General features: G+C 36.4%; 6 protein-coding genes and 3 non-coding genes across 13 annotated transcripts in view; 5 read left to right on the top strand and 4 right to left on the bottom strand.

Moving 5' to 3' along the window:
* The window catches only part of LOC129262370 (arrestin domain-containing protein 2-like), a 26,092-nt gene extending 24,596 nt beyond the window's left edge, over positions 1-1,496 (bottom strand). The window contains exon 1 of the mRNA XM_064099877.1: positions 1,341-1,496. The gene's annotated coding sequence lies outside the window, so the exon portion shown is untranslated. The remainder of the gene's footprint in view (positions 1-1,340) is intronic.
* Positions 1,497-28,453: 26,957 nt separating this feature from the next.
* On the bottom strand, positions 28,454-33,490 carry LOC129265568 (uncharacterized). Its single transcript, XM_054903550.2, has one exon. The coding sequence runs from the start codon at positions 33,488-33,490 to the stop codon at positions 28,454-28,456; it is 5,037 nt and encodes a 1,678-aa protein (XP_054759525.2).
* Positions 33,491-39,167: 5,677 nt separating this feature from the next.
* LOC129262372 (glycosylated lysosomal membrane protein B-like) lies at positions 39,168-52,344 on the top strand. The gene is made up of 7 exons (XM_054900481.2): positions 39,168-39,362; positions 44,348-44,623; positions 45,613-45,795; positions 46,677-46,907; positions 47,396-47,506; positions 48,089-48,249; positions 49,736-52,344. The coding sequence occupies exons 1-7, from the start codon at positions 39,276-39,278 to the stop codon at positions 49,923-49,925; spliced, it is 1,239 nt and encodes a 412-aa protein (XP_054756456.2). The 5' UTR covers positions 39,168-39,275; the 3' UTR covers positions 49,926-52,344.
* A 1,422-nt stretch (positions 52,345-53,766) lies between these two features.
* Positions 53,767-85,612, bottom strand: LOC129262373 (uncharacterized). The gene is made up of 11 exons (XM_054900482.2): positions 85,106-85,612; positions 78,357-79,618; positions 76,131-76,277; positions 74,013-74,249; positions 64,202-64,282; positions 63,091-63,285; positions 60,913-61,050; positions 60,056-60,190; positions 59,002-59,150; positions 58,141-58,300; positions 53,767-57,643 (listed from the first exon to the last, which is right to left on the bottom strand). The coding sequence occupies exons 1-11, from the start codon at positions 85,161-85,163 to the stop codon at positions 56,270-56,272; spliced, it is 3,936 nt and encodes a 1,311-aa protein (XP_054756457.2). The 5' UTR covers positions 85,164-85,612; the 3' UTR covers positions 53,767-56,269.
* An 11,699-nt stretch (positions 85,613-97,311) lies between these two features.
* TRNAC-GCA (transfer RNA cysteine (anticodon GCA)) lies at positions 97,312-97,383 on the top strand. Its single transcript has one exon. It is a non-coding gene; the product is annotated as a tRNA-Cys (tRNA).
* A 587-nt stretch (positions 97,384-97,970) lies between these two features.
* On the top strand, positions 97,971-98,042 carry TRNAC-GCA (transfer RNA cysteine (anticodon GCA)). The gene has a single exon. It is a non-coding gene; the product is annotated as a tRNA-Cys (tRNA).
* A 1,273-nt stretch (positions 98,043-99,315) lies between these two features.
* TRNAC-GCA (transfer RNA cysteine (anticodon GCA)) lies at positions 99,316-99,387 on the top strand. Its single transcript has one exon. It is a non-coding gene; the product is annotated as a tRNA-Cys (tRNA).
* A 7,597-nt stretch (positions 99,388-106,984) lies between these two features.
* LOC129260473 (5-hydroxytryptamine receptor 1F-like) lies at positions 106,985-111,251 on the top strand. Its single transcript, XM_064099876.1, has one exon. The coding sequence runs from the start codon at positions 108,482-108,484 to the stop codon at positions 109,601-109,603; it is 1,122 nt and encodes a 373-aa protein (XP_063955946.1). The 5' UTR covers positions 106,985-108,481; the 3' UTR covers positions 109,604-111,251.
* A 3,575-nt stretch (positions 111,252-114,826) lies between these two features.
* LOC129262375 (stimulated by retinoic acid gene 6 protein-like) lies at positions 114,827-143,345 on the bottom strand. Of its 5 annotated transcripts, none has more exons than XR_010293652.1 (20): positions 142,889-143,285; positions 141,679-141,840; positions 140,484-140,575; positions 138,834-138,979; positions 136,620-136,740; positions 135,606-135,660; positions 133,256-133,381; positions 131,912-131,985; positions 131,063-131,180; positions 129,676-129,835; positions 128,795-128,870; positions 127,589-127,664; positions 126,109-126,157; positions 124,297-124,414; positions 123,469-123,588; positions 122,278-122,441; positions 121,313-121,486; positions 120,714-120,791; positions 115,676-117,141; positions 114,827-115,396 (listed from the first exon to the last, which is right to left on the bottom strand). XR_010293652.1 is itself a non-coding variant. In XM_064099874.1 (19 exons), exons 2-19 carry the CDS (start codon positions 141,835-141,837, stop codon positions 116,378-116,380), a joined length of 2,670 nt encoding a protein of 889 aa, XP_063955944.1. In that variant the 5' UTR covers positions 141,838-141,840; positions 142,889-143,285; the 3' UTR covers positions 114,827-116,377. The 5 variants fall into 5 exon arrangements, 2 of the variants coding, with proteins under 2 accessions (XP_063955944.1, XP_063955945.1); XR_010293651.1 differs by having other exon boundaries at positions 114,827-115,410; positions 115,692-117,141; XR_010293653.1 differs by lacking the exon at positions 120,714-120,791 and having other exon boundaries at positions 142,889-143,308.
* Between the last annotated feature and the right edge of the window lie 834 nt (positions 143,346-144,179).

Raw genomic sequence — 144,179 nt, 5'->3', positions numbered from 1 at the left:
ATATTTAGCTAAACTAAGAATGGACACATCATGCACTGTACGTGTACATACATACAATCCACCTGCCATCAAGAGTGTGGTTGGTGTTTTGATATTCACTGTTATTTAGATAGTTCTCTGAATACATACCGAGCTATTGTTATGGAATAAAGAAAGGGGGTTTCCCTCTCAATTTCTGTGCCAACTGAGATCAAGTACCGAAAAATAAGCCAAGCCACAATATCAAGGTTGATAAAATGGTTTACTAATTGGGGTAGATTTCTCCACTGCACATTCTTATTTTACTCGCAAGGAGGGCTTTCCGTGCACTGGCGCGGACTCCGCCTGGCTAAGCTGGTTCTGGTCAGTGTGCGAAACCGCAGGCAGTCTATTCGCAAAAGGGAGACAATAATCCAGTTTTGTATATATTGTGGTGTGTTGTGTCGTCTTGTGTTGTCCTTTTTCGTTTCATGTTTCTTACTTATAAATGGTATTATGATTGGTTTTTTTCTCTATGTAAATATGTTTGATTTTTTCAATTAAATTTTTTTTTTTTTAAGTTGAATATTCCTTTGAATGAGAGAGAACTCAGATCTGGGGTGTTTCACAAAGACTTAAGTATGACTTATGGGGCATTCCAAGAAACTTGCAATCAATCACATATCTATTTTCACTAGCCAAACGTGTTTAGGGTATGTTTTTTTCCCCAAGCTTTTGCCCTGAGGTCATATTTTGGCGACAACTTGTTTAGGGGCCAAAATGTGTAAATAAAGCCCGCGAAAAAATTGTTTAGGGGGATATTTTGCACACAGAGAACAACTTGTTTAGGGGGTGTTTGGAAATTCCTTGGTCACGCATGTGTACAGCAATATATTTGACTGGCCCCCCCGGGCCATGATGGCAATACTAAAAGAGCTGTAAAAAACATGTTTTTCTCCAAAAGCTGAACGAAAACCGCCACCTCCGGGGAAATCAACACAATTCGCACAAATACAATGGACTGAATGTTTGAGCGTGAAATGCGAAGTTCGCGCGGCACCGATCGTGCATCGGTGCGAAGTACACATTGAAAGAGTTAAACTAGTTTCCACTAAACTAGTTTCCAGTAAAATAGTTTTATGAAGGTAGTGAGAACGGTGTCTTAGTCACACTTAAACCTTTAAGACACCCTGTAATTCCATAACTTTTTGATTCACTGTACATTTTTAAGCTCATGAAGACACATTTCCAAAAGAAAGTGAAGTGGTATACTTGTATAAAAACTAATACTGGCAGCTAGCAAGAAAGAAACGGAATTCAGAAACTGCCACTTTGGAACCACTTGGCCTTCATAAATAGCAGTATTTTTGTTTTTAACTTACCTGTAGGCCTGCAAGCCCTGCAGAAATATATGCCCATGGATGCAAGAAATAATGAATATTATCCCTCATATATCCCTCGTTCTGCAAGGATCTTCAGGAGTGAAGGAAGCAGACGTACTACACAGAAGAAGGAGAAGATATACATGTAATATACACCTGCATCAGGAGTAAACAGAAAAATTTACAATGAATGAGACTCCACTGCCTCTACAAATACAAGCCTCCACATCACCAACACCATCAGTATCAAAATAGTGAATGGTCTCAACTATTAAAATGACAGCGGTGTGACAATAGTTCAAACTCTTGGTTCTTTTAATAGTAGAGTGGCTCACACACCGCACTCCCCACAAGGTGGCTTATTGCTTCCTGCCTAAGGAGAGCAGGCACAGCCCCAGCAATCAATCGCCAGCCGAGAGACAATCGGCTTCAGGAGTCTCGTAATACCGTGGGCACTATACAGGTGCAAATTAGGGAGGGGAAGATTTTTTTTATAACTTTTTTTGGTATATTTTGTTTTTATCGAAAGAATCAAACATATTTTCACAGGGGAAAAAAAATCGTATTATCATGGCATTGGGAGCTTACATCATGGGGAAGGTTTAAAGGGGACATACTGTACGGGTATTATATCAAAATGTACTTGTAAGATGAGAGCTGGCAATTTTGGAGTGAAGCCAATTTAGCCTACAGGCCAAACAAAAGATTGTTGGTTTGCTGTATATTAACTCATGGAAGTAAATCCTTCATGAAAGGATAAAGGAAACAATATATAAAGGTACATCTATATAGGTACTCGGTAAAATTGAAGCCTTGAATGCTTAAATGCCGATATGGCGGCTATCTACAGCCAGACTGACTATGAAATCAATCAACTAGTCCTATAAACTCAAGCGAAGCAGAGTATAACTCCACTATAAAGGGACCTACAAGTATGTGATCTTTATCATTATTTGAATTTTAATAACCTGGTTTTTTTTTATTTTTTTTTTATTTGGTATTAAAAATACCAAGTACATGTACAAGCACCTTTTAGCTCCCCTGAGCTAAAAGACGAACAGAAAAATGACTACATCTAGCTAGGTCAACCCTTCAAAACATTGTTGGAGCCCCACTCTCATCACATTCATCGCTGTAAATGTCACAGACAACTATCTCAAGAAGCTATCAATTACTGTCATGTGTCAGGTGTGTCCTTAAATGTATTTAAGTGTATGTGCTTTATAACCCCAATAAAAAAAAAATTCTTTCCATTTTTTATTTGTTTTATAGAGGATAATTACAAAAGATAACAATATTAAAAAAGGAAGGACATCAGGAGAGATGGGAATTATTTCTTTGGGGGTGAATCAGTGCGGACAATTTATCTCACCACTGGGGGCAGAGCTTTCCCCTTAACCCCAGTTCCCAACAAAAACACATAACAACCCACTTGCAGCTTCACTTTCAAAAGGAAACTTTAACATGTTTAATATACAACACCTTGTCATCTTGAATAATTGCTGTTTCAATGAGGAAACACTTTTGCTTGAAAACTATGAAAAAAAAGCAAGAAAGCAAGTAAGTTGTACAACTACAAAAAATGTAGATTACAAAAAATACAGGGAAAAATGGTCATGAAATAAAAGTGTATTTAAAAGGAACATTAATAACTTGGAAGTTCATAGACCTCTACCAATGACCTAAAAGAGATCAACAGAAAAATGATAGTGTTGATAGTAGGAATTTAAAGGAGGAGTTCACCCTGAAGAAAGGTTTTTTTACAGTAAAAAATAGGTCAGGAAAAATGACAAATACTGGTGAAGGTTTAAGGAAAATCCATCAAAGATTTAAAAATGTTATTAGAATTCAAATTTTTTATTTGTGACGTCATATGCGATCAGCTATCCCGCCATATGGTATGTATACCCAGTTGTTGTGTGTCCGGACAGGTTGTGTGTCCGGACGATCAATTTTAGAAAGTCATTAGGAAAAAATTACAAGCGAAGTTTCATCAAATTTTAGTACAAAATTTTAGAAAATATTATAGAGAACAAAATAGAAGATGATTACAACTATTGAATTCATATTTTTAGTGTAATCTTAAGACAAAAAAGAAGGCTTCAAAAATATAAAGTGTCCGGACACCCGATCCCCCATCCTACTAGTTAATAAATAAATTTCAAGTTATTAATGCTTCATGATGACTATGTTTTTTCAGGAGTGGGTGTGAAATGATTTGTCTGTTGATATTCTGAAGACCTGTTCAATAATTCTTTTTTTTTTTCAATTTTTTAGAAAATGACATTTCATAGATTTTTCACAACATGATATCGCGGAAAATTGCTCACATATGCTGTCATAAATAAAAAAAAATCAAATTGATAACTTTTAATATAAATCTTCAATGGATTTCCCTCAAAACTGGTCAATATATTTTTTCTTCATTTTATCTGCTATTTTAATACAATAAACATTTTGTCATCACAGTGAACTTCCCCTTTAAGTAAAACAAAACCACAACAAAGGATGTGAACCTGTGATGTCAATCAAATTGAACTTGAGATTTTGATCAGTCAAATTCACGCACATGTTACCATCTGAACAGTGAGTGAATCTAAAAGAGTATGACCCGTTTCCTATAGATGTACCCCCAGGTAAAGGGGGGAGTTCTCCAAACTTTTAGTCATTCATGACACATATTAGTCACCCATGTTTGGTGAAAGCCATTTCTCATATAAATAGAACTTCGACCGTGGGAATTAATATCAATGTATTTTTTTTCAACAATTGTGCAGTGCATATGTCATGAAATGGTGACATTGGGAGTTCATTTCTTTTGAGAATATTGAGCTCCCACCCCCGGGGGGGGGGGGGGGGGGGGGGGGGGCACTCGACCAAAAAAGTAGTGGGTATGTGCCACGGGCGAGACAAAAATCGGGGGCCTTGGAGCGGGCTTATTGTAAAAAGGAGGGTCCTTGGAACGGGCTTCGGAACGACAAATGTGTGTGAAAATGGGGGTCCTTGGAACGGGTCGCCTGCGTGTGATTGCGTATTCATCCCTATGGAACGGGCATACGTGCATGCAGCTATAGCCCGGCGGCACGGGCGCCGGGTGCGCTAGCGCAGATGCGATGGTCGGACAGCGCTCTGCGGCCGCTTTTCACCAAAACTGCGGCTCATTGTCACAGATCAATACGGCCGGAACGGCGTAACAGAAAATATGTGAAGCTTTGGAGCGGATTTCTTTCTTATTTTTTCTCGATAAGAAGAAAATGCTCTGCTTTGGAGCGGCTTTCTTTGTTCTTTTTCTCAATAAGACAAAAATACTATGCCTTGGAACGGAAATTTGAGTGTAAAAATGGGGGTCCCCTCCGCGGCACATACCCACTATGCATTATATACTGAGTGCCCCCCCCCCCCCCCCGGGGTCCCACCCCACCCCTTCTGCTCTCTTCTGACTGCTAGACCTATCTATTTTAGTTTGTTTACTTGAAAGTTTCGAATATTTTTGATGAGAAAGATATTAAAGTGACAATGAAAACATACAACTTATTGGTGTTTGAATTGTACACTCTGCTGAATCAAAATGAGATCATGCATACTATTTGCTTTGCATTCGTGGTCAAACAATGAACACATTGAAAGAGAATGAGAACATAATGGTCTCAGTGATTACTCTATGTACAATGCATTCCATAATCTGTTTTTGTCTACAGGTGTACATGCAATTGTTTTAAGGTCCACCTGCTTTAGAATAAAAAAAAATATTTCAATTTGAAAAAAAAAAACTTCAATTATGCTTCCTTGAAGCAATGTTGATATGCAAGCAAATACTCTTAATTTGCCACGGTGTGAAGTTGGAATAAACTACAGATCCGCCAATTTATTTGGACTACTTTTCCTGTTTTTACTTCTTTTTTTTCCTTTTTCCCTGTTGTTCAGCGATCCACACAACATACAAGTTATTACAGTGTAGTATTTGAATGGTACACTCTGTTGATCTGAATTAAAATTAGATCATGCATACTATTTGCTTTGCATTCGTGGTCAAACAATGAACACATTGAAAGAGAATGAGAACATAATGGTCTCAGTGATTACTCTATGTACAATGCATTCCATAATCTGTTTTTGTCTACAGGTGTACATGCAATTGTTTTAAGGTCCACCTGCTTCAGAATAAAAAAAAAATATTTCAATTTGAAAAAAAAAAACTTCAATTATGCTTCCTTGAAGCAATGTTGATATGCAAGCAAATACTCTTAATTTGCCACGGTGTGAAGTTGGAATAAACTACAGATCCGCCAATTTATTTGGACTACTTTTCCTGTTTTTACTTCTTTTTTTTCCTTTTTCCCCGTTGTTCAGCGATCCACACAACATACAAGTTATTACAGTGTAGTATTTGAATGGTACACTCTGTTGATCTGAATTAAAATTAGATCATGCATACTATTTGCTTTGCATTCGTGGTCAAACAATGAACACATTGAAAGAGAATGAGAACATAATGGTCTCAGTGATTACTCTATGTACAATGCATTCCATAATCTGTTTTTGTCTACAGGTGTACATGCAATTGTTTTAAGGTCCACCTGCTTCAGAATAAAAAAAAAATATTTCAATTAAAAAAAAGAAAACTTTTCAATTATGCTTCCTTAAAGCAATGTTGATATGCAAGCAAATACTCTTAATTTTCCACGGTGTGAAGTTGGAATAAACTACAGATCCGCCAATTTATTTGCACTACTTTTCCTGTTTTTACTTCTTTTTTTTTCCTTTTTCCCTGTTGTTCAGCGATCCACACAACATACAAGTTATTACAGTGTAGTATTTTAATGGTACACTCTGTTGATCTGAATTAAAATTAGATGCATATTATTTGCTTTGCATTCATTGTCAAACAATGAACATATTGAAAGAGAATGAGAACATACAGTGCATTCCATAATCTGCTTTTGTTTACATGCAATTTAAGTTTTAAGGTCCACCTGCTTGAGAATAACTAAAATTATTTCAATTCATTAATAACTTTTCAATTATGCTTCCTTGAATCAATGTTGATATGCAAGCAAACACTCTAATTAGCCACAATGTGAAGTTGGAATGAACTACAGATCCGCCAATTCATTTGCACTACTTTTCCTGTTTTTACTTTTGTTTTCTTTTTCCTGTTGTTTAGTGATCAAAACACCATCAAGGGGTCACTGAAATACTTTAATAAAGTAACCCTCTCAAGATGTTCAGTACTGTCCTTTCAAATGATACAGTTTTTTCAATGTCACTGATTTCATATTTTCCTTATCCTGATATGAAAGATGAATTTCTTACTTTTCGTACAATGTACATGAATCTGACTCATCAGATTTGTCACTGAAATGAAAGAGCTTTTTAAAAATTTCAATTAAAAAAAAACAACTTTTCAATTATGCTTCCTTGAAGGCTTGAAGCAATGTTGATATGCAAGCAAACACTCTGATTTTGCCACTATATGAAGTTGGAATATACTACTGATCCGCCAATTTTTTTGCACTACTTTTCGTTTTTGCTTTTGTTTTTCTTTTTTCCATGTTGTTCAGTGATCAAAACACCATCAAGGGGTCATTGAAATGCTTTTGTGGAGCGTTGTGGCCCAGTGGATTAGTCTTCGGACTTTGAAACAGAGGGTCGTGGGTTCGAATCCCAGCCATGGCGTAATTTCCTTCAGCAAGAAACTGATCCACAGTGTGCTGCACTCAACCCAGGTGAGGTAAATGGGTACCGGTAGGAAGTAATTCCTTAAAAAGCTGTGTGCGCTATGAACGCCTAGCTTAGCCGGGTAATATGGGAGCGCCTTGAGCACCTAACAAGGTGGATATGTGCGCAATATAAATATCCTATATTATTATTATTATTATTTTATTATATAGTAACCCTCTCAAATGTTCAGTAAGTTTATTCTCAAATTATACATATTTTTCAATGTCACTAATTTCATATTTTCCTTATCCAGATACATGTAAGATGAGTTTCTTTTTTTTTTATACACGTACACTGTTAAAAATAATTTAAACATTGCTCTTTACTATGTGAATCGCACAGTAGTTGTTCAAACAGTTTAAACAAGTGTAAATCTTAAACAACCATGCTTGAGTTATTGACTTTGTTGTTTTATAATATTTTAAACACTTGTTCAAAAAATGTTTTTGCAACTACATGTACTGTGTGATTCACATAGTAAACAGTGAATCTGGCTCATCAGATTTCTCACTGAAATGAAAGAGCTTCTTTAGTTTTGTGAGTCAAGTTCTCCAGGCAAATATAAAATGTTTAATTTTCAGGGGGGAATTTGACAACCTACTGCTTATTCTGTATTGTGAATGGGGATTTGCCAGGGCTCTTTCCATCATTTCAGGGGTGAAATTGCCCTGACCCCCATGTAAATTTTTTTTTTCCGTTCTCACTGCCTGTTGAAAGGCCTCACCTATTGGTAGAGTGGAAACGGACACGAGGAAGTATTCACTGTGATGCGTTTCCAAAAGGAAACGTGACAAGCCCTTGAACTGGTCAGAGACACCAGCAGCTACATGTACAATGGATGCAACAAGCCCTGACAGAAAGACATACTGACTGACATAAAAGGAAGGTGGGTACCATATAAATGTACATTGTACATTCCTGGATATTTAATTGATTTCAAAGACAGGTCCATGATTTAAAGAGGAGGTATGAACTTTGTACATTTCTCTCTCAAATTTGAAATGAGCAAAATATATATACCCATAGAGATTCTCACAAATTATGCAAAAAAATTGTATTTTCAAATAGGGGGCATATTGTATCATTTTGAGCACTATTCTTGTTTATTTTCTTCTGATTTTTTTTAATTGACTATTTTTTTAGGGTGGAGTTTTATTTTTGTTTTCATTTTCAAAAGTTATGCATACAAACTATTGACTGTGTGGGGGGGTTCAGCCTGCCATGTTTATTAATGTACAGAATACATTTTTTTTAGCTACACACCAGTGTGTGTGTGTTTTTTTTTAAGTGCACCTCCAAAGATAGTTCATATTATTGAATGATTATTTACCACTCATCCTATCTTAATTGTTATCAAGATTCAAAATAATTTTGGTTCTTTGTCGCAACCTTTTTCTTTAAATTGACAGTTGAGTTGGAGAAGTGGGAAGGCTGATTTTTTTTTCTCTCAATACAATAATCCTGTCCAAGTGGTCTACTGTTCATACTTGTTATTCATGTACAGGTGTTTACAGCTACATGGCATTAACGGTATATATATACTGTGTTCAAGTTGATGATACTGTCATGCACTGAAAAAAACTTTTACAGATCCATGGGATTTTTTTACTCCTGTCGAGGTTAACCAAGAAAATGAAAGAAGAAGACAGTTTAAAAATAGAAATCATGAATCAGAAAATTATTGGCAAGAGATAGAAAAGCGCAATGTGGCTTCGGTCCCTTTATTATGCTGCACATGACGAGGCATGTATTCTTGTTGTAAATTATGGACATGAATGAAGGATTAACAAGCAGGTCTGCTGACATTAGAAAGAAGCGATGAAAGGAACTGCTTGTTTGGGACAGACTTAAACTGATAGAATAGAAACTTTTAATAAAATGTCATAACTTTCTCAATATTTTACATCCGATTTTTATGAAATTTTAAGTGTTATGCTTGTTTGATTTTTCTCTATTGATTCAAATCATCCTTTTTCTGGGGTGGACTTGACCTTTAATACATTCCTTTCATAATGTTATCATTTTTCTCCCTGGAATTGACTTCAAAACAAGCAAAGACTCACTGTTTTCCAGCACCAATACCCCATCCAAACGTTGGTTATAAAATAAAACAGCCTTTCTTTGTTTTCGTTTTGAGTAATAATAAATTACCTACGTCTTTTCTCATTATCTATTAAATGGAGAATTAAAGCAGATACGAAGCAATAGAGCCATCTCGAGTCCTAAACTACTCATACCTGTACCTGGCCAGAATCCTGACCAATCTAAATGCCAGTGTACCGGTAGTCAAGTAAAATAGACCCACTTGAATGATAACATGCTAATTAACTACTTAACCCTTTGCGTGCGGGCCCGTGAAACCGGATACCTCTCCCTGCGGCGGAGCCGTTTTTGTACATTGCTGGTTTTTGGATCTGTGGCGGTGTTTTCCTAATCTATTGCTAATTGCGCCAAACTGAAGTATTTTCAGGATTTTTAGTAAATGTAAAGATGAACGATCAGACATTTTTCTAACTAGAATTAAAGGTCTCGCTTCTCGAATCAACAGAATAGTTAAGAAATCTAAGATTAAAAAGTCGTGTTATTTTGTCAAATCTTCGCTTTTTCCCAAGTCAATAGGCACTGTGTACAAAAATGCGTAAGGGCAATCAGCACGCGCGGACAAGTCGAGTTCGATCGATACCGCTTTGTTGTCTGCTCTGGTGCTTTTTTCATTGCCTATTGTCACGCTACTCATGAATGGTCTCTTTACCCCCTTGTATACAGATCATTTGCAAAGTGTATAATTACGACGATAGTCCGTTTTGGGTGAAATCACAGCATACCAAGGGCAGTTTATAATCACTCGCGTCGCGTTCTGGTTCGTAATCACTCGCGTTTTGAATTTTTGGCGATTTTTTATATTTCGGTGCGATTTTTTTTTAACGGTGTCTTCAATGTGACAGACATGCAGGGAAATTTGAGTTTCGTTTTAAGCCGGCAATTAAGTGCTCGACTACTGTTCTAAGTACCAAGAATAGATAACAAGCTTGATCCGCCCCAGACAGCTGGCAGCAGTCTGTTTCGAGGAGTTTTTTTCAAACATTTTTAATTTTTTTTAAATTTCTCTGTATTTGGTGAGTGGAGCCAACGGAGTTCAGCGGAACAACCAACATAATAATTAATAGACACAAAGACCGAAGCTTTTGGTCAATATCAACGAACGTAGAGGGCAGCAACACACAAGTGTGTTGCTCTAAGGAAGGTCAACTCCGCTCGAATTTTGTGACCACTCTAAAAAATAAAAAAAAACTGATATCACACACACACACAATTATTTGTATAAAGGAACAATTTTGTTGGTCCCTCGGACTTCTTTATAACCAGAGTGCACTTTACTCCCCCTCCTACTTCTCTTTTTTCTCAGTCTTCTTTTTATTCCCATTATTATGTCATCTTATTCTTCTCCCTGTTCTTCTACTTCTCAATTTCTTCCCTTTCTCCTTATTGTTCATCTCCCTTCTCACTTCTTCCTTTTCTCTTCTCAGTCTTCCCCTTTATTTTATCTTCTCTTTCTCTTCTTCTAAATCCTCCCCTCAATTTTCTCTTTTTAGTTTCTTTTTACCCCCTTATGTCCTCCATCTTCTTTTTTCTTCTTCTACTTCTCCTCCTCCTTCCTTCTTGCTTTTCTTCTTCAGCACTTTTTTCCTCCCTGATTTTTACGTTAGTGTAGAATAATTCACAAAGAAAGGGAGAAGGAAATAAATAGTGATATTATGAAATTGTAGCACCTCACTATGCTTTATAAAGAATACCACAGACTTCAGGAAAATCCTCCAAAGGCAAAGCTAAATCGAGAGTAGCCTTTCCTCCTTTTTCTTCTTTATTCCTTTTCTCCTTTCTTTCTCCTTTTTTCCTTGCTTCTTTCTTTCTGTCTGTCTTTTTTTTTTCTTTCTCTTTTCTCCCTCTTTCCCTTCCTTTCTCCCCCCTCTCTCTTTTTTTAGGGGGAGCCCCCCCCCCCGCTTCCGCCGCCTATGGCTCTAAGATTTAAGATGTGGAATGTGATTATGTTAAAACAGTAGTCAAAATTTGCTTGTTATCTTAAAACAGTGGTCGAGAACGTTTTATTTAAGGCACTTACCAGCTTAAAATAAAACGAAACTCGAATTTCAATATTACTTTATTTTTCCAGTACGTTTGTCCCATTGAAGACACCGTTAGAAAAAAAATCGCACCGAAAAAAAAAAAATCGCCAAAAATCAAAAACGCGTGTGATTACCAACCCGACGCGAGTGATTACGAACGCGAGTGAATATAATAAGCCATACCAAGTACCTTATTTCCAGAATGAATAAAAAAGGGTGAATATTCCCTTGCAAGTACGACGATGATGCTGCGCAACGAAAGTCCGAAACTATTTTTGTGATTTTTGGCTTCTGGGCTTCAAGACGGTGGCCTCAATGTTTCACTAAAAATCGCCTTTATTTTCTTCTTTTCATGAATTATAGCTTGTAATAAAATATAATGTTGTTTCTGAAGATTGCATACCAGTCTTCGATTTGTTATCCTGTTGCAATTTCAAAGAGCGAAGGGGGTAAATGTGACTCAAACAGTGGATCTGTAATACCTCCCAACGCTCTCCCAAGTTGTCTCGTTCTACGTTTCATTTTTCTATCTCCCTTTTCCCTCCAAAATAACCATGCTACCGATTACTGTTCGCCACAATGAGAGAAAGTAAATTATTCTCATCTATAGAATTTGTAGCATCTAAAATTAATTTAGATGCTTTTAATTTAAAAGTGTTTTATTTTGTTCTTTCATTTATTCATTTTCTAACCGTTCTAGATTTTTTCACAACCGAAAACAAAAGCAATAAATAAACCATGAAAGATTTGTATACCATTTTGTCTCTATCTTTTAATCGTTCAATTAAATACAGATGCGTTGGAGTCGGTAGGAGGCGTCAGTCCACCCCCCCCCCCCCCCCCATTCAGCAAACGTATACAAAAACGCGAAGTCCATAAATTTGTGATTTTTAGGGGCCGGATCACTCCCTTCTACATTCAGCTCAACCCCTCCAATATAAAAAAACACGCTCAGCGGCCCCTGTTATTTATACATCTTTTTCCAATATTTGCCATGTCTTAAGCTTAAGCAGGTTTGTCAATATAAAATGAGTAATCATTTAATTTTTTAATGTTACTGTCCTAATATGAAAAACAGTATTCCTAAGAGCTTTTTGTATTGCTAAATACGAGAAGCATTCAGTAGGTCATCCTGACGAAATACACTAATCTTCCTTTTATTCAGGGCGTTGGCTATTTGTCCCCTGCTCTATTTATAAGGAATTTTTTTAGCGGCCGCCATGACTTTCTTTTGTTTGGGGAGTGCCGAGATCAAGAACTGCATGGACGTTTTCATTTTCAAAAGAGCAGAGGATAAACGGTGTTCTAAATTCCTTTATTTTCTGTTTGTTTCCTTTGAAATAGAAGACAAAAATAAGAGCAATATCGGATGAGAGAACGAGAGAAAGCGGGAGGGGGGTCAAACATTTACCAGGGGCCCGTTTTATATAAAATTTTCAATAAGACTAGATAGCTACTGAAATCCTTCTATTTGACTGACGGATGGTAAATGTTTAAATTATTGCGCATTTGTCAATATAAAATGTACATGTATAATGTATTTATAAAACGGTACCAATTAGGGATTTCCTCGTTTTCCCTTTCTCTGTTTTTTTTATTTAAAAAATCAGATATTTTAGTTTTCATGCTAACCAGGGTAAGCGCCCCAAATGATTGTTTGCAGTCACGGAAACTTTTTTCCTCTATGAATCTTTTCTTCCACGCTATTCGCCGGTAAAAAAAAAAGAAATTGGCGAAAAAGTAGGAAAATCCATAAAATTTGGATCGGTATAATTTTTTTTTTTTTGGGGGGGGGGGGAGGTGTGTAGGCCACACATGAATAAAAGTTTGTAGGATTGAGAGGGTTCTATCGCGTGACACGCCAGACAAACGTGTTTTCTTTATAGGGGGTGCCTAAACGTAATTTCTCATCCTGTATCATTCTATTTCCTCCATTTCGCGGAAATAAGATGAAAAGCTTCTAAAACCTAACCTATTATAAATTCATTCTGTAAAATGACATGAATTAACAAATTGTGATTTTTTTTTTGCCGCTTCACCCCCGCCCACAGCTCAACCCCTGCACAATAAAAAAAAATGCTGTCCCTGCATGTATAACATCTTTTTTCCAAATATTTTGGTTTATATGCTAACCATGGTAAGCGCCCCAAATGCGATTTTTTTTTTTTTTTTGGGGGGGGGGGTCGTAACGGGGAAATGAAGTGGCCAGGACGGTCTTTATTCTCATCTTTTCTACTGCGTTACTCGCAATTAAAAACAGAAAATCGGAGAGAGGAGACAAACAAGCAATATTAGAGTGTAGGTCAGAACATTTCCATCGGGGGGGGGGGCAAGGTCAAACAAGAATAATGATAAAAAGTCATCAGTTTGGCAAGGGTCTGAGGACCGAGTTGCGACAAACAAACGTTGTGGGATTTTTTTAAAGTAATCTAACCAAAAAATAAAGTCATGTTGTTATTCGTTTAAGTAGATATTCAAGGAATTTTAGCAACAGCGCACTTGTCTATTTTTATTTTCATCTCTGTCTTTCATTCTCTCTCGTTCTCCGTGACATCTGAACATATTTTTTTTAAATATAATTTCCCTAAATGATTCTTCGTTCATCCTTATATGCATCATCACCCAGGGGAAGCGCTTTTATGCAATATGAACCACTGACGGATGTCATAAGCCCCTGTGTTATCGGTAAATGGGACATTTTTTTTTTGGATAGGTATGTTGGTCGAAAAAAAAGTATTCATAAAAGCTTTTTGTATTGCTAAGTACGAAAAGCATTTATCGGGTCATCCTGCCGATATACACTAATCTTCCTTTTGTTCGGGGCGTTGACCATCTGTATCCTGCTCTTTTCGGAAGGAATTTGTTTGAGTGGCCGCCCAGACATTATTTTGTTTGGATAGTGCCGATATCATGAACTACATGGACGTTTCCTTTTTGAAAAGAGCAGAAGATGAATGGTGTGCTTAACTGCTTTCTTTTCTCTTTTTTTTTGAATAGTAGACAAAAATAATGAGAAGAAGAGGGATGATGGAAGGCAAAAAGTTCAAAAGTGCACCAAGGTCAGCTCAAAGTACTAGGACATGACAAGCGTTTTGTTTTTCTGAAAATACAATCGATCGATGAAACCAAGGAGATATCATTCTTTCTAGAGCGATATCGTCTTGATGAAATAAATAAGACCGTAAAATGGTGAATAAACGCGTAGGTTATTACGTGACGATCTTCCAGAAAAGATTTTAGCTTAGGCTTTCAGAACAACGATATGGATCAAATCACGTGATCAGGCCTAGTGTGCGGTTAGGTTCGGGTAAAGTTGAAATGATTTCCTATTTTAGGGATTTTTCTCCACGTAGCTGTGTATTTTTTTCATTTGATTGTCGAAATAGGTTTATAAAGGAAATAGTGGGAAAGGTTTTAGTACAAAACAATTACGAAAAAGCTGAAAAACTTCATCGAATTAAACCAAACAAATCTCGGCTTCTGTAGAAGCCCGTCGTAGCTAAGTGAACGACTCGCTGGGCTTCTGTGGAAGCCCGTCGCACGCAAAGGGTTAATACACTTATAATAATTAAATTATGTTAATAAACCAAGTAGCAAAACAATTACTTTTGCTTCTCAGAACACTTTTAGTTTCTCTATACAAATACAATTATAGGTCAATCTATTCTCTGTAGTATTAGTAGATACAGTATCTGAAACGTATATAACACACAGTCAATGAGAGACCACACACAAGTCATTCCCCCTTTAATAAACCACTAAACAAAATATAAATTCATAAACGCTGCATAAAATAATCCTGAATACCGTATATATATATGCAAAATCAAAACTCATTTTTCTAATTCAAATTACAACCAACTAAAATTAACTCTTTTAATTTTGCTTGCCTTACCGGGGAGCAAAGTTCAGTAGATCTCTATCCCGGTACATGTATAGTTGTCACCGTAACATTACATTTTGGAGCTTTTTTTTTTTTTGCTAATCACTACATCAAAATCAAATAGTCAATTAAAGGGCCAGGTCAAACTAACAGATTCAAAACTTTGGTGGGAATACATATACCAGAAAATGTACATGTATTTAATAGACTACCCTGAATTGCTTCAAGAGTATCATAGAAAAGAGATATGACAGGAATATTTTTACTTTATAACATACAAAGTTTGTGCACAAACCTGAATATAATGGTTTTGACTTTTTTTGGAAAGCACCCTTCCCCAGCACAGAAAAGAAAATAATCGGAAAATAGGCATAAATATTCTTGTTTAGAATGAACACCTAAACAACATCATTTTGATATTCAATGTCATTAAACTCAATCAAACAACATCAACAACAAAACAAAATATGTTAACATTATTTTTGTAATAGGCTAGGCCACCAGGTCTTGTCACAAGTAGACCGAAAGTGTATCTGTTTCATTGATTTTTCCACTTGACTACAATTTTAGGAGTAGAATCTAGATCTAGATCTAGTAGATCTTGTACACCTCGTGTAAATGGAAAAAAAATAAGAAAAATATACTTCCAAAAACTCCTCAAAATAGAAGATCTAGAAATAGTTTTTAGGAGTCGTAGATCAGGGGCGGATCCAGGATTTTCCAAAGGGGGGCACACATTTTCCTGAGGAAAATTAGACAAGCAAAAAAAGTGTTTTCACCCAAACATTAAAGACATTTCGTCCACACAAAAATTTGACAAGCAAAAAAAATAGGTCTATTAAAAAAAAGTTTTTCACACAAAAATAAAGTTCATTTCATCCACAACAAAAAATTTGACAAGGAAATAAAAGTCTTCACTTTCAAAAGGGGAGCACACTTGTGTTTTAACAGCATTTTTACATTAATAAATAATATTACAAATTTTAATTGTGCCTCTCCGCCAGTGTCATAGATCTAAGGTTTTTTTTCATAATTAGATCTTGATCTAACATTAACTAGTTAGACTCTTCTAGGCCTATTAGATCTAACTGTTAGTGTCAGCTTTGTTAGACTCTAAGAAAATAAAATATCTGTTCCTAAAAATTCAGTCTATTTGTTTTACTATAAGTTTTAGGACAAAAAATGCAACATGAAAAAAATATCCCAAGAATGCAAGATAACTAAAAGAAAAATATAAGTTAGATATTTATTGTTTCATTAACCAAAAACAAAGTGAGAATGACATAAGCGAGGGCGTGAGACCAGACAGGACCAGGCAGGAAGTCGGAGCGGAGTCGATACCTCTATTAAACGTCTTTCGACCGGGGTGGCAACCCGTTGCTCACCTGGGCAAAGCTTGGAAGAGACCCGGCAGCGCAGCTGGGCCAAATCAGACAGAAATCGTGAGAAAAGAAAGAGATAGTGATACCCGGTGATGCCTTTACTGATCAAAAGTAAAATTTAAGCTGCTTAGATGCAAAACCAGTATTTCAGCATTTTATTGTGGAAAGGATGATAAAAAAGGCAATCGATTCTGTAAACAAACAATACTCACATCACACTTTGATCGTTCTCGGAAGATGGACAGCAAGCTGTGCAGTTTACGCTGCCCAATTCTCGCTCACCCTCGGCCTCACAAGCGCGATGCGCACGCTGCTTATTATGATTATCATTTTAAATTCGTCCCAAAGTCCTTATTGTTTAGTATACTCGCATAATTAAGCACCCAAGAGGAGACCATTACATGAAAAAACGAAGTGTGGAAAAATAAAATCAATCCCTTAATAAATCATCGTGAAATACTGCTTTAAATGTAAAGTAACCTGATAACTGTTTGAACTTCGATCAACTGTACCGCAACTGCACCAAATTAAGGTTTTTTTCAATCACTTTAGAAACTCCTAAAAACAGTGAAAATGTTATATACTTATAATATGATGAATGAAAATGTGAGAGTCGCAGGTGCGGGAGGTCCTGATATGTCGTCATGACAAATTTTTCTAGAATGAATATTTGTTGTGTGAATGAATTAGCGAGGGCATACCTTGAGATAGCAGCCTGCCCTAACTTCGCTCACCCTGATTGTAGTATCATTGTAAGAGTATATAGGGCCTAAACGGAATTGTCATAATTTTTTCAAGTAGACTTTTCTTTAGAATCTGATTTTATGTGTCATTTTCTCTATTTTGATGGTGCTGAACATGAATCCGCTTGTTGCCAGTTTCATAAATGCCTCCTTACGCTGTTGCCATGGCAACTGATTAATGTGTTTTTAAAAAATAACATATTGAGCCTATAAATATATATGGCATATTACCCTGTCAATTTAAATGGTCCAATATATCATTCTTAAGCCTTCCAAATTCAATTTCTAGATATAGGCCTATCAAGTCATCAAAGTATTTGCAAAAGATCCATTGCCATGGTAACGGCTTATCTTTCCCGCGGAAAAATACAATTGTCTTGATTGCCTGCAGAGACAGGGCGCCGCTTTTTCCGACGGCGCCGCGCGGGCGGCGTCGTAAACATTGAAATCTTAAAACAGGATAAGTTTGTGAAATGTAATCATAAGTTTGAAATAGGCCTATAGGTTTCATTATAGCTAAAACTTAGAAATAAGGGAGTCAGTGAAAATCCTATAGTGAGTTTCAGGTCATGCCACGGTCAAAGGTAATCGGTCAATGAACTTTGGCCATGTACGTTGGGGGCATTTATTGAATTGCCATCATAAATCAACATTATAGTGGGAAAAGATGAATGGTGGAAAATGACAATGAAAATGCCAAAATCTATATAGGTTCGACCAACTCATTTAAATTAAATTTCGAAAACAACAGAGTGTTCTGCATGCATAAGTTCATTTGAATGCATGTTAATGGTATATTGCCATGGTAACGCCTGATTACTCTACTAATTCAATTAGTGAATTTAATATGAGATGAAAATTAAGTGTAAACAATGTAGGAATGTCTGAATTTATTTCAGGTCATAATTCAGTATAGGCCTACAATGTACCTCATAAGAAACATCGCTTCAATAAGAATAGTGGGAATATTTGCTTGTACAAATTTCTAAGAGAAATCAACTCGATTGATCAGCCTTTAATATTATGCTCATTATGTTAGCTAGGGCAGATTATAACTGTAATGCATGAATAATAAAGTAAGTCTTAAAAGAGATCGAGTTTCATATGAATTTATGAACAATTTTTTTTTGCTTGTCAAATTTTCCAGCCCCTTCCCCCCCCCCCCCCCCCCTGGGAGAGATTTCCGCCCCTGATTCAGAGAAAAAACGAGACATTTTAAGCACTTTTGTAATGATGTTTTATCTTACAAACCGAGAATGACTTGAAAACAAGACATGAATAATGAAACAAACGGGCAATGCGGGCGCGAAGCGCAGGCTGAATAGTTATTTTGTTCTAAATGAGGGTACAGGTATTTGTCGGTCCCCCAACTCTCATTTTCGTCTTGTCTTCTTCCTTTTATTTTCATTCCTCTTAATCTTTTTTTTTTTCATTTCATTACTTTCCTATTCCGGCCTTGATCATTGATACTTCTTCCGTTGTTGTCTTTTTTGCGACTCGGCCATTTTTTCTTCTTTATACTCTTTTACATTTTCCTCTCTCACTACTTCGATTTCTTCTCTATCTCCCCCTCTCTCTCCCGCTCTCCCTTTAGCTGAGGGTGACGGCAAATAAAAGCCCCTCGGTCGTCAACGATTTATCATGCATGGAGCAGCAGATAAGCTGACGTTCACAGAAATGTTGAAAGATGATCAAAATAGTTTGTCACTGTTCACCAGAAATATTTCGAGATTTAATTGTAATCATTGTCCCGGCCCATGGTGTTTGGGAAAAAGTTTTACAAAAATTATCTTGCTCTATAACGAATTGTAGGGTCATCAATGCTAAAAAATGAGACTTCGATGTTTATCAATACCGACGTACAAACAACTAGGAGATATAGGGATAGTTTTTTTTTTGTTCTGGGGTGAAGCCCCTCCCCCGGTTCCGCGGCCCCTGGCATGTCTTCTAGGCTATTATCGATCGTAATGCTGTTTGTTTTTAATGTGGCCTATTCATATTTTGATGATTACCATTATTATTTACTCTGTGTATGAAATTTAGGGATAATTTAATTGGAATGAAACAAGGATTTTATACACGTCACCTCAAGTAGATGTGTAATTAGGCCTATGTGATAACTTATATGAGCCTAATGATACATATATTTTATGTTAGGCCCATATGCATTATCTGCATGCCTATCTGATTCATATATATCTATAAATCTAAATAAAATAAAGAATTTGAATGAATAAATAAGAAAAAAAATTCCCACTCATGGGCCTATATAGGCCTTTCGAACTCGGTCAGTAGTTTCCTAATTGATTTGAATAGATGAAACTTTGTCATGTTTCTGGAGATTTCCTTTTTTAAATTATGTTTTGTTTGAAAACGGAACAGGATTTAAATTGACCAATTTATTTTGAACAAATATAATTTTCCTGAGTGCCTTTTCCCCTCTCCTATTATTGACGGGAGTTCGAATATGAACTTAAACCAGCGAGGTGATTAAATATTTATTGTTGTTTTTCAAGATGAGCTTTTTTTTATGAAAGTCAATATAAGGGAATCCCCCCCAAATATTATCGGAGTTCAGGGTTCAAGGTTTATTCACATCAACATTTCACATTTTCAAAAAATCAACAATTCAATACAAAACAATAATATTATACAATACAAGTTTTCATAGATAAGCATAAATAAACATCGTAAAAATATGAAATGTATACATAATATAACAATAGAAAAAAGTACTAGAATGTATTCTTGTAATTGGTTCTAGAATAATGACAAAGAAAGAAAATGAGATATGTGGATATGAGGGAGCTAAAAGTAAAAGCAAAGCTTGTTGGTTGAAGGCTCCAAAGAATATGCAGTGAGAGTTCCATAAAATATCAATACGACAAGAAAAGGTAGGGGAATAAATAAAGAGTAAACGAAAAAGTAAACGAAAAATTTAACAAAAAAGTGGGATACACGAATACATACTTGTAAATAATGAGTCAAGACAGTGTAAAAGCAACAAATTTGAATAAGAACCTGCATTGAAGGAGGATGCAAATAATTATTTCTAATAATAAAGAAAAATAATAATGGAAATCAATGGTCAATGGCATCAGGGGGCAATGAGCGGAAGGGACGACAAGGGGGGGGGGGCACTCAAGTTGGATGAGTGGCGAAAATTATTACTTTGAATGGCGAATGTGCTAAAAGAGCTTTATAGCGTTTTATTTATAAGATGTAAATTTATCAATATTGATATTTTAAGTTAATTAAGTTAACTTAACTATATCAAGTATGTTATTCTATTATATATATTGTTCTTTAAACATTTTTGTTCATGCTGACTCTTTTATCCGCTTCCGATTTTATGTAAGCACCCTTATAGCACTGGTTAGGGTCATGGTCTTTATTGACAACAGTATATTATTTGACCCAGTGGGTGCTCAATCTATACTCTGTTAATGTTGTATTACATTGTTCCAATTTCATATATTTTTCATTTACGAAATAAATAAATAAATAAATAATAATAATACACTCATAAAATTCATGAATGGATTAGAATCATATTTATATTATTAGACAAATGAAATCAGTTAAAAGTTTGTCGGGAAAGGTTTTTTGAAAATATGTATTTTATAAAAAATACGGAATAAAGTTTGGAGGATAAAAAAAAAATGATATAGGCGTAGATCAGTAACAAAAAGTTTGAGGCCCTAAAAATAATTGCACTTGGCGAAAGGAACATTTTATACAGTGTATAGTACTATCAAACTTGTAAACAATACATTTAATCACAACAAAATTATACACTTTCTCACTCAGAAGTGCAAGAAAAAAGGGTAGAAAAAAAAGAGTTAGACAGTATCAGGCCTTATAAACTACATGTATGAATGCGCGCGCTAAGTGAGCGGAGTTAGGGCAGTGGTGAGCGGCGAATGGGACAGGCGCAAGGGTGCCGAAAACGGCGAATTACACAGCGGTGCTTTGAAGACATATAATTATTATCCTATGAAACAATTTTCCAGTATTTTCTCTTTCAGGTGACATATAGAAGTAAGGGTATCATAGCTAATTGAATGAAACATAAAGGAAAATACGTAAACTGAGCGACGATTGGGCAGCGTACGGACATCGACGCGACGCGACCGCAAATGATGTTGTTTATTTTTTGTGGATAGATCGGGCGCGCGGGATGCGCGTTTCCGTTTTACACCCTGGCGAAGGCATTTTCCGGAAAAATAGCCACAAAGCGACTAGTGAAGAGTCTACGTCTACGTTTGTTTACATAATCAGCTGGGCGCGCGATCCAAAAGTCCGCACCGAAGATATCCGCAGAACATTATTACGTGCAAATGCAGCTGAGCTTATAGACCAAAAGCTTCAGTCTCTGTATTTTGGTTGTTCCGCTGAACTATATACGTTGGCTTCATGATTTTTTTTTTTTACTTTATCCCACATGATCGTTTATATGAATGAAAACGAATAATAGCTAAAAATTTGAAAAATAAAACACATAATTACTTTTTTTCATATTATATCTATCATATCTGTCTATCCACTATCTATGTTATAAATCAATCTATGGAACTACATGATATATCTATCTGTTAATTTGTCTATCTACTCTGTCTCTCTCATTCTCTATCTACCTATCTATCTGTCTATATATCTATCCATCTAACATCTATCTCTCAAATTCTCTATCTATCCATCTGTCTCTCTTTATTTCTCTCTATCCATCTATTAATCTGCTCGTGCAATATCAACACTGCTTCGACTTCCTTCGGGAGTCTATTTCCTCAGCTCTACTTTTCCCTTTTTGTGCTCGATTCGATTCAATTACTACTTTATTTACTTGTTACCATTGTTAAATGTCTTGTATTGCATAATGAGTTTTTTTTTCTCTTTCAAATTCCACCTCTTGCTTTCCCTTCTCTTTGTCTTATCCCAATTTCTTTCCCTTCTCTCACATCTTTCCTCTTCTCTCTCCTCTTTCTTCTTTTAATCTTTCATTCCGTTTTTTCTTCTTTGGTGACACTTTGTAGTACTTTTGGCCTTTTGTATTTATTTATGATACATTTCTTTTTCATCTGTATGAATTTGTATTGTATTTGATATTTATTTATAATGTTTACTTTATATTTTGTTATGATTCTATTTGTATGTAAACATTCACTTATTTCAGTCTTTGACTGCTTGTGATTGTATTTTGATAGTTTTTATTGCAATAAAATCCAATATATATATATATATCTCTCTCTCTCTCTCTCTCAAATTATCTCTATCTATCCATCTGTCTGTCTTTTTCTCTCTCTGTTTATCTCTATCCGTCTATCTATCTCTCGAATTCTCTCTATCCATCTGTCTGTCTGTCTCTCAAATTCTCTCTCTCTCTCTATCTATCTATCCATCTGTCTGTCTTTTTCTCTCTATCCGTCTATATATCTATCTTTCAAATTATATCTATATCTATCTATCTATCTATCTATCTATCTATCTATGTAACTACAGTATCTATCTATCTGTTAATCTTCTCTGTCTCTCTCATTCTTTATCTATCTAACATCTATCTATCTCTCTCTCTCTCTATCTATCCATCTGTCTTTCTCTAGTTCTCTCTCTCTCTCTATCAATCTATCTATCTATCTTCTATCTATCTATCTATATGTAACTGCAATATCTATCTACCTGTTAATTTGTCGCTCTTCTCTGTCTCTCTCATTCTTTATCTATCTAACATATATCTATCTCTCAAATTCTCTATCTCTCTCTCCCCCTCTCTCTATCTATCTATCTATCCATCTTTCTGTATTTCTCTCTCTCTCTATCTATCTATCTATCTTCTATCTATCTATTTATTTATCTATCTCTCAAATTCTAACTCTATCTATCTATGTATCTACAGTATCTATCTATCTGTTAATTTGTCTATCTTCTCTGTCTCTCTCATTCTTTATCTATCTATCTATCTATCTATCTTTCAAATTCTCTATCTCTCTCTCTCTCTCTCTATCTATCCATCTGTCTGTCTTTTTTCTCTCTCTCTATTTCTCTTTATCCGTCCATATATCTATCTATCTATCTATCTATCTATCTATCTTTCTATCTGTCTGTCTGTCTGTCTGTCTGTCTGTATCTATTTATCAGTCTTCTATATCTATCTTTCGGCATCCAAGTGTATCAATCCATCAAACTTCAATTTTCTTTCTATTATATGTATCTGTTTATTTTTATTTTGTCATTCTATTCATTTAGTTAATAATTTATATTTAGAAAAAAATACTTTTTCATAACTTTTCATTAAAAAAAAGTATCTGCAAAAGCATGTTCGGATTTCACTCATATGACTGCTCTCTGTACATGAAGTGCCGAGGAACTCTATGCTCTGATCAGTAACTGTGCAGATTGCATGCGGTGGTGGTGTGGGACTCGCCTGTGTCGCACGCTGCAACCAGCGACGTGTGTAGACTCTTCACTAGTCGCTTTGTGGCTATTTTTGCGGAAAATGCCTTCGCAAGGGTGTAAAACGGAAACGCGCCGCCGGTGTAGCGGCGGATTCGGTTCCACCGGCGGATACCGTATCCGCCGGCAGATATCGTTCTTAATGGCCGATATCGTTTTTAATCGGAACCATATCCGCCGGGTTTGACGCGGCTTGATGTTTGCAGATTTGGTTCCTCGGCGGATTTGGTTCTATTGACGATACGTGTAATATTTATTTGGACAGACGTCCAACATCGGCAGCGCGCGCATGCGCGGCTCTGGCAATGTCGTTACCAATGGGGGGAGGGGATTTTCGTCCGCCTTTAGACTTTTAGTGAATTTTTATTCAGGGGCGGATCCATACAGCTTTTGACGAAGGGCTCGATGGGGGTGAGGGAATAGGAGAAACAATGACTCGATATATCATGTATACATAGACCTGGCACATGCGCCAAAACTTTGCTATTTATTATTATCAGATTTTGATGAAATTTTCATCATTTTGTTTTGTAGGCCCTACGTGAAAATTTATACTACTTTCAGTCCGCAGTATGCATCGATATCTTTAACTGTGCTTTTTCACACCATGATTAGTGTAAGTTTGCCAGACTGGCGAAAATTTGTACCCCCATATAGGCCTATGGTTTTTATAAAACTACAGATTTTCAACGAGTTAAAACTTCATAATTTCAAAATAAATGAGGCAAATTAGTTTATGAATATATATTGCTGTTAACTCATATTATTGCTTGTAGAGTGCTAATTTTTTGTGAAAACATTTTTCAAACAAACATTTAAAAAAAGAATTTCAAAACATGATTAATATCTTATGTAGTTTATTGTAGGCCTATTTTTAATTTGTCATGTATTTTTTTTATTTGTTTTTTTTTTATTCCTTTTTTTTCAATATTTTTGTTATTAAAGGAATCTGAATTAAAGGGATGGTCCGGGCTGAAAATATTTATATCTTAATACATAGAGTAGAATTCACTGAGCAAAATGCAGAAAATTTCATCAAAATCGGATAACAAATAATAAAGTTATTGAAGTTTAAAGTTAAGCAATATTTTGTGAAAACAGTCATCATGAATATTCATTAGTTGGGCTGATGATGTCACATCCCCATTTTCCGCTTTCTTATGTTATCACACAAAACCATATTTTTTTCATTTATTTCATACTTGTGTGAATAATATGTCTCCCTTATAATGAAATAAGTTGCAGCAATAAATATCTAATGCACTAAATCAGTTGTCAATCCAAATTTTCTAGTTCTTGGAGGAAAAAAATTGAATAAACCTAATTTCATATAAATTACAAAAGAACAAGTGGAGATGTGACATCATCAGTCCACCTATTGGATATTCATGACGTAACATGCGGGGGGGGGGGAGTTGCCCCCTGGCGGATTTAACCAGGAATAAAAGAAAAACGGGAAAGGAAAAAAAAAGGAGGGAGAAAGAAAGGGAAAGGGGAATGAGGGGAAAAGGAAAGGAAAAAGTGAAAAGTCAGTCTGAGTCTGACTCTGTCCCTAATCATCAGAATAAAGGCAAAATGTTGAGGCTTTCCTCTTCAAGGCCTAATGTAACTAGAATCCGAAAGGTAGCTGGCTCTCAATTAGACTAAGGCTAACCCACCTCTTCTTCGAACTTCATTTCGCAACGTTATTCACGCGCGGTGCGCGTGCATGCATGACGTGTGAACGTGATGAATGAAGGATATCGCGATAGCGCTAGAACGATATCTTCCGAATCTTCCGAAGGGAGTGGCCTTTTTTGGTACTGAATCCGCCGGAGGAGAACCATATCCGCCGGCGGATTTGGTGCCTAGAACAGTATCTGCCAGGCGCAGGATCCGCCGGTACACCGGCGCGATGGATGATGCGGTGCACGCGTGAAGAAGTTTTATTTACTACTCTTGTTTGTGGTCTAGCGCCATCTTGAGTTAAAGGCATTATAATTATTTATTTGTGGCGTTTGAGGTTTTGAGTGTGTCGACATCTTAAATTGGTTGACATAAAGACTAGTATAACCTGTAATTGTGCTTATATTTTAGCAACGGGGGTGGGCCCCCGGGGGGGGGGGCACTTCCATTGACGAGTGGATAGCATGCGCGACCATGGGGTCTCGAAAAGCACCCTAAACACGTATTTTCCATATTCTGAAAATGCACCCCTTACAAGTATTGGCGTGTGAAACCAGGTGTGAAACGTACCCTACCCTTGACAAGTATTGGAGACAAACCGATACCCTTTGTGGAGGTTGGCGTTTGTGACAAGATGACTAACTCAAATTTTGGAAATGTTCTAACAACTCTGGAGTGACGAATTATTGACAACAAGATGAGTACCAATATTATCACACGAGTTCGACGTTTCTTCAAGACTTTAATGACCATTGCAGTTATCTCTAACTTGCACTTGGAACTATTCAATAACATTGGCATCTCCAGATTAACATGAATTTTAGAAACAATCCCAAAATGACTTTCATTCTATCTCATAGAAAATTTAGATCCTCGATAAATCAACTACGCCCTCACTCGGCATGTTCGAGAAACGAATCCAAAACTCTCGCTTCTGACGTCATCGCAAAAATTCAGAAGCTCGTATTTACATCCCGGCCCCTTAAATGGGAGCTTAAAGCTCATCATTTACAAACCAAAGGAAAAGAAAAACAGTCCTGAATTTTTGCTTCTCTTACAATTATGTAGGTTGCTATGGTAACTTACATTCCAATATAACATTCATACTTCCTTTCAATGCATCATGTCATCACCTCTGAATAGGTCAAGTGCTAATTCACATTACTTTTGTTCACTAAGTCTAAATAATGTACTCTTGACTTTTATGCCGTTTTCTAAAATTAAAGTGACCATCTTTTCCGGCCCCTTTAACAATTTCAAGTCTGAAAATGAATATACCTTTGAAAAACTAGGGCAAATATATTCTACTCAATACTTTCTGATTGTGAAAAACTTTATAGTCTGCCCAAAATTATATTTTTATCGCTCTTTGGTCAAATCGAACATCATACATGTACATGGTCCTTTGACATCTTTTTTTTTTTATAAAAAATAAATAAATGATGTACTCAGGTGATTTTCCTGCAAAACTAATAAAACATGAATCAATACATGCAATATTTAGCCTGTTTTGCATACATTGGAATTATTTACGTATGGCAAGAATCTGGCTGAAAGGAAAAGTAGTGCTGTAGCCTGTTGCATATGGCATTTTGCACTTAAGTTGAAACCAAATAGTCTTTTCTCCAAACTCAACTACAATGAGTAGTCTTTCTACCAAACTTAAACATGACTAGTCTTGAATTTCAGACCAGAGGGTTTTTTTATCCCTTTAAATTTTGTTCAAATTTGTTTCCTTGAATTGTAGCCTTATCCACAGGCTCCAAAATAGTAAAATTAGTCTTGTATCCAGACAGTTTGTCTAAATAATTAAACTGTGCAACAACTGCACTATTGCTTCCAAATCAGATTCTTTACCTGAATTTGCATATGAAAAAATAGACAAATTCTCAACTTGTTGAATTGGTTAAAATCATTCACTTGCAGAGTTGTCAACCTGAAAAAGAACATTTCAGTATTTTCAAAGTTGAAAATCAGTATTTCAATGAGGAAATCAGTATTTAAAAAAAAAAAAAAATACCATAGGACAACACATAGAGCTGTAACTTTAAAAATATTTTATATTAAACTATCAGTATTTTTCTCACTTTTCTGTACTAAATACTGAAAATCAGTACTACTTGGCAGCTTTGCACTTGCATCACTTATGAAGAAAAATGAAATGAATGCAAAATCGTCCACAATTCAAATAGCTATCAAACTAAATTGAATTTAAAAGTCTGTGTTCTTTATTTCTTTCTTGTTCCTTCATTCCTTCAAGTCCATCTTTATCAAGCCTTTTGCATGCGTATTAAAAGTCCTGCATTTAATGTCCTGTCATTTAAAATAGACTTGGTAAACGATTTGTGTGTTCTGTACTTTCTCTTGCTTGCTCACGATGTAACTCACGATGTTGATCCATCCGAAATATCAAAGTTATGCTATATGTCTCACATCTTTAGTTTCCGAATCAATTTCCTCTCGATGATTTTTCACTGAAGGTATGCATAACCCTTATTTGAAGTTATTTTTATCAGCAAATGATAATTACTCAACCGTGTAACTTCAATGAGGTTGTGTATAACCCTTTTTGTTGTCAAATATCAAGTAATAAATTATATTTCTAAAAGGCGGCGCTAGGCTCACACCTCAGGGTGTGCATAACCCTGTTTACGAATTTAGGCACTAAATCTCCTGCTCCAAAAGTAAACACAGCTTGGTGACTGGTCTGATGAATATAGACGTTGCTGTCTTCACCTTTACACTGCGCACATAACCTTGTTTGTCTGGATGTGTCTCAAGTACGCGACCCATAAGCCAGGAGCACCTAGGCGCCATCTCGTCTGCGATGAGGACCACATCCCCAATCTGTAGGTTGCGTTCTGGTTGTTGCCATCGTTGACGCTGTTGTAAGGTTGGTAAATACTCGCGTAGCCATCTCTTCCAGAAAAGATCAGAAAGATGCTGCATTTGTCTCCATCGTTTTCTGGCGTAGACATCTGCCCCGGTAAATCTGCCCGGAGGCGGCGTTGTCACCTGTTTCATCAGTTACTGATGAAACAGGTGACAACGCCGCCTCCGGGCAGATTTACCGGGGCAGATGTCTACGCCAGAAAACGATGGAGACAAATGCAGCATCTTTCTGATCTTTTCTGGAAACAGTCTACTACTGTAGTAGACTGTTTGGTGTCAATACTTCCAGATCATCTGGATCATCAGAGACTCGTGTGAGAGGCCTGCTGTTAATGATTGCCTCGACCTCGCACATCAGTGTATGAAGCTGTTCCTCAGATTGACAAGTCCTTAAATACTGCTCAGTCAGAATAGCGTGCAGTATTTTCCTGATGGTGCGAATTTGTCTTTCCCACACACCACCTTGATGTGAAGCAGTGGGAGGGTTGAAAGTCCACTCTATTCCTTGATTAGCAGTGAAATGCAGGATTTCGTCTTCATTCCATTCCTTTAGAGCTCTTTTCAGTTCAGCCTGGGCTCCCACTAAATTGGTGCCATTGTCTGAGAACAATTTCTTGATAGGCCCTCTTCTGCTAATCATACGACGAATGGCATCGATACACGAGCTCGTCTCAAGACTCTCGGCTACCTCTATATGGATTGCCCTACTGGTCATACAGGTGAAGACAACTCCGTACCTTTTTCTTGTTGATCGTCCACACTTAATGTCGAATGGCCCGAAATAGTCCATCCCTACGTTAGTAAAGGCCGGTTTGGTAGCTTCAAGTCTAAATGATGGGAGATCTGACATCTTCTGCTTGCCGAGTCTAGCCTGGTACTTGCGGCAGTTAACACATTTCTTTAACATGCTCCTTACAACAACACCAGCACCAAGAATCCAATATCTTTGTCGTATCTCTGCCAACACATGATTCAGTCCTTGGTGTCCAACTCTGTGATGCATGTGTCTCACAAGAAGTGAAGTCACATGATGCTTCTTGGGCAATATTACTTGGTGTTTGGCTTCACTAGGTATCATTGCATGTCTTAACCGTCCTCCTACTCGAAGCAGGCCATCTTGGTAAACTGCGTCTAGCTTGTACAGTCGTGATCCTTTTGTAACTTTAGGGACTGAATTACCTGAATCTCTAATGACACTCAACTCCTCTGAGAATGCATGACTCTGTACATACTGAAAAATGACCTTTTCAGCACTTTCAATTTCCTTGGCAGATAAGGTATTGCCTTTATCTTGGATTGGTGTCATCTTTGTCACTTTCCCTTGGAGAACTTTCTTCAGTCTAAGCCACCATGCAATTGCCCTTCTTAGCCTGGTCCAATCCGAGAAGTGTGTGATTAGTTTGTCAATGCAGTCTTCATGATCACAGCTTGATGCAAAATTATGCATTCCTTTTGTCCTCTTTACTTCCGGGTCATCATCATCAATCCCTTGCTTCTCGCTTGGAAACGTAGGCCAGAATTCTTGTGGCTGTTGAAGAAATTCTGGTCCGTTAAGCCATCTCGAACTCTCCTTCAATTGACTTGCAGGCATGCCCCTTGAAAGGATATCTGCTGGGTTCAAGGTCGAGTCAATATGGTACCATTGATCCGTCTCGGTAGCATTATGAATGATAGCAAGCCTGTTAGATACAAAGGTATGGAACCTCTTATCCTTGTTTTGAATGTAATTCAAAACTATCATGCTATCTGTCCAAAATGTTGACTTGGTGATAGGAAAGTCCAGTTCTCTCCTGATCATGGTGTCCATCCTTGTTGCTAGGGTAGCAGCCATTAACTCAAGTCGTGGTATGGTTGACTTCTTCAGTGGAGCAAGACGTGTCTTGGCCATTAGCAGACTGCAATATACTTGACCATCTTCACTTGTCATCATTAAATATGTCATAGCTCCATAAGCAACTTCTGAGGCATCCGCAAAGTTATGGAGTTGGTAATTTGTTACCTTACCAAAGTTATGAGGCTTTACACATCTGTTCACCTCAAATTCTTCCATCTCTGGTAGTTCATCCAACCAAGACTTCCATTTCTGTGCCTCTTCAACTGGAATGGGTTCATCCCAGCCTAACTTTTGTCTTGTTAGCTCTTGCAAGATCATCTTTGCTTGCAGCACACATGGACTGGCATATCCTAGGGGATCATAGACTGAAGATACTATACTGAGTAATCCTCGTCGAGTTGAAGGCTTGTCCTTTGGGTTGATCTTGTAGGTAAAGCAGTCCTGCTCTATGTCCCATCTCATACCCAGAGCACGTTCAACAGGAAGGGCTTCATGATTAAGATCAAGTCCTGCTACTTGTTTTGCCCTATCTTCCAAAGGGATAGTCTGAAGGACTCTTGGGTTGTTACTTAGCCACTTAGCTAGACGAAATCCTCCCTTCTGAAGTAACATTCTGAGTTCTGCAGCAAGTTTGACAGCCTTTTCCTCATCCTGTAGTGACACCAGGCAGTCGTCAACATAGAAATTCCTTTGCACCACCTTTGCTGCATCACTAGTAAACTGTCCATGATTATCTTCAGCTGTTCGTCGCATAGCGAAATTACAGCAACTGGGGCTCCATGTGCCGCCGAACAGATGGACACACATCCTAAATGCCTTGGGGGTCTCTTCCAGGTTTCCACCAGGCCACCATAAAAATCTGAGTACATCTCGATCTTCAGGGGGAACTCTAATCTGGTGAAACATTGCCTCTATATCTGCGATAATGGCAATTCTCTCTTGTCGAAAACGTAGGAGAACCCCGATCAATTTGTTGGTGAGATCAGGACCCTGGAGTACAACATCATTTAGTGATTGTCCCTTATACTTAGAAGCACAGTCAAACACTATGCGAACCTTTCCTGGTTTCATCGGGTGGAATACCGGATGATGAGGAATGTACCAGGTAACAGCTTGAGCTTGGTCATCCGATTCAGATACCTCTTCTGCATAGCCTTTCTGAAGAAGGTCGGATATGCCTTCCTTGTATTTTTCATGAAGATGGGTGTCTCTTTTTAGCCTTCTTCCAAGAGTCTGAAGTCGATGCTCAGCTACACAACGGTTATCTTGAAGACTAGGGGGGCGCTGCTTGAAAGGTATGGCTAGTTGGTAGTGACCATTGTCCAAAGTGATGGTGTTCTCCCAGATGTTGACTGCTTTCCTGTCGTTAAATGACATACCTCTCTCATCATCGAATAGGGAATTCTCATCTTCAAGTTTCCAGAACTTCTGGACTTGCTCATCAAGAGAGGTGTCTCCTTGAATGAAATTGGTAGAGGCATCACATCTCCCTCTTGAAGCAATCGGGCCATGAAGTGACCACCCTAGAGCAGTTCTAACAGCATAAGGTCCCTTGTCTCCTTTGCGTACTTCTAAGGGCATCAGTGCTCTTGGAGAATCTTGACCAATCAATAAGCCAACTTCATGTTCCCCTGCCAAGGGGATATCAATACCTTTTAGATATGGCAGGTTGATGATGTCTTCCCTACAGGCCATGTGAGAATTCTTAATGTTCAATCTCTTCCGAGTGCAGACATGAGGAAGGTAAATCCGGTCTGTGGATGGCCCAGAGTCTACCACAAGGCTGACCACTGATGTGTCAATGTGATCATCTTTCTTACCCATAGTTGTCAGGCGAAGTCGATGACTTCTTTCTCTAGCTCCCAGAAGATGTGCTAGTGCCTCTGTACAGAATGAATGGGTTGATCCACTATCCAACAGAGCATACGTTTGAATAAAATTCTTGTCATCACTTTGTACTCTTACTGGAACAATTGGAAGAACACTCCGCTTGCCGGCCCCTGTAGCATCACTGTCTACATAACCATTAGAGGCCCCATCACTTGTTAATTGTCCTTCCTGACTCTGTGGGGGATCTTCGACTTGATTGTCAGGTGCTCTTGATGGTGCCTTCTTCGTCTGATGGAGGAACTTGGTATGCTTCCTTCCACAACCTTCAACAGAACAAGTTCTGTTCAAGTTGCAGGCTGACAACATATGACCAGGACGAAGGCAGTTAAAACATAACCGGTTCTCTTTAGCAAACTGAAGTCTCTTCTCTGGTGGCATTTTCTTGAACCGAACACAGCCCAAAAGTGTATGTTTTTCTTGACAGATCAGACAGGGCTTGATGTTGACCGGAGCTGGACTACTAGAGGTAGAGTACGAGCTTCTCTGACCCTGTGTCTTAGATGCCTTCTTGTCCCATGTTTTCTTGGGATATGATTTCCACTGGTCTTTGGATCCAGGCTTCAGATCAGTCAGTCGTCCATATACTGGATCATTCTGTTGGGCTGAGGTTTCCTGTATGAAGGATAAAAGGTCCTCAATCTGTGGCAGCCGGTTTTGCTTCCTGATAGTGGCTACCACCTTTAACCATCGGTCCCTTAAGAAGAAAGGAAGTCTCTCGACAATCCGCAAGATGACACTCTGGGGTGACAGCTCAGACTTATAGCCCATAGCATCTAGCGTTTGAATGCAAATATGAAGTTCATCTGCTAGATCTTGTAGAGCCTTCTTATTGTTGGGCTCAATCTTTGTAGCTTGAGTAACTCTCTGAATCCAAGCATCTGCTATCTTGTAAGGATTGCCAAATCGTTCTTTCAACATCTGCTTGGCTTTCTTGTAACCAACAGTGGGATCCATTACCATGCAGGCTTGTAGCAACTTATGAGCCTCACCAGTGCAGAAATGAAACAGGCGTGTCAGCTTAGCAGAATCATCCACTGTAGTCTTGTCCACACTGTTTTCAAAGGCTCTCCAAAATTCCCAATACCTCAAGGGGTTGCCATCGTATTTCATCAAATCAGCTTGAGGTAGTGTGACAGATTCTATCAGCCTTCTCTGTTGCTGCTGACCTTCATGAATTATTTTCATCATCGACTCTGATGGGTCAGGACGAGGATATGGCAGGGTATCATCATTGGCTGGCTGAATGCCTGAAGGGAGATTATCTGGTAATCCTGATTTGTCCTCAGATGCTCTATACACCTCCTCCTCTGCTTCAGCACTAGCAATCTTCGATTTCAGCTTCAGCTCAGCCATCCGTTGCTGTAATTGCAAAGTCTGTAGTTCCAATGCCTGTTGCTCCTGCAACAATTGAGCTTGAGCCATCAGAGCAGCCTTTTTCGCAGCTGCATTCCTCCTTGCCCTGGTGCTAGTCACGGAGCTCGTAATACTTCGACCACAGTTGCTCGCAGAATCTTCAGGTCTGACGTCGGGTGCCGCAGCCCCAGCTGACTTTGGAATGTCACTCATCTTTGATCCAAAAGTTCATAGCTTGTTATTGAACTAATGTGGAGGTTGGCGTTTGTGACAAGATGACTAACTCAAATTTTGGAAATGTTCTAACAACTCTGGAGTGACGAATTATTGACAACAAGATGAGTACCAATATTATCACACGAGTTCGACGTTTCTTCAAGACTTTAATGACCATTGCAGTTATCTCTAACTTGCACTTGGAACTATTCAATAACATTGGCATCTCCAGATTAACATGAATTTTAGAAACAATCCCAAAATGACTTTCATTCTATCTCATAGAAAATTTAGATCCTCGATAAATCAACTACGCCCTCACTCGGCATGTTCGAGAAACGAATCCAAAACTCTCGCTTCTGACGTCATCGCAAAAATTCAGAAGCTCGTATTTACACCCTTAATTGGTAAGTATTCCCTGAATTGAACCCCTAAACAAGTATAGCGATATTCTAATGTCACGGACGTTGATTTTACCTTTACCTACATCATTGGGCTTAGTACGGCCCCATGCACCTCCCACCCCTCATGCAAATCGGACCTCTAAACACTAGTGTTGGGACAAAAATTAAGTACATCTTTTATATTTTAGTCTGAGCCCTCGCAAATATGACCCTAAACACGTAGCTTTCCTAGCGAAATAGATACCCTTTTTTCACCATTTTAGTGTTTTTGACACCCTTATTACGTTACGTACGTAACGTGCCATATCTTGAAAAACACATCCTTTTTATACGTGTTTTTTTTTTTTGGTCGCACATGGTATCCACTCGTCATTGTAAAGGCCCCCCCCCCCCCCCGGGGGTGGGGCTGGGATCGGGACCGAGGCCTTCGGACCGAGGGGTCATTAGGCCTATGGCACAATAACCCCAGGTGAGGTAAATGGGTACCAGTAGAAAGTAATTCCTCAAGAAGCTATGTGCGCTGTGAACGCCTAGCTTAGCCGGGTAATATAGGAGCGCCTTGAGCACCTAACAAGGTGGATATGTGCGCAATATAAATACCCTATATTATTATTATTAATAAAAAAACTTTGTAGCGTTTTAAAGTAGACTAGAAAAGCGTCTGTCGATACTAGTTTATAATATCTGTACTTGATTTGCAATAATTTGTATTTGTTTCGGTATTTCATTTTGAATAAATATTTTTAACAGAAATGTGGCGATAATGGCGCAATATGAATGCTGTGGATCATCATTATCATTTTGATATATTATGATAATGTGAAAATAAAGTTGAACTTGATCTATACAGTTACTTTTCTAGCCAATTTATCATAGGGCAACTTAATTGCTATCAAGTTCTGCAAACGATATTCTGTTAAATTCAATTATTAAAAATACAAGAATGCCCAAAAAATGTTCGGTAAACAAAAAACAAATTCGAGAAGTTATACCAGAAAATGTAAAGGAATAAAAACATGCTCTTAAATCAACGGCAGCACCCTACTTTAGGTTTTTTCTCTTTGTTCTTTCGTTTGCTGGATTTCTATTTCATTTTTTAGTTGTTTTTTCCTTCTCCATTTTTTCTATTTTCCCCTCATTTTTACCATGACACAAAGCAGGACACAAATAAATTAAGCCCGATTTCATCCAAATCTCTAAAACTGAATAAACCATAATTCTTATCTTTATTATTCTGAACCAAAAACTTTATTACAATCCTAACTATAACTCTATGCCCACTAAGTACCCTGACGAGTCACAACTCATGCAGGGGACGTACGTACCCCTGCCCCCTGACGAGTCACAACTGATCCAGGGGACGTTCCCCCCCCCCCCTTTGAGAAGCAAAATTAATAATTTGTAATGTAAATATGCAAAGAAAACCGACGTGTGCGCCCTCTTTTGAACTTAAAGACTTTTTTTTTTTTTTTTGCTTGTCAATTTTTTTTCTGGTACGAAATCCTGTATTTGTGGTTGATCAAGCTGCTGCAAACAGTGACTATAATAGCTCATTATTTTACCATGCTGTACTGTACTAAAGGCTTGCAGTTCTCCAGTGAACGGAGGAATTCAACAGAAGAAGAAGAAGGTAGAAGACCTTTTTTTTTTTTGCTTGTCAATTTTTTTCGCGGACGAAATATCCTCCACAAACTTTGCCCCCCTTTCAATTCTGGGTACGCCGCTGCCTATGCCGTATATGTAAAGACCGGAGTAATTGTAGCAGGAGCAAATGTCGTGTCACCGATATGCTCTCTATCTCTTCCTCTATCTTTTGTTTATTCATTATCATAATTCTTCTCTCTCCTGGAGAACTTTCTGATACCTGATTAAAGACAGGAGCCGTTTGATATATTAAATAATGATAGTAATTTCACCGATGGATGTTTCTTTTTTCCCTTTTGTTCCGTTTATTTATAATTATTTTCTTCGAAAATTATCTTGGCGCGTCGTTTTCTAGTGGTCTTACCTTTCAAACACAATGGTCGTGGTTTCCTTTAGCAAGAAAAGTATCTACTCAGTGCTGCTTTCTACACAGGGGAGGTGAATGGGTGTCTGACATAATTATTAATTCACTGAAGGCGCTTGTTGAAAAGGATGATACTCGGTCTAAAACCTGTGTTTTAGCACATTCTTTGCATCCTCATGCAGGCAAAAGGCGCTACAAATGCAGATATTGATATTATTATGATTATAATACAGCTACAATTATTAATGCAATCGTTTTCATTTGGATAGACTATACTCTGATTGGGAGTAGATCATTTATTAATACACTTTTGGTGGATCTGGATGTATACGACTCAGGACCAAAATCCAGTTGAAACCAATTAGAGCAAAACCACTTGAAACCAACTGGTTTCAATAAATTGGAACAACTGGTTCCAACTGGAACCAGTTGGCAATTGGTTTCAATTGGTTCCAGTTGAAACAAATTAGGCAACTGCCCCTCAGTTGGTTCCAGTAATTGTTCCAATTTTCTTATTAAAACCAGTTGAATCTAATTGGAGGCAACTGGTTTCAATTGGTTCCAGGGGGTTCCAGTTAAAACCAATTGGAAGCAACTGGTTTCAATTGGTTTGCTGGAACCAGTTGGAACTTCCAGTTGGAATTGACTTAATTAGTTACAAATTAATTAGAATTTGTACTAACTATAGCCCATGCCAACACAGAAGCATTGTTATATCATTCTATTAATACCAATGTAAAGGGCATTGATAAAATTTAGACTTTCATACATATATATTTGTGTGGAGGAGCTTCGAATATATGTATTTGTATTTGGTGTAATTTGGTAACAGTTAGTGATGTATTAATTATATTTTAATCTGTTAAAAATTGTAATATATAATATTTATGAACATGGTTTTCACGTACTGCTAACTCTTCTAAACAAGTTTATCTTAAACAAGTGAGGCACTTGAGAAAGAAAAGAAATGAATTTATACATTGTAAATGATGATGAATCACATAAAACATTACTTTGTACACATTGGCAGATAATATGCAAATTAACTAGTTTCAATTGGATCCAGTTGGATAACCGGAAAATTTTCAAATTGAAAACCAATTGGAAGTCATTTCCAGTTACCCAACTGGTTCCAGTTAGGATTTCCAGTTATCCAACTCAGTGGTTCCGATTGGAAGTCATATCCAGTTACCAACTTTCCAGTTAGAAGTCATTTCCAGTTACCCAACTGCATGGTTCCAGTTAGGATTTCCAGTTACCCAACTGGTTCCATGCAGTTAGAAGTCAATTTCATGCAGTTGATCATTTCCAGCTAGTGCAACTGCAGTTAGGATTTCCAGGGCCGTAACTATTTCCAGTATTTCCAGTTGGAAGACATTTCCAGTTACTCAACTGGTTCCAGTTAGGATATCCAGTTGCCCAACTGGTTACAATTGGAAATTGTTACATTCCAGTTAAGACCAATTGAAACCAGTTGAAACCTATTGAAACCAGTTGGAAATCCAACTGGTTTCAATGAGGGCCCTCCTGGGCATAAACACATCGGGTACTTGACCTGGATTTTGCCGGCCGGGACCACTGAACAAGAAATATTATTATTAGTATTTCTAGTTCAGTCCCACTGGGCATTTTACCTGACATTACCCGGGTTGTAACAGGTAATAACATGGATATTACTACGGTAACAACAGTGGGTAATAACAGGGAAATAGTAGACCAATCCTTCCCTCTTATTACCTGGACCTGATATTACTCCATTTACCCAATATTTCTCAGTATGATGTAACTACTATTTCCAGCATTTTAATGATATCACCACCTCATATTACTCTGTTTACCCAATATTACCCAATTAATGTCGGCTCATTAAAAAAACGATTAGTGTCATTAGGGTCATTGAAGCACATTTTTACAACTCCATACTCTAAGCCATATCATCTTATCCTATCCTAAAATCCTACATCCTAATCCTAATCCTATCCTACACCTATCCACCAAACCCTCTCATTTACTTCTATATATTGAGCGAGTTTACAACACTTGACAAATTATGGTTAACAATTATTCAACCCTAAAACATTTTTCTAAAATTAATGTCATGATTATGACTAATATGATATATAAACTACACATTTTTCTGAAAATTTTCTGGGTGGAATAATTGCATAAACATAAACACATTAATTATTACAGCTATATTAGCTAAAATTTTGGCCATTTATTGTAGTAATGAATATTCATGAGTAACTAATATTCCCAGCATTTTCCTGATATTACCATCTGATATTACTCCATTTACCCAATATTAATGGGTTCCGCATGGGTTGGAGGTCTCGTTTCCATCTGAGTCCTATCTGGGCACCATGTGGGTTCAAGTATATGTTTTCATCTCGGGTTCCATGTGGGCCCATATGGGACCCAGATATCCCAGATAAGAACTGTATGTGATCCAGATACTTTGCTGTCTGGGAATGGAAGCGTTTCAACATTACCCATTACCCCTTATCAACCTGTTTGTAACTGGGTAAAATGTTGGTTTCATCAGGGTGATAACAGTAATTTTTTGGACTTTGAAAATTTCGCCGGGATTGCTGTAAGATTGCTCTTATTACTAAAGTTTGCAATGTTATAACCAATCAAAGTCATTCAACATTACCCTTATTACCCCTCATCACCCTGTTGTAACTAGGTAAATGTAGGTTTCATCAGGGTGATAACAGTAACAGGTATCAACAGGAATTATAATTTCGGTAATAACATGGTAATAACGGTAATATTTGGTGTTACTCAAATTTCCGGGTGATATTACCGGTAATAACCGGTAAAATTGGTAATCGGTAACAAATTGCCCAGTGGGGTGGCTGGGACCGGTGATCTAGCATGTCTTTGTGAATTCGGATATGAATGGAAAAAAAAAAACAATTGAGAAATAGGATAGGCCTTTGCAAATTAAAATGTGCGGTTTCATTGCATAACATTCGTGCTTTCTTAGCAGTCAGGTAAAAAACCTCGATATAACATATAATCCTCATTACCAGGTCCCTCGGAGAGGACCTTAAGCCGTTGGTCCCCTGGTTGCTTGCTCACAGGCATTCGTGTTTTCTTAGCAGTCAGGTAAAACAACCTCGGTATAACATAACATAACATAACAACATAACATAACATAACATTATCATTGTTATTAAAATCAATCGTGAAATCGGCCTACGTCAATCGCAAAGTTTTGTGTTACCGATACGGAGGTCACGTTACTTGATCAAATATCACATGATCATTAGTCTAGCGGAAATCATATCGGCTCAGCGCAGTCAGTGAAAAATGAAAGGAGACGAGGCCGAGCGAGGGGCAAGTATCAAGAATTATCTCCAAAATGACTGCAACTGCATTTATGTTCAGATGTTTGTTCCTTATTTCTACTATCACAGTTGGTGTAAAATGTGATGATCAGATTAGAAATGTAAGTGGATGTACTGTTATTTAGCAGCTAGCTGAGCACCCGTTTTGAATCAAATTTTCCCCGCACATCACACAGCCAGGCCAAGCAGCGGGCCAGGGCGAGAAGTGCATCGGTGAGATGCGGCGATAGATGTTCGTAGCCGTAGGGGCCCGCCGAAAATGAAGTCAGTGTTTATAATTATATGTGACTGAGCTGTGTCGAGAGAAGAGTCACGGCTTTTCAAAAAAAAAAAAAAACGTTTGTATTGCAAGTAAATATCGAATCTCTTTGTTCCATTTGTTGTTTGATGTTTCTATGTTACTTAGAAATTAATCACCGAATGTCATAATTGGGGTTTGTTGTCTGTTTTTTTTGTTTTGTTTTGTTAATGTTGTGTGTGTGGACATGTCTTGAGGACTCTGTGTGATCATATTTTTATGATTTTGATATTGTCATTTGATCACGAAGCCTTGAACCTCCTCCCATATTATAAGAGACACATGTAAACAAAGATGGATTTCCCTAGGAAATCCATCTTTGAAGATAGAAATCATTTGTGTGATTTTACTTATTTATATTTTATCATGTTTATCAGTAGAGGCGCACGGCCAATATGGGAGACTCTTCAATAGGGGAGACAATCTCCCATATTGGAGACTCGAAAGAAACAACACCAACAAAAGCGTTATTTTTTCCACCCAAAATTTTGTCTCACTAGGGCCGTCTGCACCATCCCGAGTTTTCAAATTAGCGCGCTATTTCTGATCCGGCAAATTATCCCGATCTGAAAAATCTCGAGATAGTTTGCGGTGGAGACGCAATTATCGCGCTAGTTCGTAGGATTAATCTCGAGATTGCAATCCCAAGTCAACTCGGGTTTATTTGCAAAATAGCGCGCTATTTTACGAATTATCTTGCTAATTCGTCGGTGCAGACGCACTCGAGATTGGACTCGGGGTAATTTATTCATGACGTCAGTCCGTAATGCAATTCGCGTTCCACTTCCGCCTTGGTCAAAACATAAACACGTGCGAAAGTCAACTTTATACATGCGAATAGATATTATCGCGAATAGCGTTCATCAATTGCCTAATCAGCAACGATGGTGTCCCACCAGTGAATGGATTTTGGGAGAGACCAGACCGAAGGGGGAGGCGCTCATCGACGATGGTCATATTCAATAACAACACTGACAGCAGTGTTGTCTTATTCTTTCGCAAAATGTGAGCAAATAGCATTTCTTTCCTCCTTCTCTCCCTCTCTCTCTCTCTGTCGTTGCCTCCTACTCCGCCATCATATTTAACGAAGAATACATCACTTCTTCACTCGCTGAGCTGAGAGGATTGTTGCATAACACCGGTCGAATTCGGCGAAAGTGCTAGTGAAAGGAGTACATTGCTTGCATATCGCGGGAAGTTATTCAAAAGCGCGGGCCGTTGAAACTCCAAGATCCGAAAGTGCGCATGCTCGTAATATCGGTCTTGTTGCCTCGCTCGAGCAGGGATCGCTCTTCTTGCGATGGTGGAGACGGGGTTTCTTGAATCTCGAGATTAATCGCGAAGTGGACCGAGCGGGCTAAAATCTCGAGATTGAGCAAACTCGGGATGGTGCAGCACCGCCTACTTAGGTCAGAAGCCCATTTGTTTTGTGTGTGGATGACAACAAAAATCCTTATCAAAACAAAAGTAGGCGGTGAAAAAGGGTAATTTTTCATATCTGCCAATCACACCTTTTGCAGCAAATGTAAACAAAGGATATTGGTCTCCCAAACTGGAGACTGTCTCTGAAATTGGATACCCAAATTATTTACAAAAGTCTCTGATATTAGAGATAATCTCTCTCTTGGGAGACAGTCTCCCATATTGGCTGTGCGCCTCTACTGTTTATACACCTTCATACGCCTAATGCGTAAGAAGGTGCATAAAAATGTGTTAATAAAAAGGTGAAAAATTTGAGTTTTCTTACCAGACCGATCTCGTGTAGATCCCTCGATCCATTTGTACACAACGCAAATACAATGGGCTTGAACTGCTTATGTATGACGTACAGGTCTTCGATTAACGATGTTACAAAATGCCGTTTTGAAGAACAATTTATAGATAAAAATTATTATTTAACAAATAATGAAATTTGGAACTTGATGCAAAATAATTATTATAATAATGGATCATTGCATTGGATGCAGTGAGTGATTTAAGGTTAGAAAGTAATCAGAATCCAACGCACTCACACTAATGCGAGTTTTGTATACAGACGGACCTCGCACGTACGTGTATGCAATGTTCTTCAATGGGCGTGAATTTTCAAACACTGAAACAGTTAGCAACTAGCATTAGCAAACATTGCCTCGTAACATAACAGATGTAATGTTTTCTGCAATTCCGAATATCGGTCTTAAAGATCCAGACCGGACCCGAAAATGAAATTGATAAATTATATACCAATCGAAAGCTTATAAGCTACTAAATGCACCAAGGTATGCTTTATGCATTTTCACCGCTTCCCAGCTGAGTATTTTGCTTAATTAAGAATATTCCAATTATCGGGTTTCGAACCCCGCTTAGAAAATAGGCTTTATTGTCCTTTTCACCTGCCTCGAGACCGTGACGTCACGTTGTGTAAGAAGCGTCGTGATTCCATAGGTTTGTACACAAAAAACTGGGTGATTTTTTTGCTTTCCAGATAATGCATTTCATTCTCTTCACTTCTATCACAGAGGGATATTACATATATTTTTACCCACAAGCTTGAATTTATGAAATCTGCAGTTTTGAACTAGTTTTTGCCATATTTTATTTCCTGCTTATAAATTTGGCGCAGATTTCAATTCTATCTGCATTTAGATTATGTATAACAACTTTTCCTGACATAGCAATTTAGGCCCAATAAGAGCCAAACAAAGAAATCACAAAAAAGGTAGTGAATAGTTGTAGGTTTACAACAATTTGAACAGTGAATAATTTTGAGTGCCATTTTCATCTGAAAGCAAAAAAAAAATGGATTCATAACATGGAAATAGAAGAAAATACCCAATGCTTTTGTACACAAACCTATGGAATCACAACCCTCCTGACACAACGTGACGTCATCATTTCCAGGCGACGTGGGGGTGCTCAATCGAAGCGTACTTTGGAGGAGCAGTTTCTTTGATTTTTATTTAATATTTTTAACTATTGGAAGGAGATATATGTAATATTTTTGGTATATTCGTATTGTTTGAATCATTACCTTTATTTTGATATATGATTGTTTTTACACCGGTCAGGGTCTTTAAAAATATAGGGCCTGATCTGCTTAACTTTAGGTTTAAGGGAGCCAGCTGGCCGGGCTCCTCCGGGGGGGGGGAAAGGGATACTCATTGTTATTGTATGATACGTATGTGCCGCGGTTGAGACCCCCTTTTTCAGCCTAAATTTCCGTTCCAGAGCATCACCAATTCAGGCAGTCATAGAGATTCAATTTTTTCTCGTTCGTAATTTCTCGCTCCAGAGACCTACTCAGCTGGTCAGAGCAGCGAGCTCGATCAGCGCAGAGCCCTTATTTTGGCCCGCCAAAGATCCTTGCGCCCACAGCTAGCTTGCGCTGGCCCGATATTGTAGGGTTGAACAATTATAAGTTCAAAGCTGCAAGCTCAGTCATCAATCATCAAACCAAAGGGGAAATGAAGTGAAACTAGGAGACGCAAAGAAATTAAACTGAAGTCGAATAAATCTGGTGTCGTGTCTGTGTGTGTGTCTCTGTGCATTTATTAAAATCACTTCTCTTCTTATACCAAAGGCCTTCCTGGCCCACATATTTGTAGAGCTATATAGAAACATAACACTATAACTAACCAATGAAATTAAAGAAAATAGGAGAGCCCAACTAAAATGTAGTAATCCAATTCATAATATAAACCAATGAGGAATAAGATAAAGGTGATAAAAGATGTAATAATGGCATTAGACACTAAGGAATCAGGTGAGGGATGGAATGAGTGGAACACCTGAATAGAGAAGGAATGAAGATGAAAAAAGAGAATCAGAGGAAAAGAATCCAATGTGAAGAAGGATGAATGAAAACTGAATATAATTAAACTCAAATAACCTAAGTTCAGACTGCAAGGGCAGTGCTGAAAAGAAATGCAAATGAAGTCAAGTCTAGACGGAAGAGAATGTAAAACAGCTGAAGAAAACACAAGTTAAAGAAAATGAACAACAAAATAAGAAAATGACAAAATAACCACCCTATGATACGAATCTAGCAAGACACGCTCGCGTTTTTTTACATCGCCACTACCAATTACGCCCTACGATCTAATGAGTTCCGGAGACCCCCTTTTTCATGTTATTCATTCCAGAGCATTGCATTTTTAGCAATCGTTGATCTAAGAGCCGCTCCAGAGACCCTCATTTTAAGACCAAAATTTAGTTCCAGAGCCCCCTATTCTTGAGTTGGCGCGGCACATAGGTATCATGTTACAATTCGGCTTGTGATGTCAAACATTGATCTAAGATCAATCAGAAGTAAATAATACATTGTTATTACATTAGGCATCACAGGGACATTACCAGTTGTTACAGGGCCTCCGTTGCCACATTGTCAACGCTAACGTCTCTGTGCGGTTGGTACTGGATATTCAGCTCTTTAGTAAACTCTACAGAATGCTATGCGATAACATACATTAATTACCTCCCGATTTTATGGAAAGAAGTGAGCGACTGTTATACTCAACAATAGACTCTCCCTCGCCGATGATTGTTATTTTGTTCTCTTTTATTGCATCGAATAGCAACGGTATTGCTGACAAAATTGATTTTTTTTTGGGTCAAATGATGGAATTGACCAATGATCAATTTTATTTTATGATTATTTTGATGTGTATATTTACAAGCTCTCAATGTCTACAATACAAAGAATAGCTTTTATGTCCCTTTCTTTCTTTATAAAATAGGCAAAAACAGTTTGACCCTGATTTTTTTTCCATCCTCATAGCTTTCGTTGTTTTTAAATTTTTGATCTCACAGGTAACAATCACCTACAACGATGGCTGCGACATCCCAGAATGTAAGGGTGGCAATGGCACCTTCTACAATCTTATACACTTCCAGGCGAAAGGTCCTACAGACACGATACACCATGTCTGGTGTTCTATCGGATCGCCAAGTCTGCTGGTTGCAAGAACAACGAAAACAGCAACGATGAAAGTAGATTGGAAGAATGCTATCGCCAGGAAAGGAGGAGCAATCACTTTCACCCCCAAAGAAGATGTGCTTTCAGTCTCGGCATTTGTCATGTCAAGGGTTTGTATCTGAATTTTTTAGAATCAAAATGATATTACAGTATAGTCTCCATTTCCGTTTCAAACCAGTAAATCCAGATGATCAGATTTATTTCTATTCGTAATTTGTATTTCTTCCTGGATGAATAAAAACATATCAGTTTGCAGTATATTCTGTATACATGTAGAAGTAGACCTTGCAATAAGTCGAATCAAGTCTGAAATTGATGCAATATTTCATTTTCAGACCAGAATGTGCAAAGCATGTGATGTGTGCTTCTTTTTTAGCTGAATTCTGCCTGTTATAGTAGAACAGATTTCTACAGTCCAAGAGTTTCTTCTGTAGCATTCACATTCATACAGTGAACAAGGGCTATGGTTGCCGAAGTGATGCTAGAACAGTAGAATGCGAAGGAAAATGGGGACTATCATCGTTTCACCAAACCTCTGATTGAAGGCTCTGTATATATGGATTATATCCGTTATTAGTAGCTCCATGGTAATATCATCAAACACAACTGATTAGAAATGCAATTGAATGAATTTAAACAGTAAAGAATCCCAGTCATTGAGTGAGAAATTAATTATATAATTTGCCAAAAGTGATTGGTCATTGTCTGTACACGCACTGTTACAATCTCAATGGGATTGATTTTTATATGCCCCGCCCATCAAGCCGTAGAAGGTTTTTGAACTATTTATGGCTCAGGGTACTATTCCTGGCTTGTGACATCAGGGGCCCATTTCATAAAGAGTTGCAACTGTTGTAACTTTGCCATAATGGCAGCTACCATGGCAACCTTGATTCTGATTGACTGATGAGCCCTGTTACCGTGGTAGTTGCCATTATGGCAAAGTTACAACAGTTGCAAGTCCTTTGTGAAACGGGCACAAGATGTTGGGATTCATGGCACCTTTTCCAATACTGCGGAATGGTTGGCCTATATCATTAGGGTATAATATTGACAAATTGATTACATATTTTGATTAAATTCTTAACTCTGTCAACAGTTATTGGAGTACGATGATGAAAAGGACACAGCAGACATCACCAAGGTCAACGTGACCCGGACAGTAGACATATCTGATCTGATGTGGTCAAATGTTACCATTAATAGCACTGAAAAGAGCGCCCTCTTTAAGACAGTGCCAGGCATGGAGCCAGCAGCTGATAATGGATCACTAACTTTGAAGGTAGTGTAATGTCTCTGAAAATTGTTGTCATAGTAAGTTGGGCAAGTGGTGATTGAAATGAAAGTAATCTCTAAAATCCCTAAATTAGCAATGTCAGAATTGCTTTTCCATCCACATTGGCAATCCCCAAATACTTAAAGGCAGTATTTATCAATCTCTATTTATTTCTGGTACAGCAAAATTGAAATGAAAGGTAAAACCAATAATATAAATATACTATCGTAGCCAATTTGAATAAAAGCTGACCTGACAGCAATGGCTTGAAATAATTCAGTGGGGGTAATTTCAAGTTTGTTGTTGTCGGTGTTGGTAACACAATCTAGATAGGTTTTCCTAAATCCGAAACCTGATTTGAGTAATCAAAATTATCTTTATCTCATAAAACGACATAAATTTTTTTGTTAAGCAGGTATTTCTGCATTTACTGTATTAATAAATCAAAATTACAAATGATATAACATCAAACATACATAATGATCAGATTACAAAGGTGACAATTTTATTAGTAGTTATTGAAAAGTAGATATAGACATAATTCATGTAAACAATGACAAATAATTTTAAATGCAGTGGCCAGCTATCGTAAGCTGAAAGCTTGAAATAATAGCAGCCAAATTGAATTCAAAGTAGAGTTATGTTTGAGTCTGTTCAAGTTGCTTAGCTTTAATTTAGATCAGCTTCAAAGTTTGTGTAAGAAAATGTGCTACATTAGCTCATTGATTGAGATTCATCCCAGGATCTTAATAATTTTATACAAGTTGGTTGTTTTACTATTTATACCAATAAAAGTCGGCTCAATACCCACACTGATAGGTGTGGGTATTGAAATCACTCATTGTTCTGAATGGGTCAGTTTATTATCATCACATCCCACTCTTTAGGTTCAAAGCCTTGGCGCTGAAGGCAGAAGCAAGAATCTACCTCATCTACAACATATGCCAAACACCACTGAATTTTCGCTGATCCTTGATAACCTACAAATGAACTACATGAAGCCTAGGTTTGCATTGGAGATGCTCATCGTGAGGGATCAGCAAACTTCCAAGAAATCGGGCATCACTCTCGAAGATAAACCCAGCATAGATGACGAGTACACACCAGCTGTTTTTAAAGTAGGTAAACTCAATGACTGATGTAGATGGCCAGCAAACATAAAAGGTTTTCAGGACCTTCCAAAAAAAAATATTTAGAACATTGAAAAAAATATTTTATAGTAATAGCTTTGAAAATGTGTTCTTGAAAGTTTTGTATACCATCTTTTGGTTTGTTGTAGAAATATGTTAATGAATTAAAATCGATGAATAATGAAGAGCAAGAAAAAGAAGACAAACAATGAAAAATTTAAGTAAGCGATAAATGACTGATAAGTGTTCGTTTGTTTGGGTATACATAAATTGAAGTTGTATTTTCATTGAATTGATTTACTAACTTTTTGAAAAGAGTTATTTAAATGTTTGCATTATTGTCAATTTTTTTGGCATTGTAAACCGTGGTCACCTGATGGGCTTAAAGGGCCTTTCACTTGTCCCTTTTCTGTCTTTGTTTGTAAGTTTATTAATACTTTTGTCATTCATTGTCCTTACCTATTCATTTGAAACAGACCTACCAAGTTTTATTAAATGGAACAAGTAAATCTGACAGAGGTAGCTTTATGCAGTGGAAACCTATTGCTTACACCAGTGCTGACCGAAATACAGAAGCTTCAAGCCCCGTAAGTTGCTCAATCAGCCACAGTGTGCCTAATCTTGTGCCTAGTCTGATAAGCCCTCTTTGCAATTAATCTTGATATTAAAGACCCCCTCCCCACACACCCATCCATCAGGTCAATGGAGAGGGGGGGGCATTTGTAATTTATAATTCTACGGCCTGTAAAAAGATAGGAATACCATACTTCGTACATCAACTCTGCAGCCGCCGCAGAAATCTTTCAAATTCAGGTATTTACAGCCGCCGTACACCCGCCATTGAGCAAATGTGACTGAGGTAATAATGATAAAGAACACTATTTTATCTACAATTCTCATACAGTTGTAAATGATTTGAGTGCAGAATAAGCTGATAAAGTCAACATCTATTCTCAAGACTTTTGTCTCATTTAGCGATCCATAACTTTAAACCAGCGTTCAGAATACAGGCCTCCGGTATATCAACTAGATTGCAATAAGAGTGTGTTTAGCATTCATATAATTCATTCAATAGTCTGTGTAATAGCCAAATGTCATTTTCATCTGAATATTAAGTAAAATGATTTTTTGTATTCTCTTTCTTTCTCATTTAATCCTGAATTATACAGATCAAAACCTATGCAGTAAATTTCACCAATCACTATATGAGCAGTTACAGCATAGCACATGCTTATTTTGGTAACCTGTCTGACTACGATTTAGGCAGCTTCAACATATCATTCGGTATTGGCAAAGATGGTTTTTACAATGCCACCAAATATTATGCATGGTAAGTGAGCTTTGATGTAGTTTCTAATATCCTGGGGAATACTGAAAGCAATATCCTTTGTAGGTTTTGTTATACTTCCTTAGCTCGATATTCATTTTGCCTAGCTTCATTCCAACTCCATTGGTTCACAAAAGTACTATAGGCTGGAAACTTTTTTTTCTTAGAGTATATGAATATTTGTCAATACGCTCGATCTCAACAATATCTGTCAAATTTTAGTCATGTTACTCAAAATTCAATCGCATGTATCGGTTCATTCAGTTTTCAAATTTGTTTGACATATAAAGAAAAATGTTTCAAATTTTACTTAAGCCTAATGAATTTTTAGAGCCATCTTTCAATGAGCAAGTATTGGATCGATTTTTATTGGCATTGGTTGACTGAAAAATGACCGTTTGTTTTAAGATTCAGACTTTCATCCGATGCTTGAGCTTGAGTTTTGGCTGCTCACACAGTGCTAGCTGGAGACATGCAGTCAGCCTTATCCTTGGCTTTCCACAGCTGGAGTTGGCTCAGGAAAATTTGATACAGTGGCCATTAAAAGGGAATGAAACCTTTGGAACAAGTGGCCTTGTGTGTGGATACAGAAAAATCAAAGAAGAAGAACAAAGAAAGTTTAAGAAAAATCGGACAAATAATGAGAAAGCTATGAGCATTTGAATATTGCGATCACTAATGCTATGGAGATCCCCCATTAGCAATGCGACAACGATATGTGATGTCACATGTGAACAACTTTCCCTTTGATGGACTATGAAATGCCCCCAAAATGTCTCTTTTTGCTCATTCTTATGGTGATTCAAACTCTTTATCCATAATATATTCTTTGAAAATCGGTAGTACATGCCCTCCTTTAGAAAGAATACATGATCTACCGATAGATGTGATAAAAGAGGCAGTTTAAGTGAAATATATACTAAAGTAATGGGAGAGTTGTTCACAAGTGACATCACACATCTTTGTCGCATTGCCAATGTGAGGATCTCAATAGCATTAGTGATCGCAATATTCAAATGCTCATAACTTTCTCATTATTTGGTCCAATTTTTCTCAAACTTTCTTTGATCTGTTTTTTTTATTTTTCTATTTTCACACAAGCTTTCTTGTTCCAAAGGTTTTATTTTCCTTTAATGACTAGTTGAAAGTGATTTGGATAGCTTTAAGCCTTCATGATAACAATGAATGCTGCTCACTTTTGTCACATGGTGCCTACTAATAGTTACTGCATTAAATGATGAAGCAACTGTTAATTTAAGTAAATTAAGTAAATTGACCAACAGTGTGCTCATTCATGCTACATTTGCCATCCTCACCACAGGTGAGGTATTATAGGTACCCAGCTTAATAATAATAAAATTTACCTCATTGGCAGCTCCAGGATACTATTAAAAACTTGGCGAATAATTGTGAAGTGCAAGAAATTCATCAATGCCATACTCCAAATCTTCTCAATCCATCTCCCTGATTTCTCATTGATGATATACAGGAACAGTGTGACAGGATACGGGACCCCACCTAGCGACGGTCTATCAATCCTCATCATCTCCATCATCTCAGTGGGGCTTGGCATCCCTGTCATTCTCATTATATTTGGAGGAGTCATCGTCGCATGCCAGAAGAGAATAGCCCTCCGGAAAGCAAACTCCTTGACCAAGTATACCTCGATAAATGGATGAAAGTTTGTCCTAAAGTGTGTGTGCATATTAAAGGGGCTTTCTTTTTTGTTATTATTTAGAGCACAGTGAATATTTGGTATGTTGAATTGTACAGGCAAATTTGCCAAGGTCAATTTTTTGGGGAATATGGCAATCTTTTCAACTAAGGAGAATTACAACTTCAGTGAAAGAGATTCGAGATAAATGAAATTTTGAGAAGAAATGGGCAAAGAATGATGAATTTTGAAAATGTGGAAATCACTATGCTGTTGAGACCCTCCTATTGGCAATGTGACCAAGAATTGTGGTGTCACACAAGTACAACTCACTCCTTTGTACGCTTAAAATATTCCCCAAAACATCTATTTTTTTCTCATTCTTTACTTATGATAGTAAACACTCTTTGTCCATGATATATTTTATGAAACATACTTTTTCGTCCTCCCATGAAAAAAAAATGTGATCTATGGATAGACTTGATAAAGGTGACATAGTTATACCACAATTTCAGACCAGAGTTTGAATGTAACTTGAATTGAGAATATGGGCTGTTTAGTTTTGGTGACCCTAGAAGCATGATAAAAGTCAATTGAACTTTCATATTTGGATGTTATAGAACATGATGGCATGAACAAAAATGTGAAATTTGTTGCTTCCCATATGTAAATCACAGATCATCACAGTCCCTAATCAACATGTGAAGTTGAAAAGATGAAATCATTGAGAATTCACATGATTGCCCTTTTGCCCTTTCATAATACACTCTTACCTTTTTAAAAATATGTTTACTTCTTTGCCAAATGATTAATATAATAGTCATTATTATGGAATGTGAGTGTTTTTTGTTCTTATTGTACTTGTACCGAAATTTCACAAAAAATATTATCGAAGAATACATGCACTATATTTTTAATCCATATAGAATGCAATGGACCTAAAGGTATGCTCTAAATAAGCTTTTCTTCTTTTACAGGGAAATGAGAAAGATGAATGTATTTTTTGCAGATCTATGAGAAATGTTTTCCTTTTGGTAATGTCATGCTTGTTGTACCATTTCTTTGATTTAATTTGTGAATTTAATTCCCAATTTTATAGACTTGCTAGTCTTTCAGGTTAGAAAAGGGTTAAAATAATGCAATTTATGTAATATCTTGATTAGAAAAAAAATGTAAATGCTATGTGCTGCTATTTTTCCAAGATTATATGGTATCTGCGGTAGTCACGTCAAGTACATACATGTAAATGAATTTGTTTAGTGATTGTGCATTTGTAGAGAGCTTTTTGGTATTATATGTGTATTAGTACTTTTAGGGTCTTTGTACATGTACCTTATGTTATATTTATAATAAAAATGAAATGCCTACAAAGACGTATCTGCATAGAGAGAAAGAATCGCAGTACTGTAATTTCTCTTTTGTTAATTGATTATCATTTACTATTTTTATTACCTAACAGAAATCAGCAATTTCTCTGAAACCCAAATTGTAGATAAAGGTGGATTAAATTTAGCTTTAATTTGTGAATAAGGAATTTTAACTAAAAGCTCAAAATACTGCATATTTTTTCATGAGAAATGTCTGTTTTTCATTCAAGCTTTTTGATAGTACATCAACCACTTTTAAGATCTTTGAAAGCATATATGTACATCTAGAATTTAGGACTGTTTTATAAAGGTTACCATGGTAACAGGGACTAGCACTGAATAAAAATCAATTTTTGTATGGAAGCTAACCAAATGGCAATGTTATGTGACAGTCCCTATTATTAAAAAGTTAATAATTTTCACATATTTTCACATATTTTCATAACATATGTAAATGTAGTTTAGAAATATTTATATGTAACATTGTACTGTAGGTGGAACTTTACGGCAATTTATGCAGATTTCTTAGTGAGGGTATACTTTTTTTTTCACTATTGTTTAAAAGGTAGTATAATGAATGTGAAAGTTTGCAAAAGGTGCTAAATTCATGCCTTTCATGAGACATAGCATTTTCTAGAATTATTATTTCATTCTTATTATTGCAAGTTTTAAAACTAGCATGGGCAGCAATCGAGGGGATAGGGGGGTCCAAGATGACAAGACGACCTCTCCAACTGGTTGCTATATGGAATGAAACACCCCCCCCCCCCAGATCAAATTCATGTTCATGCTATTCATTGCGGTTTGGACCATAATAATACAAAATGAGTAAGAATAGAGATAAGACTTGGTGGAGACCAAAGTAGTGTGAATGTGTTGGAATTTGTCAGCATTAATTTAGGACTATTTATATGATTTTATTTGAAATTTAGCCTTAATCTTAACTACTGTGTAAATTCTAGCATAAGATGTTGGTGGACCTTATTGTTATAAATTTGAATGTCAACAAATCATGAAATTCCAGGAAATTATGTGTAAATCTTGCCAGTTTGTTTTGCCTATGATAGCCTGCATCATGTTGTTTGGTGCATATTTCAATCCAATGTCTGTTCTCTGGGTTGTTTTTGCGATTGTAAACCAAGGAACATAACTCTGTGATCATGTGAGGACATTGTATCGTATTGTACATGTATAACATTACTGCTTCTTAACCCTAATCCAGTCAAGGGGGGACATTTTCCACGACCATTCCTCTGCGCGAAAGTTTTTGACCACGCCGCTCACTGACTATTTACTTTGAAATCTTGTGCATATTTTGAGACCAAATTTACGATGCCTGGGTATATGTTTAGATAATTACGCAACATTACATAGTGCATGTCAAAATTGCTCCAAAACGTGATTTTGTGTACAAAATCAGTGTAAATTGAGTTTTCTCACCTTATTCATAAAGACATGATTATTTTTACTTTCATCGGCTTAAATTAATTGATTTTAGCGTAATTATACTTTAAAAGGGTACTACTATGAATTTGGCCCAAAAAAAAATAGGTCGAAAAAAAAGGAAATACATAAGAAATTAATAAAACAATGAAATACATAAGAAATTCATTTTCAAACCAGGATTTTTTTTAAATTTGTAATTGTTAGCAATGGAGTAAAGAATATTTACACCAAAAATAAGCATTCTATGAGCTCTTTATTGTAAATTAAAGCAAAAAACATGATTTATGCATGAATTAGTATAATTAATTCATATGAAATAAAATCTGATTTCGGAAAAATTAACCATACAGTCTTGTAGATTACATCCCACACTATTATCATGCCAATTTTCACGTCGTTCGCGCGATCGGCGGCTGAGATCTCAAGGGGGAGGGGTTGATTCAACATAGGACACCCCCAAAAAGCCTGGTTTGGTTAGGGTTAAGGGGTACATGTATACTCCTCTCTGGTCCCTTCTTCCATAGCATGTATAGTTGAATAAGCCAAGTACAGTCAATGTCTTTTGAAATTAGGTATATTATAAGTATTGTCCTTTGAAAAAAAATTAGTGAGAATACTTTATATTGGACAGAGGTGAACCAATTGAGCATATTTATTCCTAAGTTTTATGTGATATATTTACAATGTATGTGACCTAAAAATGTGCCTTTATGTTGCAAATTGTATTGTTTACTTCTATGAACGAAATGTACTTATGTACTGTATGTATACAATTTTCTAAAAGGTAAATGATATCTGTATAACATTTGAAAGTGAAATGCTATGAAATAAAGATGATTTTTGTATTAAAAAAAAAAATGAATAAAAATATATTTAATTCTATGCTATATATTTTTTTGCAAATAGTTTGTAAAGTTGCAGTTGTACAATGTCATCAGCTCTTGAGTTTCCCATGAGTAGTTTGCCAAAATGTGCATTAAAAAATTGCTAGTCTTCTAGCTAACAAAAGGTCATATCACAGCCAAGTTAAAAACACAATACCACACATAGTCTGCATAAAATATAGATCAATTTTATTAAATGTATGAATACTTCTTCGTACAACAAAATATTACACTATTTTCAAAATATGCAGAATGTTACTGTCTTGATTATATAATATCTGAAAATGAAAATGTGTCCATACATGTAAATCATCTTTCTTGCAGCACCCAAGCAAGTTCATGACAGAAAAATATTCTTATTCTTGAAAATATCATTTAAAAATATATATCAATCTGTCTCATCTAGAAGTTGGAAGGACATGTATATTAAATATCTGTATCTGAAAATTAAAAAAAATGTTTAATTAAACATCTAGAATGATAGAATGCATAGAATTGAAAAGTTAACTGCCTATAAGGAAGAATATAAAGATACAAAATGATAGCAGTGCAATACATGTATCTGATTTTGAAATTATGTCACATATTTGGCAAGGTTTTAAGCAATGAGAAGTTACATGGAGGAAAATACATGTACTAGTACATAAAATATAAATGAAAAACAAAAATTTACACACACACACTAAAATAAACATGCATAGATTTTCATGAGCATTGATAACAGAATACATTATCTGTACAGGAAAACTAAATTTGTTGTTTTGTTTCTAAAAACAGAAGAAAGAAAGAATCAGAATTGATTCCCAATAGCGCGGCTGCCAACATTTGCTCAATGATAGTGTGCAATATAATTTACTTTTAAAAATAACATTGTATTATATTAATTATAAATGTTTATTTGATTACAAATCATACTTTTTGTTCTTATTCCTAGCTCCTAGAATGCTGATTTTTAATGGTGTAAATATTCATGTTTGAAAAAAAAATGGTTAGAAATTTAATTTCTTCTGCATTTTATTATTTCATGAATTTCTTTACACATTTCTTTATTTAAAAACTTTTGTTTTTCTAAGTTTTGGGGCCATTTTTTAATGCTAAAATCAATTAAGTTCAGTTGTTTCAGTAATTTTGATGAATAGGATGAGAAAACTCTATTTGCATTGACTTTGAACACAAAATAGTTTTTTGGAGTTGCTCACCTCCCCTCCACTCCCATCCATTTTTAGGATAATACATTCTAATTTTCATGTATTTTAGAGCGCATTTTCGGATTGTATTGGCTTAATCAAGCTCTGGGGAAGCAGACGACCAATTACAAAGTAATGAGATTTCAATGCAATAAAAATGTCCATTATATGAGGTACGGTACCAGCAAAATAGGCCTACACATGTACATGTAGCTTAAAAAAAAAAGAATATGAATTATATCCATTACTGTATGTATAGGATCAATCAAACAAAAAGTATGTGTCAATAGATCCAATTCTTCATCATCAATACCAAAATAATATAGCGCTAAATTATATAATATATATATATTATTATTCATTAACAGACATTTTAACTGGAATAGGAGCACACCTTCAAAATACAAACTTAAAAATGTAAATTAATGCATTTAGAATGATGTACATAATGAATTAATTTATGTCATGAGTTGATATTGGATGTAGTACTGTTCTAATCGACAGATGCATGACGAAATAATTCCACTGACATTGACAAAGGGTAGGTATCAATGGATACACCCTTTGAAATATTTGGATGAAGGGCAAAAATATGTATCCAATACTGATGAGGGGTAAATAGCCAACTTGTCCACTGCCAACTCATCCACTCTCCAAATGGGCCTACATGTAGCTTCACTTATTCCAATGCCATTCTGTCCAACATTTTGTCTAACAACCATTTGGTCCAATCATCACTTTGTCTAATCATCAGTTCATCTATTACCATTTCGTCTCATAACCAGTTGGTCTAATATTCATTTTATTTTCATTCATTTTAACCAATTAACACTTAGTCTAATTAGACCAAATGGTATATGGACTAAATGGCTATTGGACCAACTGATTATTAGGCAAAACGGTGAGTGGACGAAATGGCAATCAGACCATGTGGATATTGGACGAACTGTTGATAGACCAAATTATAGCAGATGAGTTGGCAATTGGACCAATGAAAATAAACCGATGAGGTACTGTACACTGTCAAAGGTCTGTGCCACATCTTCTAGCAAGAATCCCGCTATGTAGGTACTATGCATCTTTCCATAGCGGCTTTCCCGCATTGCTCATTGTTTTTTCTTTGATGAAGTGTGAGAATTGGTAATGAGAGGCCAATTGCAGGATTCTCTGCGCAAAAGATGTGGTTCTGACTTTTCACAAGGTACCTAATTTTTCAAAGTCAAATCCACTTGAAATACATGCACATGTGGATAATATATGGAGTACTGCATGGATGTTATATGTACAAACTTTTAGATGTCCTTCAAGGATCTCAACAGTTTGTGTCGTTCTATAAACCTGTTGTCTTCTGAAACTGGGTGATCCTTGTCGCAGCCTATGAGAATCATCATATTCAGCAGCCACTAGATTAACTTAATGCCTTCTGGCACTGGTTGATATTTGCACTAAGTCTGTGGGAAGTAGCATGCTCCCAACTTGTCAAAGCTATGTGAAACTTTCTTCGGCAGAGTCCATCCAATCATCATCAAAGGGATTCTGACCACGACTGGCAGCGGTAGGTTGTGTAGTCACTCCATGATTGGATTTGTTTGGTTTAGAAGGAACAGGTGAAAGGCGTAAAACATTGGCGCTTCCTCTTTGACTGCAAGGCAACTGGAGACTTCCACTTTCATCAAAGGGGTTCATTCCCTTGGGGTAGGTGCCCTGTTGTTCAAAGTGCCCCAGCGTGTCGGGCTGCGAGGTGAAGACAAACGCCCTGTTGCCTGAAGAGCCACTCTCTGCAGAATGGAAAAATGCATCTTCAGATTCACTGGGAGACTCAAAAGGATTGTTGTCTTTTGGGTATTGGCTGTCGGGATTGCTGGAGCTGGCATCACTAGGAAAGGGGTTTGTGGTTAGATGAGAATTTGAATGGCTTTCTGAGGTATCATAGTGGGTAGTGGATGGGATGGATACAGATGACGGACAGGAAACAAATGGACTGTCTGATTGAGTTAGAATTTGTGACGAACCAAAAGGATTCATATCTGCTGGATATGATGTCTGACGAATGTGATGAGATGATAGTTCATGGGGGGACTCTTCAAATTTAAAAGGGTTCGTACTGGCCAAGCTCTCGCTGAAACTTCCAGACTCACAGGTGGCACTTCGCTTCCTATTACCTTTTGAGAGTTCTGCTACCCGGAGGTCTGGCTTTGGAGATGACAGAGACTGTGGCAAGTTGGACTGGCCTGACTGACCAAACTGAGGGTTCCAGTCCTCATATACCTTGGAGCCTTCACTAGTACTTAGGGCCCTACTGCCCCTGCAGAAGGCTGAAACGGGTCTAGGTGTAGCAATACTGGATTCCTTCTTTAACGGTCTTTGACCCACAGTGAAATGTCTTCCACTTCCTTTTGGAACCAGCCTTGTGCTGTCATTGTGACTTATCGCAAACACATCATTCTGCGTACAAAAGCTAGTTTGATCGAACGGCGAATGATGCGAGGAGACTGAACTGTTCCTGTCACCCTTATCCGATTCACTTAATCCCGACACGACACTCATGTCCAAATTTGTGGAATTCGGGCTGTTGATAACGACAAATTCTCCGGTAGAGATGCGGCTGGACGTGGGGGTTAGTTGTCTTGGCAGACTGATTCCCAGTGAAGGGAACTTGAGGGCAAGACGGCGTTTCACGCTCGAGGACAGGTCACCAAGAAAACTGGATGCTCGACTGCTGTCAGTTCCTTGTGATGAGAGATCCTCATTGCAAGTATCGCTGACACTGTCATCAGGGTTCTCAAGGACCACACTTTCTGTGTCACTCGTCTCCAATGCACCAGGGCTATTCAAGAATTTTGAGAATTCATACAGAGTCTGGATTGGAAAGGGAAAGAGAAAACTATAAATGACTAAAACTTAAAATGTATCTAGTGATAATGTTAACCTATTTTCTTCAGCCATCAAATTTGTTATGCCTATGGCTACTAAAGAGTTAAATAAGAACTTCAAAAGAAGCTCCTGGATCAGATAACAAAGGCAACTGAAAGTATGGACACAAGTGCACAGGAGGGATGTTGATCAGGTTTTGGGAAGGATGTTAGAAATCCATCTGAATGCTCTGATGAGAAGGGGCGATAAAATATAAGTGGTGGTGGTGGAGAGTAGGAAAAGGCATAGAATAGAGAGGGGATAAGTGCAATATCTGTGAGTGTGAGGTAAATTTGTCAAACTCAAAGCTAACTAATTTTTTTAATGTGTGTGTATTTCTGGAGACCAAATTATAATTCTGGATAATTACAGAAAATGTTGCCTTTGGGGTTATTGTTGGTTTTGAGGTCAAGGGTCACAAATTCATGCAAGAATATATCTACCTTGTAGATGAAGGCATACTGGTCAACATTCAGGATGGCTTGACCGCGGTCCTGGCGGATAGTAGATACTGTGTGAGGGATATCAATGGTATGATTCTCCTCTAACCTCTGCATGTTGATATCCGTTGCTATCACCAATCCCGTTCGACCGACCCCATCGCTGAAAATAAATCAAAGTAAATTCACATTAATGAATCACATCAAACTCTTACAATGGCAAAGGTCTCTTTCTGTTCCACACAGATTCTACTGCACAATCAGGAACAAGGAGGGGAAGTGTCAAAGTGAAAGTCATAACCACTACACCATGATGCTTACAAAAATATACACAGGCATGAGTGTATTAGTGCCAAAAAACACACTAGAGGTTTTATGGTGCAAAAAAGCAAGGCACAAGGTGACCACACCCAGTGCTTCGGCATCGTGAATACCCAAGATGTTGTAATGCCACCAACATCAAACCTGTGCATTATTTGTTTTATAAAACAAGGAAATAATTCTCGGTAAAATCTCATTTATTGCAAGATCCAGATCACGTGAAATTTACAAACAGCTTTAAGGAATGACCCCCTTTCCCCATCCTCCTGGCTTTTCCACCTCCCCCCCCCCCCTCCCGGCAAAAACTTTTGGCTTCCACTTAGGAAATTTACCATTTTTTTTTTATTTGGTCCCAAACTCCAAGCTCACACTCAAATACCAGAAGCTAATTTCAAGGGGTGATGTGAAACCCCAATCACGACTGAATTTCGTCCTCTAATCTTGAAAAGATATAATTGCCACCAACAAAATGGTGGGAAGGGGTTCAAGGGGACTTCCCCCCTCCCCCACACCCTCCCCTTGAGTACAGGTATTGAAACCAACCTGCAATGAACAATGACAGGTCCATAGCTTTCCTGGTGCGTATTGTGAACCTGTAGAAGCATAGACATCAGAGCTTGTGGGCTTCCAGGAATCTCTCCGTCAAGCCAGTTACTAAACCAGTAATGGGTGACGGGTCTGCATAAGGATTTCTGCGAAGAGGGATAGGAAGAGAACAAGAGAGAGAATTAAAGTGAGGTAGAGGAAGAGTGAGGAAATGTGAGAAAGAGGGAGAGAATGAGAGATTCAAGATGAAATGAAGGAGAGAATTAGAATGAGAATAAGAAAAAAGAAAAATGCAAAAAGGAGAGAGATGAAAGAAGAGAGGGAAGAAAAGAAAAAAAAGATTAAGCATGGCAAAGACAGAAAAGGTGTGAGAGAGAAAGATAGTCAACTATGATTATGAGAATCTGTGTACTATGCATAAAACTTTGAGTATAATTTTAACATCAGTATTTGATTAGCAATACTGCCGTTTTCTGGTACATCAATGTCACTGAGCTGTTAAACATTAATTCATGTCTGTAAATTAAAGGATAAAAATAATGGCAGCGAATATTGTCTGAAAAATCTCCTTATTCCTGTAGAAAAACGCCTTCAAGGCTAAAGCACATTGCCACTAATGTAAAAAAAAAGTCACGCCATTTTTAGATAAAAGCATGGATTCATGGACTCTTTCTCAATATACACAGTGAATTAAGTGTAATCGATTCACAAAATCTACATAAACTATGGTTTCAGACCAATGATTCAATACCACCTTTGAGAATTTTAATCCTGACGCCAGCACATTAGGCTGTATGCAAAGACCCTTTGGTTTTTGCATAGTGCATATAATGCAAAGTCTGAAGTAGGAGACTAGAGTCGTTCACATTCTGTTCTTCTGTCCTGTCCCGTTCTTCTATTCTTATTTGTCAAAAAGCAGAGGGTTTGGAATCCAGTCTCCACCCTAGACATGGTATTATTTGTAAAAATGTCAAATTTAAGTCTGTGAGTGCAGACTAGCATGACATATGGTGGCAGCAGTGGGATTGCCTAAACCAAATTTCAAACTAACCTCCACATTCCTAATGAGCAAAGATGATGTGAAGTAGTGTTCTCCACTGGCTCCTCCCTTCAAGGTCACAAGAATGTTGCCATATAACTGGGTACCTGGACCTCCCTCCTTTGTGGGCCAGTACTGGGGGCACACCTAGAGATGGGAACAATGAAAATATTACCAGTCTGGCTCGATGGAATGTATATTCAAGGCACAAGCAAAAACTAAGTGAAGGTCAAAGGGATGACTGAACGTTGGTAAAAGTGGGACAATTTGCTTAATAGAACTAATTATAATATAGGATATTTGTATAGCACTCATATCCACCTTGTTAGGTGCTCAAGGTGCTCCTCACCCCAGCTAAGATAGTCTACTGATTCCGGTGTGCAACAGGTTCATGTATGTTGTATCTTTTCCTTGTGTACAGTCAACAATACCTCAATTTTTTTGGAGCATTAACAATCTTAGTAAAAGCTGTTTCTCTCCTTTTTTAACATGAAACAGTAATAGCTGTTTCTCTCCTTTTTTAACATTTTGTGGTCATGAGCCTGAAATCCTGAATCATGCTAAATCGATGAAATAACTTCTACAGGAGTCAACATCCTGATTATTATAGTTTGATTCCAAATACATTAACATTCCTTCAAGAGGTGTTCACAAAGATTTAAGTTGAATCACGCTTTAACACCAATGCATGCACAATATTTAATGCTTATCTCCATGCCGACGATGAAGAAGTGCAGGTCCTTGAGTATACTCTGAGATGGATCTGACCAATGCAATAGTACTCTACATACCACAAGCAACTGGGAATTTAAGTGATTTCTTGTCAACCTTAAATCTTTGTAAAACAAAACAGAAATCTTCTGAAGTACCTTTCCAAGTTCATAAGGTGAACAAAGGCATACAATGGTCCTGGATTGCTGCTCCCAAACTGTTTTCCAGAACGCTGTACTAGAGTCTGTTCCGCTCACCCTGGCTCCGATATAGCTACAGTGACTGGAATCATAGCCCTGGAAGGCAACATAGGCAAACAATGATATCTTTAAAGGACAAATCTCATTTCTAGAGCACAAAAAATATCCCACAAAAGTATGTTTTCTAAAGCACTGCATACCAGCTCCTGATATGCTCTTTATTAATTTAAGAGGTGTTTTTATTTGGAATTGTTCACTGATGGTGATTTCCTGACTTTCAGAGATAAGCTTTTTTTATCAGAGCGTGGGCGCTGAAAAATAAAATTCCCGAGCACCTATCGTTACATTTGTTTTTAGGTTGGGATTTGTAAAAGTGAAGAATCTCATGAACTGGGTGAATTATCATGACTCTGTTGAATGACTTCAGGCATGGATCCAGGGGGAGGGGGAGGTAGGGGCGGGTGCACCAAGTAAACTTCACATGTAAAGGAAGGCACACCCCGTAAAAAGAAATTTAGCAAGGAGAAGAACCTGATTACCTTTGGGGGTGGTTACTTGTCAAATTCTTTGGGAGACAAAATGTCCATCATTTGTAACTAATTACCATTTTACAGGGGAAAAAAAGTTCACCCCTTCAAAAGTCGTGGAGCCACATCTAGGCTTTACTAACATTTCTGTGAAGCCAGATGCTGTGGAGAGGATATTTTCCTACTTCTGTATTTACAGCAATTTATAGAATTTGGGGAGAAACTTCTGACAATTTTGTTGTCAAAGTCCCCTTTGTGAAATTACAAGCATACTTGCACTTTTTTGTTAATACACATGCAACAAGAACAGAGCAATCAAGTAATGTATAGTTACATCCTGTGCCCAATTTCCTGTGAAAAATATAGCTGTCGGATATAGTGTCAACAATACTCTTATGGTAAAAGTGACAATTAGAACATTAAGATCATGATAATCATCGAAAGAGCTATCTTGTCCTGTTCCTTTTTTTCCCACAAACCACATTCTAACCTACGCTGGTGTATTTTGCCACATACTCTCTCTTAATTTGACTACATATGCTCCTACATTCTACTAAAACAAGCTATTGTATATGTTGCGAATTTAGTTCCTTGAATATTTTCCTTTTCATGAACTGGTCTTATCTCGATACTGCCATAGTATCATTGGAACCGGAATGTTCTTAGCAGACGGAAATTAAAAGGTGTAAGCCATTGTGTGTTTACAATAGCTCGCCTTGCCACTCCTTTAACCCAATAAATTTCCTTTTTTAACCAGAATGAGCCTGCTTCAATGCACACTCTTTTGATCAATTTAAAAAGGAATGAAGATGAATAAGACTGTGTATAATGTTTTAATCGATACAATTCACGATTTATCCAAATATGAAGTGTATACTTGTATCAGATGGCTAGTACTGGTTTTATGCTCAAGTTGTCATCTTGTTGTACTTGAGGTTTTTGGCCTGTACTATCTATAAGAAAACAATTAATAGGAGGCTGCACTGTCCAACTTCAAGATCTGCTTTTTTATCAGCCCCCTCCATTCCCAACCTGTTTGTAAGAATATCTTGACTATGCACTGTGCATAGAAATTTGCTTTGTTTTATTTCTCATTATAATATCAAGATGTATGAAACCAAACTTAAATGGAAACAAAATGAAATGAAATAATAATTATGCATAATGGAATCAAAGTTTTAACTACCAGTTGTGTCAAATCAATCCATAACTTGATGGGTGCTAAATTTGTACTTGGTATGGTGTGATATGCTGGACACCACAAGGGCAAAGAAAGAGGGGCAGATCAAGAGGGACATGGGAGGAGAACCATAGAACAAAAATGAAACAAATTAACCAAACCCGGGATGGGCTGGCGATACTTGCCCAGAATAGGAGAAACTGGCATTCAGCTGTGGAGGCCGGGTATGTACTGCAAAGAGGATTCTTGGATGTGAAAGTCACCTTTGGCTGAAAAACTCCCCATGGAGGGGATGATGTGAGGGAATGACTGATTGAATCCAATGACCGGGTAATAATAAACTGTTAGGGTTGGGATACATACAGTGTTTGATTTGATTACCCTATGAATTAAGAGATTATTATTATCATGTATTATGAAAATACTCACTCTGATAAAACTAGCATCCAACACAAAATCGGATGGTTTAGTGCCTGGGTTACTAGGGCTGGTTGGACTAGTAGGAGGTAAGGGTACCCTAGTCCGGTCTGGTGAGTGGATCACGGGTGACCTTGGTCTGGATGTCATCGGAACCGGCATTTTCTTCTTGGTGTCCGAGGCAATCAGGTGATGACCAGGAAGATTCTTCAAAGACGGGAAGGGTGAAAGAGAGAGAGAGAGAGAGATTGAATGATAGACATTATGCACTGAAGTCATTGTGCAACCATAAGGCTTTGGCCTATATATGCCCTGCATGCATTCGTGATCTTCAGCAGGTGCATCACGGACAACACGGATTACATACATATTCCTACATCCTCTGAGGGAGGGCACTTTGGGATTATGACATATGATTAAGATCTAATGTACAGACAAACTTACACAGGCTCAGATCACCAATAAATTAATCAAACTTGAGGTTTCCCCATATAAGTACCCCAGTTGATAAGTTTGAATATTGTAAGACCTCTCCAACATACTGGAAAACAAAAGTAAAATTCAGAGGGTTCATTGTACTTTATTACTTTTACTAAAACACTCTCAAAAACACTTTCTATTTTGGTACATTTCAATGTAATAATTTGTTCACTTCATTCTCATTACTCCAATAGAGATTTAACTTTCAAGTTGATTGCAAATTTTGGCAAGTTTTTTATGAGGTATGAATAAATATAAAAAGGTTTTTATTTCATATTTAAAGATTTTTTTTCAGATTCACATATTTTCAGAGATTCATGAATGCATGAGGGAACACTGAATAATTAAGAAATTACTTTTTCTCAATTTTTCATTCTATCAAGCACTACAATTTTTTAACCATCCCCCTCTAAAAAAAGGGAAAATGAAAGGAAATAATGAAATAGATTATCACTTCCCTAAAATCAATATTCCTTTTTTTTTAATGGTCATCATTTCAAAATGTAGAGCTTTTGAAAAAAAGGACAGATGTTTTACTTCTGAGTTTTTGCTAAAAAAAATGGGAGGGGCAACAGTAAATGCCCCTGTGCCCCCCCTGCACTTTTGCAGAGAGCAGAACCACTGCTAATGAGATAACAATCACCTCAAATTCCTCAGAAATAGCCTCTCTGTAGCTGTAGAACTTTGCAAGGGCACTGCTGGTTAGGGTGTGTGAGGGCAACGCCTGTAAAAGGAGAAAAAAAAAATTATTTTTAAAGAAGCAATTCCACTGTGATAGCTCATATCAAATAATAATAGACAAATATGATATGACTGATCAAGTGTCAGCTCTTTATGTTTGCATCATGTTTTACATTTGGCCAGCTATTTATAGATCTAGAGAGATTCATAAATAGGTGAAATCTTGAAATATTATATCAAACAAGATACATAAATGTACATAGAAAATGTCTCCTTATAACATGTTTGTTTAACAGTAAGACAAAATATGATATGACTAATGAAGGGTTTTTGTTATGACTGTGTGGATTATGATAAATCTCATTTTCTGTAATAAACAGGTAAGTTATTTATATCATTGAGATTCTTTACATGGGTGACCTTTTATGGAATATGATCTACACATACATGGCACTAAACATACAATCATGATTTCTAGGGGGAAAAAATTTGCACAAGTTGTCTCCCTGCAACTTACTCTTTAGAAACAGGAAAAGATGGTGTTATTTTAATATTATAAAGCACAAATATAGATTTATGTAGTATTTGCATAAATTAATATTTAATAAATCATTCAACAATTGCGAATTGTTCAGAAAGGAATGGCTAAGGAAAATTAAAATGTCGCATATTCTGAACTCTGAAGTAGTTTAACTGAAAATAGAAATGTAATAACTTTGTTTTACGATATAATTCTACCAAGGTCCTTTTTCAATTCTTCAACATTGATAATAACAATTTTCTTAATGATTTCTAGATATTATTTTCTCAATGATTTTAATTCAACATAACCTAATAAACTGATCATATACAGTTTCAGATTTGTCAAAGTTGGTGCCACATTGCTATCTATAGTCAGAACACGGATTCAAACCACAATTTGAATTAATGCAGGATAATAGTTCATTCGATTCATAATTCAATTCATTCGTAATAATGAGCCAAATAACATAATTATTTATATCATTTATGGACATAATTTCAAAGTCCATTGATGTATCTTGGTAGACACATGTTATGTGAAATATACATATCGATAATGAAAAACAATATTCCTCTACATGTAAATCAAATTAAACTTGATAATTGCTTTAAAATATTGTATCAGTCCCTCTCATTCTCATTTATCTTTTCCCCACAAAATAATTAATAGTCTCAATTACCCGGTAGGTTTGATTTCATAATGATGACCAAACAGCTGTCCATTAATTATGAAGGCAAAATGAATTACTAATAGCATGAGTTTGATTGAATAATGTAGAAAAAACTTGGCAATTAGTGTAACCAGTACTAACCAAAGATTATCTTCAAACCATAACTACAAGACCAAGGGAAAGGAATATATACCACATCCTCCATTGTGGTAACATTTTCTTTTTTCTAGGAATAATAATATTAATTTCCCTTTACATCGTCTGATTTACAAAAATGTTGCCACAAAACCAACTGCAGAATGAAAGTGATACCAGAATTCTACGATTGGGAAATCAAGGAAAATTGGGGGTACTTTTGTACAAATGCAAGGGCAATTACTTTATTAATTCCCCCCCCCCCCCCTTATTACACTGAAAAAGTGCTTGCAGAGCATCAAATAGTGGAATCAGCTCAAATTTATAAGATTGCAAATAGGGTACATAATTTTTCAAAACTACTTCCTACAGAAATGCTAGAGAAATACAGATTGAATAAGTTGGAATATATACAATATATGTGTAAAAGTAACCCCATTTTTTGCTGCAAACAAAGCACAAATTTGAATAAATCCCTGACTGTAACTGCCCCACATATCAATATTTGCTCTGAAATGGGTGACTGATAAGAACCAATAGCTTCAAATATAAGGATTACTTGACACAATTTATTTTTCTTCTTAATACTAAAAGCCTGGCATGACCTTTGAAACTTGGAGGCACTGCCACATGTATCCACAAAAACTGGTAAAAAAGGGAAGATTTTCATGGTTAAGACACAACACGCACTTGGTATGTTTAGATTGCGCGTCACAAACATCAAAAGTGAGGAATAGCAAGGTAAGCTACATGTATACCAAAGGTAAATATCAATGTAAAGAGTTTGTTCTCAAAGTAAATTAATTTGAATTTATGTTTTGCCCTTATTTGTCTGGATTTTTGTGGTAGAAAATCACTAAATATGAATGAAAAATGTTTCATAGAGGTTGAGGAGGTACAATGCATTGGTCTACAGATGGGAGCAGCAGGTTGGGGTGGGGTAGGCCCCCTCAGTCCCCCCTGATATTTCCCATGACCATGGGGAGGGGGTGAGGGGAAAAAGATGCTGAATATTAAAGGAAAGGGGAAGGGTGAAACATATATATTTTTTATATTATGGTATTAAAAATAAAAACCTATCACAAACTTAGATTTTCATTACCGGGGGGGGGGGGGGGGGAGGGGGTATATAAAAAGGTCAAGTATATTACTCTTTCGAGTCTTTCCTATAAAATACATGATGTTGTGCTCCTTAAAAAACTTTCTGGCTGATTCCCCCCCCCCCCACTGGTACATTCACTACATCCAACACCAAAACATAATAAAATAAATACAGTATTATTTTGAAAAACAGAAAACTGTGAGTCTGTGGTTTCAATATAGTCAAGTTTCCTACCCCCCCCCCCAAAAAAAAATATATATACACATGTATATGTTGTATTTTGTAAGATGTATGTTAAAAGGTTTCAGAAGGTCCTTTCCTGTTAAAATATCATCAGACCATCATCTCCACCCATTTGAGGTCTCAAACCTGAAAAATTGTTGCAACTGTGTAACAATTCAAATATTGAGGATGTAAATATAAACTTTGAAGGGCGCAACTGGTATTGACTATTGATATCTGATGGTAATAAACAAGCACTGCACCGCATGAAGCCAAAGGTTGCTTATAAACTGGGTCAATTAAAACAAGACTTGGAACCTCGATTGTATTTGCAGATCAGGAATAAAACCCAAAATTCTGTTTACTCAACTGCTTACAGGTGCACTGCTCGACTAAAATGGCTTCAAGATGAATCAAACACTCCACAACGATCTAATATAATACCAGATTATTATGACAGAAATCTGCTGTTATGGTTATAGTATAGAAATGCAAACATTTATTTAATCTATAAATTAATAAAACTCTTGATTATAATTGTGGAGTACGAGGAGTATCAGTGCTATAAGAATCCACTTATCATCCATCATCATTATCAATACAAAAAGTGACAATGATTTTGATAATGATAACAAAAAAGCAACAATAATAACATCGACAAAAAACATCAGCCTACTAAACTCTCTGAAAATTTTTAACCAACCTAAAAAACTCTGTTTGAATTTTTTATACAATGCTCTTTGCTATATTAGCCTTACAGTAGTTGTTTAAAAGTTAGTCTTTTTACACAAGTGTTTAAAATCTTAAACAACAAAATTAATTTGTAATATTTTATTCTCAATAAATTAAGCATGGTTGTTAAACAACTTCTGTAAGGTTCATACAGTAAGCAACATTGTATAAAATTTTAAACATCACTTTTACTGTGTAGGCTATATAGCCTACATTGGTTCAAATATAAACATATGAACTGTTGTTTAAACAAAATTAAGCAACAGTTGGTAGATTAATATTTTAACTAATTTGAGGGTTGAAAAAAAAAACCCTGAGAGTTTAAGATAAATAACACAATGCTGGGGTAATTGACAACATCAGAAAATTACTATTTTTTTAAGTAATGTTTCTCAAGCATGCTCTCTTTGCATGCTCACAAGTATGTTAAAGGCCCAGGTGGCTATGTTCAGCCCCCTCCGACATATTTTTCTCTTGCTTCCTTTGCTTGCTCACAAATATTATAATGACCTACGTGGCTATGTTCAGCCCCCCCCCCCTTTTAAAAATGTTGCATCATTATAAACATGATAAGCCCAGTGTCCACCAATCATTTTCATTAATCTTATCTCTCAAATTGCCACTGCCGCCAACTTTCAACAAATAATACATATATGATCCAATCAACCACAACTATGGAGAGCCTAAAATATCTACATCTTAAATACATGTACATGTACATGTTTGTTCAAAATGTTTTCTAGATACGATATATATTTATATATTTACTGTTTTGGAAATAGTTCAGTATGGTTCTCTTTGTTTTTTAAAGGACATTGTGCAAATTTCCTTAAGAAAAAATTATGGCAGTGATGGATTTCCATATATACTTGAGGTTGATCGGATCAATCGTAACTCTTTGTAGGATGGGGCCCTGCAATTCATCCAGATGGCACATTAAAAAAAGTCAAGTTCATGATTGATCATCATAAGCTAACCATATGTATATCAAAAGTCATTTCTACAATATCTATTACTTCACACTTAATCAATTGTTGATATGCTTACTTTATTCTGTTTCGGTTGCATTTATCAAATCCACTTGAGATATCAAAAAGTGCCATTTCATACCAAAGTAATAGCTATTCTTTGTTTACATTCATGTTCACAGCCACTTGAAATCTTGCTACACTGTGGTTCTATAAGTCTTATTCATATTTACACTCCACGCATTTCACATTTATAGAGTTACAGAGTAAATGAACTCTTGAAGTTATCTTATAGGACTTTGGTTGCTCAATCGATTAGAGTGGGAATATATAGTATATTTGTCTTTTGTAATAACTACGTTTTTTATTGCAACAGGCCAGTTTTTTCTAATCGTAACAATTACTCAATTGGAAATTTTAATTATTCACATTTTCTGCCCAATGATCAATTCCTCACTTTAATGGCAAATCAATATTTTAAACAATTAATATTTCATGGGATAACATTTTTAAAGTGGTGATCTAGTGTAAAAAATGCTTAGAAAGCCAGGAAAATTAATGTGATTTCATCATTTAATGAAAATCATATAAAAAATCTGCACAAAACCGTTATATTAAGTTCTTAGCTATGTATGTACACTGTAGAGTGGATTCTGGGGGTTTGTAGGATACATTATTATAATTATTGAATTATAAGTAGTAGTAGTAGTAGTAGTAGTAGTAGTAGTAGTAGTAGTAGTAGTAGTAGTAGTAGTAGTAGTAGTAGTAAGTAGTAGCACTTAGTAACAGTATTATTATTATTATTATTATCATTATTATTACTATTGTTACAATTATCATTATTATCATAATCATCATCATTATCATTATTATCATCATCATTATTATTACTATTTTTATCTTTATCATTATTATTATCATAATCATCATCATTATTATTATCATCATCATCATTATTTTTATCATCATTATAACTCTTCACCATTATTATTATTATGATTATCATGTCGACTCATTTTGAATTAAATCTTGATAGGTGCATTACTAATACACATAGCTCTCTCAATCCTCCTAAATCCAAAGATAATGGATCATGCCATCATTACAACAGTTAGTAATGCTTTAATCTGCCTATCTGATTATTGGAGCACATATTTCCGATGCAGTGTTGCAATGCACGCAAGTCTAGACACAGCTTTTGCAATTACTCGAGCAGTATTCAACGCAATTGAATAGTAATTTTTAGCCTCATGATAGTGAATATGAGTTCATGTGCATATGCTTTGAAAATAAAACAGTCTAGAATTCAATAAGAGGCAGTTTTTTTTCAGGGGGCTATGGTAGTAAGCAAAAATACAATAATGGACAACCTCGGTATGCCACTTGTGAGAATATGTTGTCAGATATATTTGCATATTCTTTATTTTTCTCTATTAGGCCTACTGCATACTAAATAATTATAGTCCTAAACTCCTAATCATTTTCCCTTCATTTGGCCTCCTGCGTTTATCACTACGTAACTTTCATTCATTCTTTCTATTTATTCATTTCTTTTTCAGATATTGTATGTTAAAATTTAATTTAAACATATTTGTATTACTTTAATTCCTGGATTTATAGTCCCTGAAATTGAAAAAGGGTTCTGGTTTACAACAAAATACAGTCTGGTTTACAGTATCCCATCCATGCAAATACTGTGTATTTTCTAAAAGCGACAAAGTTCCAGTGAAATTATAGCTGTTCAATAAATCCTTCTCAGTCTGCACTTCGATTCAAGTACAAGGGCTATCAGCTGTCATCAGATATCTATCTATAAGTATCAAGTAACCATGCTTGACCTATGACCTTCTTTTCTTGTATATTTCAATTTTCGAGCAATCTGGAATTACAATATTCACCGCTAACAAAGGGGTGTAACTCATGGATACTTTACGTCCTTCTGGTACTCAGCTGATGACTGCTGGAAGAAAGAGGTCACATAATCTCCCAGATTATATATACTTCCCTCGTTGTGCCATAAAAGTTTGATTAGGAGAGTTTCTTTTAGTTAGGTTCACACGATAAACTATGTTGGTTAACTTGCTGTTGCAAGATGCATTAAAAACTTTAAAAGGAATCTTTAAATAGGAAGTCCATCCTGATTAAACAAAACAGTTAACTTTGATAAAAGCAACAAAGAAAATAGAGAAACACATTGGTGAAGGTCTTCAGAAAATCTGTCAAAATATAATGGAGTTATGATTTTTTTTAAGATTTGATTTTGTGACCCCATAGATACATGTATGAGTACATCCTCCATATGTCGAGTGAATCCCCAAAATACCATTTTCTCAAAAATTGAAAGTGATTTGTTTTTGTGGTGAATATCTCAGAGGGGGTGAAAAAGGGGGGAAGGGGGAGAGGAGGTTACCATTCACAGTTTTGAGTAGTGTGGACTGTGGATCTTAATTAATCAACAAACTCAAAACTTAGTTTCTTAATCAACTTTATAGTGCTATTCTTGCCGTCATCGCATCACTTTTTGTTCTACAATTTAATCATCTAGAGGGATTTTTGCTCGAAATTTAATGTGTCAGTGTGGACAAACATCTTACCTAGTTCAAGGGGTGAGCTAGCCAATGTATAAACACAACAAACAATCTTTGTAGCAATGAACAGATATCAATTCATGATTCACTCTTTTGGGACACTGCAGTATGTCAAATGATGTCCATACAAAGTTAGTCACAAAATGTCAAAGTTATCCTCACTGCATGGCTCATATGACAATGACGTATGTGAGGTCAAATCCTATACCATGGACACATAATTTTACACATACATGTGTCATGAGCTTGAATGAGAGGAAATTGCCAACATTTCCTTGTATTCAGGCATATTCCCTTGTTTCATACATCAGTGCAGACCTGCCAACCTCTGGGAATGAAAAACTGTATTGTGTGATAAAAAAAAATGTATTTTTCCCAAAAAAAGTGTATTTCATAATAAAATGCTTGGCGCACTCGCTCATCGCGGCGCTCAAGCTGCATGCAAGCTAAAATGCGCACTGCTCTTGCAGATGAAAAAAAAAAAATGAAAACATGTGTATATCTTCACCCTGGTTTGAACAAAATGATTTAAAAAAAAAACAAGTTACCTGAAATTACATTGATCTAATAACCATATTTGCTCACGTTTTATGAAATAGAGACATATAGAGATTATTTTTCTCAATAAATTACGATTTAGTTAATTTTTTTTGTTTACAAAAAACATATTTTTCAAAGTAAAAACGTACTGCCGTATTTTGGTTGCAAAAACGTACTAAATACGGCTAAACGTACTGGTTGGCAGGTCTGTCAGCGGAGTCATTTAACAGAAATCTTTATACAAATATTCATTTTGGCTTAAGTGTAGTAATGTGAGAGAGCTGAATGAAAGAGCTTTTAACAATAGATCAGTTTTAATTGATTATGCACTTATTATCTCATTACTGATCAGAGTAATTGGATTTGTGAAACTTTTGAATCAAAGCCTGAATGTGTTCAAAACTTTGTAATTAATCATTTATTCAACGTGGTGAATTCCAATTCCTATCTAGACACCAATTTTGATCATTAATTAATGAAAACTGAGATCTTTCCTGTTTTTGTTTCATGGCATCGTTTAAACCTGATTTGATATATCAATATTTGGCTCTGTTGCTCGAGCCCTAATTGATACGAGGCATTCACAGATCAATTAGCCATTGAAAAGTTTGATGCCACTAGTTAGATAATACGACAGTGCATGGCTTAATTTAATCATCCCAGGGAACTTTGTACCTTGCTTCTACCTTGATTCATAACAGTTATTGTTCAGATAAACTGTCAAATAAATGTCCGAATACATTAGAGTTGACTTACTTTGTACTATGGGCAGCTTTTTGGCAGATCAACAGTTACGAACTTACGGTGTTCAAAAAAATTATGTTACTCATAATATGCATGATCAGGAGTAGATATATTCTGCACAATGACTAAACATCTACCACAAAAGTTTTGTTGCAAATCTAAAGCTGCATTATATCAATGTCAGACAACCTCAACCAAAACAAAAGACAAAAAAAATTGTTAATAAAAATGTATCTAAATGTAAATAGTACAACATAAATTCAGAGTAGATGAAGTTGATGAAAAATATCACATTCTAATGTTTCGCTCTGCACCGATTAATTTCTTGGTATGATTCCAAAGCTTGTTCATTCTTCATTGATACTACATGTAGAGTATCAGATTCACATTGTGGCTTGCATTCCTGGCATCAATACAAAGTCAATTCCCATCGACAGAATAGAGACTTGATGGATCAATATTTGGCTTAGCCCTAATAGATAAGAAACAGTTTCGCTGTATGTCAAGTTGGCATCCTCATTATCACATCATGGGTCAGTTATTCATAGCGGAATGATCAGAAAAATACCTGTAAATCAGGAGAACTTCAGGCCTTTTCACTTTTATAGCCCCCTCCCCCTCCATAATTGAAACCTACCTGAACCATACAAAGTTTTTATAGTTATGAGCCTGCAATACCACATATTAGTGATCCTGTATAATGATCATATTTTCACGCCTAATAAATTTTTAGTCCTTATAAGCCATGGCACTACAAATGCCTGAATGCCAGCCCAGCAAGGGGTGCAACCTTCCAGAACTTCCTCTGAAAGTTTTTATAATTATTCGTATGAAAAAGGTATGTTCTCATTTTGTTTTCTTTCAAGAATATTTATCATGAGTTATTTGTTTTCACTTTGGTAAACTACCAGACTTGTATTTTTTGTGATGTAAGTAGAGTAAAAGCACAGGTCTGGTGAGAGCACTTCATTTGATATAAGATTTCCTCTGAAAATGTTGTTTTCTTTTGATTGTCTTGACAAAACTAGTTACTTGAACTTTCATCATCTATTCAAAAGTGCTATCTGCATTTATATGCTGTGTCCTTTCAACATTTGCCTGTGACTTTGATCTTTAAGGGTAGAGGGATATTAAGCCCAATGTTGGCACATCAAATAATGAGAAAAAGATCTTTAGGCAAACCTAAATCAAACTTTTTATTTTCTCATGGAGAACAAATTAGCAATAATTTTAATAGTGTAATTTTTTAAAAGCCTCTTTTCATTCGCAAGACTGTTTGTATTTAGTCCTTGTGTGAATAATAACAACATAACATAAAAGAATAACAATAATTGTACAAAAAATCATAACAAATAAACAAAATATTTCAAAATTCTAGCAAATACTAATGCAAATCATAAAAAGAAGAAAGAAGCAAATCTACACATTAAAGCAAACAATAAGGAATCTAAAATCTTAATAAAATCAAAAGTAATCAACCTTGATATAAATTGTGTTCTACTTTTACTAGCAGAGGTTGATGCCTAATTTTTGAAAAACAAAGACTAACCTCTACCGCATCCAGCTCTACTGCCGAATCCTCGTCATCCATGACCAGTCCCTTGTTGATTGACGCTAGGATATACTCCCTATAGCTTGGGGTAGGGTGGGCACCCCCTCCGGTAGCCCTTCCATGGGGCGAGACCCCCGCCATCTGGTGGGACTCGCTAAGGGCATCCTGGAGCTGCTTGCCGTCAAAGTAATAGCGGTCCGAGATGCTGGCATGGGACTTGCGCACTCGATAGACCTGGGGATTCGGAAGAATATTCCATTGGAAATGAATTGTGTAATACATGTAACTAAATTGCACTTTTTCTGACATAAAATGTAGACTTCATAATAACTAATATACGCAAGAATAAGATTATTTTGAATGATTGATATTATATGTATCAGAAAAAAAAATGTTCATATCATAGCCAACTGTTGTGAATATGGGCCTATAAAAGTAACGATGAGAACAAAAGGTAATAAAAATTAACAATTAAGAGAAGAAAATGGTAACGATGGTGAGGATTAGGATGATGATGATAATTATTCATGATTGCAATAATTTATTTGCATTTTATTGAAGTGTACAAACAAAAAGAAAATATACCTGTTTAGAAGTAATTTCAATATTGCATACATTTATTAATTGCAAAATTGAAAAATAACCCTCTACAACCTAGAAAATTACAAAGAAAGAAGTGCTGCTTGCAAATAGGTAGAGTCAAGCATGAAAAAGCAAATTGAAGTTAAGATACCGGGCCAAAAAATACAATTTTCCTGAAAAATTGAGATTATTTTTCTTGGCAGAAATACCAGTGGCCTTGGAAACAACATCTAGTATTTATGTTTACACTTCCAGCTCAGACAAAAATACAAAATGCATGTTTATGAAAAGGCAAACTAAGATACCAATATTAAAATGTAAACTGAAAGGCAACATACAAGGTAAACGTAATATGCAGTTTATACCCATATCAATTACAAAATAATGGGGGCTATCAGAAGAGTGAGAAATCATAGGGCCTATTCACACATGAATCTTGAATCATCAGTGTAATGATGATTGCTAAATTGTATTTCGTGACTGTGATTAGCGTTTGTCATTCTAATCATGTTCTATAGTTTGGTTTCACACGTGGTAAATATTCGCCATTCGCCTTATTTTTCACTGGAATCATCATTCAAATTATAATTATTTTATCGTGTGAAAGGGCAGATAGTATGAACAACCTGAAAAAAGGGGAAACAATTATGTATGTTTTTAATGTAAGAGTAGGCCTACTATGAAAGCAATAATGTGGGAAACTGTCTGAACAGTGTAAAATATCTTGATTTTCCAGTGCCCATGTCTTTAACCTACGCTTTTTGCCCTTGGAGGGCTGGGTTCTGGTGCCAGGCCTATAATACTGCACCCTTTTTTCCAATATAAACAGACAGTGGTAGGAAACACTATCAATTCTCAATTTACAGAAGGGTATATGTGTTAACTCTAGCATTTTGTCTAGCTCTGAGTTTAAAATGATCAATAACAATGACGATATGGTTTTCTGCAGAAACCCGGGGGGGGGGGTGTACTAATTCTGGTCTGAAAAGGGACATAAAAGGGCTGTTTATCAGGCGATACAGTGAAAAGGGTATCAGAATTTCCTCATTAATGATAGACTTTCAACAACCTAGTTTGCATGGTGAAGGGAAGGGGTATATATACATGTCAAACTATCATGAAAATATTTAGAATGTTGGGGAAAATTGAAAAAATAATTGTTCAGAATACTCTGGTATCGAAGCAAGATTTCTTATTATTAGGGCCCTTCTGAAAGTCCATGGATGAGCATAATCTGCCCAACTTTGACAAAAGGAAGCTAGTGAAACATCACTAAAATTTGAGTTATTGTTGTTTCTTTAACACCCTTTGTATGTTGCACGTTCAGGCAAAATTGAGGAAGATGCTGTTGAATTGCATTGACGCATATAATGACGAACACATATTGCTCATTTACAACAAATGATACTTTTGTAACTTGCTTCCTTTTGCCAAAGTACGGCAGTAATGTTCACCTTATAATAACCATCTCAATATATTCCTTAATTTTCGAGCCATTTTTTTTTCTATTTGATCCATCATTTCCATTTTTACCTTCATTCCCACAAGAGACAGAATGACACCAAACACCAAAGCACACACTGTCAGAGTTGCGCCAATGACAGCTCCTTGGCTACTCCCATCGCTTGGAGGGGCTGGGGTGACTGGCTTGTTGATAACAAGCATATGAGCTGAGATAATCTAATAGAGAGAAAAGGGTATTAAATAATCAATGGAATATTATAAAATTTAATCAAATTACCTTTGCTATACTGCATTACTTGTTTTCCCTTTTAAACAGTGATTTTTTTTCAGCATATATAAAAAGGATTGATTGTTATTTTGTACAGAAAACAATAATGGCACATGCTTTGTATCAAGCACATAGTTGTACTAATTTTAGAATAAAATTGTATATGATATGCTGATGTGAAATTATCGAGAATCATCATTATCACTGCTTCAATTTTATGGACTACATTCTATTATTTTTCATCATTATCATCATCATCATCAATTATTATTACATTGTCATGGTGACCATTTTCATTAACCATCCCCATTATTAGTTTACTTTATTTATCAATGAACCTTTTTTTGCGCCTGATTGAGATATCAGCATTTCGGCCTACGGCATATAAACAAAATAATGGCTTTCTTATACAATTTTCTTCATGTTTCATGTCTCACACAGTATGCTACTTTATATGTATTTTTCTCATGTATAGAGAGATCATTTACCATAAGAGCAATAACCTTGTAAAATCTTTGTGATATATTACAGTACAGATGGGGAACTTGATAAATGAGAGGAAATTGAAATCCAACCTTTAAAGGAAATTGCTCGATACTCAAACAAGCGACAGACAAAAGGATGTCCTGCTTCCTTGTAAAAACAATGTAATTCATGACTTTGATGCAGTGAAAAGGAAAATGTACTATAGATCTATTAAAAAAATTAATAAGATCATAAAAAGATTCACTTCATTTCCTTGAGAAATTCCCAGTATTCTTAAATTTCTCTGGAGTTTATCAGTGTCACTACTGGAAAAACCAAGATGGCAGATATGCTTATGAATGTAACAGCAGATATCATTAAAGCAGTCTTGGAAACCCAAACTTGTATACAAACAAAGTGGAAGTAACTTAATTTCATGGCTTTTACAATTAAGCTAATTAAGTACTTAGCTAACAGTAATTGAAATGAATCAACTTCACTCTGTTCATTGGAAAAAGCAGATAGAGCAAATCCTTCTGTTGCCAAGGAAACCATAATCAATAAGGAAGCCTTCAAGATAATTCAAGATATTCAGATTAAAAACAGGATGAATTTGAAATCTCCTACATGTACAGCATCAACTTAGTTTGTTTCTTATATCTTTCTTCCTCTTAATTTGTCATCATCCATGACTAGAAGTAGTCAAATCAGATGATCAGGAATATTCAACCATATGGCATTGGATTAGCTAATCCAAAAAGATAAAGAGAGATTGTATTACTCCTATCTGCTGCTTCCAAAAAACTAATCACAGTTATCCATTTCTTTATAAATGTAAAGCCCCCTTTCATGAATTTACCCTCAAATAGTGCAGATCAGAGTAGTAAGGACCTACATGTAGCCCTAAAAATTGTTCAATAAGTCTGAAGTTAATGGGCGCAGTAAGAAAAATATAGTCTGGATTTTTATCCTGATTTTTTTTTTTTTTTCTGACTGCTTTTTATCTCTGATTATTCATATGAAATTTTATTGTGGATTTAATATTGTGCCTTTCATCATGATCATGTTTGTATCATTTCTAAAATGTAAATGTGTAAAATTCAGCCACTGCCGTAGAATTTGAAATAAACCATGGATAAGTAAACATAATGTTCAGTGAATGATCAAGAGAGCAAATGTTGCTGTTTGATTGAATCATTAGCAACTAGTGCAGGAAATTGACTTCATAGTCTTTGGGAAACCTGTTCATGAATAATTCATCATGAATTCAAATACATCTATAGTGCAGAGTGAGTCCTTCTAATAGCAGTACTTTGTAAGTCCACACTATTCTGGTTCTCGACCTTTCATGATTAGAATAAATTTGCACCCACAAATTTATGAAAGGGGTATATTTGCTATTCTTTAAGATAATAGTCATTCCCCCGAAACTACATCTTGTTCCTTTGAAGGTAACATGGAATATCAAACTAGAAAAAAAAAAGTGATATGCCAAGAATATCAAATATAACAAAGGCAACACAGGAATACTGCATTTTAAAGGAGAATAATGGTTTACTTACTTGATAAGGGATGTCATCTTGGACCATGGAATGATCATAAATCAGTTCAGCTCCAACCTTCCGGGTGGCATTCTCATAATAGGAGCTATTTACAGTGACAAAGAAATCAACTGGTATCACGACCAACAACAGGGTTCTTTTCAATCTGTTCACTCTGGCTTCCCGGCAGTGGTCCCTGACGTTCAGGTACAGTACTTCCACCTTGTCATAGGGAGACTGGCCCAGGACCTGACGGGCAAAGTTGGAAAGGGATAGCTGGACGTTATCACTACCTGGACAGAACCTCTGCCAGGTGGTACTAAGGCGAAGCTGAAGGTAGGTGGGAAGTTTGTAGGATGCATTGGCAACTGGAGGAGCCAGGGTGGTGATTGGATAAAGAGTAGGAGTCTTGACGGGATGCTCTTCAGATGGAGTGTTTCCTGTTAGTGTGGAGAGTCTAGAGACCTGACTCGTGGAGGACATCAAGGTTGTTGCTTTTGTGGTAGCTGGGAAGGGCCAGTGCCATGGAATTGTTGATGCAATGGTTGACCTTACTGTTGTAGGCATTGTTGTTGGAAGAGTTTCAGATGTTATAGGTAAAGCATAAGTGGTGGTAGCCCTTGGCTGAGTTTGGACTGGAGTAGGCCGAGTGGTTTGAACAGGGACCTGACTTGTTGTCTGTGGGGCATTTGTGGTACTTTGGGGATAGGGAGTTGTCAGCATTTGAGCTGTCTGTTGTTTTGTTGTAAGGGTTGCTGCTCTTGTTGTGGGTGTCTTCGTACCAGTGACTACTTCTGTTGTATAGTCCCACCATGTCCACTGTGGATGTGTCGAATGGAGCTCAACAGGTGTGGTACTGTTTTCATCTGTTGGTTCCTGGTGCTCTGGAACTGTCACTGTACTCTTGTCTGGAGATGCAGGAGTTTCTGCAGACGGGAGTGCTCTTGCCGACGACATCCTTATGGTTGAAGACACCGTCCCTGTCGAGTTAGATACTGTTGATGAGCGGGTCAACCTCCTGGTCACCCAGGTCACTGCCATCGTAGAGTTGGATGTTGTTGTGGCTAATGTAGAATTGGCAACCGTTGTATTGGCTTCCATGGTAGAGTTGGAGGATGACAGAGTTGGACTTGAAGTCTTGACTGTTGCAGCTCTGCGAGTAGTAGCAACTCTTGGGGGAGGGGTCACCAATGGCTGTCCAGGTTCCATCATGTGGCCCTGGCTGTCCATTTGGTCATGGCCATGATCTACATGATTAGGAGGGTCTACTGTTTCAACCAGTCCTAATAAGAACAAAACAAAGAACCTGGTTACTTCACAGATGCCATACATATATGCATTATCATGCAGGGCTCATCAACTGGGAACCCAGACAGAAAGACTTCCTGTTTTATATCAAAGGCCTGGACATACCAAGGCCATTATAAGTCCATATTCTGAAGTTGGGTTTAATTTAAACTCTGGTTTAAAGTTGTGGTATAACTATGGATAGCCAATTGTGACCAAAATCTCTAACTGTACAAGATTCAATTTGTCAGCTAATTCGACAATAAAATCCTTCATATCTGATGGAGAATAATTACTGAAATAGGTCTCTTCATCATTAAAACATGAGGAAACATAGAAAACATATAAATGCAATTTTGGCATTGTTGGCTTCCAATAATGTTAACATTGCCTATTTAAACTGAACTTCAAAACACAGGTCAGAGTAATTAATTCCCAAGGACATGTTCTGAACAGAACAGAAATAAAGGTCAAAATATGTTGATAATTATCAAGAATATAGACTTCTCTGTATATTTCAGATTTTTTTTTTTTTTTTTTTTTTTTTTTTGGGGGGGGGAAGTTTCACAAACATTTATCCTGGCTCAAAATCACTTTTAAATTCCCAGTTGCATCTGGTATATAACAAATCACAGCAATGGTCTAATCGTGCTCATGGGATGTACGTGTACTCTTCCACACATTAATCAATGAGATATCCATGTTAGTGATGTCCACGTTGCCACTTAAGCATGACTTTTAGTCAGACTTTACTTTTTGTGAAACACCCTAGTTAAAGATAAAATTTAGTTCTAGTCAGAATAGATTTTGCCTAATGTTTGGGTCTGACATATCTCCATGGGTTTGACCCCTATTCCGATTTGTTGTTTGCAGATCCTCAGTCAGTCTCCTCCCTTAGGGGAAGAAGTCAATGTCAAACAAATAATGGAATTCACATCAGGGCTTTGCAAGTTTGAAGAATTCGAGTTGGGAATTGCCTTGGCTAAAATTTACAATGGATCAGAAAAGGAGCGGAGTGGTAGGAGAATAGGCTACTCACATCTTAAATTGAATCGTGACTGATCTGAATATTAAACTAGTAAAACAATGATAATTTGGTTCAAATGGGAGAACACTAATAGGTAGGCCTACAGGCTACAGAACTAAAATCTGTGAAAGTAACACCGATCCAGAGTTTTAAAAAATGCAGTGTGACTCTCTTTTAACAACATGCACTATTTCACCAAACTACTGAAATATATTGAAATGCAATAACTTTTGTATTTTTTATCTGACAGCATTTGTAGTTTTTTGCTATATTAGATTTAAACATCTTTTTATGAGAAAATAAAAATTTCAGTATGGAATACCCCTTCAACCTCATGCAGCATTGTGGGAAAACACATTTTATTCCTGACAAAAATATTTCAATAACTTGATATCAAGACAAACATTCAGGTACAGGTTCATAGTTGGATATAATGTATAACTACAAGAGACTCCCCTGAAATACAAAGTAATAATTGTGTCATTCCAATCAGCAGGGGAAGAGGGTGGTCTGTCCTTGGGGGGGTGGGGGGGGTGGAAAGAATTTTTTTCAATTTTTTAATCATTTGATAATGAAAATTATGTATTTGAATCATAATCAAATTATCCGAATTGTTCAACCAGAACATGATTGTAATGATGTTGAAATTCATGAAGAGATTCGTCATTATCGCTTGTAATTATTTGACATATATATATATAGCAAGTCCACAGCAACCTGCAGGATAGGTTAATCTGGCAGCCCACACACTATTTATAGTTTAAGACAGGAGTTCTGTAATTATTTCATTTAGAACATAGATGCCAAGAAACTATCACGCTTGACTTTAGTAGGTTCGTGATGAAGACTATCTGCTCAAGATATATTGGATTACAGTATTTGAGAACAGACAAACTGTGAATCATCACCACAGCTACATAATATCACTCCCACTTCTAAGATATCAATGAAGACAATTGATTCGTCTTTGCTTGCTTGGTGAGTCAAACAAGCAAAACACATTGATCTAAATATCTGATAAATCATATATTTTACTGTTATTTATGTTTATAAATACATATTGTAAATTGGCACTTGGTCTATATACAACCACTTTGTCTATTATCTGTTTGGTCTTGGCATGTTAGCTCAGAGGTAGAGTGCCTGCCACATTATCACTCTAATCCTAGTTCATCTAAAAACCAATTGATGCATCTACTGTTTTGTCTAATTGCCACATAGCCCATTTTAGTAGAACTTTGTCTAATATCCAATTGTTCTAACAACACTTAATCTATAAACACATATGATCAAATATACATATACATATAAATATATATATATATATATATATATATATGATCAAAGATATGTTTATGCACCATACTTTCATTTAACATCGTAAAAATATTAAGTAGAAAAAGTGGAAATAAGACCAACTGGGCAGAAATGACATCCAGTCCAAGTAGACCAAGTAATAGTTGTACCAAATGCTAATTTAGACCAAGTGAGTCTAGACTTAGCCATGATGGAGTTACACCTTTATGAGAATTTTAGTAGACCAAAGTGGATACTGGGATAGAAAATGTTACTTCTGGGGCCCGTTGCATAAAACTTTTTACCTGAGAAAACTCTGGTAAACACTGAAAACTAAGGTTAGTCTGATTTCTGCCATTGACTTTAACACAGGGCAAAAACTCTGGTAAAAACAACCTGAGTTTTCTCAGGTAAAAGGGTTTATGCAACGGGCCCCTGGTTAAAGGGGTACTCGAGTATGAAAATAATGAATTAATATAACAAAACAGGCCTGCTTGAAAAGTAATGTACCATTATCCTATTCACATTTCAACAAACTCTAGGAAAATGAACAAAAACAATGATATTCATAAAAATAGGCCTATATATGGCATTCTTTAGATCAGTCCTTTTGCTTTGTAAAATCCTTGCTGGGCTAAAGAAAGGGTAATCATATCCAAGTGACGACTCGCTAATTTGGAAGTTCATAGTTGAATGATGTGTGATATTATATATGCATAATATAGTAACAAGAAATAAATATTATCATGTTTTAAATATATAATTTACATTCAGTTGTTTTAACATACAGGGATGGTCATGTGATGATGCCCATGCCTAATATTCTGATAGCAATGTCATTTGTTTCGCCAATTAGGTATTGGTTTATTCTGTTTGGAATATATTGGTCAAGGATACCCACAAACCAGACCTCTATGATAAAGTGGTTGGGTTTGTAAAAAAAGGGATCAAATAGACCACTTTACTTCCTCTAACCTGGCATTTCCCCAATTACTCATAATAAAGTTCCTTTTCATGACCTCGTAATTACATCGTCACCCCCCCCCCTGATATTGTTTTACATGATACAAATAATAATAATCATAATCATAATAATAATAATAATAATGGTGATAATAATAATCATCATCATCATCATTATCATAACTGAGATAACATTAGCAGGAAGAAAAACAGAAAGGGAAAATACAGAGTTGAAAGGGGACAAGGGAGTAAAGAGAGGGAAAATAAAACAGGAATGAGAAAGAGAGAGAGAGGGGCAGATGGTAGGGAATGAAAGGAAAGGGAGAGACAAGAAGGGATAAGATTAGAAAGGAAAGGGGAAGAGTGGGAGGAAAGGAAAATGATAGGGGGAGGTAAAGGGAGGAAAGAGGGGAGAAATGGGAGAAGAGGATGGGAGAGGGGAAAAGGTGGGGGAAGAGAGAAGTATAAATAGAATGATGGGAATGTAGAAAAGAAACTTGTAAAAGTAAAACTGAGAATTTCTATTTTTTTTGTTTTCCCCCCATTTAGCCCTTGGCTTAATAATGCCACTTTCTTCTGGAATGAATGGCTGCAAAATAGATCTTATTTACATTGAAATTGACAAGTGTGGTTGTGTCTTTTCTGCTGAAAAAAAAGTGAGTTAAAATGATAAATAGGCAAATCATAAATCACAAGCTAAAGGGTGCAACTAAAAACTTAAAACATTTTCTAAGTTTTATGAACAACTAAAGTTTTACTCAACTGTCTTTACCCAAACCCTACCCCGCCCCACCCCTCTCCTTTTCTCTATCTCTCTCTCTCTCCCAGCTCTCCCTCTCTTATTTTCCATTCCTCCTCTTTGTCACTTTGTCTTATTCTTCTCCATCCTTGTATCATTCTTTCAAAACGTTTTTGTCCTTTCATTTTTCTTAAATATTTCCAGATAAATGCAGATAGCTAGTTCTGGGGAGCGTTTCAACAACATTTTTGTCTGACAAATTGTCATATCTAACAATGATTAACAACTTTCCTAGATTTTGATTGGCTGAGAAGCACTGTTACTATGGTAACTGTTGGATAAAGTGGGACTTGTCGGATAAAACGTCTGACAAGGACTTTCATGAAACACTCCCAAGTTATGGATAAATTCTGCAATTCACAATTAACTAGTCTGCAGGCACAGACCCTTGGTTTTCACCATTCGCATAGTGCATAATGCAGAGTCTGAAGTAGTGAGACTAGATTCACTATAATGTACTGTGGCTGGCTCTACCAAGGACAGACTGTCTCTGGAGTCTAGTCTTCACTCTAGTCTAGACCTGTTATTGGTGGAAGTATCAACATTGATTGATTGGTGGGGATTTTTTTACCCATTTGCTAAGAAAGCATGAATGCTTGTAAGCAAGCAACCAGAGGACCGATGGCTGAAGGTCCTCTCCGAAGGACCTGGTAATGAGGATTAATGCCTTACCAAAGGGCACTAGCGCACCAAGTGGGAATCGAACCCGGGTCACCGAAATACGAATCCCCGCTCTACCAACTGAGCTATCGCAAATATGAGTTTGTGCTTACAGACTACATACTAACCTCAAGACCAAGCCAGAAGTAATACATCATCAAACAGACAAATTTCATAAAGACTAAAATATAATGCATTGCTATTAATACCTATAGGCCTAGCTGGGCCTAATTGCAAAGCAAAGAAAACAGTCACATTCAAAGTGATGCAACAAGCTTACGTAGGGACACACTAATAGATACCGAGTGGGGGGGGGGGCTGGAAGTTTGGGTTGATGCATTTTTTTTTTCTTTAGTCCATTGAAACAAGTTTTTTTTTGCCCCTTTCAGAGGATTTGTCAGTGGACAATTTTTTTCCTTTTTTTTACTCTGATGGTGCATGAGTCAAGTTTTTTTTTGCTCATAATTATAGCAAGTCAAGTTTTTTTGGGGAAAAACTTCCAGCCCCCCCCCCCCCCGGATAATTAATGGTGCGTCCCTTCTCCTGCAATAATAATTCTTCATTTTCATGATTTTGAATCTTTATTTACATTCATGATCCCAAAGTCACTACACCTCTTCATCTATTACTGTATTTTCAAAAAGTAAACATATAAATCAAACCATACTTTGGATACAACACTTTTTATACAAAAATATGATTGATAACAAGTTATACTAAATAATTATCAAAACTTACTTGGCACTGTCGAAACCAAAGTCAGACAAAATAAACAAATCCATACACGAGATTCCATTGTTAGTCCGTCAGGCGGAAATCAAAACGCGAGAAGAGCATAGATTCCATAAATTCAGTTGGAAAGCCAGCAGCAAAACTACCACTTGCGTATCCCATCACCAACAAAATAAATATGACCGCACTCCAGTGCAAATGTGAGGAAACCCGCGCTCTCCGCGTTGGTCGGTGACCGAGCTCGCTCTTCCCCGAAAGTCAAGGGGTCAGGGGGCGTGTATGTATAGTATATACGTTCGGAGTATCAATCCAGTTCGCTGAAAACTTGTTTGTTTTCAATTCAAATTATGTTGAGGACGTTGCTGTAAATATATACTTATGCCACTTTATAACGTCAAACCATCCCTGGTCATTAAGTACAAGAAATGTCCTGTTTCAGGCCGTGACTTTAAAAGTTCGCAACTTTGATGGTGACCGGTGATGGTGATCGACAGGTTGTTCCACTTCTGTAGTACCAAGTGAGTGTGAGCATTCGAGCTACAGGTCCGGTGGTGAGATTCTTACTGAAAACTTGTTTACTATGATTATGACGTAGTACAACCTGCCAATGATGCGATCCAAGCACATCTCATGCGTCATCAGAATCGGTTCCACAGAAATCGCTTTTCTCTACTTTCCGTTTGATCTCATCTCATCCCAGTACCATATTCGTCTACAAATCATTTTGTCTATAAATTATCAATTGACTAGTTTAGGCTATAAAATTATACCAATTTCGTCTTATCAATTTCAACTTGCAGTCTGCATGGAGCAGTATATACACTACGTATCTGTACACCAATCTCAGAAGGCGCCGGGGATCTGCCTCTCTCACACACTACCCACACTTTCTATGTACCTATACAAAAACATGAAAATGAACATCAATCAAATCGCAATACTCAGTCATGCATGTTCTAACTTCGGGGGGGGGGGGCATCACCCTACTGAGCATGCATGGGTAGATCAAAATTATTGTCCAACAGAGGGACCCGAAAAAAAAATCAACGTAGGGGCCTATATACTTAACTTTGCCCGATTGGCTACTCAAAAAGCTAAAAAGCTACATTTTTTTTTAGTTTTGTGTAAAGTATAACCCCAAACATTGAAGTTTTCGTATGTGCAGGCATTACGAGATTATACACTGACAATATCGGATTGGTTATTTCAGACTGAAATTAATGATGCAAGCGCGAAGCGCTGAAATTTTTGGGTATTTCATGTAGGCCTATTTTGGGTCTGAAAACGGGACTTTCTAAGGACTAAGCGGGTGCTGAAATCGTTTTCGTGTTCTGACCTGAAAAGGAATTCCGTTTTAACCACTGTAAGTTTGATACGAAGATGATACATGGGCCTATAATTATGTCATTAACCTTTATAAAAATCCGACATTTTAAAATTTGGGGGCTTTGGGGGATAAAAGCAACATTTAAACCCGACTTTGATATGAAGAAGATGCTATGCAAATAAGTGAAGAAAGATATTGCGAGCGCGAAGCACGTTCCGAAGTTTTGGGAGATTAAGATTTGAACCATACGATATTCTTGATTAGCACTTTTTTTATAATCAGGAACAGAGGTACAAGTGGAAATTTTGTGTATACTGAACTGAAAAGGGACATTTTAACAACTGTTTTGAATGATTTGATGAAAGTGATATACGTAGGCTATATCTCACTAATTAAATAATGCGAGAGCGATCGAAGCACGAGCTGAAATAAATTATATTAAGACCTGAAAACGAGACACTAAACACTTTTTGAAATCATGAACATAACAAATGGTGGGGTTTTTTTTAGGGGCTGTCTACTCAATTATTTTCTAGATCACTTTAGTCACTTGACTTAAGAGGTAACTTAATCTAATTGGTGAGTGAAGGCTGGTTGGAGATTAGTAAATTTTACTCAAATATTTCTGATTTACTATTAGGTTTTAAACAATGAATAAGCAAATCAGCTCTCAATTTGAGGTGCCAGGAGCCCTATAAATTAATGACTTTTATTTGTTGTCTCCTTAGCTAGTTTCATGTGTGTAAATCATCATGCAACTTGTTTTATTTCAATATTCTACCTCTTTTTTTAATAAGAGGGGATCAAAACGTCACTATCATCAAAAAATCGAAAACGGCCCAAAGAGTTGTAATAATGTAAAACACATTGGACTTTACAAATGTGCATTATAATTAGTATAATGATAGCAATTATCATTAAATTGCCCAAAATTATGTTGTTTTTTCAGAATCCCATGTAAACATGGAAAATGTAATAACTTCAGCTGTAATCATTGGATTTTCGTGAAAATTTAAGGAAGTGTAGAGAAGTGTATAAAATTCTTGTTAAAACCATGATTTCTAAAATACTACTATGAATAGTTATTAAATCCATCATTAATTCATTACACAGAAGTCAGAGAATTAAAATAATCAATCCAAAATATAAATCACCCCTTTGTTATGGAATTATAACCATAGGAACTTTATTTATTGAAAAATCATGATTTTCACAGTCATGACTTTGAATGACCATATTTTGCTTATTCTTGAAGCAAGCAAACATGCCATCAAGCAAATATTTGTGTAGATCAGCTTATAAGTTTTCCAAAAATAAATAGTTTTTGAAGTGGCATATTTGAAGGGGGGGGGTTCAAGCTGAAAAAAAATGTTGACAACCCCAAAAAAGGGTCTTCACCACAAATTTTAGGTCGTTTCGTACCCCCAAAAAATGGACAAGCAAAAAAAAGTTCTTCAACATTTTTAGGGGTGGTTGGGTATCAATACAAATTTAAGGGGGAGTTGAATACCTGAACCCCCCCCCCCTCCCTGCGTACGCCACTGGTTTGTTGGGGTTACAAGTACTTAGTAAGAATAACTGAGTGTTCTTCGTTAGACACCCGTATCTTAGTCGTTTCCGCATGGAAATAGAGCACCAGGGGCCGATTGCACGTAAGGGTCTTTGCAAGGACCGTCTTTCGTGTCGCCCATTTTTTATGATGTGCCATGAGAAACGCATTTCAAATAAATCATCTGCAAACATATTTTATTCGTCCGTTAAAATAAACAAAATATTTGTTTATAAAATGATGTGATATCTCACAAAATTGTATAAAATTTGATTTAAAAGCAAGCCTACGAATTGTATTTGGTTATCATAAATTTCAGAAACACCCCGCTTATAGCGCATCATAAAAGATGGGCGACGCGAAAGACGGTCCTTGGAAAGACCCTTTCGTGCAATCGGCCCCTGGCTCCGTAATGTAATTTTATTAGTGTAGGCCTATTATATAGCAAATAAAAAACACTGGGATGGAGCAGGTCAAGCTTCGGCGAGATTAGCCTTCAAATCCATGTTGACACTAACTGAAGAAAAAAAAATGCCGGATAGCGCGTGAGGAGCATGTGGTGGGATTCGAACCCACAACCCGCCAATCCCGGCAAGAACCGACGAGAGACCAAGTCTCGAGTAAAGAGCGATGTATCCACACTGCCTCGCCGGCAAAACATTACTCATTTTTAGCCTTTCAAACAATACAATGCTGCTCTTTGAACTTTGGCGATTATTGTGCAATCATATTCCGAGGTTTATTATATCAATAAAATTTATTCAGGAAAACATTGGGACATTCTTTAATCTCGTCGAGTAAGCTTGATCAATGCCGCTTACAGATAAACATAACCTTTTCGGGTGGTTGTACACCCCCCCCCCCCTGAATATTTCATTTCGAGCTAGCAATAGGCAGAAAGATACAGATTTTGAGAAGGGAAATGAAATAGTAAGATTATTTCTCTATTTATGCTTTCCCTGGTCTCCATTATCCAAATTCATGAAATCATTTTTATCTTCTATAGTAGTAGTAGTAAACACCACCACCTCTACTACTGCTACGCCTTTAAAAATGATAATTTTTAATTTGAAATGATAATGATATGCTAACAATAATAATAACTATCACAACCAAATATTATTGTCTCCCAAACAATGGGGCTACTGGTCACTGAGCTGTTTAAACTAAAGGGCAAATGCAGAAACATAAATTCTGATAAAGCCCTTAACCATCATGGCGTATAATTAGGAATAGAGAGAGGGAGAAGGGGGGGGCGTAGGGGAGAGGGGCGTGTATAAGAAACCATGAATGAAAGGTACCCCACCCTCCCCCATTCATTTATTTCTTTCAACATTGATAAATACCCAGAAGAGATTACCAGTTTCACTTTAGACTCTGTAGTTGAGTCGTTGACTGATTGTCATTTCTTGATCATGGTCGTTGTATTATTTTCCAGTAAATTTGAAATCACCAAGCGAGTAAATAGGCCTAATTATATATGAAATCAAATAGGCCCTACTTATCGAAAAAAAAATTCAAGGTGGTTATTTTTTTTACTTTATTCAACACATCAATACAATAGCATTTTTTTCGAATTACATAATACATGTAAAATATATCCAAGTAACATAATACAAATAAAATATTCATAGTTGTCTCATCATTGCACTGTTTGTCTGGCTTTCCTTCCCCTTTTCTTATGAAGCCATTATCAATTTCAAGCTCTGTCGATAAATATATATATTTTTCTGCTATTTGTCTCAATAATAAAAAAAGAAACTTATCGGGTATAAATATATTCCAATTAGATTGTTAGAATGTGTGTATGCATATGTTATTCATTACGTCATTTGCTTATTGTTATGTTATGCTAAGAAAAAATGATTACACTTGTATATACATTTGTTATTGGAATGTGAAAATAAATAAATCAAATCAAATCATACATTTGACTTGATCAAAAGAAATATCTGAAAGTATACATAATTGTATACACAAGTTAACATCGTAAATAATAGTCTATATTTTACATCAAACTTATTTGTAATATGAAACTCATATTGTGTACTACCTTGTTCTGGATGAATTAAATTATGTAAAAAGGTAAACCTGAAGGAATATGATCGACTGACTTAACCACTGTCATGAATTTGATTTGAAAATGTTCCTTTTCTCCACTTCACCTCCACATCTCACATCTCCGCCCCCCCCCCCCCTGATATGATTTTTTTTATATTTGTGATTGGATGGACTGCTGAGACTGTCAAACCCTAAAACATCCGGGACGAAACAGGAGAAAATGGGTATGCCCTTGAAAATTATATTGGAATATTTCATGAAAAAACATGTGCGACACTAGGGTAACATATCTGCAAAGGGACTTGAGCAACCTGTAGGCATATATAACCTTATCGATCCTATTAGTAGAACCCCGATGCCCCCCCCCCCCCTTACGATCTCCCTCCCTAACAGTTGCACCTAATTCCTTTCCACTTACCAGTTTTTTTTTTCAATTACAGATGTTACATGCATTCAATGACGCATTGCCCCCCCCCCCCTCATTTCATATTCCCCTCCCCCTCTCTCCCTCCTCCCCCTCTCTTCCCTCCCCCCTCTTTCTCTCTCTCTCTTCTCTCTCTCTCTTCTCTCTCTCTCTCTCCCTCTCTTCCACTCTCTCTCTCTCTCTATCTGGCTATGAAGGTGGAACATAATTCGAAATAGTCTATTAGTGGTCGATAACTTTTTGCAGTTTATATACAAATATTTGTTTTATCAATAAATTATTTTTATTCTGAGAGAAAAGAAAATGCTGTATACCTGGTTGCATGTTGATGTGTGTGGGAGGGGGGATGAAAAAGATCGCATGCCATCTCACATTATGTTACAAAAATGATGTATTTTTCTTGCTGACTGGTTCTCACACTCCGCACTAAATCATACACAAACACCGCATTCAATAGCGCCATCATGTGCTTCCCCCCTTTTTTTCAATACTAGTATCTAACAACATAAATCAAGAAAATGCATTTATAATCATAGCAATATAATACATGGTGTATAATGAAGCTCAGAAAACAAGACTGAAATACATGTTGACTATTTAGGCTAGACCGTAATTACTTAATGATCATACGCTTATCATAAAAGGTATACGATATATCATTATAACCTTTGGTTTTATGAGTAGGCCTATGCTACTTATAATTTTGTTTACGCCTCAGACTAAAATTTAAGTTGGTGATGTAGTCATATCAAGGGCCATGAGAACGATTTTTTTAATATGAGGTGCTGGGTTAACCGTTTTGTTCAGAAAAAAAATGACAGATAACAAACACTTTCACTCCACGATGATGGGGAAATTTTTGGTAAGGACAAATTTTGACAAGCAAAAAAAAGAAAGTTGCTGCTTCCAAATCCCCCTTATTTGGGAGCAATTGAATAACCAGAAGCGGATCTAGAGGGGGGGTTGGGGGGGTTGCAACCCCCCCCCCAAAAAAAAAAAAATCCGGGGACCATTTTTTTAAATCTTATCTTTTTTTTAAAACTTGTAATGCAAGAAAACGCCATTTTCACACACAGATTTTCAAAAATTTTCCATACTGTGGGAGGGGGGACACCCCCTCCCACACCCTCCCCCCACGCTCGCACCGCTCGCTTGGACTCGGTCGCTACGCTCCCTCGCATACCACCCCAACCCCCCCCCTTTATAAAAAGCTGGATCCGCCCCTGATAACCCTTGTTTTCCTTGTCAACCAGATTTTTCCAGGGGGTGCTAACATTGGGCCCACTCAGTACCCTTTGAAAAATCGTAGGGGTGCTTCAGCACACCCCCGAAACCAATCTGAGACCGATTCAAGTTCATGAATTTATTACGTACTTGCGAATGGCATGTAATTGGTGGGTTTGGTAACGATATTTTCCATTTCATTTTCATTTATTGTTTCTGCAACTTTTCATATATTATACAAAGTAACAAAGAAAATATACATAATATAACATTTAACAGTAATAAATAATGTGAACAAGGTTGTATTTTCTATAACACATATTTAAAAAGGTTGCAGGGGTTGCCACTATAACCTTAGCTTGACTTTGTGGCAACCCCAGAAAACAATTACAAATTATATTTAACAATACAGATTGCGGGTGCAGAGTAGAAGGGGGAGGGGCTGAGGAGGGAAAGAAATGTATTTTTATGTTTTTCATGTTTTTCTGTTTCAAATGTATGTGTTAGACAAAGATTACATTTTCATTAAATTCAATGAGAATAATTTTTAATACCTGTTTTTAAAGGGAGAAATGAATCTCGTCCGTTTGAGTGAGTCTTGTGACTGTGACATGACTGCAAAATTTCAATAAAATAATCAATAATCAATCACTATCACTATAGAGTATAGTTAGTATTCAAAAAATTATTTGTTTGTAATTATCATTTCCCTCTCCCTCTCTCGATCCATTCCCTTGCCTTTCTTTTTTTCTGCCCTTTCCCAGCTCTTCTTCCTGTCACGTTTTTTATTTGTGTTACAGGCATATCCCGTCACAAGTTTTTTGCTTGTATAGGGAATTCCGCCTTATTCCGTTAACAAATCTTTTATACAGCGCGTATCCAGGATTTTGCAACTTGGGGGGGGGGGCGACCTAATTTTGGCGCCCCTGAGAACTTTTCGTAAAATGCCCCCTCCCCCGACAGTCATAGGTGCCTTTAAATTCATGTTGATTTATCTTATTTCATAATCACGTGAAAAAGGGCAATCGAAGGCCACTTTTTTTAATGTGTTCATGAAAATGAAAAAAAAAAATCCATGAATATGTTGTAATATCACTTTTTGAAAAAATAATGCAATAACATAGAATTTTAAGCAATTTGGGGTTTCAATTTAGTTTGACTTCTCATCAGAGTCGTTGGCCCTACTAAACTTATGCATGTTATGTGTGTGGGAGCTGTAATTTCTTTACCAGGGGCGGATCCAGCTTTCGCTAATAGGGGGAGGGGGTATTTTCATTTATATGTTTCCCTATTGGACGTTCTAAGCACTTTTTGCAACCGTGAACATCATGGGTATACGTATATGTAAGTTCATAAGTTCATAAGTTCATTTTATTTGTCTTCCAACTTTGAGTTTGAACACATGACAAACATACAAGTGTGTATGAAACAATGAGCAGAGTACATGATAAAACATACAGGTATACATAAAACAGAGTATGCAGAAAACATTGTTTGTAAATACATTATACAGCTTAAGACAAATAAGAAATAATTTTAAAGGAAGACGAAGAGACAGTCCTAAGTGAAGCAATGCTTGTAAATTAAGGTTCCTCATTACGAATTCAAAGAACATTGGATAAACAACACAGAAATGGCAATATAATATAATATGATAACTAAAGAGAGAGGCGGGGAGAGAAGAGGGACACATTTATGTACAAAAGGGACAAAAAGGGGGACATGAGGACAGAGACCAGCCAGGCCCGGGAAAGGGGGGGGGGGTGAAACGTATTGATAATTTAGCATTAACTGATAGATAACACACGAAAAATAGGCTTTACGAATCACTTCCATAGTTACTCAGTAAATAAGATTTCAATTTTCGTTTAAACACTGTAAAACTGACAGCATGTGTAATGTCAGGGTCAAGTACATTCCAAAACCTGGGTCCAGTGCAAACTAGAGTGCCCAAAGTGAACTTTGTTCTTGCATGAGATATATGGAGAGTGGAAGATTGTCTAGTATTGCAATTGTGTACTTGACTATTTTTCCTAAATATCAGTGCCAGGGCTGAAGGGAGACTTCCTGAATCAAAATCATACATAAGAGATCCTAGCTGCATAAAGTAAATATCTTCCACTTTCAATAAGTGATTGTCATGAAATAAAACATTTGTGTTGGCACGATAACTGACATTACATATACTTCTAATAGCTCTCTTCTGAACAATGAATAATTTTTGCAATTGCGTTTTAAGTGAGTTGCCCCAGGCAAGCACACCGTAGTTTAAGTAAGGAACAATTAATGAGGAATATAATATAAATAAAATTTCTTTAGGGTAAACTGATCTCAACTTGTATATAACACCAGTATTTTTTACAACAGTTTGCAGAGATGATTTACATGAAGTTTCCAGTTCAATTTCTCATCAATAAATAACCCAAGAAATTTAGTTGAGGTTATTCTTTCAAGACAGACAGTATTAAACATTACATTGCCAGGCAACATTTTTAAGGAATTGCTAAAAAGCATATAATTTGTCTTTTGAAAATTAAGTGATAATTTATTGGCTTGAACCCACAAGATAACATTCTTCAATTCACAATTCACTGTTTCTATCAGGGTTAGAGGATTCCTATGTGAAAAAAATACACTAGAATCATCAGCAAAGAAAATAAAGGATAATTTGTATGATGAATTTTGAAAATCATTTATATACAGTATGAATAAGAGAGGTCCTAGAAGAGACCCCTGAGGTACACCACATGTAACAGTTTGCAAGCTGGAATTAATTCTATTCAAAGATTCATATTGTCTCCTGTCAGTGAGATAACTCCTAAACCACTCAAGGGAAACACCTCTCACTCCATAATGGGATAACTTATGTAGCAAAATTGTATGATCAACTGTATCAAAAGCCTTGGAAAAATCCAAGAATATACCAATTGTGCTCAAGTAATTATCCAAGGCAGTGGCAACCTTATCAACAAAGTGCAAAATGGCATGTGTAGTTGTATGCTTCTCGCGAAACCCAAATTGAAAATTCGAAAAGATATTTGACTTTTTAAAGAAATGTATGACCCTTGCATAAATGAGTTTTTCGAGGATTTTTGAAAAAGATGTCAACAAAGAAATTGGACGATAATTGGTCAACAATTCAGGGTTGCCTTTTTTAAAAATTGGCACAACTTTTGCAATTTTCATGCTTCTAGGCACAATGCCATTTGACATTGAAAGATTAAAGATGTGAGTAAGAGGTGTCAAGATTGCTACAATAAAATGTTTAATAAGTTCATTTTAATATTATCACAGCCTGGGCTCTTTTTACTTTTGAGAGATCTAACCACATCAGTCAACTCTTCCTCACTTGTAGGCAAAAAATAGACTTTCCAAAGTAGGCTCAGACAAGAAGTCAGCACAGGTTTTTTGACAGGGTGAAATAGCCGCCTGTAAATTTGGACCAATATTACAAAAATAATTGTTGAACTCTTCTACAATAACACTGTTATCATCCACAACTTGATCTTTTATGATTACCTGTTTTATCTTTGAAACCTTAAGTGGTGCTTTAAAAACAATATGTAAACAATGTCGATGCGAGCGCGGAACGCGAGCTGAAATTTTTTGATATTCTGACCTCAAATTTGGAAAATCCATAAGTACTCTATTGGTAATCAAGAATAGGATGTATATTTTCTCAACATTTTATGCGAGCGCGAAGCACGAGCTGACAATTTTTGAATTTCCGAGCCAAAACTAGAAATTCTAAGCACTTTTGTATCCATGAACATGATGGATATCTACATGCATCTAAATAATTGATGCGAGCGAGAAGCGCGAGCAGAAAACTTTTGATATCCTGACCAAATTTTGACATTCTACGCAATATTGGTTATCATGAACAGGATGGGTATCTAGAAATCGTTACATGCGAGCGCGAAGCACGAGCTTAAATTTTTTTGATATTCCTACCCAAAGTTGAACATTCTAAGCAATTTATCTAACCATGAACAGGATCGTCACCTTATCTATCTCAACATTTTATGCGAGCGACATTTTTTTTAATTTCCTACCCACAACTGGACATTCTAAGCATTTTTTTTAACCATGAACAGGATGGGTATCCTATTTAAACAATTGTGCGAGCGCAAGCGCGAGCTGAAAACATTGATATTCTGACCTAAAATTTTAAAATTCTAAGCACTTTTGGTAATCATGAACAGGATGGTCATCTAACTTAGCAATTGATGCGAGCGCAAAGCGCGAGCTGAACATTTTTTGTTTTCTGCCTTAAAATTTTGACATCTTAAGCACTTTGTGTAATCATGAACTGGATGGGCATCTAATTAATCGATGCGATCACGAAGCGCGAACTGAACATTTTTAATATTCCGACCCAAGTCTTGTCATTCTAAGCACATTTTGGGACCATGAACAGGATGAGTATCTATCTAAACAGTTTATTGATGCGAGCAAGAAGCGCGAGCTGACATTTTTTTATCTATCGACCCCCAATTGGACATTCTAAGCACTTTCTCTAACCATGAACAGGATCGTCACCCTACTAAACAATTGATGCGAGCGAGATGAAATTTTTTGATATTCTGACCAAAAATTTTGATTTTCTATGATGGGCATCTAATTATAAACATTTGATGCGAGCAAGCAAGAGTTTAGCGAGCCCCAAAGGTCGAATATGAATTTGCGCCCCCTCTCTAGGTTGAACATGAATTTGGCGCCCCAGGACAGACATAAAATTGGCGCCCTTATGTCGGACAAAAATTCGGCGCCCCCCCCCCCCTTGGTTGAACATCAATTCGGCGCCCCTAAGTCGAACATCGATACGGCGCCCCTAGGTCGGACATCAATTCGGCGCCCCCTCTCCTAGGCTGAACATCAATTTGGCGCCCCTATGTCGAACATTGATTCGGCGCCCCCTCGGTTAAACATTAGTGTTCCTATAGGAACACTATTAAACATCAATTCAGCGCCCCCTCTGTCGAACATATTCGGTGCACCCAGGTCGAACATCAATTCGGCGCCCTCTAGGTCGAATATCAATTCGGCACCCCCTATATGTCGAACATCAATTTGGCGCCCCATCCCCCTTATGTCGAACATCAATTTGGCGACCCTAAGTAAAATATCAATTCGGCGCCCCCTTCCCTCTTCTTTTTTTTCCTTCTCTCTTTCTTTCCCCTTTTTTCTTATTTTTTTTTTCTTTCCCTCCTTTTTTCTCCACCTTTTCTTCCTCTTTTTGGCGTCCCCCTTTTGCCTACCCGGGGGGCCCGGGCACCGAAAGACCCTCCCTCCCCCTGGTAATACACGCATGTTATATACTTACACTCTTTCATGCATGATAAATCATATTGTATGGATTATATTGAAAATGGTTATTTTCTTTATATGGAAGAAAAAAATTGTATATTTGAATTGAATTGAAAAAAATATCCCCATAATTACTGAATGAGAATTATTCGTACAACACTGTACAAAACATCAATGAACAGAGACCCTTGCATATTGCATACATCAATTTGCTTGTTGATGTTCAAACAGTGGAATATTTCATTTGATCAATATTTACACACCTGACACAAAGAAAGACAGAAAAATTGATTAACTTGCTGTTATTTTCCATGAGAGGGGGTATAGCTCAGTGGTAGAGCATTCGACTGCAGATCGAGAGGTCCTCGGTTCAAACCCGGGTGCCCCCTCGGAGATTAACCATTTAAAAAATAATTTTCCAAGTCTTTTTGTTCAATGATATTTACTTTAAAAATAATACAGGCATGACAGTGTGTGCAGAAAATGAAAAATATTAAATATACTTCTCGAAGACATCGGATTAATGAACTCCTTTTCCTGAATGAATAAAAGAAGTGTTAATATTCTTTACTTACAAATAAACTGAATGGATTTTTAAAAACTACGGGATCAACATTGGCCACTTCTCACGAAATAGAGGGTATATGGCGAATAATAATATCGCCTGTCTTGGGCCTGGAGATAATCCATTTATTTCAAGAGAGTGAGTACAATACATAATGTTAAAATTAATTGTGCTTCAGTATATTTTGATGTCACAAAAGAGCAGATTTGAATTTTATAAAAAATCTGTGCAGTTCTTATTTCTATTAATGAATGAGTCTTCGTATAAGAAAGAGAATACTATCGTATATTATACAGCATCGATCTATGTTTTTGTTCAAACAGTGGAATATTTCCTTTGATCAATATTGACACAGAATGACATGAAAATAGACAGTATAATTGATTAAAGTTCCTCTAATATACCATGTGAGGGGGTATAGCTCAGTGGTAGAGCATTCGACTGCAGATCGAGAGGTCCCCGGTTCAAACCCGGGTGCCCCCTCGGACGCCATCCATTTTGTTTTCTTTTCGTCGGCTCTGTCAAATGTTAAATACTTCTCGAAGACATTGGAGTTTTGACCACCGGTTCCTGACTATTAACAGAAATTTATGGTCTTCATCTTAGAGTCAATATTACAAAATATTAATGTTTCTCATTTTGATTAATGAACGAAACTATTATTCGTATAAAGCATGAATGAAAAGAGAATATCATTTCCCATCATATAATATGCGTCAATTTACTTTTATGTTCAAACAGTGGAAACATTTTATTTGATCATTATTTACACACCTGGAATTTAATATGGAATATTGATTAAGTTAGCGATATCATTCCCCGAACATGAGTGAAATTATACATGTAGCTCAGTGGTAGAGCATTCGAGTGCAGATTGGATGCCCCCTCCGACATTATCCATTCTTTTTCTTTTATAAGCAGAATATTTAATTTAATCAATAATTTCCCATCTGATATAATATAGTTCACTTGATCAATATTTTCATGTACCGAGTGACATGAAATATATATACATAATTGATTAAAGTTAGCTGTGAATTTTTTAGTGATGGTGGTATATACACACACTACAAATCAGACGCATCCGGGAATAAATGAATGGTACGCCAGGATTCGCGATCTGACATGAGAGTTGGTAAATCATGTAACAAAGTACTTGTAAAGGCCTTTTGTCCTCTCGTTTTATGAGGGAGGCACATCAAATTATATCAGAAATAACTTCCTTCCCCACTAGGGAAACAGTGCATGAACAGCATATCTCATATTACGTTTAATTACCGTGGTGGAGATAGGTGGAAGATCTCCGTTTGTTTTGTGATCTCTCCAACTAATATTTTGTACCCTCATTAAAAGTCGAGTATATGTGCCATCTAGTCTATCTTTTCAGGACTTCTCGTATACTCAGTGGTAGGCCATTCCACTGCATATCAAGCGGTTCCTACCCATTTTGTTCCAACTCTTTTCTCAAAAAAGTTTTATTTATACATCATATAAGGTATAAAGGAAAATTGTTTATGGTCTTTATTCACACAGGACCACTATCACGAAATCTAAATTCTCATTTCGAATAATCGGTTTATGAATGACAATATTCGTATTAAACATCAATGAAAAGAGGACATCAATCCAAACATGCAACATGCACCAATTTGCTCTTTTGCTCAAACATTGGAGGATTTTTTATATTTGATCAATATTTACTCACCTGGCATAAAATATATATAAATAATTGAGTTAGCGACTAATTTCCAGCACAGGGGGTATAGCTCAGTGGTAGAGCATTCGACTGCAGATCGAGAGGTCCCCGGTTCAAATCCGGATGCCCCCTTCTAACTTTTCTTGACCAGCAAGAATACCGTATCGAGAGAAGGGAAGAGCCTTTTTTTTGGGGGGGGGGGGGGGTGTTGTTGTGTCTAGGTCCTGTCTTTCCAAAAGAATGATTACCTTACCTATATCTTATACTGGACAACTTTGCTTGTTATTTGATTTTGTCCCGGTGGGTGTTTCATAAAGCTGTTCGTAAGTTAAGAGCGACTTTAAGAACGACTGGTGATCCTTTCTTGTGGTGAATGATATATTCATTTGCGATGGTTAAGCGCGTAAGAAAGGATCACCAGTCGTTCATAAAGTCGCTCTGAACTTACGAACAGCTTTATAAAACGGCCCCTGATGTTTGTTTAATTTGAAAAAAAAATCGAACCATAAAATATATAGAAAGATAAATAAATATTAAATGAATAAAGAAAATTATGAATATACAACTAAAAAGGGATGATATATGTAAATTAATAAATAGACAGTTGAATACACAACGTCAAAACAAATAATGGGTTTATAAAAAAAATAATAGGTGCATTTATCAAGGACAGGGACGGTGCCATGGTATTTTGTGGGAAGGGGAAGGTCTGGGGCGGGCGATCTGTGACGTCATATTTCTTCAATTTATCATCATCATCATCATCATTTGCTGTAATCTTCAAAGGGCTCTGCAGCCTACCTCGATGATGAATTGATTATAGTTGCACGGCCCAGATCTTATTTTCATTTTCTTCTTCGTGCTTCATCTCATTTTCTCCTTCTTACCCCCTCCCCTTGTTCCCCCCCCTCCCTGTTCTTCATTTCCCTCATTGCTAGCCCCAATTTTTGTCCAGTGAAGAGTCACATACGTATTGGGTTTATGTTGTTGTTGCTGTTATTTTCATTATTTTTTTTATAATCAGTGTCATCATCATCGTCGTCGTCATCATCGTCATCATCATCATCAACGACAACAACAAAAACAAAAACATCACTACATTTTTGTATTATTATTGTAGTAACTGTTCTTATCATTATCTGATCATAGAGTAAATCCCCTTTATCAACCATATGTGCATTTTATACCTTTTCTGTCAATGTTAGTATTTCATTATTGATGAGGGGGTATAGGCCAGTCAGTGGTAAAGCATTCGATTCTTGAGCGAGAGGTCCTCGGTTCAAATCCGCGTGCCCCTTGATAATACTTTTGTTTTTGTACAATAGAAATGAAAGTTTATTTCACAGCGAAAAGTAATGGAAATTTTTGGTTATGATGGTTATAGAGCGTGCAACTCGAGTCAAGTTAAAGGACATAACAAATTGTTTCTTTGTCCATTCCTACACCTATAAATATAACATTTATAAGACAGTTTATTCTTTCGGCATCCCTCCCTTTCTTCTTTTCCTTTTATCTCTCTCCTCATTCCTCCTCCTTCTCTCCGTCTCTCCATCCCTCACTCTGTCTGTTGCCACCCCTCTCACTCTCGCTCTCTCTCTTAACCCTTATTAAACTGGGTAGGGGGTCAATTTGACCCCCTCCCTCTACAAATTTCGTCACTACGCCGTTGCGCAAAATTTTTTGACCGCGCCACTCGCTGACTTTTTACTTTCAAGTCTTGCGCATCTCTTGAGTTCAGTGCATGTCAGACCCGAAATTGCTACAAAAAAACAACACAAAAAAACCACATGATTCCGTGTACAAAGTCAATGCAAATTGTGGTTTTCAACCAAAAATCATAAATTAATTATCATTTTTACTTTTATTGGTTTAAATTGATTTATTTTATGCTATCTATAATCGCAAAAGGGTCCCCGACAAGGTACATTGGAAAAAACAATAAAAAACAAAGGTTTGAAAAAAAAAAGAAATACATAAGAATTTAACTATATTTTTGCATTTCTTGGTAGGTATTTGTTAGAAATGTAATAATTGATACTCCCACCAAAAATTTGCATTCTACCAGCTATATCAATTGAGTTAAAGGCAAAAACATACACAAAAAACAAATTTAGGGCAAATTTCATACGCTTATTTGCATAATTAAGTGATTAAACAATATAAACAATAACTTTTTTGAAAATTTTACTATACAGTATTGTAGTTTACATCCGTCTCTACGCGCGTGCAAATTTTCGCGGCGATCGCGCGATCAGCGGCCGAGATCTGGGGGGGGGGGTCAAATTGACCCCCCCCCCCGTATATACTGGTCTGAAATAGCCCAGTTGAAATAGGGTTAAACCCCCCTCTCTCTCTATCTCTCTCTCCCACTCTTCACTAACCTCTTTTTCTTTTCTGTCCCTCACTCTATCTCTTCCACTTTATGTGCTTTCTCATTTTGTTAGTGAATTCACCAGGTGAGAATTTCATAAAGGCATTCGTAACTTAAGAGCGACTTTAAATCCCCTTTTATCCTATACCCGAACTGTAGGCCTAGTCCTTTGTTAAATATATTTATGGAAATCAAATTAATGTATTTCATCAAAATGTCAAAAATACCATCTTTATCGGTTAAGCCGGTGACCCTGCCCTACTTTTGAAGTGTGCGGCCGACAGCCACAATATTATAAGATGAAAGATATCTAATGCCCAAGGGTGGAAGCCGGGGTACAGTGAAAGAGCAACTGAGTGTGACGTCATATCTTTTCCCCTCTTTTTACTAAACGGCGAAACGACCGTGATTCAACAGATTCAAGACTAGTTTTCATTATTAATTCTATTTAATACAAATTGATACAAATCAAATACAAATTAAAAGATAATCTTTAACAGAATCGGTGAAAAATTGCAAGACGGACTTAAGACTGTAATTTAAGAAAAAAAAATTATGAAATAGAGCATGAGAGTGTGGATCTTCTTGACAACTGCGATATGTATTAAATACATCATCCACCCATACAGTCCAAAGTCTCAATCAAGTTGTAAAGAAATGATAAACTTCGATCATGCTCTTCCGAGTAACGTTGTGAAAATCATGCAATCGGCTTTGTGGTTCTTAGTTATGGGAATAAACTCAGGTTGATCATTACAGTACTAAACATATATGTTTATTTACAGATAAATAGAATTTCGATCTAAACATGCATGTGTATATATTTTCCGTCCCAGATTTTTTTTACAAGTTTCACGCTCATGCAAAAAGAAAATTCTTTTTGCCCGAAGTTCAAGACTATGTAATTTACAAGGCCTGCTGATTTAAATAGGCCCATAGAAATATATCATTTTCTATTATTATTAGTAGTAGTCATGGTAGTAGTTGTCGTTGTAGTAGTAGTAGGAGGAGCAGTAGCTGCAGTAGTAGTAGTAGTAGTAGTAGTAGTAGTAGTAGTAGTAGTTGGAGTTGTTGTTGTTGTAGTAGTGGTGGTAGTAGCAGTAGTAGTAGTAGTAGTAGTAGTAGTAGTAGTAGTAGTAGTAGTAATAGTAATTTTTTTTCTATGATCTATCCCATAATTATAACACATAATTGTACGAAAATGCCCCCCCCCCCTCCCCTTGAGTCTAGGCTCGCCCAACTTTGTCTAGGTATACAGCGCGTAAATGTATACCCACTGATCAGCTGATATGAATATATTTTCTGTCAGCTTTTTTTTACAGGCGGCATCGTCCAATTTAATTTTCCACACAATCTGTCACACTAATTCAAGGCCCTCCTTCAACTGTCAAAAAAGACGGAACACAAAATTAGTATCACTTCTCGCTTTCTTAACTCTCCCCTTTCATAAATTTTCTCGTCTTTTGATTTTTTTACCGAATACGTGGTCATCTTATTTCATTCTTATTAATAATAATATATAGACAGGATGATTTGAAATTGCTCTCAATCTCCGTTTAGATTCAAGGCCATGCCTCACCGGGCGGCGAGTGATATCGGTTTCCCCCCCCCCATTTCTCATATAATATTTTTGTTTTTATATTTCTAATAATCATACTGCTGACGTCATTGATAGCCCGAAGCGAACTTGACCTGACTGGATGTGGGGAAAGGTTGGTACAGGCAATTCCTTCCGGTTGGTGTTCCTTGTTGAGTTGAATTAAGGAAATTAGAACAATGACGAAATTAAAGAAAAAAATAAGACTATTTGTTGTGTTCACACGATGGAATGAATCCTCAAAATCATAATTTTCCATTTATTGTTAGTTTGTTTAATTGTTTAGGCTCATTTAGTGTATGTCTTAATCGTTTATTCACTTCACCTGTCCATTTATTTATCTACCCTTCAAGCAACTATTCATTAACATATTACATGTATATTTCATTGATTCATTTATTTTTCACTTAATCTTTTGCTTTCGTATCATCAATTATTCATCAATTCATTCGTTCGTTATCTTTCTGATCATTAGTTTTATTGATATAATATAATTTATTATAATCAAGCCTCAATGATTATTCATTATTACTCTATTCAATCATTCATCTCTGGAACTTCATACTAAATCGGTCGTAACAAAAATATTTTTACTCTGAATTTTACTTTGTATTTTGATATATATTTTTTTTCTTAGATTGATATGATTGTAATTTGATTTGTTCAATGAACGCACTTGTTTTCTTAAAAGAAAACAATAAAGACTGATGAAAAAAGGTCTATAATTCATCTGATTACCATTCATTTCATGAAATGGGAGATCGAGATTGTCCCCCCAGCAGTTTTAGGCTCAAGGGTTCAAATCTTAAAATAATGAACACTCCTCTCCTAAAACAATGCAGTATAATACAAACGTGCCTATATGGAAAATGCTGTAGGTGTGGGCCACAGCTGTTTTCTGGTAGCAATTATAGATTTGATGGTAACGATAATTACAGTATTATGTTCGAAAATATTATCTTGACCATGCATTGCCAGTAGATATTTAGGCCTACGTGCAATTGAAATGTCCGCCCGATTTAGGCTATCAAGTTTCCCTTTAAAGGTTAAGTGTACCTCAGAAAAATGTTGATTTGAATCAATAGCGAAAAATCAGAGAAGCATTATGCTTAAAATTTCATCAAAATCAGATGGAAAATAAGAAAGTTATGACGTTTAAAAGTTTGCTTATTTTTCACAAAATAGTTATATGCACAATTTAGTCACATGCAAATGAGAGAATCGATGATGTCCCTCACTCACTATTTCTTTTGTTTTTTATTATTTGAATTATACAATATTTAAATTTTTACAAATTTGACCAACTTGACCATGTTGACTGAACCATAAAATGTTAAACAATGGTAAGTCCACGTGTTCATGGCAAAAGAAGACTTAGTTTGTTTCACAGGACAATGAGGAGAAGATGAGAATATTTCATATTTCATATAATAAAATACAAAAGAAATAGTGAGTGAGTGATGTCATCAGTTCCCTCATTTGCATACCGACCGGGATGTGCATTTAACTATTTTGTAAAATTAAGCGAAAATTAAAAATGTCATAACTTTCTTATCTTACATCCGATTTTGATGAAATTTTCAGTGTTGTGCTTATTGGATTTTTCTCTTTTTATTCAAACCAACATTATGTTGGGATGGATTTGTCCTTTAAAGTAACAATGCAGTCCTGAATTATATAAAGACATAGTCAACCCCGACATCACGCTGATTTGAATTTCAAATATATTTTAGGCCCTATTAAATAAAACAAAGAAATTTAGGCCATAATAGTTTCACTGAATAATTCACCCAGCTTGACTAGGCAATGAGAGAAAATTATGTCACGTTAATTGTGTCCATTAAAGGGGTACTCCAGGCTGAAAATAATATGGTTTTAACAGATTAAGAAAAATCAGACAAACGAAACACTGGAAATTTGATCAAAATCGGACAAGGAATAACAAAGTTATGGCATTTTGAAGATTTGCATTATTCCGGTGAAACAGATATAGGAATCATCTTCATGAATATTCAATGAGCATACTGATGATGTCATATCCCTTCTTTTTATTTTATTATATGAAATTACGTTTATTCAACAAAATTTCCTCCAAGAACCAAAAATATTGGAATAACAACTGATTAAGTGCATGAGATATTCATTGCTGCAACTTATATCATTACACGGGAGACATATTACTCACACGTGTATGAAAAAATTAAACAATTATGATTTCACGATTTCATGTAATAACATAAGAAAAGGGAAATATGAGATGTGACATCATCAGTCCATCCAATGAATATTCATAATGGCGTGAATATAACTGTTTTCACAATAAATTGCTAAACTTTAAAATTCAATAACTTGGCTCTGATTAGTTATCAGACTTTGATGAATTTTTTTCAGCATTTTACTTTGTGAATATTACTCTATTTATTTAGATAATTATAAATATGTTCAGCCGTGAGCATCCCTTTAAGTGTTCAAGCAACCAAATATGATCGATTATGTATGCCTTTAAAAAAAGAAATAATATTAGATGACGTTTTAAAGCTATAGTGTAAAGGGAATTGGGAATGTTGTTGTTGGTAGGTTTGTATAACAACTGCTTAACCCTAACTCGGGGCTGTTTTGCCCCCCCCCCCCCACCCGCCGACATTTTTTCACTATAAATCTGTAATGCAAAATAGATTGCACCGCAAACTTCCATGATTTTTTTTATATAAGTCTCGCGAATTTGTAAGTGCATGTCAAACACTTTTAAACGTGATTCATGTACAAATCCAATTTAAATTCCGCATTTAGCAAAGCTTCATAAATTTATAATTATATTTAATGGTTAAAACCAAATGATTTCATGTTGTTAATAACTGAAATAATGTCGCCGATGATTTCCACAGAAAAACAAACAATAAAAAAAAATCGAAAAACAAAGAAATTTACAAAACAATAAAATACATAGGAAATTTATACATATCACCATTTTTTCCAATATACATGATATACATTCGATAAGAATCCTAAAATAGTTTGGAGAACAAAGTTCAGCAGTTTAGCCATTTTTTATTTTACGGTCTAATCAGCATTATTAGTCTACAATACATTTGAATAATTTTGGTACAATTAATTGACTGTCCAATGTGATACTTTACATCATGAGAGACGTGCGGCGCGATCGTAAATTTTCAATACAAGAATCGTTAACTCGTGTAAGAATCGAATGTATGTTTATCATTGGTTTTGCTTTATTAGATGCCTCATTATGAGGGCGTCTTGGTCTAGTGGTTACGTCTCACGTGTTTCAATCAGATGGACGTGGGCTTGAATCCCAGCCATGTCGTGTTTTCCTTTAGCAAGAAATTTACCCACATTATGCTGCATTCGACCCAGGTAAGGTAAATGGGTACCAGTCCTGGAAGAGCCTATATGGCGACTCAGCTACAGCCGGGGTAATAATAAGATACCAAGTATCAAGCGCAGTATAGAGTATTAACTATCATGTAATTATAGTAGCTGCGTTTTATAAATGGAATATATTATCATTATTATCATGTAATGTTTTCTTTTCAGGGACACATACATGTACAAACGAATTTCCATCGCTAATTATATTTAAGGTATCACCGTAAAACTCACTAAATCATCATGCTTCTCATTAAATCGGGTCACTCTCATTAAATCAAATCATGTTTCCCAATTAAGTCGAGTAATCACTCGACATCGTAAAAAGAGGAGACAAGGAACAAGGCCATCAGACAGAGATAAATTAACGACAATCATCAGATCGAGATGACCGCCAACTTCATTTCCGAACCAAGCTTATTCAGCGAACCTTTGAACGTTTTGGCGCGCAATGCCATCACGGAAGCCGAACAATTTCATTAGTCGCCAGCGATCGCTTACCGAATGCACGCTACCGATTTCATATTATGCCAAAAACGGGAGTCAACAAGCAAGGTTTTTAGCGTTAGGTGAGTTATTTCTTAATGAACTCGCTGTTGTGCGGAAGTTCTTGAGATGGAGGTAATTACCCACTCTGATGACCGAGGCATTTCAAGAGGATCTTTGAGATGATGTGGTTGTTGGGAATTAAACATGGAAGGATTGATAACGACAACTTCCAAGAAAGATTAACAAATTGGCATTTGGATCGTGTATACGACGGCAGTGACTTTTCTTATTTTTCGACGTCGAACTGAACATCCACATCGACATCAACATGGTGAGCAGTCTTCATCGATAATCATACTTTGAAAAGGGAAAATATAGGTTTTAAAGGACGCGATAATTTGCGAGAAAGCATTCACGATTAATGGCATTATTAGAAAGTTAGTTTGTCTGATAGTCAAATACTCTTAATGATTGGAACGGATATTTCCAGAACAGTGTACAGTGACCTTTGAAAGTATTTTGCATCTGTTTATTTGAAACGCTCAATTTCTTCTATTTCGTGATTCGAGGGAGCAGTCGAAAGTGGCGCCATACATGGCATTTTTTATAATTTCAACCTTCATGACCTTAAATTTGCCTTTTATCGTGTTTATCAAAAGACAGGCTAGAATCCGCACAATCTGAAAAAGGGGTCACATGTACTTTACATATCAAACACCAGCATGACCAATATTGATGATATTACTTTTTAGTGAAATGAACATTTTGATGCGTGAACCGGGGAGGCTGGTTGTGCTCTTTTCATGCCAATACCGTAGATGAATTAGTCTGGAAAGGATTAAATCAAGGATTGCAATCTCGTTTTTGACTTGTCAATATCAGCAAAATTTTGTATGTGCCTTTGCCAAGTCTGATGTTGGAGGAAGAAATTTACCTCGAATGAGTCGGCTTAGTGACTGATGCGGAGACACGTACGCGTGCCGGGCAAACATTGGGTTGGTTTCAGGATAATTAGGCATCAAAGAAATACCAACTCGACTTTGTTTAGAGGTTTAAGTATATTAAATGGCTTTTATAAGCCTATATCAAAATCATATTTTGCAAAGTGATGCATTGGGCCTAAATTCGGTTGTTTAAGAATAAACTCCGATCTGGTTATTTTATAAACTGGTGTATAAAAATAGTGTTTCATCTAAACAAAACCTACTGTTGTGGTGACTTGCCTTTGTGGTATGCCTTTCTTTATAACCTCGAGTACTTGACTTCTCAAAAATGGTAGTGACGTGAATCGATTTGCTACAAATCTTCCTTGCCATACTAACGGGGAATGTCATTTACATGATTTAGGTCATCTGACTTTACAAAGGAGCAATTTTCGCAACATGGAGACGGCCACTGTTTCGACCCTGATTAACATGGAGCCAACGGCCAATCCAATATTTGAGTTCACTGATTACAACCAGCGAATCGCCGTCGCAGTCCTCATGGCCATCATCTTCATCGTCGGCATCATCGGCAATGGCCTGGTTTTAATGGCTGTTTCTGTTTCCAGAAAGCTGCACACTTCCACAAACGCCTTCGTCGTCAGTCTTAGCGTGACGGATTTCCTGACCTGCCTCGTGCTCCCGTTCCAGATCAGTGGTGTTTTGAGCAGGACAGGATGGATGCTACCGTATGCGTTATGCAACATTGTCGGCGGTGTCGCAATCAGTTCCGCCATAGCAAGTGTAATCACCCTCGCGCAGATCGCAATCAACCGTTACGTTATCATTACGTCCGACCGACGCCGTTACGAGCAAATATTTTCGCCTCGCAACGTGTTTCTCATGGTCGCGTTCTCCTGGCTATTCCCATTCATGACAATGGTTTTCCCACAGGCCATTGGGTATGGCAGGATCGGCTATACCAATAAATATAAGCTTTGTCTCATGGACGGAAATCACAGATACGCTCTCATCTACGAGGTCGGTGCCGCCATCATCCAATTCACCTGCTTCGTCGTCATCACGGTCTGCTACGGACTGATCTATCGCTTCTTGCGCCAGAAGATGTTCTTTAAACGATCTCCATCACCTAACTTCACATCAAACGGCGGCAACACTCGTCGCGTCGTTCCAAGCACGTCATCAACGGAGTTATCGAATACGCAGGCAACCAAGGACAGCGTCAAGGAAATGAACGGCAATGTGGTTGCGGGGGAGACTGAAAAGGGCGCGAAACTGCCGACGCGTCGAGAGGTGCAAATCACGCGGAATCTGTTTTACGTCGTCTGTGCGTTCTTCGTATCCATCATACCGTACGCGATCGCAGTGGCGATTCCGAACAGCGGAAAGGTGCTGGTCTACCTAGGTGTGCTGGTGACCGCGTCGAGTATCCTAAACCCCATCATTTATGGCTTCAACCATCCTCATTTTCGCGTCATATTCAGGATCATATTGCGATGTGACTGGAATAGGATTCCCGAACCATCTGCGTTTTTGAGAGCTATACAGGGAAAGAGATAACTTTGAAAAATGTATTTTTGTTCGAACACGAATACTCCCACAGGTATGAGAATGACAGATCTAATGTTTGACAAATAAATTAAACAATTGAAATGCATTATACCGCTAACTGTAAATTTACGATAAGGGTTGAACTTCATGGACTTTTTTCTATTGACTATCATGGACCGTAGCTTTGGGCAAAATATTTAAAGCTAAATTTCTAGAAGTCTTTTTTTCTTTAATATAATCTAGCTGGTAAATCAAATTGGGTAACAAAATGTTGGTAAGAATTTTGTCTACGTGCAGTCGCCGCCATTTGACCGATGGGGAATAAGCTCTTTTCTCAATGTTGGTGGTAATCTAACGCTACACTCACGCCAATGAAACCGACCCGAAACCGACCGATGGTTTGTCATTAGAAATAACGTAATAAGCTTGGTTTGTTTGGATTTGGTTTCACTGGTATGAAGGTGGCCATAATCGTGGTCGCATTGACCATGTTGACGTTGGGCAAAGTACAGTTGGTTAATTCTATGAACATATATCCACTGGTAATTCTTATAGCAAAATTGGCAAAATAAAATATTGATCATTCATGAATTTCATAATACTTTATGATTAACAGAAAATACCGTTCTGCCTTAGCACAAAAAGCAGAATGAGATTAACGTATCCGCTGCAAAAAATGCAGCCCAGAATCTGTATATAGAATATATAGCATAATGACCACAAGGCCACAAGTCATGATGGAAGTGTTGAAACAACACGAATTTAGATTTAAACCGAATGCTGTTTTAACACTTGCTGTTGTAGTTTAAACAAACTTGGTGTTAGCTTAAAAAAAACGGAACTGCGGACTGTTGTATAAAATACAAACTCTGAAAAAAAAAAGAGTTTTTGTCTCGCCTGCATTGCTGAGTGAGACTATGGGGCCTCTTTTCCGACGGCGTTGTCAACATTGAACTTTGAAATGTGTACGGACCTAATTCATGAAACCTGGGCATAAGGATAATTAAGTATTACTTAACATCCTGCCCGAGTTTCAGGTCACATGACCAAGATTTTTTAGGTTTTTTAGGGTCAATTAACTTAGACCATGTAGGGGGAATAAATGTCGAAATCTTTAACCAAGGTTACGTTTTTGAAATGTCATCATAACTTTAAAAGCTTATGGATCTAGTTAATGCAACTTAGGTATAAGAGCAATCAAGTATCACATAACATCATGTGTGAGTTTCAGGTCATACATGTATGACCAAGGTCATCTAAGGTCAATTAACTTTGGCCATGTTGGGAGTGTTTGTTGAATTGCCATCATAACTTTGAAACATTATGGATCTAGTTCAAGAAACGCCCGGGGGAGTCAAATGTATTGCTGTACACATGCGTGACCAAATTATTGCCAAACACCGCCTAAACGAGTTTTTCTCTGTGCGCAAAATAATTGCCCTTATGTGCATTATATGGAACTGTCAACATATGTTTATATATCTATAAAATATGTATATCAATGTGTAATGTCAAATTATCTTTATTTTCAAATCATGTTCTCATTTTTATTATCGAAGTACAGTAAAAATCTAGTAACCACGTTAACCTCATTTTTTCCATGTACTCTTGTTCAGATGAGCAGAATTTGTCTATTAATCAATCAGTTTTATCTTAATCTATTCTTTATGACTCCTTTCTTTCTGTTGTTTTGCTGTATCGTCCTTAACTCTTGTATACAGGAATACTGCCACAGCGATGCCAATTTTTGGCAGCGGAACAAACACCTGGATACAAGCCAAAGCATTTCCTACATACGAAAGATGGCATTAGTAGGATGATTAATTTTGTCTGCAAAAAGTAATCATTACATGTTCCGTTAGTAAATGTGTTGGCCCAAAGACACCTCCCCCTTAATAAATGCTGATGTCACAGTTGACTGCAAACGTCGTACATAATATCATGCACGATCCTGAAGGTTTCTTCAGCCGCTGTGATCGTCCTTGCACGCAATGAATTCGTGCAGCAATGTTTTTTTTTACGTAACCAAAAGTGAACAGAGCCTGTGCGGACATCTTGGGAGAATGGTATCATTGTCCAGCGCGTTTATCATCCTCTATGCATAAATCGTACTATAGAGATCAGGCGGTGACCTTGCGATATCACCACGATTTATATCTACCACGCAAGCCTACCTAATTAAATCTAACAATTACTCTACGATCAGCGCGTTCTACCTGCAATGCCAATGCGATGAACATGCCGTGATATTTACGACAAATCTACGGGATATGGGCTTAGAGAACATCATACTGGACAAAGTCGTAGAGGCTACGATGCCCGTTATGACTTAATTAAGTAGTATGTACGATAATATTTCGATCAGAGCTAATTGTCGTCCAAGCTGGGAGATCATTTCGTTGTGGAAAGTACGATGGGTTTACGGGCGAGGTATGGTAGAGCTATTGTAGAGAAATATGTGACCTAAAACATGAATATATACGTCAACATGAACACACATCATCTGGGAGTGAAAGTAAATAGGAAGTTCATGGCGGTAGAAACTTCCCGTATTTCGAAATAAATTAGATAGTGTAAAAATAAACCTTGATACCGTGATTTAAATCATTCAGGGCACGTGGATACTCACATTAGTACAACACCATATTCTCTTGTTACAAGCTATAGAACTATGAAAGAGAAACTACCGCCCCTTCCCCTCTCTTTATCTATCTCTCTCTACCCCTCTATATCTATCTTTCTTGCTCTCTCTCACCCCTTCCCCGTCTCTATCTTCTCTCTTTTTACTCTTTGCTGCTGTATCTTTACTTTCATACAACTCTATTTTGAAAACCTCGAAACCAGTGCAAGACATATCAGATATCAAAAGATTCATCCATTTATGTTTTTAACACTTTCGTCATGAAATTTACTATGTAAAATGTTCTAAGATATGTTTCTTGAATTAGATAGCCTAAAACGAAACCATGATCTCTGCATGGTTTGTCTCTGGTTTATATTTTTTTAATATTTAGCTGCATGATTACACAATATCCATGTAGAAGACTAATTGAACCCCCGTTTTAATAGACTGTGCCCTGGCAGAGGGCGGGTAGAAAGAGGGGGATGAAATTCTTCAATGAGGTGATAAAACCACAAGTGGGAGCCTCCATGCTCCGTCTTAACAGACACTCACTTAAAATCCTACCCTGGTAGGGTTTCCATGATAATGAATGCCCCCCCCCCCTCCAAAAAAGGAGACAGACAGAAGAAGAATCAAAGGAAGAAAAAGGGGAGAAGTGAAAGAAAGAAGGGGAGAGGGGGAAAGAGAGGGGAAAAAGTGAAGGAAAAGAAAGGAAGAGGGAGGGAAAAGGAAAGGGGGATAGAGAAAAAGAGAAGGAAATGAAAGGAATGGAAGATGGGAAAGAAAAGGAAGGAAAAGGAGAAAAGGAGAATAAAGGGAGCGGTGAAAGAAAGGAAAATAGGAGAGAGAGAAAAGGGGAAGGGAAAGGGAGAGATGGAAGAAATGGCAAAGGAGAAAAGGAGAGGGAGAGAAAAGAAAGGGGAGAGGGAGAGAGAAAGAAGAGAGGACGATAAAGTAAGAGAAAGAAAAGGAGAAGGGAAGATAGATGCAAACGCACATCCCAATAGGTCAACCATGACGCCAGAGGGACGTGCTCCATAGTCTGATAGTCTTTATTCTAAGATTTTTTAAACATTTTTTTTAAATCCGCCGGTCAAGACTTACTTTGATAATACCATTGAATATCCTTTATCTGTGCTCTCTATTCCGATGGTTTGATTTAATTTTTTCTGCAAACATTCCACATATTCGGAGAATTTCAATCTCGGTATTTACATGGACATACTAGTAGGTCCATATTATTTATGACTGTAATAGTTTTTTATGAAGTGGTTTGCACTCGAAGCGATGCATTAATTCTCATTTTCCGTCGAGTGATCCTCCACTCTGGCCATTTCGCGGACAACAAATTAAGTCCTACTGCAAAATAGGTTTCTTTGAAGCGTGATCACGCAAAAAAAGAGGATTGGAACGGATTTTATCTGTGTATCTTCTACGATATAGGCCTAGATACAGCAAGCTTGTCGTTTAGATGAACATATCTTATTCAATTTTGTCAGCTTCAAACGGAATGAGGGGAAAGCATGTAAACGTTTATTTTATAATTATTACAAATATCTTATCATTTCTAAAGATAATAAATATAAAACAAACTTATGATTCCCGACATGCAGAGTGTATATTCACCAGCCCTCCCCGTAACAGATGTTTACAATGTCAAAAAATTCGCAAAGCCCATTCCAGAACCTGCCCTTTTCTTCGTTTGTAAAATTAAAAAGAAACATTCCTTCGATAGCCGATCGCTCCCTTATCTCCTTTTTTTATGCGGCTATATACAGCTGCAATGAATAATTATGTACTTTTTTCTCCGTGGTAATTTTTTGTGGGGGGGGGGTAGTTGGTACTTTATTAATTAATTAATGTCAACCTTTGTCATTTCATCATGTTCATATCACTTTCTAATTCCTCTCTCCCTCTTCCTCTTTCTCTCGATCTCACTTCACTCTTTCGACATCCTCTCTCTTCACCCCGACCCCTCTGTACACGATACATTAAATAAATAAATAACACCTCACTTCCCCTCCTCGTCTCCCCTCTACCCCCCCCCCCCCCTCTTCCTCATTAAACACCTTATCTTATTAGTTTATAGGGTGCATAAGGAATACTCCTATAGAAACATCATATAATGAAGAATTTAATTCGCTTTCCTTTGCACATCTTTTTAATTTTCAACACGACACTTCGTCACCCCCCTTCTTTTTCATCTTCCCTCCCTGTCTCTCCCTCTCCATTCTGCCTTTCTTTCTTTTTCAATATAACGTCCGTTCCTTTGTAGATCTTAATGATCATTTTAAACACGTCCTCGTTCTCGAAACACACAGGAAACCTAATGACAAAAGAACGTTTATCCTTGACTGCTCATAAAATGGCATAATTCATCAATATCCATTTTCATTTTGTAGATAGAAACTGTAATCATGGTAATTCGTCTTCGAAACATAATTATGTACCATACGACTTTTGTAATACAATGCAATGATTTATTTCTAATGACATTTCAACGAGCACTGTAAAAGAGGTGCCAATTAAAAGATTGGCCAGTTATCATAACATAATACCCTCGCAGTGAATGACAGAAGCGTACCGTCTGTTTATTAAAACTCTTCACCATCATACATGTTTTAATGATGAATTATTTAAGACTGCGAATTTATTCATTAGGAATTGACCCGATTACATAGCTTTCATCACATTCTTCACTTTCGAGTCGTGGTGATTTGGATTGGATTAATGAAAGGGTTATTAATAATACACATTCATCATATTTATGGCATCGACAGCATTTTGTAGGACGCCCATTGCGACTGAATCAAAAACCCTTTTAACGGATTATCCTTTTGCATGGCTAAATTTAACAGCGTGTTAAAGGACAGTGGAGCAGGGTAGAGCATTTCGACAATTTGGTTCATTTAGAATAAGTCAGTTTCATCATGTTTTTTGTGATGTGTTATCTCTCAACTGGTACAAGGTTAAGCTCTCTCCCCATTTTTATTAAGTCTTCCCCTCTAACTCTATGTCCCCCTCGTTTGCCTATCTCTTTCTCTCGTTCTTCTCTCTGCGCCTTTATTCGTAATATATCATGATACCCATCATCATAATTCAGGATATAATGATGACGGTGTAGCCTAGTATTTATAGTATTATTAAAAGCGAACGATGTGCAAAGACATAAGTGTGAACTACAGTGGCGTACCTAGGATTTTCCACAGGGGTGGGGGGTCAAAACCGTCCGCCAAAAATTTGACAAGCAAAAAAAAAAAAAGGTCTTCAATCACAAATGAAGGATTTCGTACCAGAAAAAAATTTGACAAGCAAAAAAAAAAAAAACCACAAAAAAAAATGTCTTCAATCTCAAATGAAGGATTTGGTACCAGAAAAAAAATTGTCAAGCAAAAAAAAAAAAAAAAAAAAAGAGCTTCAAGCTCGTCAGGGGGGGGGGGCAATAAAGGTCTTCAGGCTAGTCAGGGGGGGGGCAAAAAAGGTCTTTCAAGCTCGTCAGGGGGGGGCAGGGATACGTCCTTTGCATGGGTTGTGGTTCGTCAGGGGGGGCAGACTGCCCCCTCTGCCCCCCCCGTAGGTACGCTAGTGGTGAACTATCAGAGACATTATACAAATGGCGTCACCTAGTGCCATTTCGTGATGAAGAATTCGAAAAAGTTAAAAAGCAAAAACAACTTTGATTTGTTATACAACCTTATATATACAGTGCGTCCCAAAAAAGGAAATCCGTTTTCAGAGATAGATTTCACAATGATTAAATATGTTTTTACTATAAATTTGATACTCATGGCAAGGAAGGAATCTCATGTCTAATTTGACACAAACACCTTTAAGTTACCAAATTGTTTACGCATGGCGGATTACAAACAATTATCTTAACAAAGAATACAAATCGTCGAATCAGCACGTTCGTCGTATCACGAACCAATCTTGTCCAATATTTTTGCGCGACCTAGTTTTGGCATTAAATTTTCAAACTCGTTTTGCTCAATAATGCGTGAAGTGTTCGTCACATATTAGGTATCAGAATAAAGAAGAATAATTGAATGATACGAATATGTAAATTAAATATCATAATTCATTTGCCTTTGAAGAAAAAAAAGGACATGGAAATTCCGATTTCTTTTTTTCTGGGACGCAATGTACAGTCCTCAATATAATTACAAGCGGTCCTTCGATTCAGCGTGATCGTGATCTCCCGTGCTCGATGATGACGGGCCGTCGAGATAAACTACAATTTTACTCGGTTCTTGGGCACAAACGTCTACATCAACGACACTGTCGTTGACATGTAGACCTGATGTTCGTTCATTTTGACGTGCATTGCTTGAATTCTTATCAGTGTCTTCGGATGATTGTGAACCCTGGCTAAACTCAGACAGGTGTGTCAGTTCATTCAATTCACCCGTCCCTCGTTTGCTTTTCATATCGTGGCGCACACTGTTTCCAACAACATCGTCTTCGACACGGCTCTCAAACCCAGACCGTTTCCCCTCGTCACCCTCCTGGTTTCGAATGGTCTCTGCAGCATCGTCCTTCACTTTGACCTCGACAACGTCAACGTCGCTGACCTCTGCTGGTGTGTCTTCCTCGACGTCGGAACGGTCGTCCATGAGCTCTCGGTTCAGCAGCATGGCGGCCAGCTTGTCGTCTTCCAGGTGTTTAACGAACAGCCCTGGAGCTGATCGGACCCTTTCAGTGGGTCCCACTAACCCGATCTGACCACCTGAGAATGCCTCCTTGGATCGCTTCAGGACCTGCTGCCGGTGAGGAAGCAGAGTCGCCACCTTGAGGATGCGTTTCTCCATCTCCTTGTAGGTCATCTGACGGGATCGCTTCCGGGTGCCCAGGAGACTGGGATTGAAGAGGAGAGTGTAAGCGAGCTGCCATCGCATCGTGGCTCGAGCTTGCGGAGATATGCTCTCTGGGCAAGAAAATGGTGTAAAAATGAGAAAAGAAACGCGAAAACTTGTAAAGAAAGAGAGGGGAGCTATGATATGAAGGGGGCAGGGATTTTAAAGTTAAGTTTGCTTCACCATGTTCACACTGTACATGCCGCTACAATGCGATTTTGAAAGTAAATCGATGCTGCAGTCACACCAACGAAACCGACTTTGAATATAAAAATAATAAATAATAATACATGAGACTTATTTAGCGCACTTTCCATCTTGATTAGATGCTTAAGCATAGGCGGCGGAAGCGGGGGACGGGGGGACGTTTCCCCCCTAAATTTGAGGCGGGGGACGATCTCCCCCTAAATTTTTTGTTGATGACCTTTTTTTTGCTTTTTTTTTTGCTTGTCAAAAAAATTTGGTAGTCCCTCCCTGAAATTTTGGTTGATAACCTTTTTTTTTTCCTGCGTCCCCCCTAAAATTTTTGGCTTCCGCAGCCAATGTGCTTAAGGCACTGTTGTTCTGCTTCAGAGCAGAACAACAGCAAAACAAATTACATATAATACATGTTTGAACAATATATAGGTCGATGTCTGTCAAAAAGCGCTCTATGTTTTCAGGACCGATGATAACTAGCCATTCAAAATATTTAACGTAAGAGTTTGATCGATAAAGAGTCTGTTTCGTTGGTTTGATGCTAGTGTGTAGCTTCCAAGTTTGGCAAAAGGCATTGGTCTATAGATCATTATGATCGTCTACACTCTTACAATGTTGAGCAGCATACTGCCCACACAACAATTGGTTTTAAAAAGTATGTAACTCTGGGTAGTTTTCAACCAATACTGTGTAATTTTCACCCAAAGCACACATTATTGGTTTAAAACTACCCAGAATTGGATAAAGTTTTAACCAATAATTATCGTTGTATGGACAGTATGTTGCCCAATATTTCTGAGAGTGTACGATTCGGCATCTATTTGGACTCTTTTGCAGATGTAAGGATATTAATCTTGAGAAATATTGATATGCAACTTGTATAGTTCATAAGGAAAAACGACAGGATCCTTAAAAATAGTAGATGATAGTGAATATGTATCATAAAGGTGACAAACATGATATGATATAGATACAAACACAACCAATCTATATTGTTGATTTTAAGTTTAAATAAATGGACCCAACATGATGACGATGGACGCAAACACCAAGTGGCGCATAAAAGCCTCTACATTAACCCAGAAATAATATTTCACTATACTTAACGCCATTCACCTCGTCTCGTTTTGCCCTTAAACGTGATATCTGCATATGAGTTTTTATGTGCTTTTTACGGTGGTTGAATGATCGATCGTTACATTATTGCTGTTATTTGATTTCGATCACATTAAAAGCTTTTAGCTACAGTTTAAAAACGGCTTAAATAAATCGTGAATGTAAAGGTTTTTTGTGCTGTACATTGTGTTGAATAAATAAATTGCAATTAATATTGAATTTATTTTGAACGGCACTTTATGTTTCTAAATTCGAATCCCATCACCCACATTCCCAAGAGCGTAGGCTGGTTTGAGCATGGGGAGGGGCACTCCCTGGTGGAAATAAGTGGTATGGTGGGTGCACATCTTGGGGAGGTGGAAATAAATTTTGAAAAATCAGCTGTTGAAAGCAGAAAAAGGGGTACAAATTTCGTTTTGCTTGCCAGTGTCGAAACTCCTATGCCTCAGCGGGAGGGAGCACGTGCACCCAGTGCAACCCCCCCCCCCGGCCTACGCCCTTGATTCCCCACCCCCTTTCTCTATTCCCATTCCTATACACTGTAAAAAATGAAGTGCTAATCTAACACTTACAGTGCTTGTATAGTGACTGCACTACGAGTGCTGATTTTCTAGTTTAAATTTGAACTAGAAAATCAGTACTCGTAGTGCAGTCATTATACAAGCAATGTAAGTGCTAAATTAGCACTTCATTTTTTACAGTGTATCCCCGGGGTGTACCATGTCTCAATCGCTCCTTCATAAATATTATTTTCTCAAAAACATCAGCAAATCAATCGATTTTAAAACAAAGGGCTCCCTTGCTCCCCCCCCTCTTTATTTCTCTCTCGCTCCGCGACCACGCCTCAGCAATTTTTGTTATTGGTGTGAATTTTGGAGTCCGGCTGACAGGTTAATTTACACAGTATAGACTGTCTCTGTCCGTGGTATATTCTCATCCTGGTCAAGAGCTTTATTAAACTCTAATCATTTCGGGCTTTCACGGCCTCATAAGCATTTCATAGGCTTAAAAGATTAATTCATTTTATTTAGAACACATCTATACACAAGTACAGTAATTGAAAAATGACTATTCAATATCAATATTGTTTGATGTGACCTCATTAAAAATCAAGAAAAGATGGACATCCTACGCTCAAACGCACACACGTAATGAAATGGAAATAAGTACAATAGTAGACCTACGAATGTGACCGTCGCATCGACTCGAAGCAATGCATCCCTAATTCATTTACTCCATAAAATGTAGATTATTTTATGCAAATGGCGCAATTTGCTCCGCCGATACGACATGGAATGGAAATAACTAAAATACTTTAAAATTGACCCGTCGAGTCGTAGCAATTCGCATCAGATTTGTATTTTTACAATCTATAAAACGATGGGGTACCCCTCAACACCCCCACCCCCCCCCCCCCTCATACACGGAGAGCGTTTCATAAACATTTGTCATCTGAAAAGTTGTCAGATCTGATAATTGTCCTTGATTTTGATTGGCTAAGATGTACTCTTGCTATAAGAATAGAGTACCGAAGTGTGACGTCAGTTGCCATGGTGTCATGGCGGGCTGGTTCTAAACAGACTCGCATCTGACGATCGTCTGTACAGTTTGCAAATGTCTTTGGCTTTTCTGAAAAATAGGTTGCAAGCGATCAAATTCCGATAGCAGCCATTTTCTCCTATGAGAAACACACGCTTTCATTCGACGGGTACATTTTTTTAGAACCAGGCCGCCATGACACCATGGCAACTGGCATCATCGCTTCGGAACTCTATAGGAACTGTCAGAAAGCTAACCAATGAGGGAGTTTTTGCAGCCACTAAGTAGACGATTCTGGAAAGTAGAGAATCTATTTTCAAAAGCTCTTCATGACAAAGGAGTCTTTATCGAAAATCGGTGAATCAAAATAGCAGTGTCGCCCGTGACGCTGGACAAACGATATATTTGCAACGTTTCGTCAGCACCGAAACTTAGAACGATCTGTTGTTCCGGTTCATCAATTTTCGACAAAAGCCTCCCGGCTGTTCTGCATATTTAATTTTCACTTGACGGGCATTTTCGATACATTTACTTTGTTCTTGAATCCGTCGTGGTCGTGGAAGCAAAAAAAAAAACCCTCATGAGATGATGAACCCAATTCAGTGAAGGTAACACAATAAATGAAATTCACTGTAATGTACGAGCAGATGATTCCAAATGATGAGTCTTCGACGTTACGTTTGAGTGATTGAAAGAATAAATGAATGATTGCATGATCGGTGATGTCATAATGCTGTGCGTAGTGACGTCACAAATTCTGACGATTTTAATACGTGAGAGAGTGACTTACTGCCCAATGTGCTCGAAGTGTTATGTGTACTGCCATAGCTGACTATTCCAAACGAGTTTGTCTTTGAATTAGATCGATCTACATGCAAACATAATGACATCACAGTCACACAGAACAGGGGAAATAAAAGAGAGAGAGGGGGAGAAAGTTTAGCTAAATAAAGCAATAATAAACAAGCAAAGATGAGCAAAAGGCATTACGGCATGCTGACATTGCGTTAAATTTGCGATGTAAAAATAAAATTTGGCTCTGACAGACCTAGGAATTATTCGTAAAACGTTACCATAGGAAAAAATGAAAAGTTAAGTAAATATATATATATATATATATATATTTATATATATATATAGCTTTTCCAGATCATAGCAATATAGCAAGTTAAAATAAAAGGATGCCTTTTAATGGTGGAACTTGCAGTTTGTGAATCATCATCATCATCAGCATCATCATCATCAAAAACATCATCATCATCATCATCTTCATCAGCGTCATCATCACCACCACCACCATTATTATCATTATTTGTTCATTTCCATCTTCATCATCATCACAATCGCCACCACCATCATCATCATCACAATCGTAATATTGGCACATACCGACATCATGCTCCACGAAGCTGTAAGACGCTGCCATGTCGGAGGCTCCTCCCCTCCCCAGCTTGGCTCGCTTACGACTGATGATCCGGTTGACGAGTATCTGACAGAAGACGACGACCACGGGATGACTGTGCGCATTGATCATGTTGAGATTGCCGATGTAGGCCTGGTATGCTAGAAGCAGATAAAATTAAGAAGACAAAGGGATTGCATCAACGGCGATAAATTTGAAAATTGGGTGAAAAATATAAGAATCGGAGGTTGTGGTGGGAAAATTGCATTCATGGCTATCACGGCAACAATTAGGAGTGATAATGATAATGATCAAATGAGAAAAAAAAAGAAAAACAAGTGATGATTAAAATAGAGTAGCTGAACTACGTTCATATCTTGTTAAGATCAATATTTAAGTTGAAGATGGACATTCCTAAAACGAGACGTGAAAACAGCGATGACGATGATGGTGGTGGTAATGATCATGAGAATGAAGATGATGATGATGATGATAATAATGATGGTGATGAGGAAAAAATGAAAAACTATGGACCCCCACAGAAAAATGCATTTGCTGATAGAGTGTTCCATCCCACGAGTTGTAAATAAATAAAACTAATGATGATGATGATGATGATGGTGATAATGATGATGATGATGATGATGATAATGATGATGATGATGATGACGATGATAATGGTAGGCATATTCAAGATTTTGACAATAATGATGATGATTGTGGTGGACTGGTAAGGTGTTGGGACGAGACTGATTTTGGAAATAATGACCATGATGACGATGATAAAGATGATGACGTTGGTGGTATTGATGATAGTGATGATAGTGGTAATTATAATGATAATAGTGATGATGATGATGATGATGATAGCAACGACGACGGTGGCATTGATGATGATCATGACAACGACAACGGTGATGATCGCGATAATTCAAACAGGTAATCATCTTACATTGGTCTAGATGTTCATATCCCCGCATCAAGATTGGACGATCAATACGACACAAGAGAAAGACACCAACAAAAAGACCAGTCAAGATTCGAATCACGCAGGACAACATCCCAACAATCACGTTCAGAAACACCAAGAAGTAGGAAAAAATGTGGTAGAAATCCCTGCAAAAGTAGAGAACAGAGAGTTTTCGCATTTACTACGGAGACACTCTCTACAACGCATCGATTCCTTTGAAAATGGAATTAAAACCACAATGGAGAATTGAGAGGCTTTTGTCGAAAGTTGGTAGACTGGGACAGCAGATCATCCGAATATTTGCACTGGACGAACAATTGCAAATACGTCGTTGTCCAGAGTTAAGAGATTCCGATGCTGTCCCGGTCCACCAGCTTTCGACAAAGGCCTCCTCTCAGCTCTCCATTGTGATTTGACTTGCATTTTCAAACAAAGGCATTGGCGCGGCGACAGCGGCGTTGTAGATAGTGTTCTCCGTAGTAAATACAAAAATTCAGGAACACTAGACAAAGACCCAATTTCAGGGGTGCGTTTCATGAAGATGTTTCGTCAGTGATTTTTCACTGACCATTGTTATAACCTGCTGAAATCCTTGCATCTGATAGGATCGGAGTGAATTTGCCAGAGAAAAATCGCTGAGAAGATGCTCAGTAAACAGTCTCCCAGTCGTTAGTTCTATCTAGAAATAAACTGCCTCAAAATGGTTTGGAAATATTATATACAAATTATTATGCTCCAAAAATTTATGATTGCTATAAAATGTATGAAATCATCCATAATCTAATAACCTGACACAATCTATACATTGTATTAAGATAATATCAAAATGTAATGATAAAGAAAAATGCAACTACAATATCAATAAGTTTTACATCTGATTCTGTTTACTCAGGATAAGTATTATAAATTATTCTCCTAGTTATCTACATGAACTGGAAAAGAGGATCCGTTATTTAAACTGCAATTTATTGTTCAAATTGTTAATAGAGTATATTTCATTAACACTATTTAATGAAACCTCACGACAAAACGGCGATAATTCCAGTGTTCATATACAATACATGCGCTGCTTTTATTCACAAACTTCCAGAAGCCACATTTATCACCTTATCAAAAGATGTTCAACCCCCCCCCTCCCCTCGGTTCCACGGTCCCTTAATTGGCTTATCTTACCTATGCTGAAGAGCCAGGGGCTTATCTTTGTCATTTTGGTCTAACTTTGGCTGGAGAAAGACCCTTTTAGCCAGGATAGGTTGGCTACCAAACACTAGGAATGCAACTGCAAACAAAGGTCTGATGGAGAAATTAAATCATTTCGAATATCTTTCATATTTTAATGACGAAACTGAACAAAGTGCATGTTAGAAAATTATCGAAGTATCAACTTGGACTATATTGTTGAGCACACTGTTTCATTAACTTTGGTCAAGTTAAAATAAAAAAAAATGATATTATGAAGGTATTTACTCTTACTAAATATATTGCAAGACGAGATTTTCGAAATACCAATCAGGAGAGAGAAAAAGCAATCAAGATTTATCATGATAAGATGCAGTGAGGGTAATGATTAAAAAAATGAGGGGGCTCGACATGGCGTACAGGAAAAAATCTAAAAAGGTGCGAGCGAGCAAAAAAATATTTTTGATAACAAAATCTTCTTCCTAGACGTCATATTTAGAAAACATCATATTTCATCATTTTGATTTCTCATTCTTGTTCCCCCATTTTTTTTCTTGCTTGTAAATTTTTTGGACAGTCCTTGGCCCCACCCCGCCCCCCACACACACACTATACGTGCGCCAGTGATAAGATGTAAAATAGATAGTGAACTGTTTACATCACTTGATTAATAAATTTAAACTGCTCCTTTGAATAATGCAAACAAGTATAATTTTCATGGCTTTCATTTTTTTCTTACATCAGTTTTACTACCTTTACCAATGATACAAATCGATTTGTATTTGGAGGTGAAGTTGGTGAACTTGATCGAATCCTACTTACACCACAACGTTGAGAAATCCAGAAATAAAAGCCCACGCATTGTTGATAAGGGGGATGACCACAGCACCGCTTATTACGTATATCACCACGAACCACATCACGTTCATTATGACGTAACCTAAAATAAATAGATATATATATATATATATATATATTTATATATATACAGTGCGTATCAAAAAAAACTTTACACTTTGAAAAAGCCCTGAAAATTAAAAAATATACAATATGTGGGTAATTTTTTCACATATAATCTTGGGTTTGGGTCTCATCTATCCAATGAAAGTAAAAGTTTTGACAGAATGTGACACTTGAGTGAGCACTGTCCATTTCTGTAAAGCTCGCAGAAATCTGTTTGCGCAGAAATGCTAGTTTTCACGCTGTGTCAAGGGGAAAGGGCGAAATCAAACTTACCCTGCGAAACATTTCTCATACTTTTCCCTTGCAATTTTAGTCAATTGAAATAAAACGGATACATTTAAGCATTTTGTCAACCAAATTGAAATTTCATCACTTAGTAAGCGCAACCTGTATCCTTTTTTGTGCCAGCTGGATTTGAGGACATAACTGAATCTGAACAAAAGTTTATATCAGACATCTCCAGCATTTTTTCACTAAGTTTTTTATTATTTAAAGTGGGTTTACATTTCATTTTTTATTTAATACTTGTTTCTCCACCTTTTTCCCAAGCTTGACAATGATTAACAAAATGAAAATCAAGCCTAAGTCATTTCATGTAAATCACAGCTCAGTGTAAAGCAAATATCGTCACGATGGCCTCGGTGTGTGGGGGAGTGGGGTGGGCGCAATGCACTCTTCGAAGTGTTTTGGGCAAGGAAACAAGTTAAAAAAGGTGAAAGATATCTTTAAATCAATTTTACTAGCTAAATTCCACGTGTTCTTCATGAGTAAGGTCTACTTTTATTCACATAACTATTTCAAAGTTCTGCGCAAATCATTTTTCACTAACTTTTCAAAAGTAGGTGGTTCTCACTCAAGCGGAAATATTTTTCGACATTTATATTGTCATTTGCTTAAGTGGATCTGTACCAATGTTCAAGTGTGGAAAAATCTTCAGGGTATTACAAATGTGTAATTTTACAGGAATTTTTCTAAGTGTAAACTTTTTTTTGATACGCACTGTATATATCTCTGAAGCGCTAACGCCATCTATATATGAAGTCCTTTCTTATTAAAGGGGAAGCAAGTCCACCCCCAACATAATATTGATTTGAATGGAAACAGTAAAAATAGAAAAAAAAACTAGCATGAACATGAAATCGTTGAAAATTTCATCAAACTTGAATGTAAAAAAAGTAATTTTTCAGCATCATGCTAGGTTGATTTTTCCTTATTGATTTGAATCATCTGTATGCTTGGGTGGACCTCCTATTAAAATTAAAAGAAAGACGAAAGTGTGTCACACATTCTTACACATTAACATAAACCACGGGTTCAAAAATTAATATAGGTCAGTTATTTTCAGAGTTTCTTGACAATAAAAATCTTTTTCATTCCCCCGGAACACGTAATTGCTAATCATAAATAATTTTAAAAAGGTTCTGATTCCAACAAAAGCTGCTATTGTTAAATATATATATCTTATAATCAACGACACAAAAAACGTTCATATATATAATGTAAAATTGTATACCTGTCACTTTTCTTGGAATATTTTGATTTTGTTTGTTTGTTTCATTGATCAATTGACTTATCGAATCCTAAATTAAATCTGCATAATTCAATCTGGGAATGGATAATAAAGTAAATCATTCTAGCAAAGAAATAATAATATGATAAGTTTATTCTCACCTGACAAGTAATACGCAATTTGAAATCCACAATACTGCAAGCTGCCAGTCTGAGGAAGGAAAAAACAAAACAAGAAAATGTAGAATATTTTCAATGCTAATACATTAAAAAAATTCTTTTCACATTTTATTTGCTTCCAATCGCGTTCTTTGGCAAGGTATTATATTTTTATCTGCATTTGCCACTCTCCACCCAGGTGTAGTAAATGGGTATCGCGGTATAGGAAGAAATTCCTTGCAGTTAATACTAGAGCACCCATTCAGGGTAGCCATGCTAAAAAGCACGGGTAACATATGCGGTGCTTACAACCACTGTATTAAGCGCTATATAAACATGATAAATGCTACATGTTTATTAGAATGTACAGACAGACTATGAACCACGAGCCATTGTTAATAATTTGTACTCTCGTCGACTAAGGGCCTTTTCACACGTGAATCTTGAATCAACATTTTGTATTGATGATTGCATTTCATATGTAGAATCATCGGACCTTTCACACGCTCACTCGAAAACTGTGATTTGAATTCGAATTCTCGAGCGAAGGCGGTATGTGTCCTTGGTGACTTGTCAATCAAAGCACTGCATCGATACGATGATTGCATGACCATTGTATTATCTACGAAAGTGCTTGAAAGGACACGTAAGCTCCTCCCTCAAAAGATGTTTTGGAGGTCAAGCCTTTCACACGTATAATTCGAACCGTAATTCACATCCGGAGTAGAATTTAAATTCGTGATTGTGATTAGCGTTCGTGATTCTAGTTTGGTTGCACACGTGTTCAAAATTCGTCATCAGCCTTATTTTTCACTGGAATCATCATTCAAATTACAATATTTTTTACCGTGTGAAAGAGCGGTAAAGTTGATGGTCGTTTTAGATTATAACTCTTTTATTTACAAGGATTTGATTGAAAATTCTATCAATCAAGGTTTGATTAGGATTAAAAAGGACACCGCACACCTTACGACTGGTCCGCGATCCAATTTTTGGATCAAATCGCATTTTGCTTATTTTCTGAAAATGTGAATGAAAAGTATCATTTTATTTGAGGTTAGATTAACTTAAAGAATTTTTATATAACAATTTGAGAGGATTGCAAGCCATTTTTTTTTAGTAAAGAGCAAATTAGTTTCAAATCGTAGCCAGCCGTAAGATTGCTATGACGTCATTACGACTAGATATTAAATCGATGTCATTCTTATTAGAATGATAGAATAGTCACAGATTTGAACATAGGTAATCGTACGATGATTTAAAACATTACACAGTAAGATATTCCATGTCTTAATAATAGTGTCAAATTCTATACGTTTTATTCCAAAATCGGGTCGCAGACCAATCGTAAGGTGTGCGGTGGCCTTAAGAAAGCTCATTCAGAGATCCGCCCATAATTTGTAAATTGTTAAAATTTGTCGCAATAGTATAAATTCAACTAAATTTATTTAGATTAAATTTATCCTCAATATCTGCAGCTTACCACGCTCTTGACCGAATTTAGGGGCGCATCTGGCAAGAATTTCCGATCTCCTCTGTACAGCCTCAAGACGTGTTTTCTGGATTCAAAATGATACAAAACATAAACAGGCCTGGATAAAAAAGAACAACGATATTCTGTGGCGGATAGCCAAAGGTGAGCAGTGAGGGGGCCAACATGGGCGGGGGTTTCTAAAAACCGAGTGAGCAAAACAATGAGCCTTTTCAAAATGAAAATTTATTTTTCTTGTAGATTTGACAGAATGTTCTACAACTAATATCATATCTAACCCTTTTTCACTTTCCTTTGCTTTTTTTCTGATTAAAAAAAAATTAACCAGAGGACTCTCGGGGGGAGTGTCACCCCATCCCATATATGAACGTCACTAATAATAATGATAAAAATATCCAAACGCTTCTTATTCCAAAATGATAAGATAGCGATTTGGTAACGGTGTCCTTGTCAAAACGACTTGCAAAAGTTTTTCATTCAAAGAGTGCAAGTTGGAACCTTTCGAGAGATCTGCAACTCTACAAATTACTTTTTTTTTTCAATATGTATTCTGCACCTATAAGGGTTTAAAATTGATTTCTTTTTCAGAGTGTGCAATTGTATCCCTTTTTTAATTGTGTGTTATGATATCTTATATTAGAATTATAATCATCATTATTTCACCTAAAGACTTGTCTTACCAGATAACTACGAAATGTACACTCGAAAAACAAAATAAGTCTGTGCCTTAAAGGACAACGCGGTAAATACGCATTTTCATGTTAACAAATCTGTCATATATTCTATAATCTTTTATGACAAATAATTTTGTACAATTCATATTGAAAATGATATTTTGTGAGAATGGAAAAAGAAAATAAATGTTTGAATGAATGAATCCATGCGTGCATGAATGAGTGAATGAATGAACGGATGGGTGGATGGGTAGATGGATGGATGGATAAATGAATGAATGGATGGGTAGATGGATGGAAGGATGGATGGAAGGATGAATGAATGAATGAATGAATAAATAAATGAATGAATAAAAAGAACCTTAACAAGTTTTCAACATGTCCCAGTGTCTTCGCAATGCTAAAGGTGCTAATATGAGCCTTTTTTCTTTCTTTTTTTGTTGCTCTATTTGTACAAGTTAATAAATCTCCTACAAAGAGTAAACAAATAATAAGAATATAGAAGATTAATAAACTATTTTACCTGAAGCAGACGAAGATATGTGCAATATACAAGAGAGAGATGGCGATAGACAACGAACAGGCTAGATACCAGGACACTGTTAAAAAGTATAAACATGATAAATATGACTCTTTTGTTAGGCAACTTCCTGTTAATTAGAATGATCTTAGCGAAGAGAGGGAGAAAGAGAAAACAAGAAAGAGGAAGGGAGAAGGACAATGGAAAACGGACAAAAATTAGTAGCATTTTCCAATTTATATAGTTTTAATAAAACAAAATATGAATTTCAGAAGAGTCAAAGTTTAAAATAGACAACACACAGGCTAGATACACAGTATGAAAATATAAACTGACTTTTTTGTTAATATCTTGCTGTTAATTAGAATGATCTCAGAGAAGGGGGAAAAATAGAGAACAGGATAAAGGGAGAAGGACAATGGAAAAAGCACATAAATTAAATAAGTAGCTTTTTCCCATTTATATACAAAAAATGTAGTTTTATTTCAAAAAAGGATTTAATATGAGTCAAAATTTAAAACAAACACAATATTTCATAGAATAGTTGTAAATATGCAAAAGTTGGAAAAAGAAATGTCATTGTTTGCAAAATGCATTACTTAAAGTCAGATAGCGTTATATATATGGCTTCATTACTTTTTAACAGCTTTGATTTAGGACACGACACGCTGACTACTGCACTAGAAATAACTTTTTGTTTTCAATGTTATTATTAAAATGATTAAAATATTTGTTAGCATTTGTAGAAAATGTTTAACAAAGTCAAGTAGGTCCGGTATCCTATATAGCCATATTCGTCGGGTTGACCAATAATTATTGGGATGTCGCAAAGCTATATTTTCTTTCGATATTAATATAAATTCATGATTCAATAGGAGGTATACCATGAGCTGCTGTTTCGTAACGATCAAGAGCTAAATACGTCTGGTTGGCTGTAGCAGGCGGGATATCTTCACTTATTACAAAGACGGTGTACCATTCGCGAAACTTCTTGAATGCATCGCCAAGAGCTTGGTCCAAACCATACGTGGTCCGGATCGCGATCTGTTTTCAGATTGGAATAATAAAACAAAAATGAAAAGAAAGTCCATTAAATATAAGCAGATCGAAGCTTCTCTAGGGTCCTACACCACTATTTTGTTTTTGCTTTCTGCACTTTGTACACTTGAATTTCACAGTGGTTGCAATAAATGACATTGAATTGTATTGTTGTTGTTTTATGTTAAATCATGTGTAATTTCAGGATCAAATTCTTTGTAGCTTTTCTGTGATCTTTCCACTATTCTGTCAATATTCTCGCTTATGTTATTATGTATTTTGTTTGAAATATTCAAATTTCTCGATTTGTATGTCTTTATCAAAATGAAGGTAAATCAAGTTTCAATTTCAATTTCAATTGTCTATTTTTTTATTATCTGAGCCCAGTATCATGAAGCTTAATGATTGATCATGGGACCGATTTCTATGATTGATTGCATTGATTATTGTGTATGGTCAATCATAAAAAAAAATCGGTCACAATCAATCAATATTATTTACGTGATTGGGCACCGGTCGCAATTATGATTCCTTGTTCAATTGAACAAGTATAATTAAACTGAGATAAAATTTAGCAATTTTTGTAAAGAAAGTTGTCACACCAAACGATTTAGCCAGCGGTTACTGACTTATTATATATAGCTCGGCGCGTTTTATTACGTAATCCTGTTCCAAGAACCCTTAAGAATATCATGTTTCGATGTCAAGAAATAAGTTCAACTTAAAACTAAATAATGGCACTTTCTCTCTCTAGTAAAAAGGAGTGAATTTCCACTCGCTTTTCATGCACCCCCCTGATAGTGACGTAAAGAATCACTAAATAAGACCTAAATTTAAAAAAGTGATAGTTACAAGAACGAATTTTTCGCACATATTTCACTTGTTAAAATTGTTAAATATACACAAGTAAAAGTAGAAGTCACTCTCGGATGAATAAATTGTTCACTCATTTTTTATAGAGAGACAAGAGAGTAATATTTTTGGTCAGCTTAGGACCTGTTTCTTAAACTTTTGCCATATAAAAACTATGGAGAGTAAACAAAAAACTCTGGCAAACAAAATCATGCCATTAACACTTGACAAATTGAAAAAATCTAGAAAAAATGGCATAGTTTTTTATGCAACAGGCCCCTGGAGTCGGATAAAATGGTGAGACAGAGACATCGCTTTATAAATAGCAATATGCAGATATAAAATAGTCGATATGTAGGCCCTACATGTATATGAATATACCTGGTATTCACAAAGCACAGCAACAACAAATGTGCAAATTATTCGTGTTGGATAGATGAAGTTTTGTGTTGGTTCGTACCAATGGTAGGCAATCATTTCCCATCTCTTCGTGTAGATCCTGAAGGAAATATTTCATAAATAGCAAGTTCTTGTGATTAAGGCTATACTTAAATGTAACACTTTGAAGATGTACTTTTATTTTATTAAAATTCAAGTATATTTATCTATCTCACTAAAAATTTGGTAAAAACAGCAGAAATCAGTGAACTATAAAGGTAAATGAAGGGGAGTAGAATATGAAAGGATTTTCGCATTCTTTTAATGTGGGTTGTAATTGTCAAAATTAATCAATATCAGTAATCTTTTATTTCCAATCAATAAGCGCCGAACGATATTGTAAACATCATTTGACATTAATCAGTTTCACTGATCAGATTGGTAGATTAGGACTTGCAAATAAAAAAACCAAATACAATGCCTCCAATACATACACATTGAAAACACAAATGGTTTGAATATCAACATAATTATTATAATTATTCACATTTTCAAGGGAGTATAGGGGCAGTATATATCAATTCTTGTGCATATAAGGCTGTTGAAAAGAATACTCTTTCTCCTTGATTTTGGCAATTTCGATGCCCTAAATCGCACGATCATGGTATCCACCCAGTAATGACAGTGCCCCCCACGCACAGAGGCATTTTTAACCCCCCCCCCCCAGAAATTTTGAAAACTGAAAGAAAATGTAGAGTAAATCCGCTTCTGTCCCCCATTCCTATTACAATCCCGGTGCCGTCACTGCCCGCCCCCCCTAGTCTATATTGGATGTAATTCAGAATCAGATACCTGGGAGGGAGCGGTGGTCGGAGGAGAGCTTGCACGTGCTGGGCTTGATAGGATTGCATCAACTTCTCTTCACTCTGAAAAAAAAATAGAATAAATGAATCACGCTTAAAATGTATCCCACGTCAATCCATGTCAAGCGAATTCCGTGATAAGACAAAACCGAAATCACAATAAAAAAAAAAGGGTGGGTGATGTGTTTTACACGTTTTACTTTTTAGGAGTAATAGCTCTTGAATTGTTGGTAGTCTGCAAGCACAGACTCATATTTGACACTTCAACCAATAACAGGTCTAGAGTGAAGACTAGACTCCAAAGACTCTGTGTCAGTCACAGTACATAGTGAATCTAGTCTCACTACTTCAGACTCTGCATTGTGCACTATGCAAATTGCGAAAACCAAGGGTCTGTGCCTGCAGACTAAATTTTTGGGGAATTTTCCTGGCCCATTTTTTTTCATTTATTTTTTATTCCAGTTAAAAATGGCTATCATCCTCAACCCGATATACACTAACTGTCTTGCACTGTTTGCAAGGTAAGAATACGGCTTTAATATCGAATAAATTCCACTAAATACTTTTGCGCATGGTTATCCTTTTTTATCTCTTCTTGCAACTTGATCTGTTAAGGCATTATTATGTTCATCATGATATCCGCGTTTTCCTGATCCATCGAATAGAATTTCCGTAACACATCGGTTGAAAAGAGTTCATCTATCACGTGTATCATAATAATCTACTTAGTTATGAATCTACTTTTTTAGTAATATATATGCAGTAAGTTTTATCAATATGTGTATAATTTACCTTGCGCAATCATTAAGTTTTGGACTGCAATGAAATGCTTTTTAATGTATCATGGAAGACAACTTTTCGAGATTCAAGATTCAAGATATTTATTTAATCATTGCAGCTCGAAGGCTGAATTGCCATTGAATTCACAGAGAAGGAAAAAAATACATAAATTGCATATAATTTCAAGTACAATAAAATACATGTTCAATTTTACAATATTTCAAATTTACAATAATAATTCAAATCTACATAATCAAATCCAATTAACGAGTCCAATTTAAATAAACAATGATAATTACAATTCACAGTGATAATTATTATAATGGAAACAATTTTAGTAGAAAATAAAATATATATATTTTATGAAATTGAGTGCGAAGCGGAAAAAGAGTGATGATGGTTAGAACATGGGGTATAAGATACCAAAGCGTTGATAATCAGATCATTAATTGATGTGCAAGTAAATGGGGGTATTGAATCGATATTTGAAATAATTGTTTTCATTCATAGATTAACCGATTGATTAATTCATAAAAACGGGGATGTCACTTACCGATATCTTGGTTTTCTGTATCTTCTTCATGATTGATATAATGAGGAAGTAAAGAAACCTTATCATCAGAAGAAATGTGAAGATGAGTACCGGAAGTTGGATGATAACAGACTCGTATGGAAACCCCTGCAACAGAATGAGAGAAGAATCGTATTAACTACCTCTTTATTTATCCCCTCTCTCTTTCTCTCTTTCCCTTTCTACCTACCTATCTATCTACCTACCTACCTACCTACCTACCTACATACCTAAGAAGTCTATCTATATATCTATCTATATATCTATCTACCTATATATCTATATATGTATGTATCTATCTATCTACCCATCTACCTATCTATCTATATTATGTATCTATCTTTCTATCTATCTATCTATCTTATGTATCTATCTTTCTATCTATCTATCTATCTTTCTATCTATCTATCAATATATCTATCTATCTATATATCTATATATCTATATATCTATCTATCAATATATCTATCTATCTATCTAACTATCTATCTAAATATCTATATATGAAGAGTTTAGTTGCAAAAGGGCTTAGGTCCACTTTGGACCATTCTGAGAAAAAAACATATTTTTTATTCTCACTTACTGCAATATTCTTATGAGAAACTAAATTGTCATGATGTACTACCCTATCATGTGAACATAAAATTGGGTATAAAAGAAATCTACCTGTCTTCAATTTTTTTCTATAAATTCTTTTAAAAATTATCATTGTGGACCTAAGCCCTTTTGCAAGTAAACTGAAATGAATCCAATTTTTTTTTTATTAAAAAGTTTATTTTTCTTTGCCACTTTTTTCACGTTTTCATGTAAATTTCGAATTTTCTTTGTTTCACCAAAGCGACTAAGAATTTAGAGGTTTTGAGACAGAAAACAATAAAATTTATGAATAATGGACCTAACCCCTTTTGACAAATCAGCTCTTCAGAAGAGTTTGTTTGAAAAAGGGCTTAGGTCCACTCCAAGAAAATCATTGTTTTAATTCTGCTATATTGCATATTCTTATGCGAAACTAAATTTTCAAGATTCCCTACCATGACAACATAAAATTGGGTATAAAAGAAATCTACCTTTCTTCATATTTTTTAAAATATTCTTTTCCAAAAAAATTCGGTGTGGACCTAATCCCTTTTGCAACTAAACTGAAATGGACCTAACCCCTTTTGAAAAAAAAGTGATTTTTATTTGCCATTTTTGATCATTTTTAAATAGGAATTTCAACTTTTCTTTGGTATCATCTTATAGAGCTACTAAAAATCTATACATTGAGACCAAAAAATTAAATTTGATGAAAAATGGACCTAACCCCTTTTGCAAGTGAGCTCTTTATATATATATATATAGATAGATAGATAGTTAGATACATACATACATCATACAATTCCATCTATCTATCTATCCATCTATATATATATCTATCTATCAACTAACTAACTGGCTGCTATGCTTCAAGCATATATTTGCTTATATAGTTTGCCTCTGCATTTTACTTATTATATATATATATTTTTTATAACTATCTATCTATCTATATATCTATCTATATATCTATCTAACTATCTATACATCTCTTTATCTATCTATATATCTATATATCTATCTATCTATCAATCAATCTATCTATCTAACTATCTATCGAAATATCTATATATCTATATATATATAGATAGATACAATTCCATCTATCTATCTATCTATCTATCTATCAATTTATATATTTATATATCTATCTATCTATCTAACTAACTAACTATCTATCTATATATATATATATATATATCTAACTATCTATCTATATATATATCTACCTATATATCTATCTATCTATAAATCTATATATCTATCTATCTATCTATATATCTATATATATATATATATATATATATATATATATATATATATATATATATATATATATATATATATATATATATATATATATATATATATATATATATATATATATATATATCTAATTTTCACTGGTGTACAGATAGGGACAGTTTGGTAGGTTTAAGAAAATTCTTCTTCATTTTACATACATCATTAGTATTATGATTGTTTATATCATCATCATATTGTCGCCAGCATCACCATCATCATTATCATCATGATCATCATCGCATCACCACTATTCACCATCATCATTATCATGATTATCTTCATCATCATCATCATTACCATCATTATTATAATCATCTTCATCATCATCATCATCACCACCACCACCATCATGTTAAATTGCCCTATGACTCTACAATCTACAACAGTTATTACATTCATGATTTGTCTATTCTTCTTTTCTTAGAATATTTAATTGATTCAATTGTTTTACCTTTCCGCCGTCAATATTGGGACAGGTGATAATGTGTGATAACTGAACAGAAAACCTGAATAATATATAAAGAAAAGGGAGAAAATGTAGCGAAGGATTGAAAGTTCTCAAATTCTTCGCAATCTTTCAACTTTCGCTTATTTTTCTTTGAGCTTCTCAATAAAGAATTGGCAAACTTTACCATGATGCATTTTAACGAATGAAAATTTTATACATTTGATTATAAACTTAAGACCTAGTTCTACCGTGTAATGGCCTGACGACAAAAAAGTATGAATTATATCTTACGTCGACAAAAAGTGTTTACTCCGAATACGTAATTTACCAGTTATAATAGGTGATTAATTGAGATAATCCTGATAGTAATTTCACATATTAAACCAATTTACAAATGGACATTGATTTTTCATTTTCAAAAATCCAAATTAGTAAAATTCGAGTCGAGATGGGAAAGGTAAAAGTATATACATGTATTTCAAAAGGTTTGCTTTTAATTTCAAGATAAACTAAGTCTCCGTTTTAGAACCACAAAGAACGATTATCATAGTGTCTTTCAAAATTATTATAAAATTGTTGCTATAATGTTGTTGATGACATTATTTTTTATTGTTGCCTGGTTTATTTACAATCTATATATTTAGTAACAAAACGAGCATTTTCCAATATAAAATAAAACTCATAAAACATTGCTCTAAACAAGCTCAAACCTTCTTCATTGTAATATGCTGACACGGGACAATTTTTTTTATTATTGGCAAGCGCGGCGCCATGGCATTTTCAGTAGAAGAAAAGACGCCTTTTTAGTTTTCAATTGTCATCTCGTTTTAATATCATTCTTTCTTTCTTACCTTCTTTCGTTCTTTCTTTATTGATTCCTTCCTCTTTATTACCATCATTTGACGAAAAAAAGCATATGCTACCCCCCCCCCCCCCCTCATCCAGTGGCGTCACCCCGTCTAGGTCATGCAGATGAATAAATTATTATCGTATTGGTATACATGTATGCTCACATACCATATAGCTACGTAGATGAAACCAAGGAGGGATCCAACGAAGAGGGATGGCGAGGAGATGCAGGCGAAAAAGGGAAAGAGAACGGTGCCAAGCTCAACAGTCGCAACTGCCCCTAGGAATACTGAAACACAATAAATATCACATAGGATTGGCTTTAAGAAAACAAACGAAACAGGAAGATCTCATTCTGGTGTTGGATTCATTAACACTTTTAGATCTGACAATATCTTTGATTCTGATTGGTGGAGAGGCTCTGTTACTCTATTGTTACTATGGTAACTGTCGGATAAAACAGGACTTGTCGGATAAAAGTAAAGTCCAACAACTCATTTCGTGAACGCTCTCCTGGGCTCCGTAACACGAAGGTTTGCAATCAATCGCTAAATACCATCGACCAATCAAGATCATCGTTGCATGCGCGCTCTGTTTAAAATACTGACCGGGAACCAATCAGTGCGGTTCTTATTATTTGCAATTCATCGCAAACCTTTGTGTTGGTTTCGGTTTCCCATTAACGATATAAATCTCCAGTGAAAGCCTTGGTTTTGATTGGCTCAGAAGTAGCGTAACTCTCGGTATCAGTGACCGTCATATACTACAGTTACAACGGCAAAATCGTCAAAAGATATTACGTTATTTTCAATGATATACGATTGATCGTTTTGGAATTGCTTTCATTTGTGCGACTGTTCCCATAATCTCATTCAGTAGCAACAACCTTTGACTTGCCAATTATCATTTATTTATAATTCATCTGAATATCATGACCATGTACTTGAGATAATGGTAGGAAGTTGAACAGTATGGAAAATGACATACCTTTTCTATCTTGCACTTATCATACTAAAACACAAGTTTGATCAGAGCTTAATCCGAAAACAAACAAAAATATAAGCGGAACTCAATGAGGAAAAAACAAGTAAATACCTCAAGCAATGATGCGGTACTATAGGTCAAGATCTCGTGACTGCTCATGTACACTCTTAAAAGAGTTGGGCAAAAGATGCCAAATTTTTAACCAACCCTGGGCAACATACTCACTGTCCACACTATTGGTTAAAATCTGCCCAAATTGGGTAATAAAACTAATAATTGGGTAATTAATTTGCTCAATTGGATAATAATTGCCCAGAATGTATTTATATATATATATATATACCAACATACATTACCCAACACAGTGGACAGTAAGTTGCCCAACAGTAGCCCACGGTATGTGTCTTTAAAAACACCTAAAACCTCCCCAGAGGTTTTTTTAGAAAAAAATCAATAGGGGGAAGTGGGGGTAATGACGAACACCTTTCTGATCAGAGCGATAGCAAGAATCAAAGTGAGCCTTATTCCAAAACTAGTACATAATTTGATAAAAACACACCATATATTGACTGTAACAACGTCTTTATTCAACATCAAGCATTACCTTTAGCATTTATAGTACAAAACGCAGATTTTCGGGATTACCCCGCACTTCCGGGCCACGAACGTCATTCGTGGAAACATAAACAAGTAAAGATATGTAATTTGGATTCTTTTCGATTATTCTTTAATCGGAAAAGACAAGTCAACAGATCCCTGCATGGGAAGTCAGACAACATTCTGTGTTACGGCTATTATGTCGTGACAGCAGAACCTCACCTCTCCTAGGAGATATTGAGATGTTCGGGATTTCCCCGCGTTCGGGATTACCCCACTCTTCATTATTCAATGAAGGAAACGTAAAAAAGCGAAAATCTGTCACATGCATTTTCCCGATTATTCTTTAATCGGAAGAGACCAGTCAACAGATCCGTGCATAGGAAGTCAGACAACATTCTGTGTTACGGCTATTATGCCGTGACAGCAGAACCTCACCTCTCCTATAGATATTAAGGTGTTCGGGATTACCCCGCGTTCGGGATTACCCCACTCTCCCCTATGTAGGACTTCCCCATGCCGATACTTTGGTCTGACCCACAGACAGAAACAAATTGATTAGTTTTACCAACCTTTTTCAGAGTGATATTACATATGCCTTGAAACATTGCGTTTCTCTTTTTAAACAATACATTTTTTCATATGTTTTAAATTCTATTAACAACTATACTAACTCCTCATTTTCATCAGATTTTAATATACTTGTGACGTCCAGACATACTATATCAACAACAAAGATGTAGTATATAGTGCAACTGCATAATCTTTAAAAACAAAAACAAACAAAAAACAGAATCTTACTTTTGAGCCAAGGTTCCACTTCGCCTGTTTTGACATATAAACTGGTGTAATCCCCGGAGAAGAGATCGAAGATGATGGAGGCTGTGGCGCCGAAAGCCAGGGCGTGTGACCACCTATGCTCGTGGTCATCCAAGAGGTTGATTGGGCTAAGGGAAAATGTATTTTCTTATAATCAAATATTCAAGGATTATCTATCTATTCATTTAATATCATAATCGTCATTCATGCAATCATTTATCCTTTTTCTCCCATCACTGTACAAACAAAATAAAGTTCGCATGCCGATCCGATTAAATAAACAGATACTCAAATACTGTCATACTTTGAGCCCACAAAAAGATAGTGATATATTTAACAAAATATGAGTTGCTGACGTTTTATGATTTTCCTGTCGTCTCCAATTCGACCAACAATAAATTTTAGGGCATACAATCATGCTTATAAAAAGACAAAATTTGATTCTAACATTGACATCTGGAAAACAGCCACAGTGTATTTCTTTAAAAGGGGCATTGGGCTAAATGCCACCAGAAATCATTCGAGGTTTTTGGTCTGAAGATTTGCGTATTGAAAACAGATCAACCTTTAAACTGATATCAACAGAAAAACAATAAATTTTGCTTTTGAGGGAGTTCACTTAGTCAAACATTATTTTGATTCTCGTAGACAAAAAACAGGGGTTGGGATTTGCCTACTCAAGAATGTGACAAGCTACCCCCAAAATTGGGAAAAGAGTTATCAACTACAAAATGGTCGACATAATTTGTCGACCCGATAAAGAAGGGAGGGGGGCAAGAAAAAACGCTCTCAAGTCCGACGATCAAAATTTTACAATTTTTGGGGAATTTACTTTTCCCCGCGATTCCATATGACCCTGGAACTCACTCAGCAATGAAATCGTAAATGCTGCCAGTTTGAACAGTTTTAAGATTAAACTGAAGAAACAAATTCTTGAATCATATAAAGCAAATTCCAATTGAACAGTCGATAAGCAATCCCTTTTACCCTCCTCTTTCTCCCCCCCCCCTCCCCCTCCCTGACCGTCTCTCTACCTCGCTCTCTTCTGCTCATTCTCCTTCATCGGTCTTATCCCCTTCACTCTTTTGCTATTTTGTTGCTCCTTCTTCTCTTCCTCTTTCAACCACCCATGTGCACCACCCTATCCTTTTGATTTAATTCTTCATCCATTATCTCGGTATTTCTTCATCGACCATCACATCAACCTTATTCTTTTTTTCGTTTTATTCCTGTACTTACAAATCTTTGATTAATTCTCTGAGGGGTCCACACTCAACAAGCCCTGCTTTTTAGTGGATCCCTCCATTTACTCAACCTTATTTATTGAAGAAAAAAAAAAGAGTTATAAAGGTAGCCTTGCACATTTTTTTTTTATCGAGAATGGCATACATTTTGTTCTATTTCCATTGTATATATTGTTATTGGTTAATATGATTATCACGTTATTTAGTGTTCACCATAAACATTTATTTACTCTTCTTGTATAATCATGTTGCTTGCAATGTATATTCATTTGTATTGATTTGTATGGTTATCATTTTATATCTGTGTAATTTTTTCTTATCTTGTATTGAGTTGAGAAATGAAATAAAACTTGAACTTGAACTTGAACTTGAACCCTCGTTTACTTACAAGACAACGGCGAGTTGTTTAATGCCAAATAGTGATCTTAGTCGATAGTTGTACATCTTCCCAAAGAAACTCAGAATTAAGAATATGATGATCTGGCACAAGATAAAATAAATAAAAACGCAAACGAATGAGTAAACGAATCGATCGATCTATAAATTAATAACAAAAGGTGAATGAATCAATGATAAATGAACGAAAGAAAATATAAAGTGACCAAAAACTTAGAAGCAAATACCAAAATAAGGAAGTAAAAGAGAGAAAAATAAGAATGAATAAAGAAATCAAGTAATGATAGATGAGTGAATAGAAATTAAACAACTAATTGATATATTGAAACAAAAGGTTATTGATTAACATGAATCGACGATTACATATTGATTGATAACTACATAATTATTACCGATAATACACAACGAGGTGCTATTGATTTATTTTTATATTTTATAAAACAAATCATCAGTAATCACAATATTTTCACATGCATGATAACATCACAAAGTTATAAATCCATAGTCCATAACCAACTACGCACAAATCATTGGAGAAAAACTTTTCCTTTTTACGGAAGATCTTTTTTCTGCCCAAAGGTTCACACCACTAGCGTACCTACGGGGGGGGGGGTAGAGGGGGCCGACTGCCCCCCCCCCCCTGACGAGTCACAACCCATGCAAGGGACATATCCCTGCCCCCCTGACGAGTCTTGAAGACTTTTTTTGTTTGTTTTTTGTTTTGGTATGAAATCCTTTATTTGTGGTTGAAGACCTTTTTTTTTTTTTGGCTTTTCAAATTTTTTGGCGGACGAATTTGCCCCCCCCCCCCTGTGGAAAATCCTAGGTACGCCACTGGTTCACACCCCTCCAATGATCCCACTTTTCACCATCATCATGTGATCTTGAATCTCCCACCTAGTATCGTTGTTTCGTATAGGGGCTCGTTTCATAAAGGACTTGCAACTGTTGTAACTTTGCCATTATGGCAACTACCATGGCAACAGGGCTCAGCAGCCAATCAAAATCAAGGTTACCATGGTAGTTGTCATAATACAACAGTTGTAACGTTTTATGAAACGGGCCTGCTGCAGTCACACCAACAAAACCGACTCCAATTAACCGACTGAGATTATGAAATGTCGTTGGAAATAACGTAATAGATGTGGCCGGCCTGGATTCGGTTGAGCCGATGTGGTATCATTTACCGATGGTGGTATACAGCAATGAATGAAGAGGGTCCAATCGGGTCCACGGGTACAGTTTGTGGATGCGGTCAGTTGTATGTTCATGTCAGGGGGAGATGGGGTACCGTTCCCGCCATTATGCAGGCCGTCGAAGACCCCCATTATTCTACTGGCAGACATGATCTGGAGGGAGATAGGGGCAATAGGGGAAAACAAAACATGATAAACCAAAATAAGATGGAACACTTCTATACTTATAGATGCAGTTTTACTCTTTATTTGCATGATTATATAGCATGATTTATGGTATTGATAATAATAACATTTTATTTACCCGGAGTAACCACTTCAGTTAGGAAACTGCATACCAGCAGGCCGCTGTAATCATCATTACACTAATCTCTAATTTAACTGCTGGGCGCCTAGCAAGAAGGCAGAAGGTCCTTCCTTACCATTCATTCGGTAGCACTATTGTCATTATCATCGCCTTAACAATCTACCGGACTTTGTATTTTGATATTGTTTTCTCAGAAAAAAAAATATTCATGAACTTGTACTAATAAGATATTCGTCATAAAGTTCAAGGTTTGTCCACCTATTTGCATGCAATATACTGATATAGTTGGCATTCACTAAAGTTTTTTTTTTAATCTCTCGGAAACTTAGCCCCTACCCCCATTGAAGCTTGGGGTACTCCCTGTCTTTGTCCCGTATTCAAATTCAAATTTAAAAAAATGTAAAGATTATATGAACATCTTTTTAATATTCATAGCTTACTAGGATAAAGAGCGATGTTCGTATTTCAGAATCTTTTTAAATGATCTTTCTTTGAATGAAAATGTAAAATTCATTGGTTCAGGCTTATCATTAAAAAAAAACACGAAGAAATGCGATAAAATAACAGGAACACACATGTATATCCAAACAAAGACAGAAAGCCGCCTACATCTGCGTGAAATAAAAAAAATACAATTAGTTATGAACTTTCCTGGAATTATCCCAGTCTGCATGGCGTGAGAAAATTAATCACCTTCGCCCCAATAATATTTTTTTTTAAATTATTCCAAAATGAAGGACAAGGAAGCGTTGTATAAACCATTGGCTATACGTTGGCATAAAAATGACGGTAACATGATATAATTCATTTTGATATGCTAACATGATCTGACATTTTTTTTCAAATAACATGTCTTTGACATGATCGATCATTTCAGAAATCTGAACAACTCACCGTTCGTATATACTGCAGTATCTCTAAACGTTCATTCCTCGTTGCGCGTTATGGTATACGACAGTTCAAGAATATGTATGAGTCACAATCAAAATGCTTAGGACTTTGCCTCCACTCTACAACAATCGTTGCACAAAAATGCCTCTGTTTGAACTTGATGTGCGTACGCATTTAAATCAGGTGACATATAATAATATCATTGAAACTGGACCACAGTATGCAACATGATGAACTGCGACATCCGCAAACATAATGACATATTTATATATAAATCACTTGGAAAGTACTCCAATCCTGTTCTTCGAAGATTACGAACCATACAATGAAATACAGAGTAACCTTTGCGATTTGAACGTGTGATTTCAGACCGACGGCAAGTTTCGTTTCTTCCTTGTATGATAGTTAATGAACAACGGGATTAAAGGCTATTAGGCGATAGATAAGAAGATGTGTATGTGTATTCGGTTTAGTATTTACTCACCATTGCCAACAAGATAGTAATTTGGCGCAGCTGATGGGTAACCCTATCCAACGGGGGGGGGGGGGGGGGAGGGTGCTGCTGGGAATTCTGATTCCAATTACTCATTGTTTTCGAAAAATTAACGATGCACTGTGCATTTTCAGAGAATATGCCATAGGCGACATACGTGTCAATTTTCGACTGTCAATATCATATGTGACCCCCCCCCCCCGGCCCCCCGCCTCTCCGATTCAGACCAAACATCTCCATGATCTCACTCCCACTCTTGTTGCGAATTGAATATTGTGGACATGAAGCGCGTTTTAGTACCCTGGGAAATTCATTTAATAAAGACAAATAGTGGTCACTGGTGATCACATGGCGGACAGTCACAGATGAGGGACCCTCCCCCCCCCCCAATTACCACTTGAAGAAAAAAGAAGGAGCAAAGGAAAGAAAATGAAAGGAAAAGGGTAAGATATGATGTAATATTCTTAATAACATGTCAAAATTTATTACGAAATTAGATTTTCATTTTAAAAGGTGAATATTTTCAATTGCTCGCTTCGTTCTCTCGGGAAATTTTAAGAGAATTTTGCCACAAGCGCCGACTGTGCACCCTATATTTTTGGGCTTACTGCGCTTCTGATTTTCGTCCTCGCATTTTCCTGCTCGTTGTAATTCAAATTTTAAAGTGTCCCTTGATTTTGTGTGCATGGTTCCTATTTTCACACGATGTTTGGCGCATAGGTACAAATCCATAAATGATCATAGTATAGATTTCATACAGAAATAGAAAATGTCTCAAATTCTAAAAATGTAATTGGAAGT

The sequence above is a fragment of the Lytechinus pictus genome, chromosome 5 (assembly GCF_037042905.1).
Source record: "Lytechinus pictus isolate F3 Inbred chromosome 5, Lp3.0, whole genome shotgun sequence".
Lineage (NCBI taxonomy): Eukaryota > Metazoa > Echinodermata > Echinoidea > Temnopleuroida > Toxopneustidae > Lytechinus > Lytechinus pictus.
Note: the sequence above shows the minus strand (reverse complement) of the source record. Positions and strands in the feature narration are given on the sequence as shown.

Coding starts and splice junctions, on each gene's coding strand:
- LOC129265568 (XM_054903550.2), bottom strand. CDS start 33,490: ATGAGTGACATTCCAAAGTCAGCTGGGGCTGCGGCACCCGACGTCAGA.
- LOC129262372 (XM_054900481.2), top strand. CDS start 39,276: ATGACTGCAACTGCATTTATGTTCAGATGTTTGTTCCTTATTTCTACT. Junction 44,624..45,612: donor CGGCATTTGTCATGTCAAGG/GTTTGTATCTGA, acceptor CTCTGTCAACAG/TTATTGGAGTACGATGATGA. Junction 47,507..48,088: donor ATACAGAAGCTTCAAGCCCC/GTAAGTTGCTCA, acceptor TGAATTATACAG/ATCAAAACCTATGCAGTAAA.
- LOC129262373 (XM_054900482.2), bottom strand. CDS start 85,163: ATGGAATCTCGTGTATGGATTTGTTTATTTTGTCTGACTTTGGTTTCG. Junction 61,051..63,090: donor TGGATGCTAGTTTTATCAGA/GTGAGTATTTTC, acceptor GTTGCCTTCCAG/GGCTATGATTCCAGTCACTG. Junction 58,301..59,001: donor CCTGTCATTGTTCATTGCAG/GTTGGTTTCAAT, acceptor ATTTATTTTCAG/CGATGGGGTCGGTCGAACGG.
- LOC129260473 (XM_064099876.1), top strand. CDS start 108,482: ATGGAGACGGCCACTGTTTCGACCCTGATTAACATGGAGCCAACGGCC.
- LOC129262375 (XM_064099874.1), bottom strand. CDS start 141,837: ATGTCTGCCAGTAGAATAATGGGGGTCTTCGACGGCCTGCATAATGGC. Junction 131,986..133,255: donor TACAGAAAACCAAGATATCG/GTAAGTGACATC, acceptor TTTTTTTTTCAG/AGTGAAGAGAAGTTGATGCA. Junction 121,487..122,277: donor ATATGAACATCTAGACCAAT/GTAAGATGATTA, acceptor ATCTGCTTCTAG/CATACCAGGCCTACATCGGC.